This window comes from Centroberyx gerrardi, chromosome 5, assembly GCF_048128805.1.
Source record: "Centroberyx gerrardi isolate f3 chromosome 5, fCenGer3.hap1.cur.20231027, whole genome shotgun sequence".
Lineage (NCBI taxonomy): Eukaryota > Metazoa > Chordata > Actinopteri > Beryciformes > Berycidae > Centroberyx > Centroberyx gerrardi.
This window is the reverse complement of record NC_136001.1, coordinates 28,124,002-28,255,145: the sequence shown is the minus strand read 5'-3', so window position 1 is coordinate 28,255,145 and position 131,144 is coordinate 28,124,002. Positions and strand designations below refer to the sequence as shown.

Sequence of the window (131,144 nt, the reverse complement as noted above, 5' to 3'; positions counted from 1 at the left end):
ACAGGAGAAGAATGTGCTGTCACCGTGCTAGCATGCCTGTCATTAACACATTTTTCATTTTGTACAAGCTCCAAGGCATTATTGTTTTGCTGGCCTCAATCCCTCCCCGGTGAAGTGAATATGTTTTTAAATGGTTGTGAGCAGAATGTTGTTAGCTACAGAACATTCCCCGAGGGAAACAAACACAGGAACAATTGGCTCATTAGGAGCAGAAACCCTTCCAACAGCAATATGGCTGAAACACACTCAGAGGAGAGACAAAGTCACAGAGTGAAGAGCACAGATGGGCAGATAGGAGCGACTGAGAGGGAAACGTTGGAACACCAGCTATGGAGAAGCAACCTTGTGTTGAACACACAGCACTCAGTGTTGCACAAGAGGAATCTACTGCTGAGATGAGGTGAATTTACACTACCATTGCACAAGGAAGGGGCTGGAAAGTGATGGATTACATGCAATGGAATTACAATAGGCCTATATTACCATTGTACTATCTGCCACAATATCTGCCTGTCATCAGTTTTGTAAAGCGCTAATCAGATTATAGATACTTTTTGAAAGGTGCCAAAGGATTTTTGAAGAGAAAAAGGAATTTTGACTGCAAGATTATTTACACAGTTTCACACATCTTCAAATGATAATACTTGTTTCAGATTATAACACTTCTCGAATTGGAGTCTGTAAATTAGAATAAATCATCAATTTAACTGGACAGTCAAAGGATCTTGGAGGTGAAATAACCTGAAAGTAACTGAAAGTAACCAAACTAGTTTCTCAGTGTATAACGCCACAGACTATAATTTTGAGCAGGTAACCATCTGTGGTCGATTACATTTTCATCTCCTACCCTGCACATGGAGAACTTAAGGGACTCAACTTCAGTTACTCTCTGGCTGCGACCTCCCTCAAGCAGAGCTGCTACACTACAGCGTTTGTCACAGGACTTCTATAAAAAGAATAGTGGAGTATTTGTAATTCAGCTAGTGAATGACCTTACTATGGCAGCCGCACTGAGACACAGATGTCCCAAATACACCAAACAACTGGCTGAGCCCTACTGCTGACCTGTATGTGCGAGAGAGACACTGACAAAGAAAGAAAGAGAGAGAGAGAGAGAGAGAGAGAGAGAGAGAGAGAGAGAGAGAGAGAGAGAGAGAGTGAGTGTGTCTTTCATGACAGTCTCCAGTCTGTCTCTCACTTCTTGGCTGAATGTCTCGTGGCAGACTGGAAGCAGCCCGGGCAAAAACAGCTCTTGAGGTTTCTAATGTTTTGTACAGAGATTAGAGTAGTATTTTCCAGGACGTATCATTTATAATTCATTTAATAGACTGAATCACCAAACATCACTCACAGAGTCTATTAATATCAAATTCATAGGCTTACTGCCTGACGAGAACATTCCTCTGGCTCAACCCTGAACACAGCTACTTGGATTATAGTGTGTTTGCTGGGTTATTATGCTCAGGAATTAAATGAACAGCAAAACCACTTAAACTCAGTGTAGTTGACATATAGCATATCTTAAATACATGATAAGTAGTATCAAACTAATGTAATTTAGACTAACGTTATATGAGGATAGGGTCATTTAAGGACACAATGCGTGAACTGCCTTTTGTTTATATTGGTGGTTGTTTTGCCTTATTATGGTCACCAACTGGAGTTAATGGGTTACCCACTATTTACTAATACTTTATGCTCGAAGACATTTTGAAACATTTTCCCACAAACCTGTAAGCGCCTGGTGCTCTGCAATTTACCAAGCTCATCAGATATTGCTCGTCGCCAAGGGAATTGAGATAAGGATTTTAAAAAAAGGCTAATTCAGATAGCAGTGCCATCCTACCTACAGGCTCGTGCGTCAAACCCCTCTTCTTCAGCATGGCGTTGTTTCGCGGCGCCCTCTACCGATTATCAATCATGTCTACTTCCTGGTTTATTACTTTTATAAAGCGGTAACATTGTACTAAAAAAGAAAGAAAAACGTTTAATTAATCTGTTGTTAAGGTTAAGAAAATTAAATGTTAGTTCCCCACCAAGTTTATAGTTCTTGGATAACGTGGACACATAACCGATGATTTTCGGTCAGCGCATTGATATTTTGAATTAATTGTTACACGGCCACAGGTGTGCTTTTAGCAAAAAAAACAAAAATTACAGCGGCTTCGAACCAGATTCAGTCAGAAATGAGGACCGAAACTTGACTATAAGTTGTATGAAACAATACTTCTTTGTCCATACAGTATTAAACAAGTCAAACGGGATGTTAATATTTGTTTCAGCTCGTAAACGATCTGGCAGAAAGTGGAATGGAGTGAGTCTGTCTTTTTACATTAACCCATTTTGCACAGAAGAGGGCGCCACCAGCTTGGGTGATTTTCACAAGTCCACTCATGTTGCCTCTGGTCTTCCTTCAGCTGGCAGAATGGAGTAAAAGGTAAAGGTAGGCCTGTACCTTTAGAGTGGGTGAACACAATTTAACTAACTAGCTCCCAGCTCCAATTTGAATGTTACAGTAGCCTAATTGGCAGCAATTGGGCTAATTTGAAATGTGTAAATAAATACTGTAACTTAATCCAGCAAATAAACTCTATATCACTTTAACTGAATCCCTTTGCAGCAAATCAGGAAGTCTTCTTCTAATTCTTCTTTTTCCTCCTCCTCCTCCTTCTATAAAGCCTAAGAATGACCTAATTAAAAATGTCATATTTGAAGATACGGATATCAACATCTCATTTAGGATTCTCTTTTTGGACTGGAAAGAGCAAGTCTTTATTCAAAACTTTTCTTGGGTTTAGGTCCCAAATCTTTCCGGATATCAGGAGGACAGGACTGCAGGTTTCCACTTTGAGAGCTGAGGCAAATCAGGAATGGGCTTCAATTCTCTTTCAGTTCAGTCCATCAGGTGGTGGAAATTAGAAAAATTAGACAAATTAAATTTTTTTGCTGTAAGATATACCCAGCCTATAAATAAATCATTGAGAATGGATGCTGCATCATTAGTGAGTGAATTGTTGCTTCCGTTTATATTTTGATTGGACTGAAAGTGAATTGACCCCAACCCTGGTAGGTAACCTCAGCTCAAGAAGATTAGTATCTGCACCCACAGCAGAAACAGCCTCCTCCTGTCCATTGTAGCTGCAAAGCCATAAGTGTAAATGAGACATGACAAGAGCATCTGACATCCATTGCCCCAGAGGCCAGAGAGTGTGTTTGGGGGGGGGGGGGGGGGGGGGGGGGGAGACAATCTCCTCAGATTACATAAACTCATCCAGGAGCCATGAGAGAACAAGAGTGAGAGAGCAGTGCAGTAATAACCTGTGGATCACTTCACTCTGAGTCAACATCAAGGCTCTTTGTTTGTTTTTCATTATTTCCCAATGGCCCAGAGCTCCTGGCAGCGAGGGTTCCCATGACCTTACACACATGAACAGTGTCTCATCCAAACTGCAAACTCCACTGAAACTGTGCTGATTTTACCCCCGAGAACTGCTGTAACTGTGGAAACCAAGTGACAGATTCACTCTTTGTCATGTTTTTCTAAAGTAATAGAGCCTTAGTGGATATAACAACAGCCTCCACCCAAGCAGAGGAACCCATAATCTGTTTAAATATGTACCTGAGAATTGTTGTTATGATTACCAATAGAGCTGTTATTACAGGTATTATCATAAGCTTGACAAGTACCTCCTGGCAATGGCTTGATTCAATGTCATAGACAAAGTAAGATCACAGATGCCAACAATAGATGGATGGATGGGTGGATTGGTGAGTGGGTAGGTGAATAGATACATTGAGAGAGAGAGAGAGAGAGAGAGAGAGAGAGAGAGAGAGAAAGGTTTCAATTCAGAAGTTTGGGTTTTATTCAAATTTCGAAAGTTGGAAATCCTTTGCCCTTAACAGTTCTCACATCCACCCTATTGAGGAATTACAAAGAATGCATGCTTTATGTGAAATCAGTTTCAATTAACATTTTGAATTGAGGGAATTGAAAGTCAAATGCTACCAGTCCTGAATAAAAGGGAGAGAAAGGAGAGGATGAGTGAAAGGTTAAGTACCACCTGCAGACAGCAGGCCGTTCAGGATGCCATAACACGGCCGTATAAACCCCCACTTAAGGCATTCTAGAGTTTGTTACAAACCAGGTTAACACACTAGAGTCGTTTACAGCTGGAGCTGACGCACAGTAAAGCACTTTACACAGTCACTGTGACAGACTGGTTTGGCAGATGCGCACACACACACACGCTTTATTTTTATATGATCCAGTTGAATGGCTGCTACAATAACATGTCTTCTGTTACCTGTCATTGGGACTGTTCTGGACTGGTTCTGCTTGACTGAGCTGCTCACAAATACAGGCCCCGACCGGTGACGGCACTATCTCATTTTCATGTTACACCGTGAATGCTAAGATGACCTTTGATCAAATGCACCATTTTCTGGAGTGGTTGTGCTTTTAACATGATCGCACTTGAGAGATTTATTTATTGAGTGAGTGATTGATATTTGGAGAGAGTGTAAAGAAGCATTCCCATGAAGCGTTTTACCTTTATCAAACCAGGCAGATCATATACTCACTAATTCTCACCTACCATGTCTGTCTGACTGCTTTTCTTCGTACCTCAGTTTATCACCAAGTAGAAATTGTTCTCATACCGCTGGATAATGTGTTAAGCCTGTGTTTGCCTAACTCTCTCTGAGCACAAACACGGCTAATGCCAGCCCAGGCACACCGCTGCTGTTGAGCCTCTCCCAGTGGGGCGTTGGACAGGCCTGTGTTGACAGTAGTGCTGCCCCAGTGGGCCTGATGAGTCACACACACTGTTCTGCCAATGTGCGGGTCCCAACACACACCAACAGCGCACACACCCAGCCAGCCAACCAGCAGTTTATTGTGCAACGGCAGGACACCGTTTGTAGCACCAAGGACTTTCTTTGGCTCTGTGGCAACATGTGTAGAAAACAAGATCTGTAGTGCTCTGTCTGTCTGTCTCTCTCTCTCTCTCTCTCTCTCTCTCTCTCTCTCTCTCTCTCTCTCTCTCGTGCACACAAAAACACACACACACACACCAATATTACATTGTGCAACTTATGGGTCTCAGTTGGTCAATATGATTCAGCGCTTATTCCAGCCCTACAGTGGAAAAAACAAAATCCCATTCAGCTGCTTCTCAGTCTGGTTTACAGTAAATCACTTGGCATTTGGTCTGATGTTGCTGTCAATAGGGGAAAAAATAGGTAACACGGCAGCATTAAGACTACTGTTGCATTGTTCGGAAAGGTCACAAAATGCCTTTATGATTCTCCACTGAATAAAGTGTTTTAGTCAGTGACCAGCAGGAGGTATTTTGGTACGTCAGTGGAGAGCACCTTTTGTTCTCGGTGTCAGCTCGGGTCAGCCTGGCACTTTAACAGGCGCTCGTGGAGAACTGTCGAGCTGCGTGGCTCTCGCGGAGCAGCGCAGCGGGGAAAACCGATCGCCCTGACCTTTGTCATGCGTGATACTCAAGCCCCGCGGCCCCTTGCGCAGGTGAGAGCCACGCCGACGGTTCGCACCTGTAATCTGAAGAGCTGAGGTCACCTCTAGCACTTGGGAGTACTTACTCTCTCTCTTTCTCTTTCACACCAGCTCCCTCCCTCCGTTGTATCTGGTATCCGTCTCCCTTCTCTCTCTCTCTCCCTCCATATCTCTCCCTCCTTCTCCGCGACAGAAAACAAGGGTGGGAACCGGAGCGGATACAGGTGGTGAAAGGGTGTGAGAGCTTCAACCAGGGTGAAATGCGAGAGATTGATTTCATAGTGAGAGAGGGCCATTCAGCCAGGCTAGGAACACTTTGTCTGTTTGTTATAATGGCTTCCAGAGAAGGCAAACACCAACCAGTGCTATCCAGATGTGACAGAAAGACTCTCCCTCTTTCTTTTCACTTCTTTCTCGCTTTCTTTTTCAAAAACGAATATTACCTTGTGGTACCCAAGTAGCTGGATAATTTGTTCCATTCGAGGGGCTGGAGGGGGAGGCAGGCAGGCGACAGTCAGGCGAGCAGCCGTTCAGGTTTAGGCCTTGTTGGAGAGTATCGCGTAGCTGCCTTTTACGACCTGTTTAACACCAGAAACTTGAACGCAGCCATTTATCCCGGAGTGTATGACACGGTGCGAATGCGATAGGGTGAACGCGGCAGTAAAAAACCCATGTTCATTACTGGGAGAGGAAATCAGGGTACATGGAAAAAAAGAAAGGTCCCTGTTTGTCCGCAGTAAATCACATTGACGCTCGTGACGCCTGCCTCTCTGGATCCACTGACAGAGGTTGTTTCTTCTACAATTTTCCGCCATTTGCAGGGAGACACTATTGTGATTGTGCTCGTGTGTCAAGGGGAAACCCTGATGCATGCTGTTTACTGGAGACGCAGTTATAAAATTTGAAACAGGCACGGTCAGGCACAATACACACATAGACTCACACTCACACACATCATTTGCATACCAACTCATGTCTCAACTAGAAACTGGATACCCTAATCCCTTCCCAGGACCATCGGAGATACAAAAGCCCATATATCTTCCATGCAAGTGATTACAGAACTGAGCCCATCAATCATATCAGGGTAATGAGAGATGCCCCCATGAGCACATGTGTCTGTGTTTACAAATTAGACAGAGTGGCCCTTATGGGGCCCCATACAATGCTAATGTGTTCTCTGGGCAGGCCATCGTATATGTGATGTATATCTGAGAACCCTTGGAAAATAAACCAACGTCAGCATTAAAAGCTCTATCTGTGTGTGTGTGTGTGTGTCAGATAGAGAGGAGGGGGAGAGGGAGAAGGGGGCGGGGGGGTAAGTGAGGAGGAAAAGGGAAGGGAAGATGAAGAGAGGGAAAGAGCAGGAGTGTCAGGATTAACAACCCGACCGGACAGCGCTCTTCATCTTTACAGGGCCTTCAGCGGGACAAGCAGCATTTGTCATGACAGCAAGGAACAAGACCCTACACTTTTAGAGCCCACCACCGAAACAGTGGGGGTCAGTGTGTGTGTGCGTGCGTGTGTGTGTGTGTGTGTGAGAGAGAGAGAGAGAGAGAGAGAGAGAGAGACAGAGTATACAAGGTATCATGTTTATCGCACTGCTGTTTATTATGTATGTCAGAGCCGATATGTTTATATGACCGCTCTTTGGCTCAAGAGCCTGATCCACAATTCCTTGAAAGATCACCGGAGAGTCCCCCTGTGAACACTTAGGCTCCGGCTTTCAGAGGGAGAGGAATAACAATCCCCTCCATGATGTCTTCCACATGCTCTCCATGACTCGCACTCATTTTTTTTTTCTAGTTATTTTGTCCTTCATCAGATGCGTCGGAGGTTGAGCAAGAGACAGCAGAGAGAGAGACAGAGAGAGAGAGAGAGAGACAAGGGTGAAGGAAAGTGAGTGGGAGAAGACAGAGAGAGAGAGAGAGAGAGAGGAAAAAGTGAGAGAAGCAGAGGAGTTGATCTTAAATTTCAATTGAGCCCCAGCAGCTATACAAACAGTGGACGGAGGGGGGCAGTGGGGGGGGGACAGTGGCTGAGGCAGCGAGTGGCTGAGGGATGGATGGATGGAGGGATGGATGGGATGCGGGGAGGGAGGGAGGGAGGGAGGGAGGGAGGCGCTCGGCAGAGCCAGTCAGTCTAGACTCCAGATGTGCAGGCAGCAGCAGTGTGGCTGTTCTAGCCCCCACCAGGCTGCTCTGGGAGTATCCCGAGCACATGTCCCCACGCCGCCTGTAAATCACCCCGGCCAGGCCTCAGGCAGCACCGCAGCCACAAAACCCCCTCCGCCCGGACCCCCTAAACGGGCCGGCCAGCGACAGACGGACGCCGACGAGCCCGCCGCGCCGCGCTACGCCAATAATATGGCCTCCCTCCCTGCTTATATGAGATGCACAGGGTTCCAAGTTTTAAGAGTTACCACCCTTTTCCATGTACGCCTTTTCTGCCTGCTAGTGTGTTCGTGAGTGCGTGTTTGCATGTGTGTGTGCGTGCACGTGTGTGTAGGTGTGCATGCGTGTGTTTTGTTTTCTGTGTGTACATGTACGCGTGCGCACCCTCCGTGTGTGACAGCGTGAGCTCTTGCACATGTGTGTCAAAAGGTTGGTGTACGCGTGCAGATGGCTGTCAGGGCAGAGCTGCCTATAGATCAGAGTGGAATGCTGCTCAGTGTGATAATTGCTGCTGTCTCTCTCCTCATTTAGCTCCACCACAGCTCGTCTGCCGCTCCGCTGCCTAGCCTCACTGGCACCATGGCATTCCTTCAATAGCACACTGCTTCCCATACTGCTGCCTGCTCCGCATCCACAGAGTAGATTCACACAATTACAGATTCCTGGTGGATGTGTGTGTGTGTGTGTGTGTGTGTGCGTGTAATCCTTTCCCATCAGCTCTCAACACATAATTAGATGTTGGACTGGGAGGCCCGGTCCATATATAGTAAGCAATGCAGACCACAAACATGCACTTAAAACCAGCTTTTCTTATTGTAGTCAGACCAAAATGAGCTATTTTAAAGAAAAAAAGGCCCGTCTTTCAGTGGGTCACTGGGCAGCCCTGAACATCCAGCTCCACACGAGCAGAAGGGGAGGAGGAGGAGGCCTGTGTGTTACCAAGCCGATCCTGAGCTATTGTGCGAGGCGCTAAAGTCAACGCTTCGCTCAGCTGTTCAAACAGGTAGCGTGGAAACATTGGCGCGGTGTTTAAGCTGATCAGGGTGCAGACGTCTTCTGAACAAACAGGTGAGTGCAGCGGAAAAACCTGGAAGGTCAGGCCGTTGCAGTGTGTGTGTGTGTGTGTGTGTGTGTGTGTGTGTTTGTCTGTGTGTACATCCAGCCATGACTGTGGCCCTGTGAGAAGTGTCTGCTTCCTCTTTTGTCCACTGTGTGTGAACAGGTGAGTAAGCCACCGATGTTAGTCCGACCAGTAGACACACACACACAAACACAGCTACTGAAACACACAGCTGAATGCAAAAACACACACACACACACACACACACACACACACACACACATACATACACATACAGAGATCCCAGCTGATCCTCCCAAACATACCTAGACTTGCTCTTGCTGAGATTCCAGTAGCAGTGCTCACACAGCCTCCTCCTGTGTGTATATGTGTGTGTGTGTGTGTGTGTGTGTGTGTGTGTGTGTGTGTGTGTGTGTGTGCTTTGTGGTTGTTTAAACACCTTGATTGTGTTGTTCCTTGCCACAGGGACTCAGAAGGAGTCTTCCCAGCATCCAGGCCCTGTCCCTCCATGGGTAGCACCAAGAAAAACCAGCTGACGGCCTCTGGAATCTTCCTGGCCATGTGAGGTTAACTGGGCTTTAACCTCTGCACTGTGGGAGGGGAGCTCTGCTGAAGCACAATACAGACCTCCGACTGCACTGTCACCAGAGGCTTACATTAGCCTATGACTTGCACAAGACACAACAATAGGAGAACTGAGCGTGGTAGTCAGGCCTCTGCTGAGGATTTGGGTTGTTTAGTTCAAACCTGCCCCATGACATGGCAAAACAGAGAGAGACAGGAGGAGGGGAGAGAGACATAAATTGGGTATGGCAAGGTGTGGCGCTTATCATATCCGAGCCTAACTGAGTCTAAACTTGTAGTTTTGAGAATTATAATGCAGAGCAAAGATCAAGCAAAAATCACCATGGATGCCATATCTGAAACAGTCGCATCAAGGGAGCAATCAGCACTAGTGTTCCCACTAAACTCTGTGTGTTTGCTCACCTGCATCTAATACTTTACCACACTGACCCAAATATATTGTGTCAGTCACTGCTCTAATTTGTCCCCAGACATTTAGTCAAGTTATATAAATGGTTTTGGAAGTTTTGTTGGTAAATAATACAACATGCAGGAATGTTGCCATACTTAAGAGTTAAAGGAACTGATGCCCCTGGACAGAGAGAGAGAGAGAGAGAGAGAGAGAGAGAGAGAGAGAGAGAGAGAGAGAGAGGCACAACAACAGAGAAGAAGAATGCCATACTTACTCTCCGCAGCCCCTCTCTTGTACCACAAGGGGGCCACCTACACCATCTGAGATCCTCCTGGGGTCCACAACAGATAGGAGTCTCTCTCTGTGTGTGTGTGTGTGTGTGTGTGTGTGTGTGTTAGTATGCATGCATGAGCAATCCCGAGAGGGGGGACGCGGGAGACAAGGCGGTGGGTGAGGGCCCTGGGCTCTCCCAGTTAATTAGTAGCAGGGATTGGCCACAAACAGGCCAGCAGCAGCAGCAGCAGCCGCCTGGCCGGCAGTCATCATGTGAAACGGCTGCAGGGGAGAACGTCTCCCTGACACTGCAGATAGAGCCGTTCAAAGAGCTTATCTGTGGCTGTCTGGCCTCGCCTTATCTGATCTGACCCCAGCTCATACGCCTCCTGTTACACTACGTTTCATGTGGTGCCGTGTGACTGTGTGTGTGTGTGGTGGGGTGGGGAGTGTAAGTGGATTGTGTGTGTGTGCATGCATGTGCGTTTGAGTGCCTGTGTGCTTATAAGATTGTGTGTCTGCGAGTGTGTCTGCGAGTGTGTGTGTGTGTGTGTGTGGTGGAATCTGGACACAATCTTAAATGCTTGGATTGGAAGAGAGCCAGCCGGTGTGAGGTCACCACCAGTTGTAGCACAATAAAAAAGAGGCTTTGCATATCAAATCAACCACAGGTAATGTCATTATTACGAAGCGATCTGAAATCGTTTAAGTGTACATTTCTGCAGTGATTTATGATGTGATTTATGGGAAAGTTATTCATGCAAGCTATGTGGCCTGAGCTGGATACGTTCCTGAGTGTGTTTTTGTTTAAGTGTGTGTGTGTGGGTATGTGTGTGTGTGTATGCAGGGTTGGGGAGTAATAGATTTCATGTAACAAGATTACAGTGATCTGTGAAATGGTTAAAAGACTATGATCCCTCACAGTTATTAGAAGAACCACAGTACTCAGATTACAGGTGAAATAGATTACTCCAACAAGTAATCAACTCAACCATTAATAAAGGTAAACTGGTATTGTCATTGTGATTGGATTGTAGACCCCAGCACAACTTGCACAACAGCTAATTATGGTTTTTGATTCAGAACAACATTCAAATTATAGCATGTAAATTGGAATAAATTGTATAGTTTCTCTCAATTTTTGGTGGCAAAGTAATCCAAAAATAACAAAGTAATCAGATTATATTACTCAGTCATGTAGTCCAATGGATTACAATATATTGCAAGTAATCAGTAAACTGTAATGGATTACATTATTCAAATAGCCTTGTGAACTCTGCATGAGAGTGTGTGTTCAAATCGCAGGTGGCCATTTGTTTTCTATTATATGCTAATAACCAGTGTTCCATATTTCAAATGAAAGCCATTGCAAAGTAATTACGCACTCTATGCTTTTCTCCCCTGACACTGGCTGGCTGTGGGCAGGGATGAACAATTTAGACACAATTTAGCTACAATGCTGCAGTAATTGTTGTTGCCCACTGTCTCCCCCAGGGGTGACCCTCACTTCCCGACACACAAACACACACACATGCACACACATGCACATACTCACACACACACACATACACACACACAATGTTGACACAGCTTCAGCAGTGACACCCCCCCCCCCCCATCCCCTCCATGTCCAACCCCCCTCCCCCTCCCCCTCCCCCTCCATCCCACCCTCCCTACACACACACACACACACACACACACACACAGTGCTGTTTGGTGGAGATCAGAAGCCCGGCTCGGAGGCCCCACACCTGGGCATGTTTGCGGAGGAAGCGGGCCCTGGGCGGGCGGCGCTCCATGCGCCTGTCGACTGGCTCCACCATGTCTGGCCAGCTGTGCTCCTGGCCTGGCCTCGCGCTGTGGGGGCTGTGCAGCTGGGAAAGGCATGTTTCCCAAAAGAGGAGGAAAAAAAGACAGGGAGGGGAGAGGGAGGGAGGGAGGACACAGAAAAGAGAAAAAGAGAGAGAAAAAAGGCTTAGGGTTATTTCGAGCTCATTACACATTCATCCCCCCAGCTCTCCTAAAGCATCTCCTTTTTATACGAAAAAAAAACCCCTCAAATAGGTTTTGGGTTAAGCTGGTAATACCTTGGATGTGTTGGAATTCATTATTACATTATTTTTTTGGTGATATTTTCAAGCAATGTTTTTTTATTTAAAGCAAAAAAAGTTTTGCAGAGCAGAGAATTATGATAAATGTTAGAGCACTTTTGCTGACTGTGCTCCTAATGTTTTTCCAGCCGAAAATGTGATTGATGTCTAGGGTTCTTTCGTCTTTTCTTTTTTTGGACAGTTAGGCCAACTGGTAATCATTTCTTTTCTCTCACAAAATTTGCCATGCTGTGTCACGGACAGCAATTTATTTTCTTATGCGGTGCCTTACTGGATTTACATACATAATGTGGTTTTCATCCAAGCGCTTGAAATATGATAAAACGTTTCATCTGTTGTCATAGAACATTTTGTTTCTCAAGGCTGATACAGCAGATTCCAGTGTGATGAGATGGCACTGGGATAGCATGCCTACACTCATCCGTTTAAAGAGGTGGTAAACAAACTGTTGCGGCATTTGCTGTTTCAGATGTCACCTCTTCCTGTGTGTGTACTTAGCCTGCTGCCATGTGTAGCTCCTGAGGGCTGCCGAGCCCAGCAGTAGCTCAGGAAGTGGAGGACGTGTGGAGAGGCCCCCGTGCTCTCCTGTCACTCAGCACTCTAGGGAACAGCCAGCCAGCCACAGCCAGGCGGACCGGGGCCAGCACCGGGGCAGAGCTGGGGGATCCCGTCACAACATGCCCGGGAACACAGGCCTCGTCCCGGGCATGAGCCGCAGCTCAGCCCTCCCTCCCGCCCTCAGACCTTGAGCTTAGGGATGGGTCCCGAAAAACCACATAGCCCGCTAATTATGATGGATTGAGAACGAGATTGTATCATCGCTGTTGTTGCTTTTGTTGTGTAAGGAAAGTGAAACCGCCGCAGGCTGTTTCTGTTGCTCCAAAACAGCGCTGTCTTTCCAAAGCACCTTTGCTGTTCTCTATCAGTTGTCCACTCACATAGTTTAGATTCTAGACGCCTTGATACTATCTGTGTAGATGTTAACTGAGGCAATATAAACCTTAAGCAGCCGTAGACTTCAATAGACATCCCTTGGGCTTATTTGACTACAGATTGAGTGTTCAGGTGAAACAACACTAGTTACCCAGTCCAACTATTTATTGCCTCAGCCAGGTCGTTCCCCTCAAAGAACCTCAAACATATAAGAGCAGTCATGCAAACAGAGGGCTAACACACTAAACCCATTTGCCCACTGCAGACGCCGTAGAGCCTGCCGACACATGATGTGTAAGAAGCCCATGTGCCGGCCATGTCCCTTGCGGTTCAAAGGAGAGCCTCACAGTTTGGCCCGTCGACTCTCCTCAGGCTGGGCCGGCCAGCACCCCAGGCTCCTGCCCCCTGCTCCCCTCTCTCCTCTGGCCTGACCCTGGACCTGCCACCCTGCTGTCACCGGTGGCCCAGGTGGCCAGATGGGACACACAGAGAGGAAGCGGCATAAGGTGAACATATGCTGCCCAGAGGTTGGAGGTTTAGCTTCGTACTCATGTGCAGGGAGAGGGGAATCCAGCGGGGTCGGATCTGGTGTGAGAGAGGTGGATGTTTTCGCAAAAGGCAAGCCAGGAAGCGGGGAATATTTCGTACCGCAGCGAAATATACCATGTGGGACTTGAAAATGCTGCAGTATGTGCAGGGATAAGATAGCGTTTATGGATGATGGGTGATGTGTTGCAGGATGGGATCCATGGGATGGGAGAACTCAGACAGAAAGGCGCCTAAAATAGAAACTGTACTTTCTCCTCTCTCATACCTCCTACATTCTGTCCTTTGCTCCTACTTTCTCCCTCTCTCTCTCTCTCTCTCTCTCTCTCTCTGGGCCTGTATTTGCTCACCCGGTGAGGGCCTCCTCCTTGTAGGCTGTCTGCGCTCTGTCCTGCTTGCCCCATCACAGGAGCCTGCTCTTTGGGCTTGGCGTACCGACCAGAGCCAGTCTCTGCTCGCTACCAGGGCCCACACACCCACACCCACTACATTCCTCCGCTCACACCCGGAGGGGAGGGTGAGGTGCTGGATGTGATGAACATCAGTCCTAATGGATGGGACAGCCCGGCGCAGTATTGCGAGTTCTCCTCTCAGATCACCAGATATGAACTGTGCTTTGTGCCTCTGTCTTATATCATGAGACAGGATGATTTCTGCTGGTCTCATTTTCCTGTGATGCTGTACTTCATAGGTCTGCTCTCTCAGAAGATGATCCATCTCTGGGGGATCAGATTTGCTTTGCTCTGTATCAAAATAAACCTGCAGCCCAGCAGAGTAAATGGAAAAACAGTACAGAGGGAAAAGAAGACACTCGGGAGACAGAGAAAGAGAGAAAGAAAAAAAACAAAATCCCTGACAAAGGCAGAAAGAGAGAATTATCTCCCCAGCTGTCTGTGCATCAGGAAGTCTCTCCCAGAGAGGCGGCTCTGACCGGCCTGATCACAGAGGCAGGGCAGGAAGTCCCACAAAAAGACAGGAAGTGAGCGCCAGCTCCAGGAAGTGACTTTTTGCAGCTTCGGCTCCACGAAGTCTGGGCCCTAAAGGGAGGGAGGAGGGAGGAGGAAGGGAGGCAGCCCAGCTGAACACCAGAGTGTGAGAGAGAAGGAAAAGAGAGGGAAAGACACAGTGGGATAGAGGGAGGGACAGAGAGATCAGGGCGTAGTGACGGCAGTGACAGCTGTCTCCATGCAGCCAGCTGTGTGTCATTTAGTGAGCTCTTATAAAAATGAGCCTGGCACCAGGGAGTGATGTTCCTGATGCTGTGGCGCCAGGCGCTCCGCTTCAAATGACATTGGGTGCCACCACCAACTTCCTCTCAACCTACACACACATACACACACACAAATGAAAGAGCACAAAAAGCTCAATTCAGCACAAGTAAATACAGGCTTGTGTTTGTGCAAGGCATATTTTCAGCTGGGAGCTGCTTATATCCTTAGCCTGTCACTAGAAATCTTCTACAATAGAAAATTGCAATGCGTTTCAATAAAGCATCTAATTACGCGACACCACAATTCAACAGTATCAGGACAAACACGGCGCATATCAGGACAAACACATTGCGTAGATTAGTGGCTCCGGTGACAACATCCTCACCACATCCCACTCACACACACCTGTGTTCACACATTTACTGACTAAGCCCACCGTTTTGCATGTAAATAGAGTGTGTCGCTGTGCTGAGGAGGTGCTAACTTCCTCTGTGCTGCACCTGGACTGCTGCTCATCTGCATAAAGAGAGAGGGGGAACAAGGAGAGCTCCAAAGACAGAGGGAGAGGGGGAACAGCAGAGGTGTTAATGGGGTAAAACCTGGTAACTGGGGGGTACTTAGTGGACAATTGTCATCACGAGGCCTCAGGCACAACAGATGAAGCCTCATTTGGATCTCTGTGACCACCGTTACAGTTCACAATGTCTCTTGAAGTGCTGGTGATTCCTTTTAACTCACATCCATCACTCTGCTATTATCTGTCTTAGAATTCATTTTAGTAATATAATATGTTCCCTCTCTCTTCTTTTAACCACCCCTTCCTTTCTTCTTGAAACCCCTCTTCCAGTCTTTTTCTCTTCATCCCACCTCTGTTTTATTTTCATTATAGAATGAATGGCTAAGATAAATTAACAGCTGCTCCCTTGAAGCAGTAAAATCCCTCTGAATGCCATGTACATACATTTTCAGCATGCAATATTTTTATGTGCGTCTCTGCCATAAACATGCAGCCATAAAATGCCAGCCATGAAACCGCATCTCAAAATGGGCCTTTAAGATCTTTCCAATTTATATGAGAACCACTTTCGCAAACAGCCTGAAATTTAGTGACATACAATAAGAAGGAACACTTTGACTCGGTACAAACACGGATAAGTGAAAGCGTCACACGTCAGCGCAGATACGGCCAGTGTGAGCTGTATCTGCATGTCCTGCCGCATGTCCTTTACCGCCGATCCTGTTCATTCTCTCCTGATAAATGATAATGCAGAAAAGCATATGTTCTCAATTTGCTATCAGAGGCTATCGGGGCCTGACAACAGTATCTTCCTGGGCCTCGTGAAGGTCAGTCCACAGTTCATCCAAAAACCCTTCAGGCTCACAACTGCTTTTCAGATGGGACTCTGGCGTCTTGGAGTCAGCACGGGACGCACAGTCATAACATTTGGGTTGGAGTCTTCCAACAGACATAATTCAGCACAGCTTTAAAAGCAAAAGCTGATAATATTCAAAACGATCGCTGTCATCATACTGGGAGAGCGAGTGCCGCTGGCTGAGCGCCAGTCAACTCAGTGCTATATTTGGTCATTTCTCCTGGCTTTTAATGACTTCACCGATGCAATTTTGGTCGGGGCCTGTGTGTTGTTTCAGTCTCATTTTCAGTAAACTCTGTGATCACCTTGCCATTGCGTTCCACAGGCCTTTCACTGGCAGCACAAAGAGAGAGAGGGGCATTAGTCCACAAGAAAAGCCCAGCTTTGGCTCCTTAAAGAAAGCAGAGGTTTAGCTCTTTCACTTCCACTGCATTGTTATGCTAAGGCACAGCTTGGGAATAAGAGTGAACCATTAGCATCTGAAGAAGAGCCAACATCTGAGGGAAACATGTCTTTAGGCCCCACAGAAAAGAATCCATGCTGTCTCTCCCTCTCATTTTCTCATTCTCTCACTCACTCACTTGTTCCTCAACTCAACTCTCATCCCTCTCCATTCGAAGGCCCATTCTCTTTTCTTTCAGTTTCTCCTGCTGGCTCTTTTGGCGCGAAGAGGGATAGGAGGTGTGTGTGTGTGTGTGTGTGTGGGAGGGGGATTAGGAATTCAACTGCTTGATGAAACAATGAATATAACTTTTAAGAGAAACTATATATCTATATCACACCAGTTGTATCCATTAAAGGCTGGTTTCCATTATTAAAAATACCACCCACCTAACAGTGTTAGTCAAGAGAATGTGGGAGTAGATTTGTCATTTGTCATTGTCAGACACATAGGGTCTATATCATGTATTACACTGACATTACATTCATCTGAGCATAGTGGTCACATTCATAGAAGATGTAACATTGAGTAGATGTATGTCTTATACATGGTAAGTGTCCTAGATATTTTACCCATGCCTGTGTGTATAGTAGTGTGTGGAACTTTAACAAGATAAGATGAAACTTGAATAATTCCCATGGGGAAAATGGGTTGTTGCAGCAGCAAAAGTAAGAGCATCAAATATAAACAAATTGGGGTTATATAAATATATGCAACTGACAACTTCAATGCATTAAAAATAGACTATAAGTGTGTGGGAAGTACAGGAACAAGTATGGATTATTTACATGTATGGATTTACTTACAGTTATTACAGTTATTATTTTTCTGAAAAACATAATATACTACTCATTAATCATTTCAAAAGTAATGTTATTACTTTATATATTAATCTCAGGGAGCAATTAGTATTGGTTACACTGCTTGTTACACTGCTCGTATTACTTTCTGTTCTGAAAATTTGACAGTTGTGCAACAACCTCTCTTAACTTCAAAAATAGGGATTACTCAATTGCCTCTCCTGTGCATGAGTAAAACCAAATAGTGTTGATGTCTAATGCGTTTGTCATCCATTGGCTTAATTAAATCAAAGTATTGGGAATATTCCACCAAGAGAAAGACAATGTTTCTACCATTACTCATCTGAGTTAGCTTGAACAGAAAAGGACAACCACTAATCAGGATGAAAACAAATCATGGGATGGTAGGGGAGATAACAAAAGTATATTTTTTTTATTGGTAGCTGTAATACTATTATGAAAGAGTAATTGTAATTCGCTATACTACTCCTTACTGGTAAAAGTAAAAATAATGCTGTAACAGATTACTGAGTAACACATTGCCACCCAACTGTAGTGCAGAGCAGTGGTTTTTAAAGTGGGGTGCTGGAACTCCCAGGGGGCCTTGAAAGTCTCCCAGCATAATGAGGAACAGCTTAATTTCCCTAAAATTTAATTCACTTAAAAGTTCCCCATTAGGCTACATCTATATGTATGATTAGTCTAATCATAGGTTTCACTCTCACCACTATTATCTTCACACATACAGTGTCACCACTTAAATACTAAATCAATAACAACTAAAATCTTCTCATATGGGGACAAATCGTGTCAAATGGGGACAAACGGGGGTCCGTGGCCCTAATGTATGTAGATCTGGGAGTCCGTGACATGAAAATGTTTGAGAAGCCGTGGTCTAGTGTGTATTTCCTATCTGTCACTAGTATGAGAGTGGGTCTGTTGTAAACAGAGCGGTCTGAACGTTGCTCCTCCAGGGCCGGAGTCAGGGGGGCAGCTGTGGGATGAATCACAGCCTCGACACACACACGTCATCCTGGGTGGGAGCCCACAGACGCTCCCCGGGCCAGAACTGGACGTGGAGCTGCTGGAGCCTTAGAAAGAGAGCGATACTGGAAAGACGCACACACTCACACACACATATACACACACTGACACAAACGTGCAGACACAGATATAGACACACTCAGAAATACGGACACATACATAGAAAAACACACCTGTACAAAAACCAGTAACAGAAACCTAGAAATGCTGAGTCACTGGTTTCTTCGGTAACTGGGCTGAGATGGCAGGTGATCGCCGTCCCGCTCCCAGCTGTCTGGTGACACCAAAGGGAGCGGCGATGGGCCGACTGATAGCAACAACACCTCCACCTCCACCACCACCACCACCCGACGGCATGTACGTGTGTCTGACAGCGCTCTGTGGTGAAGCCCTATTAGCTGACTAAAGCCTCACGAAAGCACAGAGCCGTTCGGGGAAGAGAGGAATGACTAAGTCCTGCACCTGCCTCTCTGTCAGGATAATACAGCCAGCACACTGAGAGGAGGGAAGGGGGTGAGAGGGCTGCATGAAAAAAAGGAATTTCCAAGGACGGGGAAGATGTTGTGAAATAATATTGCGCATGTGGCCCGCACAGCTGCAGAGGGAGTGAATCGCTCCATGTGTAACAACATGAGTCACCAGTAGAGTTCCTCAGAACTAGGATCACACTTTAAGCGCTCTCTCTCTCTCTCTCTCTCTCTCTCTCTCTCTCTCTCCCTCCCTCCCTCCCTCCCTGTTTCGCTCTCTTCTGTTTTCCATGCCTCGCCTCCTTTATCACAGGTGCGAGTGGTGAAGTAAGCTGACTAGATTATCCACACATGTAAGTCCCCCCCCACACCCTCACACACGTGCACACACACACACACACACACACACACACATACAAATACACATTCTGCTGCTATCACAATGAACAATGCCGGATCCATCCAAAGTCTCTTCATCAGCATGAGATCATGTGGCACATATAATACACATCGCTCACACACTTCCTCCTCTCCTCGCCGTCGGCACGCATACACACACACACACACACACACACACACACACACACACACACACTCTCTCACAGGTGGCTGACTGCGACAGCCGGAGCAGCATTCCTGCTCTCTTGTTAAGTGACATCTCCTCTGTAGAAGTGTCCTCATCCTCATCCGGGAAAATGAGATGAGTCACAAGGTTTTTTTACCTCAGATCAGTCGAGAAAATATGGCTTTCATTGGGACTTTTATGTCGCTGCCAATGTAACTGGAATCCTTTGGGGGCTGCTCGGAGCCGGTATACCTATGTTGCTATGAATGCATCACGCATAGTAATGAAGGGAAATTGTACTGTGAGTGTCTTGGCTGCTACGGCTCACTAATCGTGACCTTTTATAAAGAACACTCCCTCGAACAGGGTAATGGAATGAGGGTAATGTGCAGCTGATTAGGAACACCCTTGTGAAGCAGAGGGGCTGCCAACGTCTTCATCTGTCATCGGCTTGGGTTCTAATGCTAAATTGACAGCATTAGAATGCGTCTTTAATGCTAATTCGATGGCTAAATCCATCCAGAGGTGGGCTAGCCCGGAGCGCCCCGTAGGGCAGCGGTGTTATCCGGGGTCCCTAAGGACCGTCCAGTGTTGCTCTGTGTGGTCCAGCCCCCCCAGGAGAGGGCCGGGGTGGGGGGTGGGGGGGGGTGTTTCTGGGCCAGGGCCCCTCTCTCTGCCTCCCTCTCCTCCTTGTCCTCCTTTGATATCAGGAGTGCTGGAATGGAGGAGTAGCACTGGGAGGGGGTGCAGCGGGAGGGAAGGGAGGGGGGGGGCCCGGGTCTCCCTAGTTGCCAAGCGAACGCCATATGGGCAGCTCACTGGTGTTACTGGGGGCCCGGGGCAGTTCCCAGAATTCACATGATAATGAAGCCCGGGGCCATTCAGAGTGCTGGCCTAAAGCTGGGCCTAAGAGCTTTTGATAGCCCCCAGCAGCCTGTAGGCCTGCCCACCCCGGGCCCAGCCAGCTTTCCTGCCAGGCCCAAACCACCTGTTTGATTTTCCCAGGGCCCAGCCATAGTGCAGGGAGAAGAGAGAGGGAGGAGGAGGGAGGGGGGGGAGGAGGGGAGGGGCAGCAAAGGAATGTCTCCCTCTTATTTTGTCACCGAGTGTGTACTTCCCATTCACTTCCTCTTTATAATCCTCCAGCCCTCCCTTCACGTGCACGCACACACACACAAACACACTCTGTTGCATAAACGCAAGCATGCACGCAAAAACACATGCACGCGAGTATAACCTAGATGCGCACCCACACACACACACACACACACACACACACACACCCCTGCTGACCCACACACAGCCTCTTTCCCCTTTTGTTAACTCCCTGAAACAATCCCAGGGAGAAGAATGAAGTTTAAAAGTAGGGCACCTTCTGCTGTGTCGAAGTTTCACACAGGCAGATTCCTGGAAGTGGGCCCTGGGTGAAAAGCAGGCCGCCGTCTTCGCCGAGCGTCGCTCCGCTCAACGTGGGAACCAGAGGAGCATCGTCCCTGGGCAGCCGACGGGACCGGGAAGACCGCCGGTACACGGGCCAAGGAGGGGGGTGGAGGAGTTGGAGAGAGATGGGGAGAGGGTGAGGAAGATGGGAGGGGGGTGGGGGGTGGATGGATTGAGGGACACCAGGACATGAGAGGAGGGATGGGAGGGAACGGGGAAAGGGAATGAGGCTTGTGGGGCTTGCGGGGGGTCTGTGTTTACAAGAAGGGCACATTCCTTTATCGTGAGAATGGCTGGCCGATGCACAGCCATAACACAGGGGCAGACAGGGCAGATGGCCCCCGGCCTCCCGTACTGTAACCACAGCACACAAAACAAATGCTCATTCATTGATTGTCCCTTTATCACGCGGTCAAAGATTTTGTGTAATACAACCAAAGACCGTACGCAAAATTCATAATTCCCAGCGTGCGTGAATTCCACGAGTTTTAGGCTAGTTGCACAACTTATATTGACATTCATATTCAAAATATTCCACAGATGTCTGTTTTCTTCCCTGGCTGGGAGCACAGGTGTGCAGGTGACGCTGTGTGTTCAGCGGACACTTCTGGTTCCCGGTGCGAAGGCGGGGGCAGCGTTCCTACAGTTTTACCTGAAGTGCTGCGTTGCTGGGGGCTAAACACCTGCACTCCACTCCCAGGGCTAGGAGAGAGAGGGAGAGAGAGAGGGGGAGGAGGGAGGAGGGAGGGGGGGAGGTGAAGTGGGGGCTAAAACACAGGAGCTGCCTGCATTTACCCAGCACCCTCACCTCACAGTGTCTCTGGTTACTGTAGTCCCCTGGCTGGGGCTGCCCCTTTTATCACATTATTCAGATCAGGTGTATGCAGGAAGCTCGCATAGAAAACAATACAATAACACTGTACTCTAGGCCTATTGACTGTGACCAGAATACACAACACGCCTACACCTGTTGCACCTGCGCTGCCTTCTGAAGGGCACATGAATAGATACGCAGATTCCCACACCCAAGTAAATTAACTTCCCCCTCGCAGTTGTTCCTCCCATGAGGCTTTGATAAATAGAAACAACAAACAACAGAGGAAACTTGAGCAGGCTCAGATCACAGCACAGCCAGCGGAGAGAGCGTTAAGGTGGAACTTAGTGTCAAGAGCGTCAGGAGGGAGAAACAAAAACTCCCCGAGGCCCAAATAACCTGATTATACCCGCTCCACAATCAAAACAAAAGTGGCGGGCCCAATCTGTTCACTGTCAATGGCGGCTCTCATTTGTCAAGCCCATCCAAGAGGTTGGTTCTCAGGCGACTTGCACAATGCCCAGTGACAAACAGGAGGGCTCTCCTTTTAGCCCTGCCTGCCACCGGGAAGCCCATCTGAAGTATTAATCTTTGGGTGGAAGAGCGGAGGAGAGGGCTCAGCCTGGCCCAGCCATTGTCCCCAGGCCTAGGCCCTCTGAATGGGGCTTTGTCAGTTCCCCAGCTGCCACTGTCCATGCTCCATCTTTAGGCTTTGGCTCCCATGTCCCCTGGCCGTGCTGACTGGACGCCTCTGTGCAGCTGTGGGGATGTGTGTGTGTGTGTGTGTGTGTGTGTGTGTGTGTGGGATGGAGAGAGAGGTCAGGTGACAGACCATTCGTCTCACACACACACACACACACACACACACACACACACACACACACAAATACGTGGCTTTACACAGGGTCTTACCAGTCATTTCAAAGCAGTGCATTCAGTTGCCATGGAATCTTAATAACACCAGAATAAGTCTGGGATGTTATTCTCCCTTTGCTCATCCGGTGTCATATTAGCATTCCATCGAAGGATTATATTCTGATATGGTACAATCACTGTGATAAAAAAAAAAATAGAAATATATAAAAAAAAAAAAAACATTTTATCTTTCTCCTTAGCTCTTCTTAGCACTCTTCACTCCTCCCTCTCTCTCTCTCTCTCTCTCTCTCTCTCTCTCTCTCTCTATCTGTCTCTCTCTAGGATCACAGGAATATTTTAGGGCACTTTGCCTCTGACCCTTGACCTTTCTTCTATTGGTTGTTTGTAATGATAGTGACCTAGGAATTTAAGCTTCTTCCACTGTTGCAGTAATTGTAAGTCACTCTAGCTAAGTCAGCTAAATGCCTAAAATATAAAAAGTACATCTTTATGCAAATATGTGTGCATAACCCAACATTCTACTGGACGCTCTTCCCCCTGTCCAGTCCAGCAGCGCTCTCCGAGGTGTAAATGAGCGAGCGGCGGACAGGCAGAGTGAGGAGTGTACCGGAGCTGACCTGATGGTTTTCCAGAAGCAGCAGCAGTAATTTGTTTGTCCTCTATCTCCCTCCCTGCTGCAGGGGGCAGCTGGCCAGCAGCAGTGAGCCCTGTCCCCCATAGGCATCTTCTGGCTACCAGCTGGGAACAGCTGGTCCCCCCCTACTGCAGCCAGTGGACCTGGGCCCTGCTGGAGGTCCCGGAAAAGGAGAGGGCCATATAGGTCTGGCACACAAGCACCATTCACAGATAGACAGGGCCTGATAATGAAGAGGCCTCATTAGGCTACATTTACAGTTTCTACAGAGGTGGACCTATTGTTGAGGCCATGAGGGGAGCTATAGCCATAGGGCTCTTCAGGACAATGGAGCACCTCATCAGGTTGTGTTGCCCCGACGGAGCCTCAGAACAGTTTCGGCACGGCCTCAACGCCGGAGTCAGTGTTCACTCGCCTGACCGTACGCTGCGTGACGTCAGCGCCAAACTGTTGCTGAAGTGAAAGAGGAAGAGAAGGAGGAGAAGAATGAGAGATAGAGGGAGGGAGGGGTGAGGTGGGATTGGGAAGGGAGGTGTGTGTTGGGGGGGGGGGGTGATGACCAGCGGACGGAAAAGGGACTCGGGCGTTATTAGATTTGCAACAAGCCGTAACACTGTCTCCCATTGTGCGTCCCTCCACCCCTGCCCTCCCCCAAGCCCCTGACCGCAGAGAACACTACCCTGTCTCCCCTCCTCCTTCTCACCCCCTCCTCACCCGGCCCCACCCCAACCCCCCAGCTCCCCCAACCCCCCAACTAAAGCTCTCTCTCCAGGCAATTGCCACTGGAGTGGAAAGTATTCCAGAGCACAATGCCTATGCTCTCAATGGGTGCTTTAGCATGCCACCAGTGCGCTGTCACCAGCAGATGGGGAGCTAATTAGAAGCCATTAAAGGGCTTTGATAGTGTGTGTGGGAACCAGGCGGAGGGAGATGGCCATAGGGGTGCAAAGGAGGGGTAGGGTTTGGGTCCGGTGAATGCACACACACACACACACACATATGCGAGAGAAAGAGATAGAGAAAGACCAAGCTGTCCCTGTGGGTGTGAGGGCCAAGGACACAGAGCAGAGGACACCTGTGGGGCTTCAAGGATCCCAGTGAGGCTCCGGAGCGCACCGGCTATCAGATGGAGATAGTCTTCCTGTAACCTGCCCCTGGCTCTCAGGGGAGGGCGTCCACCCACCAGGGGAAAAACAGCCTCCAGGCGGCGAGGCTCCAGCAGGTCTGAGCCGCTGATGACACATCTCTGAGCCGTCATCCCACAGGATGTGACTCCCCGCGGGACCTCAGTCATTAGAGAGGCCGGGCTGCCCAGGGAGGTGCCAGGCCACGCCGGGGCACACCAGCTACTACAGGAATCCAGGAGGAACCGCTCATAACAACACCCACAGAAGAAGTGACACACACTTATTACCAACCCTCGCACAGCCACAATCTGGCTCCATTTGTACCTGAGTGTGATCAATCAGTCATTACAGTGCATGAGACGCAGTTGGGGAAATACTTCACATTGTCTGCCACAGCTAGCGGGGGTTAAAGTGTTTGTACCTGACACCACACCCCTCCCAGTCCCATATGAGCCTCTCCACACACCTGCACACAGGTGTGATCATTATCAAGCAAACAGGAAGAGCCTGACTGGGAACTGGAAACTAATCCCACAGCTGCGGGGAGATGGCCTGTGTGTGTGTGTGTGTGTGTGTGTGTGCATGTGCGCGCATGAGTAAAAATTGTTGAAAACCTTCATGTGGTGCACTCCGCTCATAATCAAATTCCTTACTATTGCCTTTCAACAGTGTATCTCAATAATCAAAGTGAAATCCTCTGTCTAAGAATCCATTTATTCTCATCTGTCGTTATTGTGGTTTTAGTTGCTTTCATGTTTCAGGAAGTAGTATGAGTACTACTTATTGTCCCCCCAGTAATAATAACAGCAGCAAAAGTGTGAAGGCATTGTTGGAATGTCCCTTTTCCTCTCAACGAATTCCTGCACCAACTTTTCCCCTCGTGGCTTCCTGTAGTGTGCTTTTGTAGATCTAGTTGCTGTAGCGATAAAGAGGGCGTATTAGCTAATACATTTCCCCTCCAGCAAATGGAACAATTTATACTGAAAAAAGAAAATTAAAAAAAACACTAATGGGAAAAAGTTTGTGTGCTGGCACATGTATAGCCAAGATACACAGTGTTCTGAAAAAAAAAAAAAAAAAAGGCAAGTGTTGCATTTCTGCTGTTTGATGGATGCAGGATGTTGCTACATCACTGACACAAACAGTAGCCGGCCGTAGGAGTGAAACACCAAGTGGTCTCTACAGCCTCTCACAATTGTAATTAATCTCACATATAAGCTCCACTGGGAAATGAATTCTGTGTCAGCAACATCTACGAATGTCTGGAGAAGAAGAAGGGCTGTTTTGGAGGGGGGGGGGGGGGGGGGGGGGGGGGGGCAGGGGGGGAGGAGGGGAGCTGGGAGAGGGCACTGCCATTCTGTCAGTTAAAATCAGGAGCTAATATGTTTCACTTTTCTTTCCCCTCCTCTGCCTCTTCCCTCTCTCTTCTCTCTCTCCCCTCGCCTTGATGTGCTGTAAACAGGCTAAAAAGGGCCCAGCTGTGTGGAGTTATTGTTGGTGTCAGTAGGAAGTGCTGATAGCTTTTGCAGCTGAACAAAAGCTGGATGAGGGGAGTGGAGGGGCGCTCCAGACACTGTGGCTCCAGCCTAGATTCTCTCCCACAATCCCTGCACCGCACTCCCATTGTTCTGCCCACCCGGCCCTCCCTCCGCCCTGTCAGCTGCGACCTAGGACAGAGGGCAAAAAAAGAAAAGAAAAAAAGAAAGTTTGAAAAAAAAAAAAGTTTTTACAGGCTACTGCAAAGAGCTAGAAGAAACAGTCCCTGTGGTAGTTAACTTTGTTACAAGAGAGCAATACTGACGTTATCGTATAACATTGTCTGCACCATCTGAAAATAGAGGATGCATACTCAATGGCACTTTAAATAGCTGATTGCATCAAAATCTGAGGGGAATGAGCTATTTTTGAAATTCCTTGAAGACTTTTGAAAAGTTTTTTAAACTTTATAAAACAACATGGACTAATGTGTATTGCATCAGCCTTTGTGCATTATAATTAGAAAAGATTTTATTATGTTATACTACTTTTGGAGAGTAAGAATATTTTAGATAAAATGCATTTTGCATAAAAATACATTTATGAAACAATGAAATAATCAAGCCTTAAGTTAAATAAAATAGCCTCATCCTAGCAACATGGTGATAGTGATACTTTCCTGCAACGATGGAAATGCAAATGTCAGTAATCATCACAAGGCAAACAACAAACAAAAACTGATTTGATTTTCAGAATATTTTTGTTGTTGTTGTTCCTTAAAGTACCCTCTCTCCACATGAACTAATGAGTTTGATCCTGTACATAGAATTTACATCATAAATTGTCACCTCTAAAAAGTTGGGTAAACTATTCCTGCAGATAAAATGGTGCATAAACTGAGTCTATCTTGCAAAAAAAAAAAAAAGAAATCAATTTCATACTCTACACCAAAAATTTGGTGCTGTTCTGAAATAGCCTCATGGTGACCACAGAGAAAAAGCAGTGAAAGTAGGCTTTGCAAAGGAATGCAACAGTTATTCTGTACGTTTGTGTAAAACGCGGTGGGAACAGGCTCTCCTCCCTCCCTCACCCCCTCCCTCTGGTCTTTTGGGTTTAAGGACGCTGTTGAAGTTAGCTGGGTGACAATGGTGGTTGCAGGTGCGCTGGGCGGTAATCTCATCCCAGTGCTTTAAGGTGATAAATGAACGACGAAGCTCCGGAGCCGGTTTGTTCTCAGGGGTTCGCGCGCCACGCAGGTGAATGAGGAGTGCGGAGTGCGAGCTCTCTTGTTTGACGTCTCCATGGAGACCGCCCGCGCGGCGCCAGGCTGACAGGCGTCAAGGCTCGGATGAATGGGTGACGTCACCGCGCTGGCGCCTGCCAGTCTGCTCGGGCTTGTTTGGACAATCTGGGGGGAAGATTCAGAACAGAGCGATGCGATTTCAGTGTGCACACAAGGCTGAGCACACACTGCAGGAACATGTGAAGGAATCCGTGAAGCTGCTCACACTGGGCTTCCTTCACCAGAGAGAGAGAGGGGAAAAAGAAAGTCTGTGCTCTTAAAAAAGTGCACTTTGGGAGCATAAAGAAAGCTTTGAGTTTAAAAAGCCGAGACCAGTGCAGGGAGCAGCAGTATGGGAATGGCGGAGCAGCATATTTTATAAAACAATCTACACATTGCCCCCCATGATTAATGTTATAAACATACTGTATGCTTAAATAAACTGCATTTGGTTCTCCTTTTAAGTGAAGGTATTTTAGTCACAGCATTCCTCACAAAACTGAGTCAATGATGAGGCAAGTTTATTGTAAACAAAGTTTCTGTAGCTCCTTCATTTAAAACAAACTGCGTGAGATCCTTTCCCAGAATTGTTTGGCCACTCTAAGTAATCACTTATCTTAGTTTATTGTACCATTGTCATCCACATCTGTAGTGCCATCCGTAATGGTGAGAGGCAAATCTAGGGCGCGATGGTAATTATCATTAACCATTCACCCTATTCATCCTGTCCCATCCCACACACATTCTCACAGTACATACCCAGGCATTCACCACCCCTCCACTGTCCCCAGGCAATCTACACCTGCAGAGTCCCCAAGCCATGGACAGCTGGATTCCCACATATTACCCGTAAAAGACACACATTTGTTTCCATTTGTAACGCCATCCCTCAAACAGATTGTAAATCCCGATAACCAGGCAAGCGCAGTCATTGGCTGAGAGAACAGTTGTGGACCGACCCACCAATACAAATGCGGCCATCCCATTGGCTTTTCTGCTCCAAACAGGACGCGCTCGGGAACGCCCTCCAGCTCCGGTCTGCTATAAAGTCGAGGAAGTTGGCCCATGTGGATGTTGCAAACTGTCAACATTGCCGTGCCACTATCTCCAAGAGTACGAGAAGCTTCATCACCGTCATCAAAGCTACTCGGCTTTTACGCACGATCATTTTTTTCCCTCGTTATTCTTGGAAACTACATCTCCTTTACCAATCAAGATGAAGGTTGTCGGATCTACCTGCGCCCTGAAGAGCAAGGTCGGCGGCGAGGACGTGGTGCGCTGCCTGTCCGACCAGAGCCTCGCCATCTCCAAGTGCAAGATCCCGCTGCTGGACGAGCAGATGAGCGTCTTCCTGCAGGACATGAACAGCTGCTACAGCAAGCTGAAGGAGCTCGTACCCACCCTGCCCACCAACAAGAAGGCCAGCAAAGTGGAGATCCTGCAGCATGTTATCGATTACATCTGGGACCTGCAGGTCGAGCTGGACGAGCCGGAGAAGAGCCGCCAGCACGCCGCCGGCAGCGTCCCCCGCACGCCGCTGACCACCCTAAACGCAGAGCTCGCCAGCATCGCAGTAGAGGTAAATATCTCTTCACATACGATGCTAAAGCCTCTGTGTATAGCTCACTGACCTACATAACTTCATATATAATTCTGAAAGTCAGTTTTGATTGTGAGTAAGCCTGCGTAAAGTTGCCAGTGCCGTGCGTAAAAGCTGGTTACGCATCGATATGCTTGTGACTGCCTTGTATCCATGTAATGCCGATGTACTAATCAACTTCTTCTTCTCTCTTCCCTTAGAACGGATGCTCGGATGACAGGATTATGTGCCGTTAGAAGTCATGGAGCATCGGCCCATCATCCCACAGCGAGCACCGTGAAGAACGAACAAGGCTACCTGATGTGACTTTTCGACCACGTCTAAAACCTTGAACTGAGTAGGGACGTTTCAAACTCCCATGCTAGAAAATACATTGTGCGGACATCTTCTGGCGGAGAGAATCTGCCACTCGAGGCTCTCGATTCATCAGAGGGCCTCTGGAGAAGACCGGTGTCCAGATAGACTGGGTTAGCCGGGGGACCACGGCAGTTAGGCTACCAGTGCACCAGCATCGCTGGTTGCCCGTAGAGTTTCTAAAGAAAGCTAATGTTTCTGTTACGTTGTTGTATCTTGTGTAAACCATGTAGAAAATTCAAAATTTTGTAAAAGAAAATTTACATTTCTCAGATTCCTGAGCGACAAACTGTATTGTATATTACAATGTCACATTATGTGAAAGATATTGTTTTCTTACAATGTACCTTATTGGTGTTTTTATTAAAACAAGAAAATTATTTTTGAACAAGAATACTTGTGCTGTTCCATTTCTCTCTCTCTCTCTCTGTGTGTGTGTGTGTGTGTGTGTGTGTGTGTGTGTGTGTGTGTGTGTGTGTGTCTGTCTATGACAGAGACTGAAATAAAATGCAATACTATCACATCACATACCTGGGAGTTTTTAGCATTGTTTTCTTTGCACAGACTAGACAAGGTCGGGCTTATCAACACATGGGTGGCTAGATCTCTAACATTATAGACCTATTGGCGTTGTGATCAATCGGCACACCTATATCTTAATCCATATCTTGTAGCTGAGTACTGGGTAGTGTAAAGTGGCTGTCACTAAGAGCTATACCCGTAGAATAAGCTGTTAAACCCACTCACTGTTACCTCAGGTAACATAAAACCAAAGCTGGTGGTCTTCATAATGACTCATACCCAGTTAAATTGGTAATTTGCCTTTCTATGGCTCATTAACGTATCAAATTACAAGAGGAAGTCTCACTTTAAATCGTCAAGTCTAAAACTCTTGACAAATAGGGCCAATAATTAAAAGACACACCTAAAAACAAAATATAACCATTTCAGTCATGACACAAATGTGTTTTAACACGTGAATGTTTACGAGACTTTAAGTCAGTCTAAATTAATTTACTAACAATTCACCACCAATAAACCCATAATGTAAAATAGATTAAAAAAAAAAAAAGTTTGCTGCTGTTAATAAAACACCGATTTATATTTGGTGTTTGACTGTCGGATGATCTGAATCAGACTTGGCTCTTTCGGCATGTCAGGGGTTAAAATGGCTTCGGAGAGGCGATTCGTTATAAGATTTATTCTGTCTCCCTGGTGCAATGTTTTTCCCATTTCCCTGCGGTGCGATGCGCACAGCTGCAGCCCCGGCGTGGCCAGTGTGTGATTGTGTTTGTGTGATAGCTTTGTGCCAAGGGCAGGGGAGGGCGGCGGGGCCCAGACTGAGCGGCGCCTCGGCACACCTGGGGAAGTTCAGGTTAAATAGCTCCACATTCCTCAACACACAGCTGATTGAAACATTAACAAACAGTAATCCACGGGCCAGGCCGCAGATGGGCCGGGAACCACGCCAGCACACAGAGAGAGAGAGACTCTTGCTCTCTGTTAGAGATTCCCACAGTACAGTAGTTATAAGCCTGCTATTAATATATACACTTTTTATTTTTTATTTTTAAAAAAGAAACCTATACACTGCTTGGGTTGTAAGTAAGTGAAGCTATCTCTAAATAGTTTATTGTTTAACAGAATAGTTTAATATACATAACTGCTTCGTGTTTTCCTTTATACTGCGAAATTACTTATGTATTTTCGTCTTTAAATTCTTAATCATGCATTTTTTTTCTACAACAAATGTCTCTTACATAATCTGGTTGAGATATGGAGTTTATCACATGAAGGCCAGGCTGTTGTGGTCTGCATAGCAAAACTGTAGACTATTATATATTTAATGACTATTACATTCAATTACCACTGGAAATATATTTGTTTCAGTTCTGAACTATCAATATTTAATCCCTCAGTCAGTAAACAGAGTTTGAGCTTCCTTTAGCTCGCTCTTGTACTTAGCGCCCCCTTGCGGCCATTTGATGAATTGCAGTCTTACTACTGTGGCGCAATGGATACCGTGTCAATGACATGAGCGGACAAGAGCGCCTCCCTCTGGTCATAGTGCCATTTGAAAAGACTTTTAGACGTTTGTTCAGCAGTTACGGCACTTCCTCTCTTCATGACATAATCTTTATTGGTTAATAAATGAAAATCGGCGGGTAAAAGCAGCATCATGGGGGCATAAGCCAACTAGCCTGTGTCATGATACATGGCTTTTCAAATCAATGTAGTCAAAGACAGGAAAAGGTGTAGAGAAAACTGTTCCTCCAGAACACATCTAGAAAAATTAAAAATCCATGTCACAATATATATATATATATGTATATGTATATATATCTATAGATATATATATAAACTGGCATATTTTATGTAAGGTCTCCTATCAAATCTGGTGATTATTAAATCAGAATACCAAATAAAGACTAGATTCTTTATTAACATGTTGAGCCATCTTTTTTCTGTGTACATGTGTATGAGTTATAGATGCTCTGATACAATGCTGATACCAGATAAATGCCTGATGATTAGCTAAAATAGGTTATCATATTGGAGACATTTTTTCTATTAGCCTACAATTTAGAGCATTGTGTAATGTGTCAGAAATCAAAGCAAAGCGGCTTGATTTTATGCTTTTGACACAGACTTTACATCTCAAATTGCTAATGAACTATATCTCAATCATTTATATCCAATGACCTCACACTAGTGGTTTTATGTCTTATGTTCAGTGAAATTGATAAATTGTGTGATAGTTCAGAGGTGAAGCAGTGGCATTGGTGCATCGTGGGTGATAATCAGAAGAAAAGCAGAGTCAAGACTGTTTAAATAGAAATTTGTATTTACATCAATATCAACATCAAGAGAAAAAAAAAATCTGTAATATACATCCTGTAAAATGACAGCTTATCTTGCCTCCGAATAAAGAAAACAAAATAACCGAGTGATCTCCAGCCTTTCTTTTTGCACTTTACTGAAACTCTACAAAGGTTGTTTTCCTGAAGTAACAAAATCTGGACACAAAATGAAGTTATTTCCTGAAAAATAGAAGAGATAGTTTGATATGTCTTAAAGTGTATTCCGTTCCATTGGTATTCCTCTTTCACAGCAAAATATGCTTCGTTTTTCTGGATGTAAAGACGGAGGACCTCCTGCTGTGGGGTGAAGAGTTTCCAGTCCTCTTAGTACTGCACTGATGGCTTCCCACTGGCTTCCCCGCAGAACCAATGTGCCCCGTCCCCTTTATTCATACAGTACATAACCATCATATGCTTTTAAAGATTCTTGATATGTACCCATTTACCATCGGCATAATATAACACATATAAAAAAATGTACACCAGCGACCTCAGAAACTATACAAAGATGTGGAAAAATATCTTTGGATTGCGCATGTTGAAAAGGTAGATTCAGCGAGTTGAGAATAACAGTCAAAGGAAGAAGGGGGGGGGGGGGGGGGGGGGGGGGTAAAAATACACTCCACAGACAGACAGGTGGTGGAGAGGGAGAACACTGTGAGGAGCAGGCCTGTTGGTGAAGTGGGGAGGACGTGTTCCCATCTCCACTGTGCTGTAGACAGACACAAACACACACACAGTCCACCTTTTACACTCCAGCTCGGCACACAAACCGACAAAAACAAGACTCGATGTGGAGCAGCTGTCCTGGCACAGTTCACTTCCACCACCTTCCAATAAAACGTCTGATAATGGCTGATAAACCTTCAACTCATCAGATACTCGTTACAAGTAAAAGTGCCTCGCTAAAACATGAAATACATGGCTGTTGTCTTTTGGAGGGGGGGGGGGGGGGGGGATAGCATTCAGAAAATGACAAACAAGGGAAGGAAAACCAAAACACGCCTGCAATATTTGCAAAGGTTGGAAAAAAAGGAAAAAGAAAAAAAAAGGAAAACTGCAAATCAACCAAAACAGTATTGACCTACAAGACATAAAAATACGACCAAGTCTTATACTCTGTGCAATAAAATGGCCCTATAAAAAGCATGTATATTTTGTAGAATATTTACAATTCATATTCACAGAGAGGACATCGTGACATCTAATACTGCAGTACCATTTGCTTGCTTATGACAGGGGATATGATGCTCAGTTACAGTCTAAAGCATAGAGGCAAGAGTTATTGCTCCAATCTGCATAAAATAGTAACAAACTGTGCTTATAGCTTCCAAGGACTTCTGTAAGAATGAGGCGCATCCAAAGGATAAGAAAGAAAAAGAAACCCATTGTTGTGAAGGCATTGAATCTCTAGTAAGGCTGTAATGATGAAGAAATATTGCAACAATCCTTTTCCATATAGAAGCCTCCAGGTAAAGTGCAGCCACAGCCAGTTGTACCGTAGTCCCGTTCCGCTTCCCAGCCGTGACGCGGAATACTGCGTACACAGCTCCAGGTCGTTCACGCGAACACGCGAACGTGCTCACACACACACACCGAGATTTTGTGTTCATGAAGACAGAGGCCACCCCCGACACACGTGAGGCTCCGGTGGGGACGCACCCCAGCCCGCACCCCCGTCTCCAAGATGAGCGGAGGTGTTGTGTTGTCGCTGCGGTGCGCTCGGAGTCTCCTGGGGGAGGTTTGGGATGGAGGACTGTGTGTGTGTGTGTGTGTGTGTGTGTGTGTGTGTGGAGAGGTCTGCTGTGGCCAGCTCGTCTCCTGCCCCACACTGCTCTGCCACAGCTGGGAAGGCTCCAGACTCTGCTGCCCTCTTGTTAAGGACTCTTACGGCTGTCGGCCGCGTGTCCTCAGCAATACTTCTGCAAAGGACACAAGAACAGTGGGATGTGTCAGAATAAACCCAGCGCACACACACACACACACACACACACACACACACACACACACACGTACTTGTCCCACTACATTGGGTTAAAGATCTAATGAGCTTCCTCAATTTTGAAAAGATAAGGCATGCAAGAGGGGAGGGGGGGGTGCAGAGTGGATATATTTCTCTCCAGCTGGGAAGCATTTATTTCTCTCTTCTTCTTCCTGAACCCTGGAGATTTTAATATTAGACTTGTTTTTTTTTATATTTCAGAGATGTACCCTTTTGTTCTTTCCCCTCGTTTTTCCCTCCTGTTTTTCTTTTCATTTGACATCCATTCTTTCCATTTACTTTTATTGTTATTATTATAAGCAATCTATAAAGGAAATGTACTGTTTTCCTTGTTATTATGATTGCTGTAGTGAACAGTGGGTGGGGATTACCAATTGCAGTGGACTGTCGTCATTTTCTCATTTAAAATAAAAATAAAATGTACAACACAAAAATAAATAAATAAATGAGCCTAAAAATGTGCATCAATGATGTATCTTCTTGATGGTCCAGGGGCAAAGATGGTTGCTTCATAGTTTTGTGTCACCAATTTCCCTTAGTCTCAACATATGATGCTGCCATCATTATACACCTGGTCCATTTACTTGAATGTCTGTCTATCTCTCAGTAGTGTTTTATAGTGTCAAATCAACCTCAGCTGAGGTCACTATACTCTTTCGTGTCAAAGTGTCATTTACCTGATCGGGTCCCATTGGCATTCGACCCATTCCCATGGAGTTCATGCCCATTTGGCCCTGCATCTGGCCCTGCATCTGGCCCTGCATCTGCCCCGGCATTTGGCCCATCTGTCCTGCTCCGGCCCCGCTGACCGGCCCAGGGCCGCCCATGGAGCTGTTCATCATCATGGGTCCAAACTGGCCCTGGTTGCCCTGCTGGGGGAACTGCTGCTGCGGGTATGAGCTGGGAGACCAGAAAAGAGAAAAAAACAGCGAATATCATTTACCTGCTCCACCTAAAGAAGTATTACACAAGAATAAGCCTCTTGAGTACAGTGCTTTATGATTTTATGATGATGCCAGCACAAAACTGCAAATAATTAACTATTAAACCAGAAACCTATGGGTTGATTTGAGTAATTGCCACATCTATATAAATTTGAGACAGTCATTGCACTGATGCCGTCACAGAAGCACATGCTACATACTTGTTGCGTGGCATGCCGCCCTGTGGCCAGCCCTTCATGTCCCCTGACTGGTACATGGGCCCTGCCTGCGGGTTGCCCTGCATCCCTGGCATCATGGCGTTCTGAGGAGGGCCTCCCATTCGCCCTGGCATCATGTTGCCTGGTGGGCTGCTACCTGGACCCATGAACGATGGGTCCCCCTGCTGGCTCATCGCTGTAAGAACAACCACAGTGCGAGGACAGTTATGAGCATGAAACTTGAAACAACCAAGTGGAAATTTTCCATACAATGTAGTCATTGTCTGCAGCTGGAATATATTCTGAGGTAGGAAAAAGAGTTATATAACAGTCTGTTACGTTTCCAGCTGAAACGTAACAGACCCGCTGTCTTAACAACTGCCTCAGTCACACTTCCTTGGCTACACTGATAAGAGGTGTAGAGGGCAAGTCACCATAGTTGCCTCCATAGTTGAAGGCTTGCTGTCCAGGCTGGTTCATGGGGGGTCCTCCCATGGGGTTGTCCATGCCTCCTGGTGCTGTGACATTAGGAGGGGGGCTGAAGCCTCCTGCTGCCCCCTGCCCCTGCTGCTGCTGCTGCTGCTGCTGCTGCTGCTGCTGCTGTTGCTGCATCAACATAATCATCCGCTGCCTCCTCATCTGCATGGTCATCATCTCCCTGCTGCGCTGAGCCATCATCTGGGCATTCAGGAAACCAGGCTGAGGAGGACCATGAACAGCTTATCAGTGACACTAGATATGGTGATCTGCTGGTGAGTTAATCTACACCTGGCTTTATTTAAAGCAGCTTATAAGCTTATGACCCCTTAAAACGAAGTGCCTACTTGTGACCCCCATTGCAGGCTGCATATACAGAGTGGTGGACAGTTCACCCATAAAATTATTTTCCCTTTTCAGGTTGTTTCATTTGATTATCAGAGGAGGCCTAGAGGCTGAAAAGTATTCAGCATTTCACAAGAAAAAAGTCCTCTTGCGACTCCCAAAAATTATCTTGCGACCCCCAGGTTGAGAACCACTGATTTAAAGTGCCAAGTGAATGCACATTGCATTAGATGTGAGGGAGTGGTGACAACATACCTGACCAGCCATGCCAGGAGGTTGCATGCCAGGCTGGATGCCAGGTTGCATGCCTGGGCGCATGGCAGGGTTTCCTCCAGGGGCATTCTCCATTTTAATGCCTTGTCGAGTCTGGTTCATAAACTGCAAGATGAGACAAGATACAGACGTCACCAATTATGTTTATTGGTTTATTTGGATCCCCATTAGTTGGTTGACCGTATATATGATATTGTATATGTGCAGGTCACTACTGTTGTAGTTGAATATGATCTGTGTGTGTGTTTGTATGGACACCTGTTGTCCTTGTAGTCTTTGCTGTAGTTGCAGTCGAAGGGGCTTGGTAGCATTCATCATGCGAGGTCTCATCATGTTGGCGCGAGGGTTGCCCATTCCCCCCATGCCCGCCATGCCAGGGAAGCCCCCTGGCTGGCCCATCTGATTCATCATGGGGTTGAAACCTGCAGGAGACTGGCCTTGCATGGGATTGCCACCATAGCCGGCCTGCATGCCCATAGAGGGGGGCCCTGGGGGCCCAGGAGGCCCTGGAGGCCCGGGGTAGCCTTGACTATACATGGGCTTCTGGTCCATGCCCATGGAGGAGTCTGGCCCTGGGAAGGGCTCTGACGGCGGGCACTGACCCTGGCCTTGACCCTGGCCCTGCGGCTGCCCCTCAGGTCCCTGAGTCTGGGGTAGGGAGAAGTTGCATGTCCGGAGTTTAGTATTGATAATGGCAATTAAGAGTGAACAAAACTCGTTTTTGATAGTGGTGGTTATGCGCTAGCATTTCCTAACTGAACATGCTTCAGTGAAATGTTCCATTATGCTTAATGTGCACAACCATGTAATTGTGAGCAATTGTGTAACACATAATGTACACTGTAGCAGGGGCCGTGTCTTTTACCTGGCCTACAAGGTCGGGGATACCTAAGGCTCGGTCTATCTCCTCTAGAGCGATGACATCAGTGTTGTTGAGCAGAGAGTCCAGCTGGTCCAGCAGCGCCCGTTCATCACTCTGGCCCTCGCTGGTGGACGGTGGCACCAGCAGCTCATCCAGGGGGTTCCCAAACTGGCCCCTAACACAACCAAAGACACAAGAGATGTTCAGTCTTTTCAATCAGTTCTCTACTTATGAAACAATACCAGTGTGATAATGGAAATCGGTGGTCAGGTGAAACCAAAAAACTTGCAAAAACATCTCACTGCAAAAGAAACTAATATAACTAATAACCAATATAAAAATAATAACCAATATAAAAATAATATAGCCGCAAGAGGCCATTAGTGGGTCCAAGAGTTCTATATCTCAAAGATAGAACATTAAAGTCCTGCAACTGCAGGTGAAATGATGGCTGAAATATTGCCATTTGAAAAATTGTTAATTTTTGGTAAAGCTATGAAGCTATAGAACACAACCCAATGTGGTCCAACACTTTTACACCATCACAAACATTTATATGAAGTTTGGTGGCTCGAACATTTAGGCGTGGAGGAATAATGCATCCCTTCTGGTTAGTGTGTCTTCTTTTGTGTGTCACGGGCAAACGGTTACAAGAATCAAAATTCTGTGATACAAAGATGATGTAGGCAGTTGAAATATGCTATGTGTAAAACTTTGAAGGAGAAATTAAAAAAATAGGTGCTATTGCAAGGGTGGCCTGATGGTGGCATTTCATTTGTGCACCACGGGCAAATGGTTTGGATTTTGTGGTGGTTTATGTGTGTGAAGGAGAGCAAAAGAGGACGATTGAGACAGAGAGTGTGAATCTGTATGTTATGTTAACGAGGGAAAACAGCTTGGTCCATCAGTTAGTTTAAGTTCTAAGTCTATCTATGAAATTGTTGAAAGATATGAATGTAACTATTCCACAGTCAAGACCCACTATATCTAATGGATAACTGCGAGAAGTCAAAATAAATCTGGAAAAGTGCAGGTCATTACATTGTCTGGTGTGGTTAAGTATGAACTTGTGAATTCAATTTAAAGTCAACTTTCTGTGTGCTTACCTGTTTGTGTTACTCTGTGGTCTGTCCATTCCCATGGCAGAGTCCGGCCAGGAGGGGGACTGAGGTGGGGGGCCTTGTCCACCAAAGGGGCTCATACGCATATTGGCTTCATTGGACCCTACAGAGGCAGTAATGGATAGCGTATGATTAAAATAAAGAAAACAGAAGCATGAAGACTTCTGCTCCTGTCAAGAAAGTGCATCATGGGATGAAGGTAATCTCTCACCTATTGCAAGTTAAGAATTTGCCTAGGATTTGAGTTCAAGGGATGTTTAGATTGATTTACACATCAGGAAATCACACTAAAACACTAAAAGTGGCTTCACTGTGTCGGGCCATTACATAGGTGCTTTTATTCTGTTCTTTTTGTTATTTTTTACTATTCCCTGCATATTATGATTGCAAACATACAACCATCAGCAGGCTACAAATACAGTATTGACCATTTGGGTGTACATGCAACCTTGTAATAATACATCACACACGGCACAACGGACACATGTCACATACCCATATCCATGAGTTGCTGCTGCAGCATAGACCTGGTGTTACCAGGCACACTGTTGGAGCGATTCATCATGGGCCCTCCCATCATGCCGGCACGGCCCATACCAGGGTGCCCTGGTCCACCTGCAGGGTTGGCACTGGACCTCGGCATCCCCCAGTCCCCTGGCCCTGCCATGGGAGGGCGCTGTGGCATTCCCATGCCTCGGCCCATACCTCCTAAACAAATACAGAGAGTTTGCAATTGATAAGCTTAGCTACGTAGTGCACATTAGATCATGAGCCTATGCACTCTACACACCAAGGCTGGGATAGTCCTTCAGTTGAATCATCAGAGAATCATTTTGTGCATGCAAAGGTGAAGTAAGATGGTAATTTACTTGTGGCACCGCCCCGTGGTGGACACACACCCATGCCTCCAGGAAAGCCATTTGCCACGGCTCCAGTTCGGATGGGAGCCTCCATGGTCTCCTGTTTGACGAGGGTGGGACAGGGGACGTTCCTCCTCCCAGCCAGCCCCCCTCCCACTCCTCCCTCTCCACTCATGGGCTTGGCATCTAGAGACAGGGCTCTCTGGTAGGGGCCGCGCTGGCCTGGGGCCATGGGGCCTCTCTCCCCATCTGAAACACACATAACCACAGGGTTAGGTTACTTACTACCACCCAGCCAGGCTGTAAGATACACTATTAAACTGGGAACAGTTACTGCTTAAAGGGATGCTTAGAAAGAACAACCACAACAAAAATCAGTCAAAACCTATTCAAAGTCATTTACATAGATTCTTCCTCATCATGCCTGGTTCATACTTTCTGTGTGGCTAGACGCGCATAAGCTCCGTATAAACGCAGATGTGCGTCCATGTACCTTGGCATTCATGCCTCTCATGCTTTTGTTACAACCATGCACCTGAAAACACTAGTACTTTAGAGGTGCTGTAGGAAAATTCAATTCTCCAAATCCCTCAAACAAAAACAAAGCAAAAAAAAAATAAAAATGGGCCAGTGGTTCTGGTTCCTCCTCATTCAACCAATCCTTGACAGAGGTGTGTCTGCGTAACTGCGGTGCTGTCCGCGGCAAACTGCGGCTAACAAGCCCAGTCGCTTTGGTTGCAAATGCGTCATCTTGGCCATGCGCACTCTGCTGCATTTGTTTCCATGTGAAGCATGAACCAGGCTTAAGTCTAGTAATGTTTAGTCAATATGATATACTGAAGTAGACAACCGTACCGTGTAAACTGTCGGGCATATTTCCCGGCTTGTTTCCCACTTCTTTCCCTGCTCTGGAGTCTGGTTCAGGGTAAAAGCTAGAGCCGTTCCTGGGGCCTCCCAGAATGGTTTCTAGGGTCTCCAACTGCAAGAACAAGACACGTGGATGATTAGGAAACAATGTCCTATGGAGGATTTGAAACTATAATTCTACATATATATATATATATATATATATATATATATATATATATATATATATATATATATATATATATATATATATATATATATATATATATATATATATATATATACAAGAATAGTTGTCTCTTTATTTTAGGTAAGTGCCCTTACGTCATCAGGGGGCTCCATCTTGACCTTGCCATCCATGGAGTGGGGGTCAGAGCTGGTGACCCCTGCCCCCTGGGCCCCCCTCCCCTCCAGCTCCTCCAGTTTTGGCTTGATATCGCCGCTTTCTCTGGAGTCATCGTTATTGAGGAGGTAGTGGAGGAGGGCGTGCGTCTTCTCCTTCTTAGGGCTGTGCTGCTCCTGCTTCGACTCTGATCCCCTAACCCCTCCAGCGGCTGTAGGCCCAGCCTCCGGCCCACCAGGATCCAGGGTGCTCTTCCCAGTGGCCTCAGCCGTGATGCGGGCCACCTCGTCGGGAGTGTTCCCATTTTGCAGGAGTTTGTGGAGGATCTTGTGCTTCTCCTGCAGGGACTGATTGGTAAAATGTCCTGTCCCACCGGTAGAAGACACTGCTCCCAGACCCTGCTGACCGATCCCGCCTGTGGACGAGGACACACCCGTAGAGGAGGGGCTGGTGACACCGGCTGTTCCCTCCTTGGCCTCAGGGGTGGAGCTGCGGCCGGAGCTAGGTGTGGGATTAGGTGGCACCAGCTCATCTGTAGGGGAGGTGAGGAGCTGGAGGAGCTTCTTGTGACACTTGGTGTCGGGGACCCGTCGGTTGGGCTCTCCCCCAGCCGGAACCCCCTCTCTGCTGGCCTGGCTATCTGGCTTGTCAGGAGGGCCGTCGGTCGTAGGGGTGTGTGGGTGCTGCTGGGATTGCTGCTCCCCTCCAGCCCCCAGTGAGCTGCCAGGGCTCTTGGAGTCAGAGTGGGCTGGGAGGCCTGGTTTACAGGGCCCTCCCTGAGCCTGGCTCTGGTTGGTGGAGTTGACATTGGGGGAGCTGTCAGGCTTGTGTGGGGGAGGAGAGGTGAGGGAGGAGGGCATGGGGTTGCCCACTCCCTCACTTATGGCTTGGAGGGCATTCAAGGAGCTGCTAGAGAAGGTGGTCCCTCCTCCTCCAGCCCCAGAGTTACCTGGATGACTGGAGCTCATGGGAGAGTTCATACCTGCAAAAGACACACAACCAGAGGCATATGAGCAATCCATAATTGCATTATAGTGAGATAGGTGTGAAAGAATGTCTGGTTTAAGAAGATTTTCAGCATCAAATCAGCCCCCACGATTAATAACTGTTGATACCACTTCTTGCCACTCTTGAGAAGGTTGGCACTAAGACACATACCTCCAGGTGAGAAGGGGCTGGCACCCATCTTGGGGCTCCCTCGGACTCTAGGTGAGCCCATGACGTTGTGTGGGGGGCCGTTCATCCCTGGATTGCCCTGGGGGGGACTGGTCATTCCCAGCCCGTACCCTCCTCCTCCTCCTCCTCCTCCTCCTCCACCGCCTCCATGAAACTGACCCATCTGCTGATGTTGGTGCTGCTGCTGCTGATGCATGCCGTGGTGACCCATCTGATTCATTTGATTAATCTGGTTCATGGGGCCCATTTGGTTTACAGAGTTCATTGGATGTATGGCATTCATTTGATTCATCTGATTCATTTGACCCATGTTGTTCATCTGGTGCATGGAATTCATCTGATTCATCTGATGCATGGGATTCATCTGATTCATCTGGTTCATAGGATTCATGCGGTTGCCCCCAGCGTACTGGGGCACTCCTCTTTGTGGCATGTTGCCCTGTTCAGCCATGCCGTAGCCCCTGTTTATGCCCATGCCCATGCCCCCTGCTGGACCCATGTTCATCTGTGGGTTGGGGTTGTTCACGACCATGCCTTGAGGCCTCATGCCTCCTCCCTGGTTGCCACGGTAGCCATTCTGCTCCCTAGGTAAGAACATGGGAAATTATACAAATTTAATACAATTCCACATGCAACACAGTGAGACGTAAATCATTAAATGTGAGAATCATGATTTGGGGAAATCACACTATGACTAGTCCCAGAGAAGTTGGTGATGGTATAATCACAACTGAAGCGTTGAGGGCATTTTCACCTTTGTAGCAGGTGTGTGGAGAGGAAAGTGGGCGGCTCATTAGAGTTGGGATTCCTGCAGAGATCGCTCCTGGTCTGGGCTGTGACCGGGGTGCCGTCAGAGAGAGAGAAGCGGTAGAGCGGGGTCTCCGCATGGCCATGAAGGAAAGCTGGGGCAGAGACAGAGAGAAGAAAAACACAATGAAAATGAGCATGACATGGGAGATGCACAGTATCAACAGACAAAAGATGAGAAGAAGATTGTGCCAGAAGATGGTGTTCAGCCATGGTGAAAGGGTAGATTACATGGTAGGGAGACAAAGAACTACATACCGTCGTGGTAGTGGCGTTTGTAGGACCAGGGTTGTCCCTCGCTGCGATGGAGGAACATCTGCATGCAGCGCCTCACCAGGTCCTCCCAGCCTGGACGCATAGTGGTGTGGAGTGAGCTCTGCTGTTCAATCTCAATCAGTTTACCTGGGGAAGTACAATTAAGATTACACAAAGGTTAACAGCTGGTGGTTGTAAAATACAACTGGCTGTAATTTAAGTCAGCAGAAAACAGAACTGAGTTATACACCTATTAATTTTAGGCATGATGCATATTTCAACTAGGAGAGACTGATTGGTATGTAAGGCATCTATTGTGTGTTATCTCTAAATGTCTGGTGAAGAACCATGGCTCTAAAGGTCACTTTGTTGTGTCAATACAGTTAGATCCCCTATGGCAGTATCTAACAGAGTGGGGACTTATTATTGCAATTTGAGTAATGCGGGTATATTTCAAAAAGTCTGCATCACAGAAATCAGGCCATTCATTTCACTAGTTTGGTGTACACAAAATAAATGAACCTGACGAAAGCACTTATGTGCATAATTATAATATGGCAGATGTAGCAAAGTGGAAGCTTACCAGACAGTTCATGTCGAGTGCTGAACCTCTCCGTCCTCTCCACCGCAGTGATGCGTCGCGCCACACAGATCATACATGACTGCAAATCTGAATAAAGACACAGATACAAACATCAGTACAATGCAAACTCCTCATTTGACTACATTAGAGATTGGAGGTTAGGACATTTGTTTATAAGTATAGTATAATCTGGGGGACTAGAGTAAAAATTGACTAAAATAGAAATAAGCCATTGGCTGCACACTAGGTGTAAGCCTAAGTGCAGATACAGGGTAATGTAGATGAGTTTAATTCTGATCAGTGTTGAGAGTGGATGTCAGGACGTGAACCTTTTGGAGGTGTTGTGGCCCTAATTTAACAAAACTTCTGTGATGGGAGGTGCCCACTTGATAACTCCGATGACAAACCCGCTCTCACCCACCCCTGTTACCTCTAACATCCAAACTAGGTTTCAACACCCACATAGCGCAAGGGGTAGTTACATTAGATCCTTTGTATTGATAAATGAAAAATGTTAATTATTTATAATTGTTTAACTGTACTGTTTTCATGTTTGTGCTTTCATTGTGGAGTCAATTTCCTTTCTGACGCAATGAGAAGAACAATCAAGGTTTTTAAATCTGAAATTGAAAATGTCAAAACTCATAATTATGCTTCCTACCTTCTCCCTCCTCCATCATGGCGCGGGGCTGAGTGAGGGCGAAACACTGCATGGTCTCGTAGCGCTGGCCCCCATGCCCCTCCTCTGACGGCCCGTGACTCTGGCCATGGACGAACTTCACCAGCATACGACAGTTGAAAGTGTGGCTCTTCTGCCGGGGCGCCTCTCCACCCCACGATGCCCCATTTGGTGCTAGTAAGATATAACCATGAGGGTACAGTGAACTGAGAGAAAAGCTCCTAAAAGTTGAGTGGATTACAGGTTAACAGATGACTATGACTGGGCCTGTGTGTGTCCGTGTGTGTTTGTTAGTGTAGTGCCTGTGTGTGTCTGTGTGCATGAGCATTCAGGTGTTCAATTATTCATGCACAGGTGAGTGTGTGATCATGCTTGTGAGTGTATTTAGGTGTGTATGCTCTTGAATGTGTTTGCACACACAAGCGTATGAGCCCATGTCTCACCATTGGACTTGGGTAGGTTCTTGTGGAATTCCTCCCTGTCCTCCTCATGGAGGATGTTGTACACACTGGTGTTGATCAGCTCCTCCTGCTTGTACTGCAGGTATTGGGTCACGTTATCTGACACAAATACAATGCTGCCCTCTCGGTTCACCACAAACAGAAAACCATCCAGGGCCTAGGAACAGCAGAAGGAGGGAAATGGAGAGTTGAATGGAGAAGGACTTATCGATGCACATAATTAAATTATATACACCTTACTTGGTCACTATATGCCCCCCCTCCAGGAGCCATCTGAGACTTCTCTTAACTAGATGTGAGCAATGTCAGCAAAGCACTAATCCAGCATATGGAAGGGTAGCTAATTGGTCTAGGTCTTTTGCCCCCCAGTGAATGCCCCCAGCCTGACCTGTAGGAGCAGCGGTCCCAGATGGTCCTTGTCAATGACCCCTTGACCAGTAGAGGACACGTCCGCCTTCTGGACATCGTCATCGCTGCATGAGCTCTTTCCTGAGGACAGATTACAATCACATTACTGACGATGGGAATTGTCATTTAACATCAGCATCTACACATTTGTATTTTGCTCTGGTACTTTACATATTTCAAAACATTTCCATGGTGTGACCCAGCACAAGAAGTGATATTTCACTCAGAAATCAACAAACACTTTCTGCAGTGACTTTTAATTTAGAGGAGAGAAGCACTGAGCAGCTGACAGATGGTAGAGGACAAGTGGGGAAAAGAGAGAGTTTATGTAAAATAAGCCTGACAGGCTCATCTGGTTCAAAACCCTACCTAGCGATGCCTATTTTTAGCAACAAACCACATCCCTCTTTGACGTCAAATTGAATTATTACTTTGAAGGATAATTTGGCAGGGATGCATTTGACAGTCTGGCAACACTAGAAGACCGATTAATAACACCTAATCACAAATCCTCATAGTATCCCTACAATTGTTGCTGAAATCTAATGAATTTATCATTTGGAGGAATTATGGTTGATTTGGAGGATTAAAGCTTGCTGAGACGGTGGACTGAAACCCACTCATGTCCTCTGCTAGGCCCCCCAGCCCATAGTTTGAAAGGCACTATGGGCTACACAGTACAGTGTACAGTGTACACAAACAATATTAACAGTGTACACAAACAATATTAACAGGTAACACTACGAAGCTTTAAAGTCAACTCAGCAATGTGGTGTATTTTTAATCATCCAGGTTTCTTCTTTGGTGGTCATAATTTCACCACACTGCCACTGTGCTATAATTTTCATCTGGCTGTGGGAGCTAGTACCAATGTTGGCCACCAGGTAGCAGCACAATTCATGGGTACATGGTTAGCATGCCTTTCTATTTTTAAAATCACCATGTGTCTGAGGCTTTGTTAGATACCACTCTATATAGCAGGAGGTGGGAATCCTGGGTAATTTGGGGAGAGAGACAAATAATTTGGCATTTCATTTATTGCCATTTCAAAACAGCCTACCAGAGCTGGGAAAAGGGGTAAACATAAAAAAGGAAGAAAGAGAGACACCTGAGAAAAGGGTTGGAAAGGTAGAAAGAGGTGTAAATGGTGGGTGGTGGTGGTGGTGTGTGTGTGTGTGTGTGGGGGGGGGGGTACAACGGACAACAGACGGAAGAGAGGAGAAAGACGAGAGAGGCCCTCCATCATTCCCGTCCTGTAACTATGGCAACCTGGCTGCACAACGCTGGGAGCAGCAGTAGCCAGCTGTGACCCTCTGGGTAGATTCCAATATGATAGCTCTCTTTCTTCCTTCCCCACTTAACCTCACAGATCTCATCTGAGCGTTGTTAAAACAGGTGGAAGCAAATAGCCTCCTTTGCTTATCCAATTGTGTCAGATCTTCAAAATGATAGCAAAGGGGTCTAGGGATAGGAGTGATTTTTTTTACAAGGTCTAGAATGTATTCTGAGTCGCCAGTGTCATTAGTCTCCCAGAGAGAGGCAGCGTTTGGCACTAACAGATACACACTGTCACTGACAGCCTTGAGCCATCACCACCACGGATAGGGCTCAATTACTGGTGTTCATTTACCCCCAGTGATACAAACAGCCAAACTGACTGGCTGTCTGAAGCAGCCTGACCATGAACCAAACACAGCACTTCATCACTGGTATTATTCTGTCCTACTGCAGGAGCAGTTTGACAAGATTTAAAAGTATTAATTCTTTACTCCCCCCAAACACAAATAGAGAAAAAAGAATGACAATATTCCATTAATTTATAAAAACCTATGCCTGTTGATATGTGGTTTTGTTTGTGACTAGGAATGCATGGGTGTGATGTGCACTGAGGTGGTACCTTGCTCTTTGATTTGTCTGATCTGCCTCACGGTCTCCTTGAGGATGGCACATTTGTCAGGCTTGACGTTGAAGCTGTCGATGTTGGAGAGATTGGCAGAGATGAGCTCGGCCAGCTCCTCGATGTACTTGCTCTCCTGTTCCCTCCGACGCTTGTCACACCTGCCGGGGAACCAGGGAGGTTAGACGTGTTGCCATGACAATCCCACCCCCCCACAGCTATTATGGTCTGCATACGGCCGGGGCTCAGATGCTTCAGATGGTTGCTAGCAGCAGACAGACGTTTGAACTGGGGGTAGGGATGGCGACGTGAGGCCGGGATGAAGGGAACGACCTCACGCACCGGCTGACATGCAGATCAAAAACAGAAGCAGACAAACAGGATAGACAGATGAACGACACACACAGAAGTTCCAGCACTCACCCTAATCCTGGTGTGTCACAGGTGGACAGTTTGCGTTTGCGGTCGGAGCACAGCGGCTCCAACGAGTTCTCTCCTACCCCGCTCATCTTCAGCGCATATCAGCACCTAGAAGCAAACACACACACATCATATATACACACTCATACAAGCAGTGCAACACGCACAGTGAGAACGGACTGAGACTGAGTGTGGTTTTATACGCTCACATGTGTGTGGCACAATCTAATGAAAGGATAAGTGTGGATAGGAGACTGCATTGAATTGTCTATTTTTTGCCAAGTTCACTCAGAAATTATGTCAAATTCAGGTTGACCTTCAAAGCTTAGTGTCAGTGCCTGCAAATTATGCAAAATCAACAAAATCCCTAAGCTATTGAGGGTATAGTGGAACAGATTTCCAGGGGTAGAGTAGATTGTAGATTTCTACAGATTTATGAGGGTAGACTATCCAGTTAGTAAAGCGGCCTTGGTTCCTGCCTAGTGCTTGATGGGAGTGAAATCTCATCTGTTCCACTGCGAGGAGCGACTGATGATGATGTAGTGATTTGGAGCCTCAGGGGAGATGGGTCATCCTGCGTTCAGCCAGCCTGCCCGCTAGAGTTGCTACTGCATGCCGAATGATACCGCTCCGGCAGCAGCAGAAACACACACACAACGTACAAACACCGTTCCCAGAGCACTCGCATGCTCAGGCATGTAGTGTGACGAGTGCTAGCTACTGTCCCAGCAAGGCAGATATTCACCAGCCTGCTCCTTTGTCTGGCTGCCAGGGACTGTACAAGCAAGAAAAAAAACATACTGCTTGGGGTTTTGGAGCCTAGAAACAATTCAGGCGAGACTCAACTATATTCCAGGGGCTAGTAGGAATTCTCTCTTCTGCACTCTTTTTACCCGGCATTCTCCATAGTTGGCTATATCCGATCTTTCTTCCAATAGGTTTTGACTGCCGTTCCCTCATACCATCCTCCAACCACCCCTCCCTTCTCTCCCTCCCTGGGTGTAGCGGTGCTGGGCTGGGGACCCTGCCCTTGTTTTCCTGTTCTGGCCTTGCCCTGTGACTGACCCCCTCAGAGTTCACGTTAGAGGAAACCTCTGTAGCCGGCTTCTAAGGTCACTGCTTTTTCCCATTCCCACCCAGAAACACACACACACACACAAAGCCGTAGCGTGAGGTTGTATTGTTCTAATACAAGGCTATCCACGAATCCATGCGTGCCTGCATACACACACACGCACACACACAGACACACTCTCAAACGAATATGGAATGAGCTCATTCCAGAGTGGAAAAGTGCAGAGCGGATGGGAGTCATTATGCAACTCCAGCTCCAACTGCAGGCCAGGACATGCAGCCCAGTCCCCCACTACTACTACTACTACTACTACTACTACTACTACTAGATGAGCACCAAGTCTCAGACACGCTCCGCGCCATAAATCTGCACTACACGCTCCACGTCTGTCTACCTTTCACCACCCCCTCTCTAAATCTGGCTGCCCGGCTCCGTCTTCGTCTCTCCCCCTCTACCTCTCCCTCTGCCTCTCTCTGCCCTCCCTCCTCTCGTGCCTCCTTCCTGGTTTCTGTCCTAAGGCTCACCTCTGCAGCAGTGGAGAAAGATGACATCAGCCCTCAGTCAGCCTCACATCCTGAAACAGACAAACAGCAGAGCTTGGGGCTGCTTGGAGGCTTTCTGAGAAGAGGGAAATCATAGCAGGGTAGTATGGTTTCTACTCTGGCTATGGGGAAGGAATGCAAAAGACCCAAGTAACTGGAAATAGGTTTCAACGCGGAAACATATTATTTTCTTGCAAAAAGGCTCGCCTCACGCAAGGTCTGCGGATCTTTGTTACAAACAACCTGGGCAGGGCAATTGTGTTCTCATGGGATTTAGACAATCACTGTGTGTTCTGTATGTTCATATTTGTGAGTGTGTCACTTCACTCCTGTTGAGATTCTGCACTTTTTGAAAAGTTTGACGTCTTTGAAATCTTTCATTGACAACCTGACTTGACAAAACCTCTTGAAGAGGAGAGTGAGAGATTGTGAACAGCGGCCCACTACACCACAGATGAGTCACAACAGGCCTGGCATTATGCCACTGACCCTGAATCAGCTCCTTCTGACAGTGTGAAACTTGCCCAGGGATAAGACAAGATGTGTTGCACAAACCATCAGGTGCACACACAGCAACTGCCAAAAATACATGCAGTATTAAATCTCATAGCTAGCTGAAAATAAGATGGTCTGAACCTATAATGGATTGTCTACCTGGGGTGTGTGTGTGAGTGTGTGTGAGAGAGGAAGTGTGCGTTTTCCCACACAAATGCTCACCTTGGCCAGTCCAAGCCCCAGTCAAGCTCCATTCAGGGTCTAGTGCAGCTTCAATGTCTCAACATATCCTGAAAGCAGAGAGTAAATAAAAAGGTCATGAACTGTGCCACCTTTAGCCACCATCAACTGGACATAGCCCTACCAACAGAAAACACTTGGTTTCTTCTGCAAATGATTACAATGTAAAACCTTATCAATTTTGAACAATATGTTTTAACCATCTTGCTAATAGCTGCATAAAAGTCAAATATCATCCAGCAAGATTCCACAACAGTCTCTTCCTTGGGCTTCAGTGTATTTTAACATTTTGATACAAGTCAGTACATAGCCACAATAAGGAGCTCTCTAAATGGCTGGATAAGTCAAAGTGGGTCTACAATGACACTCCTCTACTTCCTGTGAAAACAGCATGACTTTTTTATATTTTTGTTGTCACAAAAATTCATGGGAAAAAGTGATTTCTAAAATTGCACAGGAAGCCACAGCAGATAGCATCCTGTTTGCGTCCACCCTCAGCCTGTTCCACTGCGTCATCACTTCCCCTTCCTGGAAATGTGGCCACCCATCCACCATATTTACATATTCTGTTTATCAGGCCTGTTCCCTGTCCTCCTGGCTCCCGCTCACACCTTCTATGGCTTCCGCTGGCCATCAGGAGCTTTCAAATACTTAGGTGTCTCACTCAACCAAAAAGAGAATAAGAAAACATCTGCAGCTTCAGTCCTCTACAGCAGGTGACCCCATGCCCAGGTCAGAAAATTCAAGTGAATCTAGTGTTCAAACAGTAAAATGGTCGGCCCGGCTATGGCCAAGCTAAAAACTATGATTGGTCAAAGACGCGTTCCAACCGCGCCGATAATTTGACTACCAGTGCATTATTTGTTGCTACGCCATTTCTTTCAGTAACCGGGGAGCTATAAGCGATCTTTCTTTTTTCCCCTGTTTTTATTCTTACATACCGTATGTATACTACTTTGAGGAACACTTCTCAGACAGTATACATGTGTTGGTAACCGTTGTGCAAAAGCTTTAATACCCTTGAGGACAATCTTTACTGCGATTACGAGTACTTTACCATCGTACCCATAATAACAGTAAAGAAGGCCTCTGGAGAATTATTGCTATATGAAAATTGTGTTTTCTCATCGTACCAAATGGACAAACATTCATCAAAGTGACAAATGAATCCGCTCTTGTGAGCTGGTCATTGACTTCTGCATACAGGCAGGCTTGACTGTGGCTTCTTTGCCCTCCAAAAGCCGTTGGCAATAGTTTTTCCATTTCAAAATAATTATTACATTCAGATATTACTTTTTCATCTGCTTAGGATTTTTCAGCTGACCACATTTTCATATCAAGGGACCACTCGTGGGGTCATGAGCCTACGGTTAGGATGGCCTGGTCGAAAGTCTCTGGGTACAAAGTGCTTCCCAAACCCCTGACCTTCAGCACAATCATCCTACCACCACAGATAAGGCTGGGAGATTTTATTTCATTTTTGAATGGTTAATATTTGACAGCATGTATTGTTATTTTTCTGGATACAAATTAGACACGAGTACACAAGTTCAAGGACACCAAATCATTCAGTTCATACCGGGTTCTGGTCCATCCAAACTGTTTATTCTATATACTGCACTTAACACAAATTCTTTATAATAGATAGATAGATAGAAGAAAACAGAATACCATTGATAACGATATTATAAAATGGCATATCTTTGCGTGGAACCACTAATGAGGGTTGTCTTATGAACCACTGGCACACACACACACACACACAGCTGTGTGCCTTCAACATGTTATGCACATGCTGGACAAAGCTGCTACTCTGCTCAGTGTGTGTGTGTGTGTGTGTGTGATCCTCCTCCACACAGATCACTGATCGCATCAGAGGCCTCATACACTGGGCTGCTACTGAGCTAAAGCTGCAGTTAAATAATTAAACACAGAGAGACAGAGAGGAAAGTGTGTCTTGCCACCAACTGCAGAACCAAGGTTTTCCACTTTGAGACAAATTTGAGGACCACCGAAACAAACAAGACACATGGGAGTAGGGTGAGAGACAGGGATGTGGTCTTTCTGTGTGGTTTTTTGGACTCCAACCTCTCATTCACTTTCAACTAGAGATTACTGTTAAACTGCTGTGTTTTGTGTTTCTGATGACAGACACACACACATACACACACTGAAGTACAGGACAAGAAACTAAAGGAAGTTGAATTCAATGCAAACCAGGAGAAGAACAGGCAATCAAATGGATACGGACTGGGGGAGGTGGAGGAGGAGTCAAGGCAGATCTAGTGGAATAAAAAGAGGAGGAGGAGGAGGAATAGGGAGGGGGAGGGGAGGAGAGAGGAGAGGCGGTGTGCTGGGCTGAAGCCCAGAGCTGCAGCAGTGTCACTCAGTCAGTCAGGACCAGAATAGTGAGGAGGACATTCCAGCTCAGCCTGAAATAAAGCCTGCAATCTGAGCTCCCTGAGACAACGACCGGCAGGCCCGACAACAAACACTGGCCCACCCAAAACAAAGATCACACATACACAGACGATTATAGCCCCCCGAAAACACACACAACACACATGTGCCAGACTGTCTTTATTATAACAGTGAGAGGGGTTAGATGACTCAGGGTTGGGGGGGTTGTAAAAAAAATATTGAAATATAAAAGGGGTATGAGTTTTTTTTTTTTTTTTTTAAATGGCAGATATAGGCTAATGGAGGCATCTAGGGTCATTACCCCACTCCTAACCCACCCTTGAATACACACACACACACACACACACACACACAGGGGCAGGGTAATAAAGCAACAAAAGGTGTCTACTAGAGTTTAGGACATCAAGTGCAAAAAGGAAACAAGAGGACAGAATGACTTCCTGTTTTTCTTCAAAGAGCTGGCCCGCCTCCTCCTGAGCATACTTCCAACTACACGCCGGGTTTGGTACAATGGGAGCTCACACCAGTCTCAACATTGTCTTCATTTAAGAACCATCACATCCTGTATCATACTGAAGCCAAGTTCGAGAGGGCAGCTATTGTTGGTGGACGTAGTGCCTAATGGCTGTTTTCTATCCAACATTACACGTGATTTCAATGAAACTCGGGCTAGTGGGACTGAACTGGAGCTGGGAGGGATGATGGCAAGAGGGAGACTGCAGGCGCACAATGGGACTCAGGGAGCGGGGAGGAGGACATATGCCAAGCACGTGTGTACATGTGTGGACTTCTAAAAAGTGAAGCTGTAAAAAGTTTAAGAAAGCCTCCATTACCCGTGCTGAAGCGCACAAATTCCAGCAAGGCCTCAACTCAAGAAGCATAAAGAGACTGAAAACACACGCAAACTCAAGTCTCTTCGTTTCTCTGTAGTGTGTCTGAAGTGGTGGTGGAGCAAGATGTCCCCATTTCTTCATTGCTCTGAATTCTTCTATGTATAGGTCCATCAGTACCACTGGTCCCTGATATGCTGCGATATGATCCAAATTATACTGGGCTAAAGTCTAACCTGGTCTAGTTGGTTCAAACCATAGAATTCCCTGATCTGCGTTATAGATGGACAATGCAAAAAATAAAACAGACACATTTTCTTTATTCTATTTTACCCAATTCATTCACATTTCACTTCTCCAAAACTCAAGACATGCCTTTCATGAGAAATGCCTGAGCCTCCTCGAAGAAACCAAACAGTTCACAGTTGCTATTAAATTCACACAGGGGACGGCTCACACTGGAATAAAGCACACCTTTCACAACCATGATGGTGACGCAAAGTGTGAGAGAACAGAGCCGAGAGGAGGAGATGGGAGTGCAGACAGAAAAAAACACAACCTCACAGGGTCTTATTGGTGTTAGTGAAGCATTACAGAAATGCATCTGTAAGAAATCGAAGCCTAGATCTTTTAAGGAATCCAACTTGAAGGTTCAATGCTGTCCTAAGGCCAATTCTATTGCTTCACCAGTCCAACTAGGCCTAAATGCGGCAACAAATGCTGTCATTGTGAAAATGCTTCAAGGGACAAAGCTGATATATTTTATACATTTACACATATGACCACACATCACAAAACTGTTAAGTCATGTGTAACTTTTGCAGATGAAAAATAAGCATGGGCCAAATTTTCAAAAAACTAAAGACAACTGTTTTATCTTTACCCAGCATTCTCCATCGTAGGCTATATCAGGGAGTCAATTACACTGACCGTAACAATGACATAGTATTGAGATGAATTATCAGAGAAATGTCCCATAAAAACATACACATGGGCTCCTAAAAAACATTGGCTATATAAAAACAACAGCTTTTTGTTTCCGGTAGCTTTCTCCTTACACACATGTAGCCTACATATGAATGAAGGTGGTAGAGAGAGAGAGAAGGTAGTTCAAAGCAGAGGAAAACTGCTTTCAGAGCATTGCTTTTTCCCTTGAAAAAACACCCCCACCCTTACCCAATCTACACAACACACACAGAGCTGTGTGCATCTCCCTGTTTTTCTCACACAAACTGCAGCATGTAGAAAAACCAGGGAAAATAAATGAAGGTGGAGACAAAGAGATGACAGATTCCACTGTGTGTGTGTGTGTGTCCCGCATGCATCTTCTACCACTATCCATCATTAATACAGACAAAGAGCAGAGAGGAACAGGACAGGACCCACACGGGCACACACACACAATCACCAACCAGCTACACACATCGCATAGCACCACCGTAATGCCATATCCCCCCAAACAACCCCTTACTTTTCTATAAACTTGCCATCTTGGTTTATGTAGGAGGGTATGGGTAATAAGAGCGAACACGCAGCATCATCTAGGGAAGACAGAGGCAGTGACCAAACAAATGCAAGCGTCTGTGATCACACAAGGCTAATATTATGGAAATTAGTTCATTAATCAATGGCTAAACAGCCTTTTATCTGGCAAGCCAGAGCGCCAGGCCTGATCGGCCTCCATGCTGCCCAGTCAGATAACTCACAAACACACGTCTTTACTAGCGACTGATGCAGCTGCAGGAAAACAAATCTCATCTAGCCTCAGATAATTTGGTGTGAAGAGATGTCAACCGTTGTAATTACTTTTGGAGGTATTTTGTGAACAGCCTCATCTCAATGCAAAACAAGAATTGTGCTTAGGTTCAACTCAGCTATCCAGAAGGAGTGTGTGTGTTTGTGTGCATGCTTTAACTGTGCCACTCGGTTAAAAAGCAGACATTCATTTTCAGACCGCAGCGCAGCTCTGGCGATTTTCCCCTCTCTCTCTCTCTTCCCTCCCTCCCTCTCGCTCTTGTGTCTTTCTCTCCTCCCTCTCAGTGCCCCCTCCCCCTCCTCCTCTCCCTCCGTCCCTGCTGGATTGGTGGAGTAAACACAGGAAGAGAGCGGGCTCTGTTCCACCACGCCAGAGCTGGGGCTGGGCGTTCCTGCAGAGCTCCTGCGCCGGGGTCAAAAGTTTACTGTGGTTTTCATTTCACCTTTCCTCAGCCAATCACAGCGCCACACTGCAGCGCCTGAACTCTGACCCCTGCAAAGAATTCCACTCAAAAGAGGGTCTGACGCCAGTTTCACAACTACACCCCCTCCCATCTCCCATTTTTCCCCACTACTCCTTTTCCTTTCTTTCAACTGGCTAGTTTCATTTGTTGACAGAGCCTAGGTGAAAAAGATTCCAGAAATGAGGTACGGAGAGCAATGAAGTGCATAAGTACGACTAGAGTTTTTAAAATACAGAGAGCTATGCATTATTAGAATCCAAACATTAACTGCTTTCTTTTTTCCCACAGGTCAATGAACATATAACCAAACCAGTGACCTTGATAGAAAAAAGCAGAAAAGAAGGAATAACATTTTTCTCAGAATCTCAGAATAACATGAGGGTCATTATACAGTCAAGACTTGACACATTTGTAGAATCCATTTTTGGTTTGTTTGGTTTCAATCCAAGAGCAAGCTAATAAAAACCTACAAATTTATGGATTATAAAAAGGTCCAACATAAATCCTAATCCTCCTCCAGTGGATGAGGTCTCCCATTCTCCTCCTTGGTTTTCCTTCTCTCCCTCTCTCCATCCACAGTGCTTTGCAGGGCCGGCCATGTATCCTGCCCACCACATGTCGCCAAGATCCAGGTTAACACTATTAAAAGTGTGTTTAAATGACTTATGAGGACAGGCTGGATACAGGGGTCACAAGGACCAAGTGTTGAAAGACAGAGGGAGAAAGTGAATGTGGGTGGAAGGGAGGGAGGTGCTCCGCTAGGCAGGCAGCACAACACTCAGGAATCAGTTTAGGAATCAGAGTCACTCAGTCTGACTGGACACAGACACACATGCGCACACACACCCTGAGCCATAATCCAACTGTGGGTTTGTTTTTGTCTTGGTGGCGCTGCACTCTGTTCCATCTGCTGGGTGATTAAGCCTGCACAGCTAATCAAGTCCCACTGTAAAGCAGCAGGCAAAGGATGACAGACGCTGGTTTAGGCACCTGGCTTCAAGCTGCCTTCGTAGTTCTCATCCACAAAAAAGTTGCAGGCCAATGTTCCAGCATTCAGACTCACTTAGTATTCATATTGCTGCACAGTGAAGGCCAAGGTCTTAAAAGAAGAAGTTCCAATAATCAACAGAGACTGAACCTTCTCCTCATTTACATTCAGCATAATTATTTAACATGTTCATGGGAACAAATGGATGTTCCACAAAAGGCCACTCATCCATAAAACACACTATTGGACGAAATAAGTGATAAAGGCCATTTGCTTTTGTTTACATGGAAAAATAAATAGGCTACATTTAAAAAAAAGGAGCCTTACCTTTGGCCCCAGGTAAAAAGTGACCCCACATATGGTTTGTGTGTGGTTGGATTATAACCAGTGGGGCAGAGTGCTGAAATGTTCATTTGCTTGTGATGTAGGCTGTACAGCTCCAACCTTTAAATCCAGGTGCCAAATCTTGCCTTCATGCTTATTATGCATCGGTGCCTAAACTGATTCTTCAAATTTTAATGGAATTTCTACATTGTATAGCAATACAAAGGATTAGACAAGAAGGATGGGAGCAAGAGGATCATATGCAACATCCGTGAGCCAGATCTGAACCCACAACGTTTCAGGTACATGCTATGTTTGTGAGCTCACTGAGCCAGCAGACTGTTAACTGAGTCAAAACAATTTTAGGCCAGTTATGAACGTACTTCAACCTGGTAGGCCGTCACTGATGGACATGAGAGGACTCTTGCCGTACAAAATGATCTTGCACTTGCCATGAAACCAGGAAACTCTAAGGAAAGTGTCAGCCAATGACTATGTTACTGCTACTACTTGTTGGGTAGCTCATAGTACGTTACATAATAACTGGTATTGTTGGAGGGTAAAAACTTTGACTGCAGCTTACTTACCTCTTAATCAGAGGAACACAGGTCGCTTTAGGACACCTCCACTGCCAAGTTTAAAAGCATGCATAAGAGTACCATGTTACCACTTGTTTGTGGGATGGTTTGAGGCTTTGAGGCCTATGAACATGATTTCCTTCGCATTAGTAAAACACAGTCAGTTGCACCACATTATTTGGTTACAGTGTATCTGTATGGACAAAATATTTACGCAATCCCATCTACAGGACAAGGCAAGTGCTAATGGTATAAAGTCACAGAATGCACATGTCATTTCACAACTCAATATTTATGCAAATCCTTCATGTACCAAGGAAAAACTCTTATGACAGTCTGAGTTGCAATGTGGATCCTGCCTGTAAGCAAACTAATGTGCAACTAATGGTAACCATATCTTCGTAATAGCTTTATATGGAAGCTGGTTGGGATATTCCCTTATTATTTGTGAAGCAAACAAATTATGTAGTCTAAACTACTAACTAGTAACAACTAGACCTCTAGTCAAGACTTTACACCATAATCTAAGAATGAGCTTACACATTTCTGGTGAAAACCTAGTCCATGTCTCATGACATTTAGCACCCTCCAAACTGAATCCTCTTTTACAAGACTGATATAACCACCGAAACCAATTATTCCAAGTTTTAAAGCTTTATATGATGACTTTGTTGTGGTAAAACATCGTGCCAAGTTATCACATATAGCTTTAAAAAAAAAGTTAAATACACTATTGACACAATGTGTCACAAAAAGAAACAGAACTAAATGGAACTAGTTTGCTGTAAATGAACCCCGAGGACCTTTGTGGCGTAGTTTTGTGGTCATGGTTAGTGGCTATACTAATAGTTATTGCATTGTCATGGTGGAGCAAGTGAAGACAGCTGATTGCAGTTGAATTAAGAACAAAATGCATCCATTTAAAACAAATCAATGCTTTATATGATCTGTGTCAAAGTATACACAAATGCTTTTTATTAGTGGGTGAGTGGTATCCATGCATGTCCGCTTTATTAGAGGCTTATCAGACCATATATCAGTTGACCTCATACACAAGTTGTGCTAATACACTTCTAATACACCTTCTACAGTGACTGTGTTTTTTGGCCCCCACAACAGACAAAGCTCTCCCATCTCTGCTTTAAATTTAACACATAAATAACTTTGAACAATGTTTAGCTTTCATCCAATTACAAGGGTGGACACATGGAAAAGGGCATTACTTGGCTGTTATGATATTGCTAATTGAACAGGGACATTTACTACTCCCAGGTCATTCAGCCTGCAGTCGTATAGAATAATTTATTCCAGTGTGACAATAATAATCAAACCATGAGAAACTAGCCAAGTGGAAAAGTGGCAATCACTTGCAAATAGTAGTAGCACCAACCCTGTAATATATTGGATTGGACTGACAGCCAAGTTCTCAATATTTGCTGTGTGTTGTTTGGTAATTAAACTCAGGCATCATCATCAAGCTTGAAATGATATGGCAGCAACTGTCAGCTCAGCTATTATGGGGACAACGGCAAGCTTCAGAGCAGCAACCCTTTGATTGGAGTGTTGCCTTAACAACAAGCCACATAAACAGAAGTGACGTCACTGGGCACAGTGAACAGCAGTAATGGTGAAAGGAACATTTTCCACTTTATCCAGAAGGGGAAAAAAAATCACCCCAATTAAGAAATAAGAGTGTTGGGGAAAAAGAGACATTAGAATAAATTATCTGAAGCGTGCCTTGCCAGTGTTGACATGCTGTAGTAAATCTGGAGTCTACTTCTTGGTCAACCCAGAATAGCAGGGGCCTTTTACTTTGGAGTGGAATTCTGTGTCATTCAAGACTCGACTTTCCATCGGACCGAGGCGGGGGTAAACGTAGGGCAGGAAACGGGTGGGCAAAGGGTAGGAAGAAGGGGAGGGCAGAATGAAAGAAAGGTGTCCATGTAGCAGTTGGGGAGTTGATCCAGAAATGACACGCTCTCTCTTTTTCTCTTGCCCTCTTCACCAGCTTCTCTCTGTCTCCCTCTCTTTGGGCTGCCTAACTGACAGAGAGAGCATCTGGTAGCATTTATCTCACAAACCAAACTTTTTTTCACCCTTGCCGTCTCCCCCCCCCCAAAACTTTATAAAAGGGGGCCCTAAACAAAACACAAACAAGGTCTTGCTAACATTTTACAATGGTAACAAAACTAAGACAGGGAGCTACCCTCCCATTGGCTTGTTCAGGTGAACCCGTTTTACGAGCATTCTTCAGCTGAGGGAGAGAAAGTTAAAGGGGGAGTTGAAGTTAAAGAGGAAGGGCAGGGAAGGGAGGGGGGACAAAGCTCTTGGCACCCCCTTCCCTAATAAACTCTTCCCTTCGTCCAATCAACGACGACTACAGAGAGTGAACTGTTCCAAAGCCTTGCTGGTTATAAACTGGAATTGGGTGCAATGATTGCTTCAGGCTGCCCGTTTGGCTTTTAGAAGTGTGTATGGCTCACATATGGCTCAACTAGCCTAGCATTTGGGTATTACCTCAGAGTTGAAGAAGAGGGGAGCGAGGGAATGAATGAGATGTGACTTCAAACAGAGCCAGAGTGCAGACTGCACTGGTTGACTTGGGACCCAGTGAGGTGGCGGGCTGGCTGGCTTCCTCTTAATAGTGAATAACAATCTTGGTTTCAGCAGCTCTCATCTCATACTCTCACTCTCACTTGTTTGGGCGATGTTTTAGCAATGGAAACACAACTGTCTTGTTGAGCAGAGTTTTCTATATTTAGCTCTTCGGGGTAGGCAGAAAAAGTGAACCTACCTGTTGTGTACTACCAAACACTCTGCTGTATGGAATGTGCATTTTAACGAGCATACATAAAGTTCACTGTGACTGCATGAATGACCTCGAGATTTGATTTGACGTCACGAGAAGTTTTACACAGCTTGAAACGACCATATGAAACTTTTGCATTCTCAAACCTCATGTATGTTAAAACGCCCTACAAAATGTACAGGACAAAGAGTGTTATGGGGGCCCGAAAATTCGGAATAGCTGTTGAATAGGCCAACCTGATTTGGAAAGAGGCTGAGGTGGATACCAGTAGCATTAATAAAAGAATGAATACTGAAACTTAAAAAAAAATTGCAAGTAGTTGGTGAAAGTTACCAATTAGTTTATTAGGAAGTTAATTGAAATAGGCCTCTGGGAATTACATGTGGCACACAACAGTTAGAGCTCACAACTCTAGTTTTTTCCCTCTACTTCAACCAACCCTGCACCCCCTGTCGTGTTGCCTAACAGAAAAGGTACTAAGACCAAGGAGTCACATTACAATTAGGGAAACAATCAGGCTTTCCTTTCAGCTCTGTGTGTCATCAAGAGTCCTCCCAGAGCCACTGCTCCTCTACACAGCTATTAATCTTAGATTGAACACACATACCACATGACCGATTGGCAGCTAACTCGAAACGAAACTTATTATCTCTCTTTCGCTCTCTCAACACACACAGACTCTGACGACACACTAAAAGAATTCCATCTATTCAGACATCAATGGGGCAAAAATGCAGCTTGACAAAGACAGATTGGAGACAGTTATCAAAAAGTGCCTCCGTCACATGAAGGTGGTGAGCTCTCCACTTATTTTCCCTGTCTACTCAGTGATACCAGCCAGTACTTAGAAGGTAAAACTATACAGGAGCACGTCATTTATCTGGACCCCCTGAGAAGGAAGTCATTTAGCAAAATGAAATGCTTAAAAACACCTTTTGAAATTCTTTAGCAATGTTTTTAGATTCAAAATATGAAATATGAGCACACATGCATTTTGAAGTGTTCAGTACAGTCCAAGCTTAGACTATATGGTTTTGGTATAGGTGCCAAAGAATAAATTCAAACAATTATGTAAAATTCAATAACCCATGACATTTTACATTGCCGTATTTTATGTCTGTCATGCCTGCAGTTCAGAGGTATGAAGTCTGGAAAAATAAGGTGTTCTTGTTTGGTAACTTTCTCATGAAATATCCATCCTCAATATTTCTATTTCCTTGTTTATAGAAAGCTAAAATATTCAGCATTAAACTATGGTCTGCAGCCCTAATAAGGCCCCTCAAGCTGGGCCTTATTTTCCTAGTTGTTGCCATCCTGACGATTGTGTTTAAAATTTTGTCACTTACTTCACTGTAGAGCTTTTAATTGACCTGCCTACATCCAATTTTCCAATTATCCATTGCCTGAAACTTGCGTATATTGCAGTATTAGATATGTTACTTTAACTAGCGTGAGCTAATTGGCAATTAGAAAGTTCAAGTATGCTGCACTATACTGGATGCTCTGTATATAAACTGCTGACCGGGAAAATATGGGAAAACCCACCTGCTAGTGGTAATTATGAGTAGGATATGTGGGATTTTTTTGAAGGCTCCTTTATCTCCCACCTGGCATCACAAATTGCATCCACCGATGTCGGCAGTCCAAGGTATTAAAAATAAAAATTATCAGTAATATTCACACAAATACAATCAACCATACCACAAGACACGTAAAGAATACTTTCAAGCTGAAGCAACGAAAGCCCATTCTCCCGCTTCTTCCAACATGACCTGAACGCAGCAGAAAACCAGCAGCCAGCAAGAAAACAAGGAAGTGTATCAGCAATGCTAAAAAAATATCAAACTGACTATTATAACTGAAATGTTGTGATAATTGTTCGATCACAGTTATTTAAAGACGTGTAACTGTAGTGCAAGCGCTATTGTGTTGAACAGATGTTTTAATTGCTTTGGTTTCAAATGTGGAGCTTGCTTTGGCCCTCTTCAGTGAGTTTTGGAGAGCAGTGCTCCTAATGAAGGTAGAGGTATGAAAAGCTATACAGTGAAGAAAGTGACTCAATTTTGAACACAATCAATCATCATAATGGCAAAAAAAAAAAGAAAATAAGGCCAGGGTTGAAAATAACCGGAATTATCCTTTAAATCAATGCACAGATACATATCAATCAGGTATTCTGATCTGCCCCAGAATCTGCCACCGCAGAGAGACTTCTCCCAGTCCCATGAGAAAAAGTGATAAGTTAATGAATTATTGAGAGCATAGGGGCCAGCAGACAAAGAGCGAAAGCCATGCATCCAAGTCACTTCTTCACCCCATCTGCAGTCAAAGAATCCCCCCAAAGATTGATTCATTGTTAACGCAGCCTGACACCCTGTGTGAGGGAGAAAGAAAGGGGGAGATAAAGGGACAGAGAATGGGGGACAGGGGGCTCCATTTGCCAAGAATATGAGCAGAAGCAGTTCATTGGACAGGTTCCCACAGTGGTCATTCTACCACTTACAAAAATACCACATACACAGGCTTGAGTAATGGCATTCCATCAGACTCAAAATAAAGAAAAATTAGCTCATCTGAGGAACGAGGGCTGCCAGTAGCATCATTCTCACTCATTAGTTTCCCCACTACACGCCAGACAAATGTCCACGTTATTGAGATATCACAGGCTATTTTATGACAGGCCTTCATGAAATTAAATTACCAATATGGCCACATTCATCAGTAAGTGACAACAACCTACCAGCTTGACCATAGAAATAGCATAGCTCTAGATAATACCTACATCATGTCAGAGACTGTCACGTGGAAAGAAGTACTGAGCTGTAAATGCCTGCAAGTATTGGCAAGGACGGCCCCAGGCGAAGAGAGCGACAGCACACCTAGACCTCAACCGTTTCACTGCTATGACTAACCTACCTCTTTATTGTCTGCCTATACATGAGCAAGCTCTCAAAGAATGCTCTCTTACTGCCTCAGAAAGTGAGTGCTCAGCATACGTGTTGTCTACTAGCCAGGGGAAAGCAAGTGTGGATTGTACCTGAACCCCTTCCTGCACTTCAATACATCCATCTCTCTCTGCCCGTCTGTCTCTCTCTGACACACACACACCTAAATATGATTTATCAGCAGTCAAAACATGCACATTTATCATAGTGTGATGGGCCATTATGCCCACCATTACAATCACAGATACATAATCTTAGTACAGCCAAGCAAATAAATAACAGATGTGGATTCTCCAGAGCAACCATGCTCAGCTAGTCAGTTCAAGTTTGGTTGTCAACGGCGGGGATCAGAGATGCACTGGTAAATACAAAGGTGGGTTAAATAACTACGACCTGCAGTCGATGATCATTATGAATCAAACGACCAGCAATATACACAAATATCAATTATTATTATTATGTTATGTTTTTTCCCTTAGGGACCCTATTTTTACATAACTTACATTAGTTTGATAGTATTTGGCATTAGGTAGCCTATACTATGATAGGCTATGTATCTGAGAAAAGAGTGAGAAAACTATTCAGCAAAAAAAAAAAAACCCTGGGTAAACTGAGTTTAGGTGGCTTTACCCTCCACTACATCCCTGGTGGAGACTAGTCAACCATAACATACGAGCAATAAACAATGTATTTTGTTTTACTCAGGAAACTTGACCAACACAGCTGTTACGGTGTAGCTCTGAACACATCGACAATTCTTGCAACCCTGGTTGTGGCGACACTGTAAGACAAGTCTGACTGGCTGGTCAAAAATATCTGTAGGAACAGTAGCCAAAGCAATACTTGGGGAAATTTAACACAAGCGCGTAGCTCTAAAAGTTACAATATCATTATTTGCATACAAACGACTTCACTCATTAGCGGTGTGAGTATTCGCCCATAGCAGCCCAAGGAACCATAAAGCCTAGCTATATATCTCGTAAACTTTGTTGTGAATATTGAAAACACCAACAACCAACACCATAACCGATAAGAATGGCACTTTATCAAACCAGAAGTGACCGAAATTATCATCTTATTTATGGTTAACAAGCCAATAATATTATGACAAACATTCCATAACAAATAGGCACTGGTTAGGTGGCTCGTTGTATCACGGTAGAAACCACAGCCTGCTCGGCAACGGAGCAACACCAACTGTCTCTTTGACAAATTTGCTCGTTAAAACAAATACTAGCAGCAGTGTTCAAAACTTGGGTATAACCGAATCATAATTCAATCTCAGAAAACTCACCGGCTTCGACGCTTTCATTGAGTGGAGCAGTTTCTTTTTCGCCTCTATAAACTCTCCGCCATCTTCGGCAGGACCGTGTTTGTTTAAATGGGAAACACTCCCAGAGCGCAGGGAGCCAGCTTGTAGCGGAGCGATAGGCCTTCTGGGTAATGTAGTTGTTTTCCCCTGCGATCCGCATGAAACAGAATGACACGTTCCGCAAATGGACTACACGTACACCAATACCCATAGGTGATATGAGTAGCAGTCAAAGATATTATTAGGGGAGAGAAATGAAAAAAAAAACATGATTTATTTATAGTATAGTTGGAGCCTATGCAAATGCGTTATCATAGTGCTAGAGTGCAGTGTTATTAGGCTATTGAGTGAAAATGCATGCATAAAATAGGCTATAGCATGTAGGCCAATCACAGAAAGTATCATATCTTGCAAGGAATCAAACAAGGTTGGGCCTTTATTCACCAGGAAACAGGAAGGATTTTGGAATCAATTTAGGCTAAATATGTTGCTTGAGAGCTGATTCTTTCTTGCTGCAACTTTTAGCGAAGTATGTTATTAGTCTGGAAGTTTTCCTCCTGTTGTTTCACTATGAAATTCCAAATGTCCATTCGATTTTACAGTATCCAGTCTGAGGTGTAAATGGTCTGAGTTAAGTAACACAAACTATGAATTCACAATCATGATTTACTCCCTATCGTTGCACAGAGTACCTTACCCACTGCATAACACATCCTTTTCTTTTTTATTATTATTATGTCAGCTATAAAACATGCATGCCACCGATTCACACATGCATGTAGGCCGACATGTAGCCTTACGCTACCTCCCAGGTATAAATCTGGGTCTTTGGGTCCAAGTTCCACTATCTGTAACTAAGAAGATCTATCAGTTGGAGAGTGTATGGGCCCCCTGTGGCCCCTGTAGAGAAGCCATGGAGGATGGAAGAAACTGTCTCCATGGTGATCTCTCCGGCACACTGGTGTTGAATTTCAACTGCTGGGGAGGGAGTGAGGGCCAAAGATGGAGGGAGAACAGGAGGATAGGGGGGGGATGGGAGAGTGACTGGGGGGAGGGGGTGGGGGGGTGGGGTAAAATATTAGGTAATTAGCTCCTTACTTGCTCTTTCCTGTTTGGACATAATTCTATCCACAATCAGCATAGAATCTTTGAGGCGGAAAAAAAAAAAGAAAAGTGGGATGGAAAAAAATGGCACTACTGAGGTGGAAACGTTTTTTTTTTTTTACTTAAAACCTCTCAAGTGTTGTCTTCAAAGGAGTTCTGTTGAGAAAGGCAGTGAAGTTCATTACCCCTGTCATGCCATTTTCTTGTAGGCTCCACATTCACAAAATCCGCTCAAACTTCTGTGGATTGGCAAGGCAGAGGTTATTCCCTTAACTGTTAAGTTATGGTAAATGTGGATCAGGCATTCATCCAGTTATTCACAATTAAGACTTATGGGTCACTTGAGGCACACAGGGCTTAGTACAGATCAATACAGTTGTTTGTAGATCCTTTCCTAGTATTTGGAGATTTTTAAGGGTCGCATGGAATCTTCAAAACAGATATCACAATAACCATAAATGCTTGTGCATTTTTGTTGTGTGTGATTTTGTGTGTGTGCATGGGTGAGAGAGCCTCAATTACATTCCACAGAGACCTAAGGGGGGCCCATGGCCCTCTGTTTGTGCCCCTTCCCCCACCAAACATGGAAAACTGACCTCCCCCCTCTGTCCATGAGTGTGAGACACTTCATCCCCTCCCCCCTCCCCACTCAGCCTCTCTACTTTGAAAGGACAGGAGATAACAGTTTGAAAGGACAGGAGATAGCCCCATAATCATTAATGTATTCAGATTGCTTTACCTGCAAACAACTAACGGCATGCCTTTCTTTGCTGCAACCCCCCCCCCCCCCCCCCCCCCCCCCCCCCCCACACACACACACACACACACACACACACATGCACACTCTATGCCACATTGATCCAAGAGGAAATATAACACAACCACGTTCAACTTCAACATTCAAGTTATAACAAAACACAATGAACAACAAAAAGGGAGGGAGGAACAATTTTTGAGAGCTAACTTCTGAGGAGCTTGTATGAAAATCACACAGGTATCACTTGTAGGTCAACAAACTGTGTGATTGAGAGATTGTATGAGAGTGTCATAGTATTCAGATTTACAGGGTGAGAGTTTATCATGGGCTTTTCTTTAAGAAGTGTTTAAATATGGGGAAATCAATGATTTACACACCAAGTCACACCAACAAAAGACATTTGTTTATTTATTGTTGAGAAGATGACTTGAGTTCACTGTTTTGTTATTGAGCATAGGGTTGCCACTTTCAGCACTGAGAATTAAGCTCTCCTTTCCCTCTTGAGTTTGTGCTTTGATCCAGTTCATTCTGTTGTTTCTGGTAACCTAATATGCTATTCTACAGATTTCAACATGAATATTTAGGCTTACACCAAGGACTCTTTTCCATATTACAGGCCTGCCTGCTGCATTTTCTAGCACTGGCATTTTTCTGAGTCAAATCAAGTGAGTAAACTACCTTAAAACACAATAAGCTAGACCTGTACATATTCTATGATGCTCACTTTTTAGCCTAATATTTGATATACATTTTTATCCTTAGTGACCCGGTCTGTTTCTGATGCATTACACATTGATAGTTGGTTTGACCGTGGAAATGAAAAACCAGCTGTTCTGAAAAGAAACATAACATAACATAACATTTCTCTTCAATAATTCCTTATTATAAGGAACTAGCTGAGAGATAATCAGTCTGAAATTGTTTATCGTTCAGATGACAGGGTTACCTCGAAAGCCACAAGTGCAGTAAAGCATGCTTCTGAAACCACAAAGTAAAGCAGGTCTAAATAATTAATTATGTTAAAGAGATCAGTGGTCTCATGTGATTGATCACAAAAAGCACACTTAGTAGGAAAAGCCACATTTTCTTGTACAGTATTTTGCCTGGGTGACTGCATCAGGTTTCTGCAAGTTACATATAAGACGTTTTAAGATATTTTAATGCCAATTAAAATAAAATTCAAGACAGACTTCACTGAAAAAATAAGCTCGGGGAAAAAAAAAAAAAAAATTGCAGTAGGCCTATCAAAGTATACAGCCTGTCTGTGTACTCTGATAATCTGCCTGTAGGGGAGATTTACCTCTAGAAAAGTAGTGCACTGAGAAAAAACTAAACTCCTAAGCCCTCTGAAAACGTATTTAACATTCAAAGGCAACATTTAACCGTAACCAAGACCTTTCACTGCCTTGAATTTGGATAACTTACTTTAAAACATTTTCAAGACTTTTCAACGACCTGCAGACACCCTGTATTGCTGCCCGGAACAGACAGACAGAGAAAGCCTGGCTAGGGCGCCATCTTGGGGACTGCAGCTGCCCCCGTTACCGGGCCGGCCTCCTGTGAAGCTGGAGAGGCTGTCTGAAACTTGGGACACAAAACAGTATAGAACAGTGGTAAGCGGCATAATATGTGTGTTACACCGTTGTTACAAAAACAGGGCTGTCACAACAGTACAATGTAACGTTAATATATCTGGCAAAACGGACCGCTTGAGTATTTTCACCTGTCCAGTCGCACGGTAGCTAGCTAAGTTAGTCACCTAGCTAGTTACCCAATGTGAAAATGGACCTGTGTTGGAGAGCTTCCCAAACCTGTTCAGGTCAAGCCCCCTCAAACTCAAATAGTTATAAATTAGGCCACGTACCCCCAGTTGATAAGATTTTGTCTGAGGGACCCCCATCTGAGAAGAGCTTTACTGTTAGATACGACTCGGTAACGTACAGAAATACACACTCAGTTATAGCTATAGCGATACTCTGCTGTAGATGGGGTGATAACAGTTAGGAGGGGGGAGTGTGAAACCTGTGATGAATACAGTCATCCGTGTACACATCTGTTGTTCTGCTAACGTCTTGTAGTGTGTGAAATGATTCAATCATTTTGCTGAGGAGCCACCATGCAAAAGTCAGAATTGTAGCTTAACATTTCTGAGAGAGCTTGACAGTGTCCGCGAGCGCCAATGCACCATCTTTCTTTATGTTTAATACAACGTGTCAGCATCTGTGACCATCTAATATGTAGGAAAACAGTGGTTGGTTTGTGCATTGGTGTCCAAACTCTGGTTCAGTGACCTCCAGGGGTCCCCAGCCAAATGAAGAATTGTTCGTTTCAGTATTATTATACTCCTAGAGGCTAGCCCAGTGATAAAATACATTTTACCACAAGAGGTCGCTGCTGTCCTTCGAGTAGCACGAGAGGCTGCAGTCACCTGGACAGTGCAGGCAGCTGCTTTCCAGGTAGCCCAGCCCAGGCCACATAACAAATTAGACCTAAATCTAATACAGAAGAAGCACATTTAATAGTACAACCAGAGATATACCTGTAAATGAAAAGGTTGGCTCCAGTTGGTGATCATCATGACCAGTTTAATGCTACCTACTACAATGTATGCTATGAATGTACTATACATCATAAAGATTTATGTCAGCCTAAAACGGTGGCTAGACTCTATTCTGCAAATAAAAGGTAAGCTGACTTTAGGTGGGTTTACCCTCCACTACATCCCTGATTACAACTTACTGGTGATGAGCACTGAGCTTATCAATGCATAAACATTCACTGTACAGGTGAGGGTACAATCCTCCCAACGGAAATACGGTAACACTTTATTTGGATAGTCCAATGTTGCTAATCAACTATCAGGTGACAAAAAGTAGCCTAGATGTTCAACAAAGTGTCACTTGTTGATTGGATACATTTCCACAAACTATGTAACCCTAACCCTGACTTTAGCCTAACCTTAACCCTAATTCTAACATTAACCCCAAACCTAAGATTAACCCTAGCCCAGACATTGAATATCTATGGACTACTTTTCACATAATTCTGAGTATCACTTGAAACTCAGTTGACTTTTTAGTGACACATTGTAGTCACTTGATAGGAAGTTGAGTATCAACATTGGACTATCCAAATAAAGTATGACCAAAAACACACATCATGACTAATGCTATAAATTGTGTGAAATATGAAAGGGACCTGTGGCTAATATGCCCACAGCTGAATATTATATGCGTTGCCAACCAGATTTCATTGTTAACCAACTTTAATTTATTATTCCAACTAGTTTCCAACTGATATTTTTTCACAAATATATGAATTAGCAATTGTAAATTAAACATTTGATACTTTATGAATTCTAAAGTTATGGTATGTTCACTTTGGCGGTGGTTCAATCCCTGAGACATCCAGAATTCATTTCTGTCAAAGGGTCCCTTAAGCAAGACACTAAATCTCTGTCTGCTGCTAGCTGCCTCTGTGCTCTTACCTCTCTGGTGACATACAAATGTGTGTGGGAGCTACATGTGTGTCTAAGTGGATTTCCAAAGCGACAAATTCCTTATGATGCTGTGAAATATGGAAATAGAAATGAGGTGCCGTCTGCCAAAAATAAGACAACAAAACTGATGTTCGAAATAACTCAGCAAGTGAAAACAAACAAAAAAAGATAAGGCTAGAAAAACAAGAAAAAACCTAAAATCTGTATTGATATTGCACGGTTACAATGTTGTAGCCCATTGCCTATCGGGGTAGGATTCTGTTTTGGTCTGACACACGACACTTGTCACATAGCAATGATAAAAGTTGGCCGAGACTGAGACATAAATGAATGAATCAAGATGTTTTTTTGGTCAGCTGAAGTGTCCATATAAAAACCTTTCCACACAATAAGACACACACATAGGCTGGATTCCCAACACCTTGTTAAGGAAAAAAAATCAGCATAGGATCGATTTTATTTGTAACTTTTGCCTAAAACCTAAAACGCTTTATATTCTTCAGAAAAGTTTTTACTTTCTCAGATAAGTTTTCAAGGAACAGGCAAGGTAAAACAGTCATTTACTGAATCACACTCGTGTTGCGACCCACACAGGCCTTCTTCAACCTCAGCCCTAACCCTGAGTTTGTACTTGTTTTTGCCGGGCCCATGGGACCGGCCTAGAGCACTGAAAGTAGCTAGTAGTAGTGACTGACTGACTACTCATTGTTGAAAGTTGTGTGAGAAGTGGCGTCAATACCTACACAGTTATGGTGGTATATGTGATATTGCGTTGTTTGCATTTAAAATTGCCACAAAGTGCCACTTATATAGTATATCACTACAATGCAGAGGGCAGAGACATCAATGGCCCGGCTTCCACTAGGTCAGCCTAGTCTTGTTCACATTTATACCCATGCTCCATCCTAAGTCATTCTTTGTTTGTATGGTTAAATAGATATAAATTAGGCCACATACCCCCAGTTGATAAGATTTTGTCTGAGGGACCCCCATCTGAGAAGAGCTTTACAGTTCACATTTATACTCATGCTCCTTCCTAAGTCATTCTTTGAAGCAAAGTTTTAAGTTTTGTTTGTATGGTTCCATAACTTTAAGATAACCTCACACTTGTCTTAAGATCTAAGTTAAAAATGCAAGGCGATTAAGTCATTAATCAAAATATTTTTTTTATTGTAGTATTATTTGTAATGGGATATTAATTCAAAGTTATTCAGTAATTGACCAAATAATTTTAATCATGGAAAATAAAGCTGAAGACTAATAAGTAATGACTGCTACTAGTCCATTAATCTTTCAGTAAAAAACAGAAACAAAAGTAGTTCCCAAGAAAATGGCAAGATTGTAAAAAATAATGAAGAATTGCACTCATAATGTCTTGAGAACTGCCATACTTATTTTTCAATCTTATGAAAATATTGTTTAATCTGGTCCAAAACTGAAAATCTTCATGTTTCTTTAACAGAATAGTCTTGGCCTATCTGTGACCGTATTATAACACCCCATCACAACAGTTCAAAGGGCAATATTGGGCATATCACATGACAGTATCTTAGCCTACATTTTTAGCATTGTCTATAAACATGTATATATATGTGACAGAAACCTAGCAGATAAATTTCACTTAGTGTCTGCTTGCCGTTAGCTTGTATTTGTATAGCAGGTTTTTTTCCTTCCCCACGATGGATAGTTTGACTTGAGGGTGGGAGCTAGTGAGACAAAGGCCTCCTTAGGAATACAGGCCTCAGGCCTGTCCTTCATGCAACCATCTGCTGACTTTCCTTGAAAATTCAAGCACATGCTGTAGAGCAAGTTTAGGAATCCACAACAGCTCTGTGCAATCTTCTTAGCAGCTTGTAGGTGCGCAATGGCTGATTATTTTGATGTAGGCCTATCTCCGCTCCCTCTGTAAGCACAGCGCTTCAGCCTGCCTGTGCTAAACAAAAGACAAGCAGCCAGGAAATGCACCGGCCAATCAGCAGCTGCCTTACATCTCAGCAGCGAGCGTGGCCACTCTCAGTGTGCCTTGTATCAGAGCAGTGAATCGGACAGCTTGGAGAGCCGTGGCTGTGCTCTGAGCAGGGTGAGGGCTGACAGGGCTGTCCTCCATGTTTTAATAAGCATTGACATATCACACTGAGTTTTTTAGCCATGCATCCACAGAGGTAAGCTTGATTTTCATTCTTTCACATATACTACTCTATTTATAAGGCACCAGCCACTGTGTGAGATATGTGCCTGAGTAATACAGGTTTGTCTGACAGACTGGGGGGAGGGAGAGTCTGTTTGTCACCCCACAGCATAGGAGTGGAGCCTGGAAGGAGAGCAGAGCATAGTACAGCACAGCAGACAACAGACTGCCTCTCCTAACTGGGTGACTCTCTGGACACATGGTGGGTTGAGGGAGCTCAGAAGGGGTGTAATGGTCATATTATATTGACTGAGGAGAGCTGCTTTCTTTTGTCAAGACCTAGAAAGGATTGAGTTTTTGTGGGAAGCAGGAGTTCGAAGCTGGCTGCCACTGGCCTGTGCTGTCAAGATGGCAGGCCTGCTGAGGGAACAAGGCAGGATGGGAGAAAGAGAGGGAGCACTGAACAGGGGAGCCCCCACAGGAATTAACAGATGGTGAACTGACAGCACAGCAAGAATAATTTAGGCCTCAGACTGGCACCAGGGCAGGGGAGGAGGGCACTGCTGTTAATCGTATGCCAGACCAAAGTGACAATGAAGAAAGGACTAATAGTTGTCTTGTCTTGTTTTTCTGCACCCCACCCAAAGCCCAGTTCACCTCACCTTAATGCCCTTTTTACATGGTGAATAATAAAACATGTTTTGATCAGACTTTAATCCTGTAAGCTGCTCTCCAGTTTTCTAAAATACCAGTTCTCTAAGGACTATATATGTCACAGAAGCTTATTTATCACAGAGTTGGAGGGATTGCCTGGGCCTAATGGTGTGCTCTGCTTCACAGTGTTGTTCTCTGCTGCCGAGTGGCAGCCATTTTAGAGAGCTTCCCCTTTCTGTCCCTCTGCTCCAAGCACTCTGGGTATTTGTATGTGACAGAGAAGGAAGGAAGAAGGAAAGGACTTTCTCTTAAAAGGCACTGCATAGAAAACTCATCTCCTCAAAGAGGCTAGAATACCTGTTTGAACTCGACCAGGTTTGAATGCATGCTATTCATACATAATGCTGTTTGCTGGTTTCCTGTATGTATGAGTCACTTCACCCTATCATGGTTCTTAGGTTCAGGTAAACATTTTAACTCTGATTAATGATTTTATCCATTTCTTCCAGTTTATCAGGAATGTCATTTTATTCTTGGACATGTGATGTGTTCCAGATGGAACGTGCGGTAGTTTTTTAATTCTTCATTATTACTGGATTGCCTATTGACAAAGAAGCTGTCTTAAAAATGACCAGGGGAACTATGGCCCAGATATAATGGCACACATGTAGTGTTGCTCGACCAGGGTTCAGCAGCACTCTGCATTGATTGAAAGAGCAAATCTTTTCACCCCTTGGCTTTTTGTGAATGGTGTTTGGTAATGCCTCTAATCCCTTCATTCCACTCTGGTGTGAGGGTGGATGTTGGCGGACTTAAATCTGCATTGCAACGACACAGCCTATTTTGTGGGGCAATACTAAAAAAATCCTTTTCACGGCTGGTCCTCGTCTTTAAATTATTCACCAAACCCTTGCTGTCTGACCTCTCCAAATGACCTCCTTGGCCCCCACATTTGTTTTCCTTTTAAAGTGTGGTTCATGGTTATTGTATGTGTACCAGTTGGTTTGGTTGTGTTGCATTGTTCCTGTTCATGCTTTCATGCTCTATGCCAATGAAATAAGAAATCCAAATAATGAGGAGGTCTATCTGAAATTGATTCCATAGAAAGAATGACACTGATGGCTTTGCTTTCACAGTTGGATCTGTATATATTATTTCAGCTTACTGTAGCCCAGGCTCAAAAAGCCCAAGCAGATATTGATTTTGAGAAGGTATACTAATGGCAGCTGAAAAGGCATCGGAGAAGGAGAAAGATTGTTGGCAGTAGCCGGTGTATTTTATAAACCACAGCCGTCCATTTTGACTGGGAGGCCTGTGACATTTTCAATCCTGTCTTTGTGTTCAGTGTTAAGGCCCTTGCTGCATTCCAGCATACTGGTTCACTGGTAAGCTGTATGCTCCTTACAGCAGAGTCGACTGGAGCCGTGTGTATGTGCTGTGTGTGCAGTGCGCACAGCAGTCAGGGAGAGAGTGTCTTCAAAATGGACGCCATACGCACACACTGGCTGAGAGCACAGCGAGGGAGGGAATCTGATCTGCAGCCCGTCAAGCCTGTGGAACTACATCTTCCATGTTTGATAAAAGGCACACTGCCAGTGTGGTCTGTATGGTTTTTAGGGGAGTGAGGGACTTGGTTTTCAGGAGGTTTTTAGCAGTAGTGAGGAGCAATCCTCTCTGCATTGCAGCACTGTGGCTGAGGAGAGTGGGGAGAAGAGAGCCTGTGTGGCACACTGAGCTCGGCACCCAATCAGGCACCTCCGTGTGGCACTCGAACCAATCGGCAGCCCGCAGCCGAGGTTAAAGATTGACAATTGCTGGAGAGAGCAGCAGGGAGAGAAGGCCCTTCTGGGAAACCTGGACCCATCTTTTCCCTCATCCCCCAACGCCCTCAATAATTGAAAAAGATTAAAGAATAGGCTGAAGAATCTGTGTGTGAGTAAAGAAAAAAGGTATGCTGTTGATTTCCTACATTGAGGCATGGATGTTATGTCATTGGTGGGTGTGGAAAGGGATGTATCAGTAGGCTACAATAGGCTACATTGTATGCTCTGTGGTCTTTAATTTAAAATGTGTATTTTGTCAGAATGGGCAGCAATGATTTTCCACCTTGTCTCTGTCTCTCTCTTTTTGTGTGTTGTTGCTGTATTCCTGGCCTGGACAGGAGAGGACGTTGCTGAGGTAGATTGTCTGAGGCTATTCAGACAGGTTAGATGAGGAGGCCAGTAAAGCCATTTCTCTGCACTCCTGTCCGTCTGCAGATGTGCTCTGCTCCTGCCTGTCATTTTCTTTCCCTTGTGATGGAGGAGGAGGGGGGAGAGAATGAACGAGATATTGAAATGGAAAAGGCAGTCCTTTTGTGTTGAGTGAGCGTCTATCTTTGTTTTTCATACACAACACTCTTATGGTGCTCTCCTCTGGAGTGAAATAGAAATGTGGCAAAACTGAAGCCATCTGAGCGGTGAGGTGGGTGCATCTGCTGTGGCGTCAGAGAAAATGGCAACAATAATAGGACCGACACCAGGGCGCCTGAAAGCCAAGACGTTTCATGTCGAGCTGATACTGGGCAAAACCTGTTGGACAGTTTTCTCTACAAGAAGTGGCTCTCTCACAAGAATGTGGTTTTCATTTCAAGGAAATGTTGCTGTTTGCAAACAGGACTGGGGTTGTGGTTGTGCAATACAGAATGAGATGCTGTCTGTTGGCCAGTTGATCAGTGAATCTCACTACAAGGTGTTTTAAAACTGAAGGATAATCCATTTGAATGCTTTTCACATATATTTATGTCAGAACGTTCAGACATTGCGGATTCTGCTGTTCTCAGTTATCCAGTGTTTTCATGTTAACTATTTAAACACCTGTGGCCAGTGGAAGAAGACGGATGCTTTAGTAGAATAGAGTAAAGAATGGCACCACATTTTGGGCCATTGTTGTATTGGTTTATTTATGTTTTTATTGAACAGAAGACATTTTCTTCACTTTCAGGTCGATTGACTGAGTCACCAAGCTATCAGTACATGGCCTGTCAGTATATAATGGTTAAACATTAGTTTTAAATGAGTCCTGAAGCTGTAAATGGTTTGTCTGCATGATATACTGCATAATATAAGACCTACCCTTCACAAATCAGCCTGCATACCCACATCCTAGATAATAGGCCTTCCTTTTAAAAATCCAGAGAAATTAAGAGCTTTTGCACACTAGGCAGATTTCAAATATCCCATTTGCTTCGTTGCAATGTAGCTCTAGGTAAATTAATTTATTTCTGGACCATTTTGATGTGCTGATGGAAACCAGTTGAGCTTTGACAGGGTAGAAAACTCTTCTTTCCATCGGTCAGATACAATGGCTGGTGCATCTCAGAATTTGCAAGCCATTTTCAGTATTTCCCCAGCCAAACCAATAGAAATTGTCCTAAAAATAATGAGTATTTACCTGCCAAATTGGAGAAACTTAACACTCAAAAACAAACACACAACATTTAGCAGCCTTTGGCTGGTGGCTGGTGACAGTTTCCCTCCCTGACCTTTGACCTTATCATTCATATCCCACTGATCCTCTGGGACTAGTGTTTTTAGCACACTGCTTTTCTAGACATAATGGTTTGGAGGATTAAGCCTGTCCTAAACTTTGCACAGTATGAGCTGGACACTTGCTTGCCACAGCAAGATTTATGATACTCTTGTTCCTAAGTGAACAGCTCAAGTCTCATCAGAATTCTCTTGGTGTCAACAGTTTGCCTTTTGGCCTAATGGACTTTCATGGCTAGAATAACCCCATTCCAGTAGGATGAGGGGAATGTCTAAGAAGTAGGTGAGACCGTTTTAAAATAAACATCGGAGGCACATATTACAGTCTTATGTTTGAAAATGCCACCACTGGTATACAGACTAATATAGCTAACAAATGAGTCAGTAATGAGTAGGTTGTTTTGATCTGATTGAAGCACTCCCTTTCTGAATCAAGCAGTAGTAGCTATGATATTGCCTCAGATGGGGAACTTGAAACTATTTGTGACTGTTTTCATCTCAATTATTCACTGACCATGTAGTCATGAAGCTCAAGCTTTGAGCAGGATATGACTGGGCAACATGATGGATCAAATTCTTACCTCCTTCACTTTGCCTTAAAGGACAGTTTACCTTGCTAGGCTACTTAGATAGAACTGTGATGGTATTGGATCCAGTAAGAGCTCACTCTTATTTGTAATAGCTGTTTTCAACTTATAAAATAACAAAGAGATCTGTATGAGGTATCTTCAGCCGTAGGTTATATCCCAGAGGTTGCCAAAGCTTTGACGATGCCTCTCTCTTTTCTGCGTCAGTGTGGCTGAGGAGGAGGGGAAGACTGAGACAGATGCAATAGAAGGAATGGAGATCTCAACACGATCCAAAGGTAAGAAGATACTGCGCACGGCTGTTTATAGAAAGCTCAGAAAAGCTATTTTTATACCTATGAGATTACACGGTAATGTTTAAAGTGTTTTGGTTTTGCTTCACGGATGTGTGTACATGTCTGACTGTGGTTTGTGTGTATGTGTTGCAGAAGAAACAAGATGGAGGATTAGCTTCCATACTGCTTTTTACATTGCTGTCATATGCATGTCACCATGGTTACTGGCTGCAGCCTACTGTATGAGCACAGTCAACCTCCTGTGCTTCACATCCGATCTTTGCACGTCCTTTTAGGAGGCCATCAATCTGCACTCCCTGGTTTGTATGACCTTTGACTTCTGTCTGCAGTTTCAGACCCGGGGTCAGCAGAGCGGGTGACCCAGAAACGTAAGATGCCGAGCCCCTCTCACTCATCCAATGGTCACTCATCTGCTGAAACTTCCCCCAGCCCAATGAAAAAGAAGAAGAAACCAGGTGCCGTCAGCAGCAGCAAAGACCAGGTACAGCCTCTATCCTTGACTCATCTCCTCTCGTTGTGAATGAGCTTGTGTGTCATTAAAAAATCTTAAATTGAATTACTTAAATTCATATTTTCAAATATTTTGTTGAATTGTTCATATTTTTTCTGAGGCTTTAAAAATGTTCTTTTCAGCGATTAAAACATTTTTTAAATAATTGACCATTGTTGGTTGTTTCATTTGAATTACGTTTAGCTTGACTTTTTAAAAATCTTGAATACTTCTCTAGCAGGAAATCAACCCAGACGAATGTTGCACCAAGTGAACATTCAGTATCATGAGCTACAAACATATATTCAGAATGAACACTGGTTTTAAGTTTTCCTGTATATTTTTGTTGTGAAATTGCCCTTGAATGATATGCCAACCTATATTTAAAAAATGTATACGGTATTTTCACTTTTTAGCATAATACAAACATATCTTCATGTCAGTTCATGAACAGTCAACATCCAACATTAGCTGCCCCGGGGATCCATGTTCAATACAAGCTTTCAGGGTGTTTTTCCCAGGCTCTCATTAATGATAATACAAACAGGCAAAACGAAAAGTGAAACAGAAAAAAAAGCCTGTAGTTCAAAATGAAGGTAGTGATGGTAAACACCCAGGTGAACCAATATTGATGGCTGACTGTGATGACTGCTGATGATGTCAGTAGCTGATTTATGTAAAAATGTTAGTGTACAATCAGAGTGGATTACAATATCCCACAATAAATTTTATGTTGCTCAAATGTGGAGACACCAGATAGTGCTCAACTGAACTGTGTTGTATGTTCTTTATGACATTTTACATACACACACACACACACCTGAATATTTTTTAAGTGCTGAAAAAGAAAAGTCCAGTCGTATTGTAATCCATATCACTGCAATATTCAGCAGTAAACTCACAGTATGACAAGTTGGAGTCCTACTTAAAGTCAAGAAATCTTAATGAATGCTTTTTCAGCTGTTGCTATTTAATGAAGTGCTTTGCAATCTAAGACAATCATGTGATTACTTTTAGCTCAACCTTTAGCTCACATTTTTTTATTCACATGCTTTGCTTGCTTCTGCTTAAAGCAGTTGATTAATGTGTCATAGGTAGAGCCAGTGGGCTCACACAGAGCACTTTAGATTGAGTTTGTAAATGATTAGCAGTCACTGTAACTACCTGAGCTTTTACGGGTTTAATCAAGGCTTTTCCCACGGTTTACCCCTCTGCTGATTGGTGATAGGTGTGTACCAAAACACAGACTGAGATCAGAGAGCTGAGTGAGTCACAGGACTCTGAATAATTAGTCAGACCTATTATCTTTTTTAGGTCATTTTCATCACAGTAAATTTTGACAAATTTTCATGGTGATGTTTCAACCAACAGTCAATATGTAACACTTGTACTTATCAGGGCTCACAGCAGTCTGTGTTTTGCCTGTGATTTCAGTATGTGTACCTTATGTTGATTCTGTGCATGCTCTGCTTCTGTAATCTCTGGCCTGATTTTGACCCTCCCCAACTCTGTGTTTCTTTTGCCTACATTCCAGTCAGAACTAAGACATGGTCCCTTTTACTATGTGAAGCAGCCAGCACTCACCACAGACCCTGTTGATGTTGTACCGCAGGATGGCAGGAATGACTTCTACTGCTGGCTGTGCCACCGTGAGGGCCAGGTGCTCTGCTGTGAGCTCTGCCCCAGGGTGTACCACGCCAAGTGCCTCAAACTACCAGCCGAGCCCGAGGGCGACTGGTTCTGTCCAGAGTGTGAGGTACTCACCCAGGAATGTGTATATGGGTGATGGAAACCATATTTTAAAGCCTATAGTTTCAACCCACTGTAATGTGTCTTTGATTCTGGAAGACCTTTCAAAAGGGTTGGACTAAGGCCATAAGCGACAAAAACATTTTAATCCTACATACAGTGCATGCTATAATGGGGAATTGCACAAATTGTTAACTGCAAAGTTTACAACTCTTTTCCTCTTGATGTCTTTTAGAAAATAACGGTTGCTGAGTGTATAGAGACTCAGAGCAAAGCCATGATGATGCTAACTATAGACCAGCTGTCTTACCTGCTAAAGTTTGCCCTTCAGAAGATGAAACAGCCAGGTGTAAGTACTACGATCCATCTTGACAGGGGAGTCGCACTACCAAAGTGATTAGTTACGTTTGGGGCAGACAGGCTTATTACAGACAGGGTACTCTCTGTTTATTCTCATTTTCATTTCTGCTTTTTCTAATTGTACATTGAGATGTATCACTATTGGATATTGGCATGTCTTTTTGTTGGCCAGTCTTGTGATTCTAAGAATGCTTATGCAGCCAAACACCATGCCCGTTTTCCAGTCATGCTATGCTATTCCCATCAGTAGTGCCTGATGTCAATATCTGCACCCTGAAATATTAACTGTCCACATATCTGTCCAGCGTGATGTAATATTGATTTGCATGTGTAAATGATCTCTAATAACACCACTAACAATCACAGTCAGTGTACTATAATTGGCCTGTCATGGCTTGAAACCATGAAACTAAAGAGTGCTAGCTGGTGGTGAGGATACAGCTGCCCCTCTCACTCTCTTTCAGGACCATCCCCGCTCGTCATCTCACTCCCCCCATGCAGCTTCCACGCAGAGAAAGACTTTTAATTGGGTAATCAATCACACCACTAACAAGACCCCATCATGATTTCTTCCTCCACTGGTTTTCCTCTTTTTGTTTGAAGTGGCTTTTAGAGCTTTTAAGTAGTAGCATGGTGATAGCATGTTCATGTGCAGTGCTGGTGGAGGTTATGCAGTGAGTTTGGCCTGAGATTAAAAAAACGAGGGTTTGTTTACCTTCTCCCTCTTTTCTATCTACTGGTTTATACAGACTGAACCCTTTCAGAAACCTGTTTCTCTGGAACAGCATCCAGATTATGCGGAATATATTTTTCACCCTATGGATCTTTGCACACTCGAGAAGGTAAAATACAGGGTGTCACACATTTCTTAGAATTAAATGTACAAATGTGGACCAATTTGTCAGTTTGGCACTGACCTTTTCTTTTTGTGCTGCAGAATATCAAAAAGAAAATGTATGGCTGCACAGAGGCCTTCTTGGCAGATGCAAAATGGATTTTGCACAACTGTATAATATACAATGGAGGTATGTTGCGTAGCTTTGACACCACCTGTGAGAATAATCCAGTCTGTTAATAAATTGTTTAACGCAGATGTATGTCCTTGTTTTAGGCAATCACAAACTCACGGCTACAGCTAGAGTGATAGTAAAAATCTGTGAACATGAGGTGAGTATATGGGTTGGGGGCAGAAAAGATTTTTAGTTTGGAGCTGAAACTCAAGTGCATATGTCTTTGATTCTTGTTTTACAGATGAACGAGATTGAAGTTTGTCCAGAGTGTTACCTGTCAGCCTGCCAAAAGAGAGACAACTGGTTCTGTGAGCCATGTGTAAGCTCAGTAACCTCAAGTTTCTGATGATGATTCTACCAGATTATTAACCCATTCCAACACACATCACTGGATTACAACCAATTAGTCAGTGTTTTGTGTCTGCAGAGTAACCCCCACCCTCTAGTCTGGGCCAAACTGAAAGGATTCCCATTCTGGCCGGCTAAAGCTCTGCGGGACAAAGATGGACAGGTGGATGCTCGCTTCTTTGGCCAGCATGACAGGTATCAGCCCTTTGCGCTTCAGTCACTTGGGCTTGGAGGTACATTTCAAGCTTTGCTGTAACAGGGCACATGATGATGTGAATCTTTATCCTTCAGGGCATGGGTCCCTTTAAACAATTGCTACCTCATGTCCAAAGAGATTCCTTTCTCTGTGAAGAAGACCAAGAGCATCTTCAACAGTGCCATGCAAGAGATGGAAGTCTACGTGGAGAACATGAGGAAGAGGTTTGAAGTGTTTAACTACGCCCCCTTCAGGACACCCTACACCCCTGACAACAACTTCCAGATGCTGCTGGACCCCTCCAATCCCCTATCCACCTCCATAAAACCTGAGAAGCAGGAGAAGATCAAGCTGAGCTTTGATATGACCGCATCGCCCAAGATGCCTATGGCCAGGAGCATGGTGTCTGGGGCTGGGCTGGGAGGGAGCACGGCAGGCCGGCGGATCCCCCTCAGTGACATGCCTCGTTCCCCCATGAGCACCAACTCCTCTGCCCATACAGGTTCGGACGGGGAACAGGAGACACCAGACAAGTCCCAGACAAAAGCCCCAAACAGCCAGTACAGCACAGGGGAGGAGTCCATGGACTGTACAGGTATGCAACAAGATGCATTGTACTCTCGCAGCACTCTGTTAGAATATATACTTTTGTCATTGCATGTGTCTATTGGGGCGAGACTGCCCCTCCTCCTCTGGTATTGTTTAACACTAAATCTCTCTGTACAGCATCACCTGCCTATACCCGACCTGGTACTGCAGGCAGTTCCTTGGACAGCCCCAAACCATTCCACTCTCAAGCTCCTGGCCTACCCCTCATTCCTAAGCAGGAGAAGACACCGCCAACAGGAAGCATTCTGAACCTCAACCTAGGTGAATCCCTCATGCTGACTATCTAATATTCATGGAAGTCCTTAATTATGTCCATTCTCTATGAGTAAATACAGATCACTTGTGGACCAAATTATGCCAGAAATGTGATCTACATGTTCTAGTGTTGATGTTGATGTTGCTGTTGTGCGTTTGTTGTGTCCTGCCAGATCGGAGTAAAGCAGAGATGGACCTGAAGGAACTTAGTGAGACAGTTCAACAGAAACAAGGAGCGACACCAGTCCTCACCTCTACCAAGAGACAGATCAAGAGCCGTTTCCAGCTCAACTTGGACAAAACCATTGAGAGTTGCAAGGCACAACTGGGTCTGTGCAGCATACTTGGAAAAAATTGCAATTTCTGAAGCATTTCTACTCTGAGTTGTTCAGTTGATAGTTGGTAATATCCATGGCTAGATGGTAAAGTAACTTAATGAAACATATTTTGGGGATGTGACTTTGAATACCATGCGCAATTGAACCTTTTTAATTCAATTGGAGTACTTGCACAGTACTAGCTGAATCCTCTAACTTATTGGATGGAGGTTGGATATTCACCTCCTTCTTTCTCCTTGCGTTGCAGGTATAGATGAGATCTCTGAGGATGTGTATAAGGGCGTGGAACACAGCGACTCAGAGGACTCTGACAAATCTGACTCCAGTGACAGTGAGTACGCCAGCGATGAGGAGCAAAAGCCCAAGGATGGCCAGGATGCAGCGCCCAATGTCAAAGGCCAGAAGGAGCCATCCAAAACTGGAGTCAAAGACCAACCTTCCCCCAGTCAAGATAAGGAGGGCAAACCAGACGTGCCTGTGGCATCAAAATCTGCTGCCGGTGACGCTGGTGCAACAGTATCAGATCCCCTCTCTAAAGAGAGAGCGAGCACAGATTCGGACAAAGAGAGCCCAGAGAAGACCAAAGCAGCTCCAGCATCGCCTGTTCCCAGAGAGAAGGCTCAGGTGAAAGAGGAGGTGAGGCAGCCCATGCCAGTGGAGGACTCTGACTCAGAGAGGGAGCTGGTTATTGACCTTGGAGAGGAACAGGGAGGCAAGGAGAGGAAGAGGAGCAGAAGAGACACCACCACTGTTAAGGAGCCAGCTGCTGGTAAGCTTGAAGGTGAAAGTTCTACTTCTCTCTACTTATCCCACTAGAAATACTTGAAAATGCAAAAATTGAAAAATGGTTTGTCCATTTTGTTGCATTTGTATCATCTTAACTTTGCTCTATCTGGAAACATCAGCAAATTTGTGCTGCTGAAACTAGTGATTAATGCGTGCGTCTCTTCTTGTAGGTAAAGCCCCGACCCTGTCGACTGCCCCGTCTCAAAACAGCACGACCCCTTCCTCAGCCTCCAGTGTCTCCTCCCAGTCCCCTGTGGCCATTCCTGTTACCATGGTCTCCTTCACTACTGCCTCTCCTGCAGCCATAAGCCCTGCCACCTTGTCTAGTGCCACTCCAACACCAACCCCGACCCCTGCCTCCTCCTCAGCCTCCACCACACCGGCATTGAAGAAACAGCGCCCTCTGCTGCCCAGAGAGACGGTGCCAGTGGTGCAGAGAGCTGTGGTGTGGAATCCCACCGCCAAGTTTCAGACCTCCTCTCAGAAGTGGCACATGCAGAAGGTGCAGCGTCAGCAACAGAACCAGCAACCTGTGGCGACCACACAACTGCAGGCTCCATCGCCAGGGCAAGGCCAGGCCCAGACAGTGGCCCAGACACAGGCCACTGGAACCAGCTCAACATCAGTGTCCTCATCGCTGGCACAGCAGCCTTCACAAAGCACGCGCTATCAGACCAGGCAGGCTGTCAAAGGTAGATGACATGGTTTAGTTCACAAGTTAGACCATTTGTAAGTATGAGTGTACGCCATGGTGTGGGCCAGTATACCCAGAAATGTACAGTATTGTATATTATTCCATAATGGATTGTCAAAAATGAGTGGAACTTTTGTTTATTACCTTGATTTTGCAAGTTACTATATCCAAATGGAAGTGAAAATGTCTGATTTAATGGGTTTCATTTCAGGCCTCAAGGTAATAATAATTAGAAAATTTGAAAGGTGTGTAGACTTTTGATATCCACTGTTTATGTATGCTGAATAAATTGGCGGTTTGAGAAATCTAGCAATTTACATTCCAAGTAAAAATTTGACCCTCAGTTTTGTCCGTGTTTATATTGCTGATCAGTATTTTTTTTTTTTTATCCTAGCTGTTCAACAAAAAGACACTCCGCTCAGCACGTCCACGTCGGCTGTCACCCTGGTATCCAGTAGCCCCGCTTCTGTGGCAATGATGGCAGCGTCAAGTTTAGGCACAGCTTCTTCATCTTCCCCAATGGCAGTAGACTTGCAGATCCCCACTGGCTCAGCAGACGTTGCTGCAGACATTGCCAAGTACACTAATAAAGTGAGTATCTTTCAAATGTGTAGCTATAGTACTTAGTTTAGTTCATAAGTAGGGATGCCCCGATAATGTTTTTTGACGCCGATCATCTGAGCCATATCTGCCGATACCGATCGGCCATAGATAGTTTTTTTGTTTTGTTATAGCAGCTGGTATAGCAGTATTATAGGTCAGTTTTCATTTTACATACATTTCATCCATCAAATTGAGTCCTGGTTAAAAAGTATCCACATTTTCTTTTTTTCTACCTCAATATTTACTTGATCATTATGTAAACAAAACCATGTGCGTTCTAGGCAGCGCATTAAAGCGCAACATGATTTAGTGAGATAACCGAAGCACAAGACTCAGACTGTTGCCACTTGCCTGTGTTGTTGAGTCGAGTTAAATAAATGGAAACACCCTCCGAAGATATATATCCGTTTCAGTCTTTGTTTTTGTATAAGTGAATGTTCTTAAGAGAGAGAGAAATGAGACTTTTCAGTTGCCTCTCCGCTGTTAGGGTCTCGACCGTCGTCCAGTACAATGCGGACAGCGGTGCAGAGTGCAGACCATTATGTAGGAACGCACGTGGCATGTGATGAATTGATGCATTAAATAAGCAGAGAATTAAATGAGGGGAAGTAGCGGGCGTGACGGACTGTGATGTTACTGGTTGTCCATGAAGATTTGTGTTTTTAATTAACTTGTAGCCTAAAGAAATATGAATTCAAGAAGTTCAAGAAGAGAAATGGCTCACGTGTTTTGCGTCATCGATCGGTTTTTGCAATCGGCGACTATAAAGCATTATCGTAATTCTCCGATCTCATATTTGTACTGAATATCGGCCGATTCCGATTGCTGGCCAATCGATCGCGGCATCCCTATATAAGTGTTTAGGATAGTGTTGCCTCTGCCGGACACTTGTTTGGACATGTTGTCCTTAACTTTGTTGTAACTACAGTACCGACTGATCATTTACTGGCTAAATGACTTAATTGCACACAAGTTCTGTGACTGATGAGCTGTATTTCTCTGAAAGATTTAAAAACACATTCTGAAAGTGCTGTAGTGTGGTAAAGGCACGTTCTGTCATGATGGGATTTTCACAGTGGAGCATTATTCATCCCTCTCGATTAATGTTAACATTTTAGAGATATCCGTGCTTGAACTATTACAAACTACAACTTTGGTGATTTTGTTATGCAAGTAGGCTACTAACTGTGTCCACAATGGATGGGACTTGTAGATGATAAGGCAAAAAACTAAATTTGTATTGCTATTTCAAATATTAATCTGGTCCTTCCATAAAATCCTTTTTTCCTTGACTGAGACATCTGAATATTATGGTCTACTGTTCTTTCAGATAATGGATGCAATCAAAGGAACAATGACTGAAATCTACAATGACCTTTCTAAAAGTACTTCAGGGAATACAATAGCAGAGGTAGGTGTTTGATCTCAGCCCTCAGAGACTGAATACTATTCTGATCATAAAACTGTCATGGGATATTAAACGAGTGTTGTCTTTCCCACAGATAAGACGACTGAGAATTGAAATAGAAAAATTACAGTGGTTACATCAACAGGAGTTGTCAGAAATGAAGCACAATCTTGGTGAGAACTTTTGTTTTGAATCAGCAAAGTACTGCACATTGAGATTTTTTTTGTGAAACAATGTATTGAATTATAGCACATGTGTGTAGAGTTGACGATGGCAGAGATGAGGCAGAGTCTGGAGCAGGAGAGGGAGAGGTTGGTGGCTGAGATGAAGAAGCAGATGGAGCTGGAGAAGCAGCAAGCAGTGGATGAGACGAAGAAGAAACAGTGGTGCGCCAACTGCAGGAAAGAGGCCATCTTCTACTGCTGCTGGAACACCAGCTACTGTGATTACCCCTGCCAGCAAGCCCACTGGCCAGAACACATGAAGTCCTGCACCCAGTCAGGTAACAGCACATGCCAGCATGCACGGTACAAATGACATTCAAGCAAGCAAGAACTATCGTTCTCTCTTAAGGCAACTCTTAACCCAGTCTCGAACTCTCAGTCCTATGCTCAATCAGTCCGATGCTTGATCATTGCCAGCATGATCAACAGCCAGACTACCAATCAGGCTAATTTGAAAGCACACCAGTCTATTCTCCAAATGATAGTAATTCCCCATGCAAGTAAATTATACATGGAAGGGTACATTTTCATACATGTAATGATGTGTTTTGTCACTTTTGTCCTATTTCTAGCAACAGCCCCACAGCAAGAACCTGAGGCTGAGTCCACAGCAGAGCCTCCAAACAAAGGTTTAGGACAGTCCGGCAGTGGCCCAGTCCCTCTCAGAGACACTTCGGTCTCTGCACCATCAGACAAAGACTGTGACATGGAGAAGAGCACTGACAATGTTGCTGTCAGTCTGTCATAACCCGTCTTACCATACTTGAAAATGTAAATCTATATAGATTTTTTTTTTCACTACAAGAATATGTCTATGTAACATTTTCTCTGTCAAGCTGCTGCTAAAGGAGCAATCCAAATGTGTTTTATTTATATATCTCCTCTTTCCCTTTCTGGCCTGACGTACTACACCCAGAGCACTGCTATCTTTCCCCATTTCAATGTGGCAACAAGGAGATTGACAGCAAAAAGCTTTTAACCACTAGAGGGGGGCAGTTTCAAGTAAATGCCTCTAAAGCACTTAAATACTGCTTATCCGTGCACTCTGCAGTCTCTTTAGAACTGCCAATATAAGGTGTTCATGAACATATACCAGTGCTTCATTGGAAAACATAATATACGTAGTCACAGTGTGAAGGGAAACAATTGGCTGATTTGATTTAAGATTGCTAAAACTTAACCCCTTTTAATGGACCACCTCACTTTTAGATTAGAGGACTGTTGACAGAAATGTCTGTAAGTTACTTCTTTTGTATTGTATGTTAATTTATTTCAGTTATTCTGATGTTGCCTGCTGTATAGTGCAAAGAAAATAACAAATACAAACATTTTAAATAGGCTGTTTCTATTTGATAGATACTGCTCAATGAACAGCAGTGAATTAAGGAACACATGGAAGTCAATAACAGATGTTTTTTTTTTACATTTTTTTATCATAATGTTTCATCTTTCTACTCTTCACGTATTATTCAGCGCTGTATCCAACATCCGCTTCATCCCGCACCAGTCTTACTGCAAAATAAATCATAAATCATTTTGTGAATTACATAGCCCTGCCTGCACCAAAGGGACAAGCAAATCTGAAAGTCAATTGAAATGTAGAGAGTAATATCAATGCTTGTCAGAATAACATCACACTGGTATCTTATTAGTTACTCAGCAGTCAAATCAGCAGCTTTTCTGTTATTGTCACAAGTAGGTTTTGAACACAGAGAACATAATTTACCATGTTTCAGATGACACTGTACATTCTTGACAAATTGTCGGTCACAAAAAAATTATTTTATATTTGTCTTGGAGGAACTCATTTCATTTATTGTATGGATGCATAGGTAGGGTTCATAAAACTATATTTTGTCAGCGGGACACTGTCACTGCTGTTGTTTACATTCTGTACAGTAAAATTGACGTTTCAAAAATATGAGATATTTGACCCTGATTTTTTTTTTTTTTAGCAATAGGACAGCTACGCATGGTTTTAACATTTAACCACTCAGTAGTCACACATGTTAACTAATCAAAACTATATTTTACCTACTCAAAACAGAATGATAAAATATCTACGAAAACAGGTTTGAATAATCAGAATAGATTTACAGATCTCTGTACCAGCAAAGCCCTCGGCATTTCCTGCTTTGTCAACCACCTCAAAACTAAAAGAAGAAGAAGAAGCATTTCCTGCTGCACTTCTCCGCCTGGCCAATGGGAGCGCTGTGGCTACATTCAGTCTGTCCAGTAAACAGTCAGCCATCTGCCGCAGTCAGTTAGCTCCAGCAGCCAGCGGGAATGGAAAATGGAGGATTGACCGACCAAATAGCGAGGACATATCATCGGTAGTTCTGGCTTGTAGGTGGGTGAAATACAACAATCGAACAATTCAGTAGTGTAATGTTGAATTTACTAGTTCCTCAGTTTTCTCCTCGCAGGGGCAGAACAAAATAATAGTCTAAGTGCCCGAGACAAGGTTGAACATGATGCTAACGTTAGCTACAAGCTAGCGTAACCTTGTTTACAGCTTAACTGCGCTAGCTAATTCACTTGACTCTAGCCAGCCACACTGCCTAGAGTCTTGCTACAACATAAAGGTGTGGTATTAACTCGTTTCCGGCTCGGCTTTCGGCAGAGTTTCTTTATTTTTAATTTTAGTAATGTAAATGTAATGGCTAATATCTCTAGCTAGGGTTTGCTGTCAGGCTGAGTTGCATTCTCTTGCTCATGGCGGCTAATAGCGTTAGCCAGGTTTGGTCGACGTGCACGTTTTGTAAACCTCGATGCTTCGTTGTTGGAAGACGATTAGAAAAATGTGGAAAGGCTTACTTAACGGTACACACCGATTCGTCAAACATGCACCGCTCATTGCTAATAATAATCTCACACAATCTGTTTCAGCATAGTTTTTGGTTTAGCTAGTTGTCAGGTGAGAGGTAGCCGTTAGTGGCATAGCGTTAGCTATGCGGCCACCATTGGCTGTGTCGGATGTGCGGGAACTGAGGTTACAGAAGTCTCTGGTCATAGTTTTGTTCTGCGATCTTCTCAATAGAGTCCAGCTGTGTGATGTACATCTTTGCAGCTAACTTCAGTTAACACAGCTGTGTTAGCGTTAATATGGCGGTAATACGGAATACTGAGTTTTTAGACCATGCGCAACAAGGCCGCGTGCAGCCTCCTTCGCAGAGTAACGGCTGCCAGTAACGGATTGTGCCTCAGTTCGTCTGTGCTAATCACCGCACCATCAATATACAAAAGTCTCCCACAGTCTTCATGCCGTTAAGCTTTGATTTCATCGTTTGGTCAAATATACCAACATTCTTCAACGATCTTATATTTGAGCCTCATCCATCGGGCCCCTCCCACACTTCCTTGGCAACAATTTATTCACGTGGCAGGGTGTCGTGACCACAGGCACGTCATTGGAGAAATACCTTTTAGTCGCTGTTTCTTTGTTTTTGTCTCTGGTTGGACGATTTTTCTTTCTTTCTTTTTTTTTTACATCGTTGACGCTGCAGTGTGCAAGACTTGTGCATGCCTCCATTCAAAAACATATTTGAATGATTGATGATGCAGTGAAATGTTAGGGACATAGATGGTATACAAACGCACTGACCTGGTTTAAATTATTCAGCAGGCCAAATTATGTTTATGTGTGTCTTATTTTGATCTGTTAAAATTATTAGGGTCGCAAACAATTCCCTCATGGTGTGTCTGGTCAAAGCGAGCAATGTCACTGCTCATGTTTGGATTGGATTTTTTTCTGCTTTACATAATCATAATAATAATGCAGCCATTGCTGCAGTTGATGACAGTCACCAAGGTTGAATTTTTAGTGATTGAAGTTGACTTTATTTCACCTCTAAATCCTTAATGTGTGGTGTTTTGGTGGTTTGTGTGTTTTTTCATCATGTCAAGTTCAAACTTTCGTACTATGGATGGGGAATTGATAAAGTTTCCAGTCAATACATATACCTATATCTTTAATATGCATGAGTAAAATAAATTTGTACATAATCTGATTTGCTTTAAAATTTAGACTAAGTCAATATTTTTTGTCTTGCTGTGAGTTATTGAATACATGCTGTAGTTGCATCTTGTCCTGTCTGCAGGTTACATGCTTTGGTCCTAACCTTTATTTTCTTCCATCCAGCAGATCTAGTGACCTTGTACTAAGACTGATGATTACTGCTGCGAAGCCTTTGTTTTGTTTGAAGAAGCACTCGGTTATCCATCGCTACTGAACTGCAGGTACGGACACAGGCGATTTTGATTGTTTGATATTAAAGAACAGCAAGTTTTGGCCCTGGAAAATCCCAACCAATTGCAGGACATCTGCCAATACTTTCATTTGCATCATAGACTGTTGAGCTGCAATTCAAAAATACTGACACGTGAATGAGTTAGACTTGATGAGATTTTAATCCGTAGCCTTAGTGTTGCATGTGTTAAGGGTGTTCTCTTTACCCAGATTTCTTTCTCCCAAGTAATGGCTTCGGCTTCTGAGGTGACTGTAAATAAATAATATTTATGGTCGAGTGAGAATGAAGGAGAAGCGACATCATGTTTGAAATCTGAAGACATGCAGCAATGCTTTCCTAGCACTGCTCCATCTGTAGAAGCCTGGGAACCACCATAGTTGTAATTAAATGATATGAACTGAAAAGAGTGACTCATAGCTGGTCTCTTGTGCTCTTCTCTTAACTGTAGACATTCATTTTGAAAGTAGTGATTGACTCCATCATCTATGGAGGAGAATGTGAGCCCTGAGCTCTCTCTAGCTCCTGAGCCAGAGCAGAGCCAGGACCCTATGGATAGCTGCTCTCAAGGTACCTTGAACGAGCTTCTTTTCCCTTATCGGTGAGGGGTGGGATGTTGTAGTGATATTGGGCACAGCTACAGTGTCAGGTCCTATGCTTTTCAATGATTTTGAAATTGGGTGAAGGGTCAGGGTAAGTGAAATGTCATAATCCAAGTCAAGCAACTTTTTAACATCTCATCTTGTCTCATGTCAAATGGATGCATGATCACAGAGTAATCATTAATTTCTTAGCAGTGATGTGGAGTCACACTGTGGTGATCGCAGGTTAGAATTATTTGCCCTTGACCATCTGTGATTCTGTCAACAGCTGTTGCAGAAGAGGATAAAGAGGGGAAGGAACCGTTTCAACCACAAGATGAGAATGCTGCTGAAGAGAAGCTAGAGGTGTCAGATAAATCTCCTAAAGCCAGAAGTGAAGTGAAGAAGACTTGGGGATTCCGTCAGACCACCATCGCAAAGAGAGAGATGCCAGGAGAAACAACCACTGACAGCCAAGAAAACCGCTGTCCTGTACGCCGTAGCGGCAGGCAGTCCAAGCGCACTGACAAACTGGAGGAGTTCCTCTCCACCACAAAGAGAGGGTCAAGAAAGAGCGCCCCTCCCAGCTTGGAGAGTGGAGACCCCCCTTCCCAAACCCCGACTGACGCAGAGACTGCCTCAGAGGCCAGCTTCGATGGTAACACGGACACGAAGGCTGTAGACGACAAGGCGGAGTCCCCCGAGAGGAGGACAAGGAGTGGTACCAGGAAGCAGACCCCTGGGAACACGCGAGGTGGCAGACAGACCCGAGGAGGTGGAGGGATGCTCAAAGATGATGGAAGTTCCGAGAACGAGGAGGAGGACGGCAGTGAAGATGCTGCCAAGAAGCCCCAGTCACAGGACAACGATGAGGAGAAAAAAGATGACGAAAAGAAGGACACCAGTCCAGAAGAAGTAGGGTGCGGGAATTCAGCGCAGCCCCAGCCAGAGCAGGACTTTGAGAACAAAGACGTTTTGGAGGAGGAGAAGAAAGAGCAAGAAGATGAAAACGACAAAGTGGAGCCAAAAAAGGAGACGGACGACGAGAACGAGGAGGAGAGCAAAGAGAAGCCTCCAGCGACTTTTGTAAAGCGTGGACCAATAAGAACTTATGCCAATAAAAAGAAGGCGGCCAATAAGAACACTACCCCTATTAATAAAGTCCCTACTCCTGCCAGTAAGGTCGCCATTCCTGTCAAGAGGGAAATCAAGCCTAAAATAATCCAAGCTGCAGCAAAGACCCGTAAGTCCCTCACAGAAGATGAAGATGAAGATGAAGATGAGAATGACTCTTCGACTTCTACGTCCTCCTCATCCATTGAGTCTGATGATGGAGGATATGACCCTAATGCACTGTACTGCATCTGTCGCCAGAAACACAACAAACGGTATGTTTTGTCTATGTTTTAAGTTGTTTCTTCATTCTATTTTGTAATCATTAGGATCAGAATTACCCTCATTGTGTACTTGAAAGGTGTAAATGATGGTCGAGCCTGACAGACTTGCTCTTCATTGAACATCAAACATTTTAAGTTTCATCTTATGACTCCTCCTTCTTGTCAAGCTGATAGCACATAAGTATACAGAAGTACTACCACTGTCTGATTCCACTTTGTCTTGTGATCTCTTAAGTTTGAAAGTATGAGGTTAGCCACACAGAAAGTTTTTGCTGAGCTTTGGTTGGAGGGTGCCACTAAAACTGTCCTGTGCTCTCCAGGTTCATGATATGCTGTGACCGCTGTGAAGAGTGGTTCCATGGAGACTGTGTAGGCATCACTGAGGCCCGAGGGCGCCTGATGGAGAGAAACGGGGAAGACTACATCTGTCCCAACTGCACCGCCAAGAAAAACCAGGTGGTCAGGCCTGCCACAACTGCCCTGACTGCAGGCGCAGAGATCGGGAAGCCCAGAGCCGATGCTACAGCTGTTGCTTTTGCTGCTGCTATTCCTACTGCCGCTGCTTCTGCTGCTGCCATGATAACTGACCCCAGAGGAGCAGACCCCAGCCCATCAGCCAGTCAGTCTGTGGCAGCCCCCTCACCCTTAACATCCACCGGAACAGAAGAGAGGGGAGGAGATGATCTGGGCATCAAAGGCAGGATAGAGAAAGCCACTAATCCAACCGGGAAGAAGAAGATAAAGATCTTTCAGCCGGTAGGTCCTTGTGACTGATCACAACTTGAATGCTCTCACTAATTCAGTTTTCAATGAGCCAGGCTATTAAATCACCATCTGATGAATTGTAGTGCACAGTGCTCTGTGGTCAAATATTTCTATGTTGCAAAATTGTATTGCACATCGTTGGATTTTAACTTTCTTGTGTACTGACTTTGAGCAGGCACTACAGCAGACAGCGGAACAGAAAGCAGGTCAGAAGTCAACACCAACCGTGGAACAGAAGATGACATCCAAAGTGCAGCAGAACGCAGCACCAAACGCAGAGCAGAAAGTGGCATCAAACGTGGAGCTGAAAACGACGCCAACAGTGGAGCAGAAGGTGGTTCCCAAGGTGCAGGAGAAGATGGTGCAGAAAGCTGTGGAGTCTTCCCTTCCCAAATGCATCGGGCCTGGCTGTGAGAACAACGCCCAGCCAGACTCTGTCTACTGTGGCAACGACTGTATCCTGAGGCATGCTGCCGCGGCCATGAAGTCCATCACTGATGTCAAAGAGCCCAAGCAGAAGGACAAGGAGAAGACCAAGGCTCAGAAGGCCAAGTCTACACCCAAGGTAACACGGGGCAGATGACACGATGCCTTTGCCTGTCTTTGTAGCAAAGATGTTCATACCTTTCATTTAATGACGAAAGTTGTGCAGTGTAGTACACTAGATTGTAATAAGATATAATAATCGTCAGTAATTGCATTGGAAAACTACTTAATAGAATTATGTGTGTGTATATATGATTGCCAAACAACCTGTGTTACAGTATTGTAAATGTTGGACCTATGATCTAATTTCTCAACCATATTGGGAAACATATGTCTCAGATTTTTGTTGTTCTTTGTCTGCTGAATTTGTGTTCATTGCCAGCTTGACTAGACAGCAGTTGCATAGAAGCCTCTGGCGTGGAGTTTCTCTGGAAGACAAGTTCCTTACCATCCTTTCTGAATGACCTAAATCTTAACACAATCATTTATATAAAATAGATGTTCAGTAGGCAGCACAGGAGTTTAGATATGACTTGCGTGTTGGATGGAGTTTTTGTTTAGCTGCTGACCAACAATAGAACTGTACTTTTTGTCATTGGCTGAAATTATGAAATTCATTCATCTAAATATTACGACACCTGGGATTTTAAGAAACCAATTGTATAGATCCCATTCTTTATCCAGGTTTTATTGAACACCAGGTTATGATGTCACATCTGTCACAGGAATATATCAAAGTATACACCACAGCATTCATTATTTTGTGTTGTCCCCCACTTCCCACCCCCACCCCATACCGGGAGCAAACAAAGTAAAACATCAAGGATGCATATAAAGAGGATGTGTGTAGAACCGGTCTAGTCTTGACAGCAGGTAATACAGTATGAGTTGTAAGAATAGTACATTCAGGGGTCTCCAGAAGACAACGCAACCATATTCTGAACAATAGTGTTTTCAGGAGTTCAAAGAAAGGCTTTCAAGTCGTATCAAATTCTGTTGATTCAGTTTGTTTGCTATCTCAGTCACCCATGTTTGTAAAGAAGGGACAGTCTCTTTCTTATGAAATGACAAGAACAGTTTCTTGGCAATACAGAACAGAATGATATGCTGATCCATTTTAGCTTCCCTTAGTAGCTCTTCTGAGTGTCCCAAAATGATAAGAAGTGGATCTGGTTCAAGCCGACTTGCAGTCAAAACCACCTCAATGATCTCTGACTAACTCTGAAGTTTGAGACATGACTCATAATGATGACACAAGGTGTGCTCCTCCATCTGACATTTATCACAGACTGGGGATATGCTAGGAAACATACAGTTTAGACTTGCTAATATGTAAACCGTGTAGGATTTTAAACTGGGTATGTGTGTCTTGTGCTAATTGAACATTTGGATATGTGTTGTAGGCAGTGGCTCCAGAGCTCATCTGAGAGACCTAGATCTGTCTTTCATGTCATCTTAATATTATGTGACGAGATAGTCACACTCACAAAGAGCACCAGAGGAGGGAAATTAGGCCCAATCCATAAGGTGATCGCATGAGGAATTTAATGTAAAATGTGCATATTCCTCAAAACCCGGGTTGTTTTCCTAATACAGTCACAAATTTTAAGATACCCGAAGAAGTGTGATCTAGATAATTAAGAGTTTTTCAAATTGTGCAAAGTGACCATCAATATATACATCTCTTACTGATGCAATGCCATAAGCTACCCACAGCTTAAATGTGTTATCCATAATGGAGAGGGGAGGTCCCCTTTTTTCATTGGTTAGCATATTTCAATCATGTCATGAATTATTACATTGCTTTATAGTTAAGTTTGGGTAGGTTGGTGGGTGACAAGAGAACAGCCCCACTATGATGGGGATAGATCCCACTCTAGTTCTTTTCAGTGTTTTAGTTTTTAAGAAATTGGCTGCACCCCCAGCCTGTTACTAATATTGCGCATGTCACAAGAACTCAAACCCTAACTCTGATAAAATAATGGGTCAGAAGAATTTGCACTTATTTAAAAACAAAAATACTTGTGCTCCACTTGTACTTGAAGTGGCATTGCTTAACAAATGGTAACTGGCTGCTCCCATTGTCTCATGTCAAAACTTGTGGATGTGCTGTAGGCAGTGTCTGATATTAACTTTTTGGCTCACCTGCCCAAGGCAGGTAAACTTAAAAAAATTCCTGCCAAGAATAATTTACTGTCCAAAATAATGACACATTTTTCATAGAAATATGTAAAAGTTTGCTGAAGTTTAGACGCCACCTGTGTGTGTGTGTGTGTGTGTGTGTGTGTGTGTGTGTGTGTGTGTGTGTGTGTGTGTGTAGAGCAGTGTTTGATACAGGGCCATTGTTTTGATTTGATTGAACGATACTCCACATTAAATTGTGGAGACCTTCCTGAGCGCTGTTATTGAACTGACTGAATGTGTGTGTCTCTGTCCGTCCACCCAGAGGAGCGCCGCTGGTGGGAAGAAGACAAGTAAGAAGTCCGTGGAGGAGGATGAGTCGGACAGTGAGGAAGATGACGATCCTGATCTGGACAACGATGACGAAGATGAGCACGCCGTGGAACATCCGCCGCCACCAGCCGCTGCGTCCTGGTCCAGCGACCATAATTACAATGCAGTAACGCCAGAAAAGACTACACCCATATCACCAACAGTGTTAAACAAAAAGTGTATGTATCTCTTTGAAGGTCTTGATAAGTCAGTCCTAACCATTACCTATCTCTTCACACTAGGGGGTTCTCAAGCGAGCACAGCAAATCAGTTATGCATTGGGCTGTTGTTGAAACCACATTGTCGCTTTCCATTATAAATGTGGTTCTTGTCATGCTAACATAATACTTTAGAGATTATCCAAATATATGGGGAAGAACAAGAATCCTCTGGAGATGAACACATTCTGACATCAGATTTTAATGATTTGCAAAGTGTTGTGAGTTTGATAATGTAAAAGTTATTTGTTACTCAATGAAATATGCACAGCTGTGGAACAGGTAAGTATTAAATGTGGGTTTAGGTAAGTATTCAGTAATCCAGAATAGATTTATTTTAAATCTCATGCTTAAAACTGACGGCCTTGGGTGAAAACCTATAAAGGAACACGTGCACAGATAAATGGAGGGCAATTATCTTTTCAGATTACAGCTCTCTGCTTATTATAATGCCTTACCATAAAATGTATGGATGCAATGAATGTAGCAGTGCTCCTGTTCATGCGTGTGTGTGAGTGTGTGTGTGGGGGTCAAATTACCTGCTTTATTTGCCTGTGCGAGTCTCAACATCCTGGTTTCATCACCTCTGCTGTCGGTCTCAAAAAAGGTCCGTCTCTCCTCCTCTCCAGCAGGTAGGTCTCAGACTTTTTCCCTCTAGGTTTACAGGAACCTATAAAGTGATTATAGCTCACGTTGAGCTGGTAACTGCAGTCATAAACCTGTTAAGCACAACCCTGTGTTTTACCCTTAATTTTGTGGGTAACAGGCTGACCTTTTTAATATTTTTTGCTTCTTATTGAATGTGATGCATCACTGCCCGTGGGATACTGGCTTTAAAATAAAAGGTGATACGACAGATTTTTGGATGCCTCGATTGATTATGTGAGCAGTGTCGGCTTGCTGTAGGATGTCCTGACCAGTTCAAGTCAAACAAGCATATACCATTGATCCACACACACACCAAGGAGATGTGACGCTCCAGAGGCCCCAGACGGTGAACAGCCGGGATAGGAGAGAAATTACTTCTGCCACAGAGACCAGACCACACCACCTGGAGATACTGCAGTGAAGTTCAGAAAGACTGCCGCAGAAGATGGAAGTTGAAGACCAGGGCAATGCACACAAACCTAGAAGAGGGAGACCCATGCTTGAAGTTGTTTTGCACACATTTTACACTTGATGAGATTTGCTTGATATATGCTGAGGGGGAAGTGTGTTGCTAAGAAATGAGGAATTTTTCAGTTCTTAGTTTCTTTTCCTTGTCATAAGAGTTTATTGAGGGCATTGTTAAGCAATGCATTGATAAGACAGCACGTTTTGATCCACAGGAAATTCATCCTGTCAGTTCAGCAGATCACTGTCCACCATGATATATGTGTGTGATATTTTTAGCAGTTAGAGGAAATATGGCTCACTGATTTGCTCTGTCATAGCCCCATATTTTGCTTACATTGTGATTGACATTTTGAAGGGTGATCTATGACGTTAAGAAAATGCATGCTTGGCTGCTTTTGGGTCTTAATACAGTGCTCCTCTACTCAAAATGATTCTGCTTTTTTCATATTGGAGAGGTGTGATTTTTTTTAAGTGGGGTTTATGCTTATACAGCAATTTTGAACCTGGACATAACTATTAGTATTAACATCTGCAGATTACAAGTTGAGAGATACTGACAAAAAGCCTAAGCAGATAATTGTGGTATTATGGATTAATTCATATTTGTTTATTTTGGTATTAGAAATTAGAAATATGGTTCTGTATTTTCGCCTTAATGTTTTTGAAGCAACATACTTCCTGCATAATTGCATAAGGTATGCAAATGGATGGCTCCATGGTGAGACTCTTTTGTGGTCAGAGCTCATTATTTAACAGGGTCAGCAGTGATTAGCATTTGTAGCTGAAGTGGAGATGGTCATGAAGGAATCTTGATGTTTAGATTTACGCAGTAGTTTCAGACTGGGTAAGCTGTGTCATCAGTAAGTAACACCAACTCATTTAAAGTTCTCAAATGTCTTTTTGCCTATACTTTGATACACACAGAATTTAGGCTTTCATAGCCACTATGTCTGCTTGTCTGTCAAGTCCAAGTGAGTGAACTTGCTAATGCTGTAGCTTAGGAAGGAACTGATTGTGTTTGTGTAGCCTGACAATTAGCTGTGCAGTTTGTACTTGAGGTGGGGTCTACAGGAGACACTTGTGGATCAACACCCCCCCCCCTCCTGCACAGACCTATGGGTATTGAGAATCAAGCTGCCATGTGGGGCATTCCTTTTGTGGATAGCCTACATTTGTCCTCTGTGTGAGGATGATTGCCACCATTTGATGCGGGGGAGGGGAGGGGAGGGGAGGGAGGCGGGGGTCAAAGCTGCACCAACAGCACAATGTATCTGCCATCCACTGCTACAAATAAACAGGGACTGTGCACCTGCCCAGTTGTCAACTTTGTTTTTATTTTAAAATGTTTGTTACACTGGGTTGTATGTGTGCACATGAAAATAAGTTTGTGAATGTCATTATTTATAATATTATATTGATTCCTGGATCTAGTGAAGGAGGTCCTCAGAATTTGTATATTTTACTCCTTTGTTTACATTTGTTATGATCACCGGCTGTTTTATCAGCTATGAACCTGAAAATGGTTGTCATGTTTTCAAAAATCTGTTGTGCTATTTAGTCATAATATTTTACTGTCTGATTCATACATCATACATACATAGTGTTACTCCAGCCTTATTGTTACTGCTATGTCCTCATACTATGTAATGTCAGATCTATTGATAAATTGCAAATGACTGGCATGCTTATTTTTTTTAAAATGTTTGATCTTCTTGTTGATTTTCAGCCCCTCCCAAAGAGGAGAAGCAGAGTGAGAAGGAGCAGAAGGAGAAGGAACCAGCCCCTGCTGCTGAGAAGGCCTCCCCAGCCTCCGCAACGCCAGTCAAAGGAAACAAGAAGTCCCCAGGCGCTAAAGGAGCCAAGGCTACCCCAAAGGGCAAGAAGCCTTCCCCTCAAGCCGCCAGCTCGAAGTCGTCCAGGAAACCCGCCACACCCCCCAGTAAAACGGCAGCGAAGCCCAAGAAACCAGGCCCGTCGCCTAGCCCTGCCCCGTCTCCCTTCCCTCCAGGTCCTGTCCACATCACAGGAGCGCTGAGAGTCACCAAGTCCACCTTCACCATTCCTAAGAAGCAGCCGCAGCAAAAGGACACTCCGTCCCACAGTCAGTCCTCCTCGTCCTCCAGAGTCCCGTCTTCTCCAGTTTCCTCCGCTCCCTCCAACCAGTCTTCCTCCTCCAGACCTCCCCAGCCGGCAGCTTCGGCTCCCCCCATGTCCCCCATGCCTCCACCCAACAACCAGATGAGACAGAACATCCGCCGCTCGCTCACCGACATCCTCTACAAGAGGTCAGTGTCCCTGAAAATATATTGTCACATACAATCCTTTGTATGCATTGGTGGTATTTCAGTTGATTTTAGAATAATGTAACTGAGTTAGTGTTAAAACACCTTTGAATAACAAGCTCTACTATCTGTGTTTTTACCATCAGGGTGAGTGACAGTGATGATCTGAAGATGACAGAGAGTGAGGTGGGAAGGCTGGCTGTTGCCATTGAGAAGGAGATGTTCAACCTGTGCCTTAACACTGACAGCAAGTACAAGAACAAATACAGGTCCCTCATGTTCAACCTGAAGGATCCTAAAAACAAAGTGAGTCAGTGTAAACTTGAAATAATTTGTGTAGTTATTGGTGTGATACTGTTGTACTTATGTGTGCAAAAGGTAATTCTCAAAGTACAAATCTTTTTTTTGTGTTTATGAATTTGTGTTTTGTGTATGTGAGGGTGATGATGAGTGCAGCTTGTTCTAGTGATGATGAGCTTTGGTTAGTTGATGTTACGTGATGTACCTCATCCTGTGATGGCGAATGACTGTGTGCTATGTTTGTCTCAGGGCTTGTTCTACAGGGTGGTGGGGGGCGAGGTTAGTCCCTTCAGACTGGTGAGACTTAGTGCTGAAGAGCTGCTTTCCAAAGAAATCTCTGAGTGGAGGAAGCCTGACCCTACTGAGGTACATGTTGCTCCTCTTCAATTCAACACCAGTATGAACCAAGCGCTTAGTAAAATTATACGGAACAGTGTGACTTCTTTTCCAAACAGTTGGATAAATGATAAGCTCAAGACTTTATTTGTTCCAAATGGCCAACTTTTCGTGCAGCAAAACACAAAAAGCACATACTTACAACAGACAAATATATATGATGCATTAAATAAACACATTTAAACAACTAAGGAATCAGGGACACAGGTTGGAGTAAAGTAACTATGTTCCACAGAATGCACAAGGTTGCAATGGATATCATGGTTGTTGTCTTCCCTAGGCCCAGACTGCCAGAGCCCATTCAGGACAGTCCAAATTGGGCAACAGGCGTGAGTCTGGCCCCCATAACACAGATGTGGAGGATGCTCCACCAACATCTGACGGAGATGTATGTATTTCTGCCACTTCTCCATCTACTCGCATGGCTTCTGCTGCAGTAAGTGGTCGCATGCTCTTCTTTCTTTGGCATTCACGTTTCCTTTTCACTTTGCACGGGGTACTCAATGCACAAAATCCAAAATCACTGGCTATTTAGAGTGAAAACAGTAGTTAGGGATTGTACAGATTCGTTACTTGCCTGCTGTCCTATTCTTCAACATGGTGTCCTCTTTTCTGCAGCTTACCACTATCTTCCTCATTAATAGGCACTAATCCCACTTACACCCACTTGACACAAAATACAGCGGTGCAGATCATAATGCCTGTGGAATTTTACACTTTGTTATTGTCTGTTGCAAGTTCATCTAAGTCAGTTAGATTTGACTATGAGACCCTCCTTCTCCAATGTCCACAGGACCAAGACGAGTCCAGTTCCACTCCTTCAGTCTCAGCTCAGGCCTCCGCTGTAGAGGGGAACAGTGGCAGCAGCATGCCAGACATTTTCAACACCATGCTCAAGGACACCACTGCTGAACACAGGACTCATCTCTTTGACCTCAACTGCAAAATCTGTGCAGGTAAATGAGAGGCTGCCATGAAGTGTGAGGACGATTTCATCTCTAACAAAAATGATTTGTGTTACAACAAATGACCTTACCAATGTCTTCTCCCAACCTCTCCCTCCAGGTCAGAAGACAGAAGATGAGCCAGCAGCTAAGAAAGCCAAACTGACCAAGAAGCCAGAGGCTAAGCCGCCCAGACAAGAGCTGCGTTCATCCAGATCTTCGTCAGGCGATGCCCCTCCTGTCTACCAGCCACAGGTCCCCACAGCCTACCAGCAGCAGGTGCCCCAAGTCTATCAGCACCAAGACCCCCTGGTTTACCAGCACCAGATCCCTCCAGCCTACCAGCCCAGCATGGAAGCGCCTGTCCCAGAGTCCCAGCCTCAGCTCTATCAGGAGGACCCGAGCAGTCTGGCGCCCCCAGCCCAGGCCCCTGCACCCGTCCCCATCCCCACTGTCTCCTCTGTCAGCATCACCCGCAGAGACCCTCGTATGGCCAGGCACAGCTCTGTAGTGACTGTCACCCACGCTGTCCCAGAAACGCCCACAGTGATGCCCATCTCAGCAGAACCACCCTCCGCCCCAGTTGCTGCTCCAGTGGAGGTCGGACCCAAGGGACCCCTACCGATGCCACCAGCTCCTCCACCTTCAATGACCGTGTCTAAACCAGCAAAAACTAGGTGCTCAATCTTGTCAATATTCTTAAAATGTCATTAATTCATATGATAACCTAGATGTGTACATCTGATGGGGGTATGAGACATGGCTTTTGATATAAAGCAGTGACTAGCTTAGTTCAGCACGTTGGCTTGAGAAGTTTATATACTTATATACTTGCAAACCTGTGTTAAACGATGCTGCTTTTGTTTTTACAGTACATCAGAGCCGCCTCCTGAGGGTGAGACAGCAATCTTCCTCCATGGTCAGGAGAAGATTTGGAAAGGATTTATCAACATGCAGTCTGTGGCTAAGTTTGTTACTAAGGCTTACCTGGTCTCAGGATCCTTTGAATATCTGAAGGAGGTTAGTAATTTTGTCTGTAAACATACACTTTGTGGTCATAGTTGTCATTTAAAAACAAATTTAATTTGCTAATCAGAGGAATGAAACTTAAAATTTTAGGCTGACAGTTAATTTCCAATTATGTTGTATTGTGTATTCATACTTGAATACAACATTTTGGGGAACACATGCTTGACAATGTTGTTGATCTGTGCAGGATCTGCCAGACACCATTCATGTTGGAGGACGGATATCTCCAAGCACAGTGTGGGACTATGTTGGGAAGCTGAAAACCTCGCTCTCCAAGGTTTGTTTAGACCAAGCTTAGTTTGAAGGAATGTTTTAAGTACTTTTTTACTATGTTAAAGTAAGTCCTTGGATCACCCTTTCACACTCTTTCCCTTTCTTGCTCTCTCATTCTCCTCTGTGTCCACAGGAGCTGTGTTTGATTCGTTTCCACCCAGCCACAGAGGAAGAGGAGGTGGCATATGTCTCTCTCTTCTCTTACTTCAGCAGCAGGAAACGCTTTGGCGTGGTGGCTAACAACAACCGTCGCATCAAAGACCTCTATCTCATCCCACTGAGCGCCAAGGACCCACTGCCCTCCAAACTCTTACCCTTTGATGGGCCAGGTAAGCATTCACAGGGATACAACAATATACCATGTCTGTCTTTGAGTCCTCTGTGGTGATTTGTTTGTAATTGTACAAATGTTACTGTTTTTCTATTAAAAATAATTTTAATTTGCCTTTGTACAAGCGGTGAGTATATTCAGGGTCATCTTTGTTTTTGGACTGAGGGTGAAATGAGAGCTTGTTTGATTCATGGGTTTGTACTATAGGGGGCACTCACACACTCCTTGTGTTGATTCTCCCTTGTAATGCACCTCTGTACATGTAACACCAGCTATGTACTCTGCTGTGTATCTGACTTTGTATCACACGTTTCTAATAAAGGAAGTTGTGCATCGCAGGTTGGTGCTGTTTTAGAGTCCAGTCTCAGACTGTTGTTTCTTAAGACTTGGCTCATACCTAATCATAACTAAATACTTGTGTGATCAATATATTGCTGTGAGCTAACTTGCCAGCCACTTTATACCTCCATGCTGTTCTCATATAACTTGCTCCATGCTGGATCAAACCAACAGCTTCATATACATGTCTTCCTGACTCAAGAATCAACAGTTGACCTAAACCTTGTAAACCGTGATCCTACACCACTATTAACAATACATGCCAGGGCAGTTTTGGTAAGTACTCAGAGGAGTCTATCTTGGAGAGTCTCAAACAACAATGGATCCACTCTTGAATATTGTGGCTCAGAAAACTAATATTGGACACTGACGTTTTTGATTTTTTGGGCTAATGCCGTGGCTTGAAGACAATGAAATTATACAACTTGAATTTGTCAAATATCTATGAACAGGATGGTAATAACCACATTAAATTAGAATTACAACAGAAACTGATATTCAGAGACTGATGTGGAGCAACCATAACAATAGTTTATTATAGGTGGAATATATATGGTTTACTTGATTGTGGCAGTTATTCTTGAAGTTGAATTTTGCCACGTCGTGTGCAGTCAAATGATGTCATTTAAGCATTTAGAGAGACTTTATTTCATTCCGTTTTTTCATCAGAACAACACTTCACTCAGCGGTGTAGGCATACTGGTATACATCTTGCTCTGTATATTGTGTCATTTATTAATGTCAGTATGGTTTATACCTTTAGTTTTAAGGTTTGGTTTGGTTGAAATTTACCAACAGAGTTGGTGATTACTGATGCATTGTTAATGTAGAGAAGAAAGCTTACACAATCATATTATTGTGATCCTTTGTCATATGGCAGGAAATTCTTTTGAGAAAGGGCAGGACTTTGGCTCCATGTCTAATAAAACCTTATATGCTACTGGCTGTTACTGTGTGCAACTTTAGGATATTAAAATAAGCTCTCATTTCACCATGTTCCTTTGTGTGCTTATTACACTCTGCCCTGGGTCACAACTATTTCTTGAATTCAGCTTGAACCGTTTTATAGAAAGTGTGACAAATGAGCGAAATTGTATTACTTATGAGATTGTTACACTTGATAACTGAATATTAAGTGAGGCACCCCACATCCCAAGTGTTTTCTAAGATTCTCGTCTCCTTGTCCATCTTATAGGTCTTGAACCAGCCCGTCCCAACCTCCTACTGGGGCTGCTGATCTGCCAGAAGGACAGAAAGCGGGCCGGTGCTCCATTGGAAGTTGAAGAGAAACGGGCTAAGAGCCAAACCAAAGACGCTGATGACATTGGCCTTCCAAAGCCATCTGCCTCAGTCAAAGCAGAGAAAAGCATACGACAGAGCCTGGAAATTCCCTTCAGCACAACACCTCCAGGGTCACCTCCTCCCCTCAGCTCCTCTGAGACCTCAAGCAGCTCTGTGACTGCCTCCTCAGTCCTTTCCTTTTTGTCTTCTGTCAAAGCACCTGTCACATCTACCGCCACTGGCAAAGACTCCCCATCCTCAACCGGGTCTGTTGCTTCCTCGGCAGCGACTGCCACTCCTCTTCAGACCATCCTCAACACCCTTTTTGGGAAGAAGAAGCATGACTCTGAGGCTTCCAACTCTCCCTCCGATCAGGGTGGGGATGCCTCAGTCCCACCAGCCACAATGCTAGATCCCATTGTCCAGCAGTTTGGACAAATTTCTAAAGAAAAGCAGGTGGATGAGGATGAGGATGACCGACCATATGACCCAGAAGAAGAGTATGACCCCAGCAGGGGCTACAGTGTGCCTAAGAAGCCTGTTGACATAGTCAGTGAACCTGAGGTCTCCAAGCAGCCTGAAGAGATGGCTAATGAGGTCGATGATGTGGCATATGACCCAGAGGATGACTCAATTTTTGAAGAGGTCAAAACCATAGTCCCAGGTCAAGCCAAGGCTACAGCTGAATGTATTACTGAACCACAAAAAATCCTGGAGAACCTCAACAAACAGATTGAGGATCAGAAATGGCAGAAACGGGGAGAACAAGTTCACCAGCAGATGCCATCCACAGCGACACCTGCTACCTCCTTCTCACTTACAGACACAGTATTAACACAACCTACTAAATCCCTTCTGGCCAGTAGTCAGCTACTGCAGCTTGGCAAAAAGGTTGAAGAACTGGTGAAGTCTTCATCGGTTGCTCCTTTGATCAACCAGAGAAGAGACCCCCGACAGAGCAGGGATCCTCGCCAGGCTGCAGCCAGCAGGAAACAGACCGATGAACCTGAGGAGAAAGAGGAGACGCCTGTTCCATTGGCAGACACTACACCTCCCTCACAGCCTTTTCAAGAACCAGAGTTGCCCGAAGTAGCTGAAGCTGAACACACAGACTCCTTGCAAGAACCAGAGACACCACTGCCTCAAGAGGATGTGAAAAGCGAGACGCTTCCCTTCATGGATTCAGACAAGGTGGAGGTGTCAATTCCCTTGTTAGGAGAGCAGATGGAACCTGATATGGAGGTCAACTACATGGAGGAGCAAGAAGTTAACAACACTGAGGAAGACGAGCCAACCAAGGCTGAAACTGACATGGACAAGTACAGTATTTGGCCAAATGCCGCCAGTATTTTAAAAGCTGGTGAGGACTCTATGTATGAGCAGAACAGCCAAGATTCAGTCTCTTCTAGCTTTTTCAATGCCTCTACAAACACTTCCACAGTAACATCCACAATCCCGGTACTTACTCAAAGCACAACGATGGGTGACACTCATTCCCATCACATGCCACATATGTCGACATCAGGCTTTCAGAATGAGTACAGACCTCCAGCTGACATTCCCCCACCATCCAGCTTCCCCCCACCTCATCCAATGCAGGGACCAAACCTGATTATTAGGCCACCGCCTATGTCTATGCCACCACCCATGCAAGGTCCTCCTCCACTGTCAGGCCCCCCACCTATGCAGGGACCCCCTCCACCCATCCATGTTCCTCCTCCTATACGTGGTCCTCCCCCCATGCAAGCCGACAGCAGCCAGCAGTATGGCCCACCTCCAGGTTCCTACCCTCCCTATCAGAACCAGTGGGGAGGCTCCCAGCAGCAGCAGCCGCCTCCTGGACCTCCTCCCCAGAATATAATGCCACCGAGAGGACCACCACCACCACCGTTCCCTCCAATGGGCCAGAGAGGTCCTCCTCCTCCTCAAATGTTTGATCCCTCCATGCCCCCGCAACACATTGGACAGCAAGGTCCCCCTCCAGGCCTGCCCCCTCCTGCTTTTGATGGACAGAACGGCTTGCCTCCACCAAGATTCAGTGGTCCCCCACCACCGCCATTCAGTTTCCCTGGATCCAGAGGTCCACTTCCACCTTTCACTGGGCCACCCCCTGGTCACTTTGATACCAGGCTCCCTCCACCGTCCCAGTTCCCGGGGCCCAGGGGTCCCCCGCCATCTCAGTATGGTGACCATGGGTCCCAACCCCCGATGGTAGACCCACCTCGAGGCCCTGTAGATCAGTATAATAAAGACAGTGCTAACTCTTTCAAACAGGGCATGGACCAACATCAGAGTCAAACTCCCACCCACATGTATAAAGACAACCAGGGCCCTCTTCCGGGTCCTGCATATAGGGGACCTCTGGCTAACCAGTATGAGGACAGAAGAGGCCCACCTCCCAGTGGGGAGATGAGCGGACAACACTTCCATCCACATAACCAGTATGGGGGCTCCAGAGCGCACTCTTCACCACCACATCGGGGATCTTTTGATGAGCATCGCGGTCCTCCCTCCCAGGATAACAGGCCCCCCCCACCTCAGCATTTTGGAGGGTCAGAGCGGTACCGCCTTGACAGGCACTCAGATGAGGTTCGACCTGTTCGCCACAGTGGGCCACTACTGCCAACCCCTCCCGAGGGCCCCATAGCTCCGCCAGGTCGCATTGGAGGCCACAGTCCAGACTTGCACAGGGAAGATCACTGGCGCCGCCACTCTCCTGATATGAGAAGGAGGAGCAGCTCCACCCGAGAGGGGTCAGAGCCTCGTGGTGGAGACCGCCTTAGTCGCTTTGAAGGAGGGCACCGAGAACCGCCTCCTGGCCCCTCACACCTCTCCGAAGAGAGGCCGAGAGAGATGTCTGAGGACCGACGGAGGGACCGAGAGCGAGAGGGCCCCCACCCCAGCAGGCCATCTTGGGACAGGGGCCAGAGCAAGCGCTGGAGCCGAGAACGAGAGTGGGATAGAGGCAGAGAAAGGGACAGGGAGCGTAGCCGAGAGAGAGACCGCAGCAGAGGCAGAGAGGGAGAGAGACACAGGGAGCCGGAGGGAGAGCGACACAGAGATGTAGAGCCAGACAAGAGGAGAGACCGGGAGAGAGACAGGGACAGGGAAAGGGACAGGGGCAGGGACAGAGATCCTGACAGGCCTGAGAGGAGAGACTACGATCGAGACAGAGGAAGAATCCGTGACCGCGAACGTGACAGGGAGCGGGAACGTGACCGAGAGCGAGACAGGAGACGGGACAGATCCCGAAGCAGAGACCGAGACCGTGGGAAAGACAGAGCCAGGGACAGAGACAGAGAGAGGGACAGAGACAGGGACAAAGACAGGGACAAAGACAGAGATCGTCGGGAAAGGAGCAGAAGCAGAGACAAGAGAGAGGAGAGAAAGGAGAGTAAACATGATGTCTCCAAGGAGAGTGATAAAGCTGCAGAGATGGAGAATGATAAAAACATGTCCTAGTCTCTGTTTCCTGGACAGTAGAGTACTGTTATGAAAAACCCTTGACCCTCCACCAGTATGCATCACCACTGTAAATTTCAACAGTATTTCGGTTAGTTTCCACATGATCTGTGTTCCTCCTAGACAAAATGTTTGACAATATTTGTATTCTCTTTGCCACTTAAAAGTTTATAAATTTATTTTATCATGTTTAAAAAAAAACTGAAGGCCATCTAAGTTGTACAGGATGTAAAACCGAGTCCTACTACATGTACCTTTGTCCTGTCAAAGCTCTTTTTACAATAACCACATAGAAAGTAACTGATTAACTCATCATCTGCATTTTGTAAATATGAATGTATTTGTGTATATACTGATGTTTTTAATCATACTTTTCTAAGTAGAGAAAATATAAGCCATATATCTGGGATGAATTGTGTGAAAGCTAAGGCAACACTGCTTAGATCTGCTGCCATTGCTCAATACAACTGTATGTGTATATGTCCAGCAGCTTTCAACTGAAATGCTCTATCTACAGTATACATTGATGGTTGTTATTGAAACGTCTTGATTTTGTTTCAACTCAAACTTGACCAATTAAACCTGTTTGACAACATCTCTGTTGGGCACTGTTGTAATGGTCTAACATAATTTAAATTGGTTGTGTATTAAGACGTTTTCCTGTCATTAACACTCAGTCAACATCTTAACAATCTTTCTGTCCTGGTCAGTTGCTTCAGAGTGCTTTCACATTAGAAGAGAATTGTATTTTTTGTCATGTAATAGATAGCTCTGTGGCCTGAGACTAATCAGTGGCCCAGGTGAAATTAGCTAGCTTTCATGCTCTGGTTCATAGTTGTGCAAGCAGCAGCAAATTTAGCAGCCCCTATGAGTCTGGGTGATGGGAGGCAAATCATCTAGAAATGACAACCAATTTGGTCAGTGCCAAAGAATAAAGGTTGCTAGAATACTTTTTTTTTTATACTTTGAGGCCTCAGTGGCACTCCTACATACAATGAGGTTTAAAGATCCACATTTATTTATGCAGGCACAGCAGAGGTCTTAGGACAAGTCAAATGATTTTCTGAAATGCCTTAAAATGCCAACCTGAGAGTTTATGCTGTAACCATGGTGGATATAGGGAGCTTTACAGTGGCAGGCACAGACTCAATGACAGGAGGGAAAATCTGACAAAGGGCTATAAAAAGCCCAGTGACCCCCGGGCAGTAAAAGGTGGGCGTTTAGGTTTCTTAGGCAGAAAGGCCTGGGGCAATTGCAGGATTCATATCCCCCTCTTTGATAACCCTCCCTCACTAGTTCTTAGTCCTAACAGAAACAGTCAAAAACCTGCTTCAGTGTTGACAGCACCATCTGTATGATTGCAATGGAATATGCTGTGCCAGGTACACTCTAAAACTTCTAGTTTCAATACCTGATTAGTGAGAAGTCCTTGACAAAATATCTCCCAACTTCTTAAACAATTAGGTAACTACTGTTGCATTGCTCATAAGGATAGCACACCTCCCCAAGTGAAACATGGGATCTGCCTTCTCTCTAAGGGATGATCAGACCTAATTCTTGTGCAACCCCACCAGTACACAACTACCATTTGACAGTATTTTCCGCCATAGCCTGTACTACAATGTTATGCAAATTTAAAAATAATCATAATATTCACTATAATTTGAATTTGATTGCAGTTAGGAATCTAAGGGACAGAGCTATTTAAGAGCATGTAAGGCAATTAGGCATAATACTTAGCAGGATGTCTTAACATGTTTTATTCATTTTTAAATCACACAAGAAAGTGAGAAAACTACAATACAGAATAAATGTTTTTGAAAATGACAATTGTTTTAGGTTTACAAATCACAGTTAAAATCCAGAGCCCTTGACTTATCCTATCAATTAAAAAGAAAAACACTTTTGTAAGAATTGCAATCAGAAGTAAAGTATTGATTTAAGGGTAATCAAATGAAAATTTCTTTCTTTACAATGAGGCAAAGCAGCGTCATAAGTATAAAAAAATATTTGTTCAAATCAGAATACTGCACATTTTTTGTTCCATTAAAGTCTGAGTGTAAAAATAAAAAGAACTGATCCCAACCTAAACATCCAGAAATCTTAATCATGGCTATCTATAACAAACAAAAGAATCTGCATATATAATTGTATGATGCTTCAATCAGTGTGTAAGGCATATATATCTATAATACACAATTGCGTGTGGGAGGAATTTCAAGCTTGGTCTGCCCAGCTTATGGGATCCTCTAGTATCTGGAGTTTTCTCTGAACGTCTATTTACAGCCTCTGATCTGACTCTGCATCAGTGGATGATTCATCATCACTGCCCCCTCCTTTGCTGCTTTGACCCTCTTCGGCGATCTCTTTAGCGCTGGATACCTCATTTGCATTAATTTGGTCGTGGCAGACTTCTGTGGGCTCTTCATCACTGTTAGGATTGTCTGCTGTGTGGTCACCTCCTCCACCAGTTGGTGGTAAAGACAACTCTGGCTTAGCTGCTCCACCATGGCTGCTGTCATCACTCATCTGGTTTTCAGGGCCGGGTGAGGAGTAACCCAGACTACTGCCAGATGTGGGGCGCAGGTTCTGCTTTTGATTAGGTTTGCCATCTTCACTTGACTCATCCCTGTCTTGTTTTGCTGGTTTGTCTTTTCTGATCAGGAGGCTGTCCTCAGCGGATGGCTTGTTTGAGGACTTCACATCGGTCTTTATGTTTCTTTGTGAATCTTCTTGGGATGGGGGACACTCGACTTGTTTCTCATACTTCTGATAAATATCTGTTTCCTCACTAGAACGAGCAGAAGTGCTTTGCTGATCGAAATCGATGATAGAATCAGAGGGCTGAACTTGTGCAGAAGCAAACACACGTCTGTCTGTCTGGCTAGTTGTTGCAGCAGGAAAGTGATCCATGGAAGACTTTAGGTCATGGACATTAGTATCTCCTTTGCCATACTGGGTCTTCATTTCCATTTTGTTTGGATATAGGAATCCTGCCTTCGCTGACTTCGCTGACCATATCATCTGTATCTGCTTTGGGCACCACACAAATTCGTCTTTACGGTCATAATTCATGTAGGCAAACTTGATCAGATTCCTGCGTTTTGTCTTATCGAGCACAGCAAACACGAAGTAGTTGAGTACGCTCTCCTTGACATTTGGAAGTGCTCCATGGACAAGAGTCTCCTTCAGGAAGAAGCGGACCAGAGGGGCTTGGTAGTGACCGAACCCCAGGGTTCCCAGGCACTTCAGGATGCGGGTGATGCGCAGGTTGTTGTGAGTGTTACTGTCATGGACAAACAGACAAAAATGAAATAGGCAAATAAACAAAGAAACGGGGCTTTGTTACTCTTAATGAGCAATATTTGTTTTGATTTGTTTTATAAAATTGGGAGATAGTTTACTTGTTAAGGTTGTAGAATTGTTCTCTCCAATTCGACGCTCTCTGGACCTCTCCTGTTTTCACATCGCACAACTCGATACCATAGAAGTCCAACATGAGCTTGTAAGACTTCAACAGATTGTCTTTTGCCAGGTCGCTTACAAGAAAAGCCTGAAGGGTACAACTTTAGTCAGAATATGTGAAGAACTTTCTGTAGAAATTATGATTGTCAGTAACTTTTGGCATGTTACCTCAATTTCTTCTTTTGTCAGTTCGCTGGCTTGATAGTTGACTCCTGGCTCTTGAAGGGGGAACAACCTTTGAGAAAAAAAATAATTACAAACTGCATATAACTTTCTTCTTCCTCCTAATATTCCTAAATAACAAATCAGGTCTAATTACGTTCAGTGCTCCTTTGATCATAGAATAACTTACCATTGAATAAAGGTATGTACACGCTCCAGTTTGTCATAGTTTCCATACCATTCAGAACTGTGAAACTCATGTATGGAGATGCCTAAAAACAATAGAAATGCAGTATGTCAAACACTTAAAGTAAATCAACATGAAAGATGTGAGGCACAGATATGGGTTACTCCTAATCCTAGACTAAAACAGTTCTCCTGATGTAGATTTACATTGAAAAAGAAATCACAGTCTACAGCTTCATACTGTGTGCTACAGTACTTACTGTCAGGAGAAGAGGGCCTGTGTCCAAGGTAGAAATCCAGATTAGGCGTGTCATACTGCTCAAGTAGATGAGATAGGAAATGAATATGATTATTGCACATAGACAATTTTAATTAAGCAATAGCTGAATCTTATAAAAAACATCCATCCAAAACTATCGGCATGTGTAAAGTGTACTTACTGCCTGGTTCCAGCGTTGTCTCCTGCTTTTGAGCTGCTGTGGAAATACAATAACAGATGCTATAATGAATAAAAGAGCAACATATATGCATAGAGCCTAGGTTTAAACATGGGGCAGTGTGTGTGTGTGTGTGTGTGTGTGTGTGTGGAACAACAACTTACAGGGTAATCACGTCTGTAGTTCTGCATGTCTCTTGCTGCATTTTTGAATCTGCCAAACTTGTGCTGGGACAGTAAATAAATGAACATGTGTGAATATTACAAGTAGCCAACATATTCCAAAATCAAGGCATTCAGTTTCACCAAGCCTTTGCATTGTTGCATGTGGGACATTAAGGCCCAAGGCACACCTTTGCTCTTTAATAATGCATAAGTGAACACACTGGAATAACTTGCAGGGCAAGCAGTTATTAATAAAGCTGGCAAATGAGCCTTGTGGAAAAACAACTATGGCGATTCTGTAATACATTTTACAAGGGTTATATACAAATATTAGGCTAGAGCAAATCTTAACTCCCCATAGAAGATTTAAAAAATACCATATACCACAGTATTATAAGGTCACTACAAACACTAATGAGTAGCCTACCACAGGCACACCAGAATATATAGGAGAATTACAGGAATATTATGGCTGCACTGCAGGCGTCAAAATGAAACCATGTGACAGTAGCTGTCTAGTAAATGCAGCAGGCCTTTACTCACATAGCTGGATACTCTCGGGCGATCAACCCGCAGAGATTTGCTTGTGGGCGAGCTCTCCCAAGTCGAGTCATACTCGCAGTACAACTCGTCGGTTTTTTCCACTCGATATTCCCTGCTGTCAAACTCCTCACCATCCTCTTCCTCAGTCGTCCTTGGCCTTTTGCGGGACTCGGCGGCGGGGCCCGGGGCGCAGGAGTCTGCGGCCCTCTCACCTGTCACAACGGAACCCCCAGTGTGTTCCACACGGGACTCCTCACCATCCTCTTCCGCAGTGCTTGGCCTGTTGCGGGACTCGGTGGCGGGGCCCGGGGCGCGGGAGGCTACGGCCCACCCACCTGTCACAACGGGACCCCCAGGGTTTACCACACGGGACTCCTCACCATCCTCTTCCGCAGTGCTTGGCCTGTTGCGGGACTCGGTGGGAGGGCCCGGGGCGCGGGAGTCTGCGACCCTCCCACCTGTCACAACGGGACCCCCAGGGTTTACCACACGGGACTCCTCACCATCCTCTTCCGCAGTCTTTGGCCTGTTGCGGGACTCGGCGGCGGGGCCCGGGGCGCGGGAGTCTGCGGCCCTCCCACCTGTCAGAGCGAGACCCGAAATGTTTACCACACGGGACTCCTCACCATCCTCTTCCGCAGTCTTTGGCCTGTTGCGGGACTCGGCGGCGGGGCCCGGGGTGCGGGAGTCTGCGGCCCTCCCACCTGTCACAGCGGGACCCCCAATGGGAACCACACATGACTCCTCATCGGCCTCTTCTGGGGCTTTTTTCACTGAATCTCTGTCGTTGTCGCTTATTTCAGGATCCCCGCGTCTGCCACGATCCCTTGGCCTTTTGAACCGTAACGCTAACAAGCCTGTAATGACGCCAAATACTGCTGCTGCGAATACCGTGAAGGGACGCCGTAGGATCCTGGGGCAGAGAGACCCGAGCACTGTGCCCGTCCTCTCCAAGAGCCCGAGGGGTCGATAGAGAAAACTTAACATCGTTCCCATGTACTGACGTGAAACGTTTCTAGAGACTAAATGAGTTTGTGCAGCTCTCCCCTGTGGCTGCTCAGATCCCGATCTCGACTTTGCGTTCTTTCGCTTTCGTTTCGGCCTAGGCCAACTCATGAGTTCAGGTTCTTTTCACAGGAAGTCGCGCCCGACGACAGAGACTTTCACAAAACCCACAGCAGAGGTTCCCCAACTTGTTCACGTCAAGCACCCCGAAACAGATCCGCGTTAGACTGCACCACGGATCCGCACTTTGATGGCTTTCTATGAAGAAAGCAGATTTATGTTGCTGGATGTGACTTCCCTGTCTGCTGTAGGCGGCGTAATAACAGCGGCGAAAATGAAACTTATGGTCAAGATGCTGCTCCTCCTCATTCTGTCTCTCACTGTCATAACTTCAAATGAGTGAAGAAAAAAAATAGTGAAATATCCTACTTATTTTGCTGGGACGCCTGGTGGTCCCTGGCCTTAATTGTAGACGACATGTTACTGTGCAAGTGAACCAACAAATATATAATATTACCTCTCCAGTAACCTGCATTCAACACAACAGGTGAAAAAGTAACTACTTATAATGACTCTAGTTACTGTCACCTGAGGATTTTTTTTTTTTTTAAATAACCGTAGGCTACCTTTCAAAGAAGTTCAAATACTCTTGCCTATTTTTACTCACTCTGCGTGTTTAGAAGCATATTTTAGTTAGTTTAACTTAGTTTATTTTGTGGTTGGCTTTGATCACAAACCCCTTTAAATACGGAGCCCTTCTCCTAGTGGTTTGAAACTTGTAATGCCTAAACTGAAAGGCATTTCGACAACAAAAACTGGCATGCTTCATATTTTAATTAATAGTGTTTTCCCTTCAGATCAGGGGTTTAGCAATGTCTCACTATATTTCCCATTGGCCGATACTTCTCCTCACTCGCTCTCATACCTGCAGACTTCTCATGGAAATTTCTTATCTTTATCTTGTGGGAGTTGTATTTAGGCTGCTGGTATGTCAGAGTGCTTTGCTGCTCAGAGTTTGATCCAAAGTGAAGGGTTACTAATCTATTGACCAACCATCCAGTCAGCCAGCCAATCTAGAATAGATTAGAATAGAATATTTTGAAAATCAGATTCACATATTTACCTTTGCTAGATGTTTTTGTTAAAGAAATCCATTCAATTTGAATTATTTTCTGGGTTAATTTTTTTTGTCCAACTTCTTTTGCCACCCTGAAATGGGGAGAACATAGCCAATTCACCAGGGACATTCACAAGATGAAATTACACAGAGTGCCAAAAAAATGACATATTTTGATGTTTTGACTGTGATCTTGTATGGAAAATGACACAATGGCTATAATTTTAAAACACAAAGACTGCAGTCAGCTATAATTTACTGTAATTTGAGAAAACAATGATCCATATGACGAAAAAATACAGCTCCTTTTCCATAGTCGCAGCCATCCCCAGCCAGCCAGAATGAAGCACCTTTCCCTAAAGGTGGTGTCGCAGAGGAATTAAAAGACCACGTCCCTGCCCTTTTGCTTAATAAGGCTCAAAGGACTGTTCACATTAGCTGCAAAGTTCAACCCTGTTTCCCTCTGTGACACTCATGTCTTGTCCCCAAAAAGACTTCTGCTTATATGCCAGCTAATATAATGGATTTGTTTTTTATTAATTAGGCTTTAAACAGAGGCGGCGTTTATCTTTTTATTAGAAAAAAACACAAAATACAGTTGTAGTTTCATTGTTACATTTTCTCACATGCTGTGTCTAAATTACGGGAAGAAGCATATATGATAATCATAACAACCACCTTTATCTCCATTGCCGTCAGCCTCTCTTATCAGTGTAAAGACAGCATGATGTTTGCAGTATAATTCTCCACCTCATTTTGTATAGGGACGTGGACAGATGACTGTCTAGGCTCCAGTCAATGGACATCCTGGTCTTAATGTCTTCCTGTGGGAGATAGAGGGATGCATGGATCTGGCAAAGCCATCCTGTAGATATGAGATCAGTACATCAGATAGTAAACTGTCATCAGCCTACTTCATGGATGGCGTTGTTAGAGGGCGAGTCGTTAAAACCGCAGGGCCCTTATTAAAAAAAATCACCTGTCCTTCTGAAGGATTACAAAGTCCACACAGCGCCGGACTGATGAGTCTTTCATGTGACTTTCTCATATTTTCTGTGGGTTATTATTTGTTTTTAACATTATAAGGGTGAGCTTTGCGTAATGAACTGATATTGAATGATAATGATGCACGTAAGCAGTGTACGGTCTCATTGAGTGGACTTGGCAAGGCTATTAGCTTATCTTTCAGGGACAGAGGGATAATTGCTCATGGGCTACTGTCCGCACAGAAAACCAGGACTTGTCTGTACTGTTATCATCTGGGTGGCAATAGATTTTATTTGTGCTCAATAAAGCTGAATGAGGTACTGAGGTACTGTACTGTAGCCATATGCCCTAAATGGAATGGGGGCAATAAATGTGGATTTTAATGACAGATCTCTGACTCTTTATGGTCTGGTTAAGTGCATGAATAACCCACATAAATTGGAATACCCTCCTGAAATAGATGTGAACTTCATGCAGGATATGAAACTGAATTAGCCAAGACTGGTACAGCATGGAGCTCCACCGCTCAGCCCATTTGCTGGTTACTCTGCTGTGAACTCAAGATTAGCATACTGTCGAACAAAAAGCCAGCGGATGCCACTGAAAACCTGACAGTCAGTAACGCTGCACAAACCAGGCCTCCACTTCACACACATGTGACATGTTCAAGTTTACATCATGTCTCCAACCTCATGCTCCTGAGAATTTAAGTGCAGTGCATGACATTTAACACTTTGAGCTCATTACACACACATGTACACACACACACACACACATGCACAACTGCACACACATGCGCAACCGATCTCTGCTATCTCTTGCTCTGTCTCTCTCGCTCAGTCAGTGTGTTGGACTTAGTTAATGATGAAGGCTCAGTTGATCGCCCAGCGACTAAGTGTGCTTGATAAAGGTCAATGCTGCCACCAGCCAATGCTTCATCGCTCAGAGTAATACTTTAGCCGAGCGTATTGTGAATACTCCGCACATGAACGCTTCACAGGGCAAAATAATCAGGAGAGTAGACTATGGAAAGGCCAGCTGTTTCTGCTGTGCTTTTCTATGTCTCTGACACACACACACACACACACACACGCACACACACACACACTTTGAAGTGCCCTGGAAATTAACTTTTATTAATTAAATAATTTTTTTAATTAATTTTTTAACCTTAGGATAGATAACACAGAGTTTGGCTAAATTAGACCATGCCATGAAGATCTGATTGGAAATTCAATGTCATATTTTTTTGGGATTCATAACACCCTCATTTTGGATTGACCAAGATCCCTTCAGCTGTTATGGATGATTATTCGGCCGCTCTGCCTTCCTCAATCTACTCTTTCCTGGCACTCTTGATAGCGCCATAGGCCAGGAATTGCGTCACCATTTATTCATATTTGGTTTTGTGTGTGTGTGTGTGTGTGTGTGTGTGTGTGCGTGTGTGTGTGTGTGTGTGTGGAGCTGCAGCATAACTGTAGCTGCACAAAATGTGATGACATTTCACAACCTGAGGGACAGACAATGATGAGAACTAAGAAACTAAAATAGGAAGACTTATTGTCCTGACATCACAACTGTATCTAATGCTGCATATGTTTATCTTACTTGTTATTAATTATTGCATTGACTTGTTCCAACACCATTTTTGCTTTGGCAGCGTTACAGTCAAGCTAATGAATTGAATTGATAGGACAACAGGAGTAATTTTGAGTGTTGTATTGATTTATCTTCCTATATCCAGCCTGCGCTGCATCATTCATTTTTGCATTCCATGATTCATTATTTGAATATTTCTGCTTGACATATAATTTGTAAAGAAACACTCTTGCTCCATTAATACAGTCACTGTGCACTGAATACACAGCAGATCGTTCATTCACAACGTTGTGCAGCACACACACACACACACACACACACACACACACACACACACACACACACACATACACACACACAGTCATAAAAGCAGAGCAGATAGTCATTGTTAATAGACCTATAGTTGTGTGTAATTCTTATTTTTATTCAGTCAATCAATCAACCAATTGTAACTATTTCGTTCGGTGCTTTGGCAGTTCTGTTCATTTAGCATTCATTAACGCATATTGAATTGAACTGTGTGTGTGAGAGAGAGGGGTGGGGTGTGGGCAGAGAGAGAGAGAGAGAGAGCGAGCGAGAGAGAGAGAGAGAGAGAGAGAGAGAGAGAGAGAGAGAGAGAGACCACGTGTGAAAATCACAGTGTATTTTTCAGTCTGAGGCCGTGTGAGGATCTTTAAGTAGAGTAACTAACATCCTGTGGAAAGCCAAGGTGCCGCCAGCAGAGCTCAGGTAACCCGTGCAGACACTTCACCTGCTCACACGGGACGGTGTATCTTGATAAATAGGACAGCGCGAGGCGAGCTACAATTTCAACAGACAACCTGTAGACTTAAGCTGTAACCCTAGGAGGCCAAAGGCGCCTCTCGTGTCAATCACATCAACCCACTGAACATGAATGGAGCAGATCGAGGAGGTGCCTGAGTCCCCTTGACCTGATGTGTTTGTTTGCGTCTTCTCCCTCGGAGCGGCAGCACCCTCCCTCTGCTCAGCACCCGCTCCAGTCCGGCCGGAGTTGAGGATGAAGACGCAGAACATCAGGACCCTCTCCCTCATCCTCTCCATGGTTTCTTACCTGCTCATAGGAGCCGCGGTCTTCGATGCGCTCGAGTCGGAGAGTGAGACTTCAAGGAAAAAGATCCTGGAGCAGAAGCTCAACGAGCTCAAGAAGAAGTACGGCTTCACGGAGGGTGACTACCGGGAGATTGAGAGAGTGGTCCTTCTGTCGGAGCCACATCGCGCCGGGAGACAGTGGAAATTCGCCGGCTCTTTTTACTTTGCCATCACTGTTATCACGACGATTGGCAAGTAATGTTTTACACTTACCAGCCAGCGGCTTTATCTGAAAAGCGCAGGACAATCAGCAGTCACTAGTTGTGAGTGAGTGAAGGTGTGGGTTTCTGCGTGTGTGTATTGGTGTGCAGGGGCGCCACTAGTCGGTGGAAAAGGGGGAGCACTGTCATGGGACCCCAAGCTGGAGGGGGCCCTTTGAAGAGGAAGGGTGACACTGTGCTACATTACATTGCATCGGGGTGGGGTGGGGTGGGGTGGAGTCTGTGTGTGTCTGTGTTTCCATTCATGTTTTACTGACCTTAAGGCAGGGACGGGGACTCAAATTTGTGGACAAACACAACAGCAGTATGGCATTAAATACAGTGCCTTTTGTGATAATAATCCAATAAAAGGATTGCAATGTAATAAAGGATGCCATATCAGTGACGTCAGACTTTATCAGACACCTTTAAAAAGCTGGACTTTGATTGTTATTTTTTCCTATTGCGGGGTAGTATAATGCATTAACTGATTATGTACACTTGTGGTTCCTATCTACAATTTAATTTAGGTTATATTATCATTGTATTTAACTAGTGCCTGATTTATGAATAGGTAAATAAGATACAATGTAATCAGCCAGCTGTAAATTTCTTAGAAATAACTATGTTATGGTTTAAGCAGACCATCTGGGACTCGACTTAGACTCATGACCAAAGACTTGAGACTTGACTTGGACTTGAGCTCAAAGACTTGAGACTTGACTTGGACTTGCTTTAGTGACTTGTGAGCATCTCTGCCTTAAAGTGTGTAAAGTAGTAGTACTGTACCTGTGTTATGTGACCTGTAGTCTACTGTGACTTTGTAGGTTATGGCCACGCTGCTCCACGCACAGATGCTGGCAAGGCCTTCTGTATGTTTTACGCTGTCTTGGGCATTCCTCTGACACTGGTCATGTTCCAGAGCCTGGGCGAGAGGATCAACACTTTTGTCCGATACCTCCTGCGCAGGGCCAAGCAGGGCATGGGTTTACAGAAGACCGAGGTGTCCATGGGGAACATGGTGCTGGTGGGTCTCCTGTCTTGCATGAGCACCCTGTGCCTGGGAGCCGCAGCCTTCTCCCACTTTGAGGGCTGGACTTTCTTCCATGCCTACTACTATTGCTTCATCACCCTCACCACCATCGGCTTTGGGGACTTTGTGGCCCTGCAGAAGAAAGACGCTCTCCAGAGGCGAACACCCTACGTGGCCTTCAGCTTCATGTACATCCTGGTGGGGCTGACGGTCATCGGAGCTTTCCTCAACCTGGTGGTCCTGCGGTTCCTCACTGTCAGCGCTGAGGAGCCTGACGTGAGGTCCGAGGCGGAGGGAGAGGAGCAGGGAGCGCAGCCTAAGATCTCAGACTGCGGGGAGGGGGAGGAAACGCAGGGGGACAGGGAGGCGTTGGAGGCCGATGCAGAAGCTCCCGATATGGAGCGTAATGACGGCGAAGACGGGCACAGCAGCCGATGCAACCTGACCCTGCCCATGGAGGGGGGCACCAGTCGTACCAATCTCCTCCCCTCTCCAGCAGAGGAGCGCAGGGCGGGCATGTTGGGGACTAGAGGGCATGCTAAGCTCGCTGAGGCCAGCAGGCTCAGTGCCTTGCTTTCCCGCATGTGCTGTGGCCTGGACATTTACGACAGGCCCTCTCCATCTCACTGTGAACAGTCCGGCTGCCACAGCAACCCTGTCTTTTACAACTCTATCTCCTATAGGGTGGACCAGGCCTCCTCCAGCTCCCGGGGCACATTGACCCCGGCCTCCCCCGGCAGTGCAGCTCCCTGCCTGGGCAATAGCAGTCCTCACATGAGGAGGAAGTCATTCTAGCTCTGTGAACTTTTGACTTACAAGTCTAAGTGGCCTTTGTTTTGGACTTGGACGTTTTGTATGCACCACAGAACAGATAAAACCCTCTAATTTTTCTGCTTGGTGGAACAAATTGACCTGTACTTTCCTAGTTGTGAATGTAGCATTACTTGGTTGTTTTTCCAGATAAAATGTAGCATAATGTACAATTTCTAATATCATTTTTCTACTTTGTAGGTTTATTGATTAACTAAAAATGTGTAAAAAATGTATTAAAGTATGTGAGATCTGCAAACCCATGTTTTCCACAGTTACTGATACCATAGGAAGTATATGGTTAACTTGTGTAAACTGCAAAACATGTGACTGAGCAGGATGGGGTATATTTGCGTGAATATTTTAGGTGTTAGACATCCAGCAATGTTGTCACCTGTGACCTGCAGTTTATTTCCAGTCAGTAATCATTGGTTTCTTCTAATAGGAACGTACACTCCGTCGCTCTGGCTGGTTCCCTAGGTAACGTTTCCATCCCCGGCGCTTAGTGCAGTGGAAAACTGGAGTCGGACACGTACAGTACAGTGACAGGTGACTGTGCAGCATCCAGTCAAAACTGTGATTTCCAGACCATGTCCACTGTGATGAGTGTTACCTTGAGTGGGGTCAACAAAGAATGAAATATGAGTAATTGCAGTAAAATGGTGTCGTTTTGAAAAGGTCTCCTGCCTCATTAATGTGTTTCTTTTTTTCTTTACACTTTGTGGATTGTTTATATAGGTAGATTGACCATCACTGGTCTTACTTTATTATCACTCCTTAGGCATCTTCTGTGGCCACTGAGAGGTTTGTATGTTTGATTGTTAACATAGATCTGGTCCTACAGTTTGAGTGTGTTTGTTTACAATCACCTGATTGGTGTTTGAATCTCACATTGCATTCATTTAAACAAACCACTGAGACCAGGAAAAATGGCTTTTGTTTCCCTTTTTATTTATTTATTTGAATGAAAAAAAGTTATTTTGTATGAATTACTGTGACCTCAACACTACTTTAATATGGAAAATGAGACCAAAGATGATCTTAAACCTCTGATTTCACCATAGTGCTTTTGCTTAACAGTGGTTTTACTGCAACATAACAGTGCATTTTCCTGGGGAAATACATTAAAAAGAGGAGTACATGGGTCATAACTTGTATCTGAGATGGACACTTTTTTGAACAGCTCCTGTAATCTCCCTTTTGTAGTGTCACATTCCTCCCTTCTACCTTCGGGCAGCAGGGTGGCATAGTGTTAGAGAGCCGTATTCGAGCATGGCAAGCATCCATCCTGCTGACGTTCCCTTGAGCAAGACACTGAATCCACACCAGCTGTAGGAGCGCTGCTCTGTGGCTGATTTTGGACTGCTGCTTGAGTTGGTTTTCTTTCAAATTGCAATTCTCAGAAATCCATTTTGGTTCCACTTTACTGTTAATATTTCAGTAATCATTCTGTAGCTGACGCAGCGCTCTGACCTCCCTGTGGAAGAGGGCAAGCAAAAAGACAATTTCCCTATGGGGATCAATCCAGTATTGCCTTACACTTTATTATTAACAGGGACCTCTAGTGGTAACCATATGTAGATTTCATGTCATTTCTTCTTGTTCCTATTTCTTACACTAGAGGACAGCATTGCTCTATTTAAAAATCCAGCTGACTTCTATGAGGCCCCTTTTGTATCCAACAATATAGGCAATCATGGGCAAGAAGGAAAAGCTTTTTCGATTTTGAACCTCTGGGACATCATGTAGCTTGAGAATGGCACTAATGTAAATAATAAGTTAATAATAAGTTATTCACTCAAATCCAGTGTTTGTGTGTGTGTGTGTGTGTGTGTGTGTGTTAGAACTGTACAGAGGTAGAGAGAAAGGGAGACCATTTCACTTTGCCCATAGAAGGCTTCACTCCTGTATGGCATCGCTGCTGTATGTGGAATTAAAACATCACAGTTTGTTTTCAGCTGACAATAGGAACTATTTAATTCATGAAAAGGTCACAGCTTATTGCCATGGAAATAGATACCCAGGGACTTGATAAGTGAGCTCAAGCTAAAGATTTTCTTCTCAGTCAAGCGCACAGACACGGCTCTGAATGTGTTAGCTTCCAGTATTATTTATTCAACACTGATTTAGAGAGATATTTGTGAACCAACAGAATGGAGAGGGCTAAACAATGAGCCTCATGTCTGTGTGGCATAACAAGAGCATTATTTTGTGAGTAATGAAAGCTATTATCTCATTTGCATAATTACTCCATTAATATTGCAGATCGCGCTTTGCTTTATTCTGTTCTGATGCCTCAGATGCCTCCGCATATCCATGACTGCCACGGCTCCAACAGTGTGAGCCCAAAAGTGATGAAAAATATCTACACAGACCACTGAGCAAATGCCACAGCACTACAAAAGGCTAATGGTGGTATAAAATGAGCTGGTCATGCAGAACGAGTAGCTTTACTTCACTCGTACACAAAGACCTTTGCAGTATGATTTGGTGCTGTTCTTATCTCATGCGGCTTCCCTGCTTTCGCCTGTATTTTTTCTAAGCTCCATAAGAAGGCTAAATGTGTTTTATGAGCTGATAAGGGGTGTTATTACAGATATTTAGCTGCAGGTGGTGGTAGTGATCTTCCTAAAATCCCCATTTTCAGAACAGAAAATAGTTCAGGTGAGTCCAGTTACTTACCAAACTTACACTTAAACATGCTCACTCACATTCACACATATTCACATAAATAAATATGCAATTCTGTGGGAAGTTGACTCGTATTTGTATCAACAAGTGTTATGTTTCATGTTGAGTCTTTCACACGGATCCTTCAATAACCTGTGATGAGGTTCCACTATTATACACTCAGGTTGTTTATAACAATGTAATTCATAAACATAATATCCACAAAAAAAAAACACTGAAGTTCCTTTTAGAAAATCCTGGTACACACCCCGTTCTATGATTACACTCTTGCATATCGCCATCAACGCAATGTACACATGCTTGTTCTTGTAACAGTGTAGTTATACGTAGTTGTGAAGGGCTGAGAGAGTGGGTGAATAATTGATTAGATTGTTAGATTTCACTTCATGAGCACAGAGGAACCCTGTTAAGTCATTACTGCCCCGTGTTGAAGGAGCCTTTCATGTACAATCGAATGGTAGGGCATACCAGATGAAATGGGAAACATCGGTTCAGCTAGAGTGCAACGTGGTTCTTTCTAAAGGATGTGTAGTATATCATGGCAGAAATATGGGAGGAAGGGGGTGGGGAGGGGTGTAATAGAAGCTACATGCAAATAAACTATTTATGATTATATGAACAAATTGAACCAATAATGGCTGCCATGTTGTGTTCATGGAGATATATGTCTGTCTGCGTACTCTGTTTTCACACACTCAGCCTTTCGCAGGAGCTTGAGGATTACGAGTTATTTTCTACTGTGCACATCAGAATGAAAAAGCTCATTCCATTTGGCTCAGAGTACTTAAAACACTGCAGACAATGAAAGATTAAGGAACCAAAAACAAGTGTCATATTTATTCAGATTGATTAAATGAGTAGAAATTAGGATTCAGTTGGAGAGCTTTGAGAAAACAGACATTAATAGAAGTTCATTGGTGGGGTAATTGCTCATTAGTTTTAATTTCCAGCCAATTTGCAGCTTGTGTTGAACAGTGTGAAGAGGCTGTTTTTACTAGGCGGATGTCTCCTCCAATCAGACACAGTGTTTTTAAGCGCCGGGTGTCAAATAGATCACCCTGCTTGACTAATTGCAGAGTTTCAATTAAGTCCTTAAAGGAGAGTTTGAATTACCCCGCAAATCAAGGTGCAATAGGTAGCCTACACCTCTGCAATAATGAAAAAGAAATGTAATGATAGAAATCACAAACTGACAATCAAGTAGCAGGAAGAGCATTCTCTCTCTCAGTGTGTTTGCTGTTGGTCAAACAAGGCACTGTCAAGCATTCACTTTTTCACTTTTATGCAAAATGACAGATTGGATTTCTGTGCCGCTGCAATGCCAGCCAAAGGTGTTCATTTCCAGAGGTATTCTGAGTGTCGTCAAATTTTATTTATTTATTTTCTCAAATAAGGAGGAATATGAGCTTTGGGGTAAACAGTAAAACTGCACAGGACAGGACACAGCTACTGATAAAGCAGGATGAGAAGAGTAGCCTTTCAGGCAAATCAATCCTAATGCATCAGCCTCTTGTCTCAGGCAGAGAAGGCAGAATTATCAGGGTTGGCTGTTATCCATCCTCTCCTCAGCTGCACCACTACAATAAAACAGCGTCTCGGAGCACACATAGGCTTCCTGTCCAAATGGTGGAGTGAGGGGAGGGAGAGAGGGAGGGAGGGAGGGAGGACAGAGAGAAAGAGAGAGAGACAGAGAGAAAGTGAGAAAGGTGGTAGTGGAGTTCATAGGGAAACTTGGAGCATATTTTTGTGGCCATGAAGTCTGTGGCCTGTGGGAGATTAACGTCTGTGTTAAAGTGTTGTCTTCATTGAGTCTGAGTGCGGCTCTGTTAGAGGACAGGTTGTTAGGACTGTAGATGCCATTATAGGAACTGAGGTGGGACCAAGTCAGGAGCTTCTCGTGAACTGTTAAGTTATGATAATGCCACACAGGACAGGGGAATTTACACGAGGGCCTAAATAATGTGGAACAACCCAGAAATGAGTTTAGTAAATTGAGGAGATATGTCATTGTGAGATGCCAGATGGCGGCCATGACTGATGTGACAGCAGCACATGGACTATTCCACGAAACCCGCCGCTGATAACCTGTTAATGTCTCACAGGTCACACTTATCTCCTGTCCAGCAGTTCCGTATTTCTCTCATTATGTGGAGCGCTATATATAGGACTTGTACAAATTGTGTTCTCTATGTAAGACTGTTTCAAATGTTGCTGCCAGGGCAGAATTTGAATGAGTGAGATAAGGCCAGCAGAGACTGATACAGTACAATGGCTCTCAGTCCCATGGATGACAAATGCATCTCCTTCTTTTTTATTTTTAGAAGAACCACGCAGGGACGGGAGTAAGAGGGGAAACACATAAAGAATAGGTCCCGTTGGAGATATGAAAACCAAATTATTCATAGTTTTTTAGCTCAGAGAAAACTGTAAAAAGATTGACACCAGAGTGATTTGTCGCGTCTGTTAATCTTCCTAAATGAGCGAGTCGTCAGATCTTTGCTGGGCCCCCTGCACTAAATAATTCAGCATACTGCACTTCAGTTTTATTCCATTTATCTTTTTCTCACTGTCAACTGTCAGGATCCCAAGTCATTGCCACTGGATTACGTGGCACTGCTATATCATTAGCAACAGCCCTCTGGGAATAGGTGGCAACAACAAAGAGGGAAAAGAACACTTCTGATGTCCCAGCGTCATTTTACGCTCATTTAAGCCACTATCCACATGGCGACATAAAAGTGGTGTATTTTACTGTGATAGATTTACCAGAATATGCAATTTTCCTCTGTTCTGTCCTTACTGAGTCTCACAACCAATCAAAGTAATCATCTATTTCTGTGGCACATATTGTGAGGATACAGTCCACCGTGAATACAGTCATTTCACCGGCACTGAGAACATCGACGTTGACCGTAGTGACTGTGGCACCAGAGAAATTCCAGATGGGTAAAATGCTTCCTTTTGAACAATCACCGCTGTTTATCACCAAGCACCAACACTTCATTTTTTGCATTCTCAGATATAATGATTTTAATATTCCATTGACTGCGTCTTTGCTGGTCTGCTGAGCAGGAAGCAGACGTTTCCATCAGCAGAGCTGCGCCTGGCATTCATCATCAAAGGTCTGCCCAGGAAACAGACAGCTCTACGCTCATCTGCATCTGCTTGGTATGCCAACTGGGTGAACATCCACATCATCCTACCCACACTGTTATTTCTGATTAGCATATAATGCATCAATTACTTCACTTTCACTAAACAAAAAAGCTACCACAAGTTTTGTTTCCAAGGCAACTATGAAGACTGCTGGTGCCAAGAGTAAATTAGTTTGGCAGTGAGAGTTGGATGGGGATGGCAAGAGCCAAATACGGAGCAGCAATTGTTGTCCGTCACTTCCACTTCCAACATATGGGATGTGATAGCGGAGTGTAGGGAGAACTAAGTGGCTTAACTAAAAAAACAAAGCACATGCACAGTGTGTCTACACTGTACGCTCGTTGTCAACACGCTCGCATTAGCCAGGGCTATATGGTCGTCCAAGGTAACATCTAGACAATTAACTAGCAGTTTATATTGATTATTGTGCCGTACAGCATATCCATCCCATTCTGACAGTGTAACATCAGGTGTGACCCGCAGTTTATTTCCAGTCAGTAATCCTTGGCAGGTGTCTTCTAACAGGAATGGATACTCCACTGGGCTGGCTGCCTCCCAGTGTAAAGTAGCCAGAAACAAAGAAAGGGTTTCTGCCAACCCCTAAACTGTGACACTGTGTCATACAGATGTTCGGCTTCATAAAGAATGAGTTGTAAAGGATGGAAGAGGTGACTGTAACAGCCTCCTAAGGATCAAGATACCACTTTCTGGTGTGAAGCATGTCAGTATAAACTATAATATGAAGTTCATTTGGATGTAAACGTTCTGAAATGAGTCCACAAAGTCACCCTTCCATTCAGAGTCAACCGAGTGAGTCCAGGCTGCACATCTGAACAGGTATTACGAGAACGGGTGTCATAGAAAATTCCAACTTTCCCAGTCCTGTTTACCACTTTATTGGGTTGTTCATGCTCAGCTTGTACTTAAAATAATAATGACATTTTCAACAACAATGTGCATCCATCTTTCCTGGGAAAAATCCTCTGGCGCACAGGGGATGACGTTTGTGCTTTGTTTGGAATAAATAGAAGAAGAACTGGGTATTTATCATGACCAGATAAAGAAAAGAGCGCCATTTACAGAAACTCAAACTGCATCAACAGAAAATCCAAGGAGAAAGACGTCACAGTACTGGACACACTGTTTGATTGACAGGTGATCTCTGGGAAGTGCAGTGCAGAGCGCTTAGCACCAAAGATTCGGCAAATTACAAAAAACAAATGAGGATCTTACCGATTATCACTTTAATTATGATGTGATTTCGCAAACTAATTGACTTGATGAGCAGCCAGGACATGGATGAGGAAATGCTAATTAAAGAAATCCAAAAACGGCCTGTACAGAAAATATATTACCCATTGCAGTCGTTAAATGCAAATGGCAGCGCTGTGGTGCTGATGCTTCAGATCTCCCGGCTGCAGCGCACCATAGAAGCGTTAGAAACTGCATCAAAAATTGTGTAGAGTGCATTTGGGCCTTTAGTCACATTACCACTGATTGGAATGTCCTAAGTCATAGTATCTGCAAAAGTTGGCTATGCCTTGGTTACTTGCATTTTTTGACTGATTTTTTGATTTGAATCCATTTTCTTTTTTTACAATGCTTTTTTAAGTGAATTGTCATTTTTGATGTGCGAGGAAGCGGAAAAAATGGAGATACAAAGATTTTGCAGGACATTGCCAATATGTGAATTCCAAAACTGAGGCCCATGGAATCAAATCTAATGAATATCAGACTAGTCCTTATGCTCTGATTTCTCTTTCTAATATGATTCCTTTTCCTCTGATTCTCTGAGGTGTGCTGTCTCCAGGGATCATGGGAACCACTGTACTATGGTACAATTAATTGGAGCACCTAGTGGTCTTAACTCCATTCCTTACACATTCCTCTGGTCTCTGAGGGCTGCAATTGATTTGACTATTTAGATCTGGGCAGCTGGACGGCCTCCACCATTCAACCCGAGGACCCGACTTCAAGCCCCCATGCTGCAAGATGCAAGTATCCTCCCTGCTGAAGTGTCCGTGAGCAAGGCACTGAATCCAGTCCTACTGTTCAAATGTGGGTCATGGGTGTTTGTAAGGGCTTGTCTTTCTGGATGAGTGTTGAATGTCAACACACACACACACATTCAGCAGGAGAATCATTTCATATTATTCATTTTACTGTATTCGGTGGATATTTGGGCTAATTTGCATTTCTCTATTACAGTAAAAGCTTCCACATCCACCTAACCAATGATTTTGGGCTAGAACATACTGACTTAGTTTCCCTTCAAACTCTCAAATCTTTGTTTCGATTGCAGTTTATTGTTAATATTTCAGCGATCATTCAGTAGAACAAAATACATCAAAAGACAACATGCGATGCGATTTATGAATAAAACAACAAAAACCAGACAACCCCGTTGACAGATACGGCATGACATATGAACTGCAAATCTTCCACTTGTTTTCTTGCGTGGAGCCCCGGCTGTGTGACTCACACTGGCTGTGTAGGGCCGTGCATGCCTCCCACTTGAGCATCAATCTTGTATCTTAAGTCTCTTGTTTTCTCTCCACCGCAGAACCACGAGACGTCTGAATCAAAGACGGGGCCCAAGAGACACCATCACTCATCATCCTAGAACAGCCTCCCCACCTGCGGAGACTCTCCGGCTCTAGTCGCTCCCTCTAACGAGACGACAGACGAGCCGCTATAGCAAACACAGGAAAGTAGAGCTCCTCTAAACTAGGCTGATACGCTGCCTTTGTGTGTCTGCATGTGTGAGAAAGAGCTCTAATTTTCTGTGCGATTTCGCGGGGTGAAAATGTCACCTGAGTAAAAAAGGTAGAAATGTGGTCTGTTGGGAGGATTGTTTTTTGGATCTTATTAGGGAAAGTCTTATTTGTGGGGTTAGGGGCTAGAGGCCAGGGTTAGAATAAGAATTCGGTCATATAGGACAAGGGACTGTCCTAGTAACAGCACAAGTAGGTGTGTGTGTGTGTGTGTGTGTGTGTGTGTGTGGGTACGACTTAAATCACTTTCAGGGACACACACCAGACTTAAGACCAGTTGACTGGGGACGGCTTGTGCAATTGGGAAGTGTCCCCAATTGGTAAAAAGTGGTTAAGGTTAGGGTTAGGTTAAGGTTAGGGTAAGGGTTAGGTTTAGGCAAATAGTGCTTATGGTTAGGGTTAGGGTAAGTCTCCAGGAAATGAATGTAAGTCTATGTAAATACCCCAAAAGTGACTTAAGTAAGACTGTGTGTGTGTGTGTGTGTGTGTGAATGGGTGTGTGTGATTGTGTTTGTATGTCCAGGAACGACAATGAAGACCTTGATTGTGATCGGTAAATCATAGTTCCTTTGATACGGTGCATAATTGCTATTCAAAGTGCCAGCATACCAGTCATTCACCAGGTGGCAAGTCATTATGGGATAAAACATCTTACACTATCAACCAACAAAGAAATGACAAGGTAAATGTAAGCAGACCTTGGTTTTAGTTTTGTTCCTTTGTTGGGAAGCTCTCTGTACCACTATGTCAAATATAATAGACAGCTTTGGTTGATAGAGATTAAACCATCTTTTATCCTCTGAATGAAAATACATCTGGGACTTCACGTGCCATCAGGAATCCTAAAGGAGGACAATGCTGAATTGGGATAAAAATAATAAAAATGCATAAGAAATGACTGATTGACAGACATTTGTGTGCTCTACTGTATTTTTTTTGCTGATAAAGGTTATTGATAATAGCGTTGTCTATTTCTATCAAGGTCCTTGTTGGAATTCATAGGATTTATGAATGGATGGCCAATACTGTTAAAGTCCCAATTAAATGAAAAATTACTTTTTCACCTTGTTAGCTAATTCTCCATATCATAACTTACACCTATTTAAACAATAATACCCAAAAGTTTAATTTTTTTAAATTTTCTCGTATATTTATATCAAAGATCCATTATTTTGCTTCCTGGAAAACAGCATGTTTTTAGTGGTTGGCGTACCAGTAGGCGACATAAAAATTCCACCCAATAAAACCATCATAGATATTTTAACAAGCCCCTCTTCCCCCATCCCATCAGATAAAACCTGCAACTTCACAACTTTTAAATTGACACAAGTGACAATATGTCACAAGGAAATAACATTTCGATTGTGTCTTGCTTCCATAATTAGACGTATTTCCAGTTGATGTCGGGGTGAGACCTAACAAGGTGAAAAAATCATTTTTCATGTTCTGTTCCCTATAATCAGTAATAAAATAAAAACTGGCATCCAACCCTCCTATTATGTTCGGGTCAAAATTGACCGGTTTCTGGCTTAAACAGCAGTGAAAACATTACATAATAATAATAATAATAATAATAATAATAATAATAATAATAATAATAATAATTTTTCAGCATGAAAAATTAAGTGGCCAGCCCATTAGAAAAAGTCAAACATCGCCCAAATAGATATTTTCGTAAAGTCTCTGCACCATTTGAGTCCAAAGATTGTTATGAGTCAAATTAGACCTGTTGGTTTTGAGATTTCCAAACTTTCTCATGTGAATCATTGTCCAGATGGATCAAACACACACACACACACACACACACACACACACACACACAAAACCACTTCTCACGCACAAACTCAAAATATCTTGTGAGAAAACAGAGGTGGGGGAGGGGTCATACTGTGATCAAGGTGCTGTACCTGCCAGCAGCCTCGTCTCTCTGCACCATGATATGTGGACGCTGTGATGCGCGGTACTCTACCCCAGCGGTCACTGACCTAATGTTTGCCAAATACAATGTCCAGGAGGAACAACACACAAAACTGAGTGCACACGTAGTAGACAGACAAAATAAACAGTCAAGAGTAGACAAGTAGACAGTCAAATAAAAAATAAGCATCCTACATCTATCTCAGCCAATATAATCATGCTGCTAAATGTGTGTTTTATAATGAAAACAAGAGGTGTATCATAAAGGAAATATGGTCTGTATGGACTATAAAATATATATTTTTTAATTAATCTCATAATCTCATCTTTTTCAGAACCTACAGGCACATTCAAGTGATGCATTTTTTTCATGTGCTAGCTAGTTTAGTTGTTGAGAAAAACAGCTAGCAGGTACAGCAACGCTAGGTCGCCTGTAGGTAATATTACCTTTGAATGAGTGTCTCTCAGCTGTGTGATGTGCTTTACCTTT

The 131,144-nt window shown here is 44.4% G+C and overlaps 6 protein-coding genes across 16 annotated transcripts; 4 read left to right on the top strand and 2 right to left on the bottom strand.

Annotated features, from left to right (window-relative positions):
* Positions 1 to 28,250: 28,250 nt before the first annotated feature.
* Positions 28,251 to 29,514, top strand: id1 (inhibitor of DNA binding 1, HLH protein). The gene is made up of 2 exons (XM_071917452.2): positions 28,251 to 28,745; positions 28,967 to 29,514. The coding sequence occupies exons 1-2, from the start codon at positions 28,383 to 28,385 to the stop codon at positions 29,000 to 29,002; spliced, it is 399 nt and encodes a 132-aa protein (XP_071773553.1). The 5' UTR covers positions 28,251 to 28,382; the 3' UTR covers positions 29,003 to 29,514.
* A 2,431-nt stretch (positions 29,515 to 31,945) lies between these two features.
* Positions 31,946 to 63,794, bottom strand: ncoa3 (nuclear receptor coactivator 3). 3 transcript variants are annotated; one of them, XM_078283586.1, is made up of 24 exons: positions 63,719 to 63,794; positions 49,293 to 49,360; positions 48,558 to 48,651; positions 46,962 to 47,066; positions 46,539 to 46,699; positions 44,622 to 44,722; positions 44,216 to 44,390; positions 43,755 to 43,946; positions 43,094 to 43,180; positions 42,514 to 42,657; positions 42,203 to 42,350; positions 41,431 to 42,032; positions 40,254 to 41,254; positions 39,918 to 40,041; positions 39,072 to 39,311; positions 38,698 to 38,910; positions 38,188 to 38,305; positions 37,085 to 37,256; positions 36,478 to 36,867; positions 36,202 to 36,324; positions 35,559 to 35,823; positions 35,128 to 35,320; positions 34,661 to 34,883; positions 31,946 to 33,903 (listed from the first exon to the last, which is right to left on the bottom strand). In XM_078283586.1, exons 4-24 carry the CDS (start codon positions 47,045 to 47,047, stop codon positions 33,892 to 33,894), a joined length of 4,770 nt encoding a protein of 1,589 aa, XP_078139712.1. In that variant the 5' UTR covers positions 47,048 to 47,066; positions 48,558 to 48,651; positions 49,293 to 49,360; positions 63,719 to 63,794; the 3' UTR covers positions 31,946 to 33,891. The 3 variants fall into 3 exon arrangements, with proteins under 3 accessions (XP_078139712.1, XP_078139711.1, XP_071773546.2); XM_078283585.1 differs by having other exon boundaries at positions 48,558 to 48,607; XM_071917445.2 differs by lacking the exon at positions 48,558 to 48,651.
* A 7,356-nt stretch (positions 63,795 to 71,150) lies between these two features.
* Positions 71,151 to 87,264, top strand: zmynd8 (zinc finger, MYND-type containing 8). Of its 6 annotated transcripts, none has more exons than XM_071917429.2 (21): positions 71,151 to 71,258; positions 76,200 to 76,270; positions 76,618 to 76,769; positions 78,313 to 78,534; positions 78,763 to 78,876; positions 79,352 to 79,417; positions 79,637 to 79,729; positions 79,825 to 79,912; positions 79,999 to 80,054; positions 80,139 to 80,216; positions 80,325 to 80,440; positions 80,537 to 81,036; positions 81,168 to 81,311; positions 81,479 to 81,634; positions 81,891 to 82,412; positions 82,600 to 83,121; positions 83,518 to 83,714; positions 85,057 to 85,137; positions 85,229 to 85,307; positions 85,397 to 85,636; positions 85,931 to 87,264. In XM_071917429.2, the coding sequence occupies exons 1-21, from the start codon at positions 71,245 to 71,247 to the stop codon at positions 86,104 to 86,106; spliced, it is 3,687 nt and encodes a 1,228-aa protein (XP_071773530.2). In that variant the 5' UTR covers positions 71,151 to 71,244; the 3' UTR covers positions 86,107 to 87,264. The 6 variants fall into 6 exon arrangements, with proteins under 6 accessions (XP_071773530.2, XP_071773529.2, XP_071773533.2 ...); XM_071917428.2 differs by having other exon boundaries at positions 81,891 to 82,424; XM_071917430.2 differs by lacking the exon at positions 71,151 to 71,258 and adding an exon at positions 72,135 to 72,253 and having other exon boundaries at positions 81,891 to 82,424.
* Positions 87,265 to 87,635: 371 nt separating this feature from the next.
* Positions 87,636 to 107,893, top strand: dido1 (death inducer-obliterator 1). Of its 4 annotated transcripts, none has more exons than XM_071917444.2 (17): positions 87,636 to 87,708; positions 89,500 to 89,597; positions 90,057 to 90,175; positions 90,476 to 91,574; positions 91,904 to 92,339; positions 92,524 to 92,913; positions 95,281 to 95,506; positions 98,388 to 98,946; positions 99,090 to 99,249; positions 99,493 to 99,609; positions 99,920 to 100,027; positions 100,433 to 100,595; positions 100,705 to 101,260; positions 101,456 to 101,603; positions 101,800 to 101,889; positions 102,019 to 102,214; positions 103,751 to 107,893. In XM_071917444.2, the coding sequence occupies exons 3-17, from the start codon at positions 90,094 to 90,096 to the stop codon at positions 107,296 to 107,298; spliced, it is 7,878 nt and encodes a 2,625-aa protein (XP_071773545.2). In that variant the 5' UTR covers positions 87,636 to 87,708; positions 89,500 to 89,597; positions 90,057 to 90,093; the 3' UTR covers positions 107,299 to 107,893. The 4 variants fall into 4 exon arrangements, with proteins under 4 accessions (XP_071773545.2, XP_078139997.1, XP_078139999.1 ...); XM_078283871.1 differs by having other exon boundaries at positions 99,920 to 100,075; XM_078283872.1 differs by having other exon boundaries at positions 87,640 to 87,708; positions 89,503 to 89,597; positions 99,920 to 100,075.
* Positions 107,894 to 109,050: 1,157 nt separating this feature from the next.
* Positions 109,051 to 113,570, bottom strand: LOC139925933 (uncharacterized). The gene is made up of 8 exons (XM_078283894.1): positions 112,256 to 113,570; positions 111,713 to 111,775; positions 111,552 to 111,587; positions 111,372 to 111,426; positions 111,116 to 111,197; positions 110,932 to 110,998; positions 110,703 to 110,851; positions 109,051 to 110,584 (listed from the first exon to the last, which is right to left on the bottom strand). Exons 1-8 carry the CDS (start codon positions 113,369 to 113,371, stop codon positions 109,579 to 109,581), a joined length of 2,574 nt encoding a protein of 857 aa, XP_078140020.1. The 5' UTR covers positions 113,372 to 113,570; the 3' UTR covers positions 109,051 to 109,578.
* A 4,411-nt stretch (positions 113,571 to 117,981) lies between these two features.
* LOC139925931 (potassium channel subfamily K member 15-like) lies at positions 117,982 to 120,101 on the top strand. The gene is made up of 2 exons (XM_071917458.1): positions 117,982 to 118,264; positions 119,101 to 120,101. Exons 1-2 carry the CDS (start codon positions 117,982 to 117,984, stop codon positions 120,099 to 120,101), a joined length of 1,284 nt encoding a protein of 427 aa, XP_071773559.1.
* The last annotated feature ends 11,043 nt before the right edge of the window (positions 120,102 to 131,144 follow it).

Bases quoted from the DNA above. Each gene is read 5' to 3' on its own strand.
- id1 (XM_071917452.2), top strand. From the start codon at position 28,383: ATGAAGGTTGTCGGATCTACCTGCGCCCTGAAGAGCAAGGTCGGCGGC. The intron at 28,746-28,966 runs GTAAATATCTCT...CTCTTCCCTTAG, and splicing joins TCGCCAGCATCGCAGTAGAG to AACGGATGCTCGGATGACAG.
- ncoa3 (XM_078283586.1), bottom strand. From the start codon at position 47,047: ATGAGCGGGGTAGGAGAGAACTCGTTGGAGCCGCTGTGCTCCGACCGC. The intron at 43,947-44,215 runs GTGAGACATGGG...ATATCTTACTAG, and splicing joins GAACCTACCCAAGTCCAATG to CACCAAATGGGGCATCGTGG. The intron at 42,351-42,513 runs GTATGTAGTTCT...TCTCTGCCCCAG, and splicing joins CAAACGCCACTACCACGACG to CTTTCCTTCATGGCCATGCG.
- zmynd8 (XM_071917428.2), top strand. The intron at 76,271-76,617 runs GTAAGAAGATAC...TTCTGTCTGCAG, and splicing joins GATCTCAACACGATCCAAAG to TTTCAGACCCGGGGTCAGCA. The intron at 85,308-85,396 runs GTGAGAACTTTT...ACATGTGTGTAG, and splicing joins AGAAATGAAGCACAATCTTG to AGTTGACGATGGCAGAGATG.
- dido1 (XM_078283871.1), top strand. From the start codon at position 90,094: ATGGAGGAGAATGTGAGCCCTGAGCTCTCTCTAGCTCCTGAGCCAGAG. The intron at 92,340-92,523 runs GTAGGTCCTTGT...GACTTTGAGCAG, and splicing joins AGATAAAGATCTTTCAGCCG to GCACTACAGCAGACAGCGGA. The intron at 98,947-99,089 runs GTCAGTGTCCCT...TTTTACCATCAG, and splicing joins ACCGACATCCTCTACAAGAG to GGTGAGTGACAGTGATGATC.
- LOC139925933 (XM_078283894.1), bottom strand. From the start codon at position 113,371: ATGAGTTGGCCTAGGCCGAAACGAAAGCGAAAGAACGCAAAGTCGAGA. The intron at 111,588-111,712 runs GTAAGTTGTTGT...GTATTTCCACAG, and splicing joins ACTACAGACGTGATTACCCT to CAGCTCAAAAGCAGGAGACA. The intron at 111,198-111,371 runs GTAAGTACTGTA...TATTGTTTTTAG, and splicing joins CAGGCCCTCTTCTCCTGACA to GCATCTCCATACATGAGTTT.
- LOC139925931 (XM_071917458.1), top strand. From the start codon at position 117,982: ATGAAGACGCAGAACATCAGGACCCTCTCCCTCATCCTCTCCATGGTT. The intron at 118,265-119,100 runs GCAAGTAATGTT...GTGACTTTGTAG, and splicing joins CACTGTTATCACGACGATTG to GTTATGGCCACGCTGCTCCA.